At 42.9% G+C, this 144,179-nt stretch overlaps 1 pseudogene; it reads left to right on the top strand.

The window, feature by feature from the left end:
* The first annotated feature begins 24,647 nt into the window (after nt 1-24,647).
* LOC140736374 (uncharacterized) lies at nt 24,648-120,564 on the top strand (annotated as a pseudogene).
* The last annotated feature ends 23,615 nt before the right edge of the window (nt 120,565-144,179 follow it).

Below are 144,179 nucleotides of genomic sequence, written 5' to 3'. Positions count from 1 at the left end.
GAGTACCCCATGAGGGAAGGGGGGCTTGCACTTATCTCAGGAGGAACGAGATTGAAACAGAAGAACAGGATACCTCTGGGTATCATGTCTCAAGTGCCCAGTAAAAGAGGAGACTTGTTAGTAAGAAGGGGAATTCTAATGGGTTGATTCTTCCTGCATCTTCCCCTAATCGAGCTTCCCTGTCCCAGACCCATGAGTTTCTGGCACTTACTGAGTCTGGGGAAGCTCAAAGATGGGAATTCCCATTTGACAGTTGAGAGACAGTATTGGTATCAAGGCTTTGAGTGGTCAGCCCCTGGTCACTGGCTCTTTTTATCTTGTTGAGACAAGGTGGAATGAGACCTACCTTAACTGCCACTGGTGCTTGGCCTTTCCTGGATCTCATGTCACAATTTATTCCTAAAACTGCTCCAAGAGAGGACCAGCATGCTTGTCTACATTTCTGGGACTAGATCATTCCCCTGTCAGTGTATCACCTCCTGAACCAACTGAGAGTATAGGCCTGACTGGTGTTCCAGTTGAATATGCTCATCTTCTTGAGATCTTCAATAAGAAAATATCCACCTCTCTGCCTCAAAACTGGCCATTGCCCTCTTACCTGGTTCTCGTCCTCCTCGGGGCCAGCTCTTTACCCTCTCACCCTGAAACGTGATCATGGAAATACATCAAAAAGCTATTGGTCTTAAGATTTATCCATCTTCAGCATGGATGGACTTTTCTTTTGTGAGCAAGGAAGGTGGCAATCATTGATTTATCAGATTTATCAGTATTTATCAGTCCCTCAACAACATCATGGTGAAGAGCCACCATCCTCTAACCTGCTTTCTTCTGCATTTGAACATCTCCAGGGAGCAACCATATTCTCTGAGATAGATATTGATGACTCTTACAATCTGGTTAACATCAGAGAAAGGAAAGAGTAGAAGGCAGCATTCAACACCCCCACAGACCACCATGAGTATCTTGTGATGCCATTTGGACTGGCCAACACCCTTTCTGTTTTTCAGGCCCTGGTCAGCGATATTCTTTGGAACATGTTGAATTGGTTTGTTTTTGTGTATCTTTGATGACATTATTATCTATTCCTGCTCTCGCCAGGAATATGTCCAGCATATCTGGAAGGTTCTCATATGGTTTCTTGAGAACGACCATTATGTCAAGCCAGAGAAGTGTAAGTTCCACAATGTACAGGTGTCATTCTTGGGCGACATTCTTACCCCTTCCATTGTTCAAATAGACCCATGTAATGCTCAGGCAGTCACAGAGTGGACAAAACCATCTAAGGTCAAATAGGTGAGAGGGTGAGTACTTCCTGGAATTTGCAAACTTTAAATGATGCTTCATCAAAAACTTCTGACCCATCACAGGTCCCATAAATGCACTCACTCAGAAGACCTTTGCAGGAGTCCAGTGGACAAGTGAAGTAGATCAAGTATTCTCAGAGCTAAAGCACTTCACCACTGTCCCAGTGCTGCAACATCCAAACCCATCCCATCCGATGACCATGAAGCATTCGTCAGCAGATAACTGTCTGCACCCCTGTGCTTTCTTTCCTGTTGCTTCATTTCTGTACAGTGTAACTATGATGTCAGGAACTGCGAACTTCTGGCTGTCAAGGAGGTCCTGGAAACATGGAGTCACTACCTGGAGGGAGAAAAGTACCCCTTTCTGGTATGGATATACAAAAACCACTCCTATATCCATGACAGCAAGAGACAAGGCCCAGGTGGGGTAACTCCCAACCAGCAGTTTGTCCCTGCCGCTGTGTGCCCCAAAGTGTAGGAGTTGGGTCACTCTCAGCCTGTACCTCACTGTCCCTGGTCCCTCCTCTTCGAGGATTTCATTACTGGTCGAACTAAATCGGATGAGAACACTACCATTCTGGCAGTTGTGGACAAGTTCTCTGAAGCAGCCCACTTCATTGCTCTCCCCAAGCTTCCATCAGTTCGTGAGACTGCCACCCTGATGGTTCAGCATGTGTTCAGGCAACAGGGCTACACTCAGGGCAGTATGTCTGATCGAGGATCGCAGTTCACATCCCATTTTTTTTAGGCTCTTTGTTCTCTTTTGGGAGTCAGCCAGGCTCTCGTCATGTTTCCACCCCCAAGCTAATGGTCAGACTGAGAGAGCAAATCAGGAGCTGGAGACAACCCTGCGCTGCCTTGACTCTTTCAACCCAACAATCTGGGGTGCCCAACTAGTTTAGGCAGAGCTTGCCCACAATAATTCCCCCCACCCAGTCATCCAAAAGAATTCCAGCCACCACGCTTCCCTAATTGAGTGATTGACTTGGGAGTCTCTGCTACTGAACAGTTGGTCCAGTTTTACAAGACCACATGGAAACAGGCAAGGAATTTTCTGCTGTGTGTCGGGGATCTCAGCCCGCAAGTGCTGTGTAGGCCATCTGTGTAAATTACTTTGTCCCAGCAAAAGTATTTGAAAACATCACATGCAGAAAATGTCAACTAGTAGCAAAACAGTATAAATGTTTGGAAGCGTTGGAGATTGTTAACAGTGAGAAGGAGAATGGCAGGAAGATAGGACTACAGAAAGAAGAAGTCATTCCTCAACCTTCACTTTCTGTAATGAACAACTTGTATGTCTGGAACTCATTATTGTGATCTTTTAGTATGTAAGAATTCTACCTGTTTGGAAATCCTTTGTAGTTCATAAATCGTTTATAAATCAGAAATCCTATGTGAGTTTTAAATGTGTGTTAAGAACTATTTGTCTACCTACATGTGAACATGTATCATTAAAAAAATAATTTGTGTTTAAACTATTTCATTAGCTACAAGTATCTATTCCTTGGTGGGGGCGTGGAACTGACAGGGAAGGAAACTAGACCTTAAAGAGTCAGTTAATACAGTATAACCTCCCTATAGTGAGCGTATCCAGAGATACCTATAAAAGCTCTTTTTGACTTTAGGGTTTTGTGGACAGTGAAATCAATACCATCACAGGATTGGCAAGCTTATGGATGACACCAAGAATGGTAGAGTTTCAGAGAGTATAAAACACTATGAAGAATAGAGCAGGATATGCTGTAGATCAGGTACATTTCAGGGCTGATTAGTGGCATATGGGGTTTAATCTGGGCAAGTGTGAGATGATGCATTTTGGGAGGTCAAATGAAAGGAGGAAGTATACAGTTAAGGGTAACCCCTTAATAATATAGAGTTTCAGATGGATCTTCGGGTACACACCCATTATTCTCTGAAAGTGGCTACGCAAGTGCATATTGGTAGGGTTGTGATTGTAAGAAAATCATGCTGCAGCTACATTCAGCACTGTGGAAAGGGTGCAAAAGAAGTTTACAAAGATACTGCCTAGATTAGAAGGTATGAGCTACAGTTTTTAAAAAATGCAACAAAATTTGGTTTTCTCCCTGGGGTAACAGAGTCTAAGGGAAGCCCTGACAGAGGTTCTTAAAATTATGAGCGACATATGTCGTGTAAACAAACAAAATATATTCCCCAGGTTAGAAATGTTAACCACCAGAAAACACGCTTTTAATGTGAGAGAGGGAAAACTTAAAAGTGGCATGAGGGGCAAAGTTGTTTTGTGTAGGGCATGGTAGTTGCCTGAAATGAGATACAAGTGTTAGTTGTGGAATCAGGCAATTTGGTGAAGTTTGAGATGTTTAGTTAAACACGTGAGTATGAAGGGAATGGAGGGTTATGGATAATACACATGCAATGCTCTGGATAATATTTCTACTGCTATGCTGTGAACTGTTTTTATTTTAGCATTTTTCTGTAAAAGCAGTGTGTCACATTAGCAAGAGTGTTTTGGCTTCAGCTAAAGACAAGGAGCCACGTTGTCCAGCTTAAGAATGTGGGGTCAGACAACTGGGGTTGTTATGGTACATGTCGGAACTTTCTTCCCAGTAGAATATCAGAGAATGCTGGGTGGGAACAATTTTCCAAAGGACAGTAGTCTGGTTTGGGGTCTTTTTTCATGGGAGCTGCAGCGCGAGGCACAAGAGAAGATGCCACAGAATACCATTTGAAGGAGAGTCCTCGTTGTAAGAAATGTTTTGTGAAGATGAATGGCTCCAAGGAGGAAGAACCAAAACTCCTGAGAGAGCCAGTTCATAAGAGATGGTTTTCAAGGGAGGTTCAGGCTGTGGTGGGTTCTTTCACACAGACCGTGGGTTCTGCACATGAGTAAAGCAATAGACCCCTGGCTACTCCAATGTTTATATGCACATTGGACTGGTTTAACTGTATTGGGCCCTTTTCTGTTCTTTTTTCTGTATCTATAAATTTGATAAATATATGTCTTTATAATTTTATGCCGCTATACAATCTGGTAATTTTCTGGTGAATGATAACTTTGCATGGGGCAGTATTTACAGAGTATTCACTACAATCAATGTTCCTTAATTGGAACATCCCAACTTTGCTGTTTGGTGGAACCCCAAATCATACCATACATTGTTTATGAAAGGTGGCCTTCTCATCACTAATAAGCCAAGTTTGTGTATGAGCACCCGTGAGAGGGTTACACACGGGGGAACATATTAACATATTTAATATAAATTGATATTAACTGGCACATCATTGTAGGCAGAATGGCCTGTCCAGTGCTGTGCAGTACTGTGTTCTAGGTACATGGAGAGAATAAGTTTAGAGAGACATGGGCCAAATGTAAAATAGGACTATTTAGACTATTTTTATAGTCCTATTAATAGGACTAGCTTGGTTGGCTGGACCAGCTGGACTTGTTTTCCTGCTATGTCTCTGACTCTAAAATCCACTTACTCCATCCATTCAGTGTGACCATGCTTTCCTGAAGCTTCTATTTATTAAATTTTCTTTCCTTGTGACAGAACGGTTATTTAAGCAAGTGAACCCATTCTAGCTGTGAGAGTATTCCCATTAATCCTGTTTACTTCCCTCTAACATACTGTTTTGCCATCAACAGATAAAAACATAAAATGAAGAGAATAGAAGCAGGAGTGCCCCCCCCCCACGTGGCCCCCCCTTAAGTCTGTACGGCATGTAATATAATAATGGCGGATCTGCCCCACGCCTCACCTATTGTGCTTGCTCCCTAAGCATAGATGACAATTAACTGATCTTTCAGAAGTGTATGACTTACATTCAACTTTAATGATCAGTGAAGTAGGAAGTATGAAGAGCTATTTGCCACACATTGATCCCTGCAGTGCCCAACCTGGCATTGCCTGAAACTTCAGATCAATCTGATTATTGTCACTCTGATTTCTCAGTCCATGCCATAATTCCATGAGCTTTAATGTTGGTGATCAAACTTCTGTACGGGACCTCATCAAACACCTTCTGGAAATCTTTCGTCACCACATCCACTGGACTCCTCCTATCGAAACTACCACTCACAGATGCAAAGAACTCCTGCAAGATTTTATAAACATTACACGAGGAAATCTGCAGATGCTGGAAATTCAAACAACACACGCAAAATGCTGGTGGAACACAGCAGGCCAGGCAGCATCTATAGGGAGAACACTGTCGACGTTTCGGGCCGAGACCCTTCATCAGGAAGGTCGACAGTGCTTCTCCTTATAGATGCTGCCTGGCCTGCTGTGTTCCACCAGCATTTTGTGTGTGTTGTATTTACAAACATTATTTTGCTTTCATAAATACTTGTTGACTCTGCTCAATTCCATTATCTTTTTCAAACTCTTCTGTAATCCCTCATGCTGAATTCCAGCAATTTCCTGCTACTAATGTTGATTAATATGTTAGCAGTTTCCTGTGTTCTACCTTCCTAATGGCTGCATCACTTTTACTATCCTCTAATCTTCTGAAATAAACCATTTAAAATAAATGGTACCAAGTCACCCATTATCTCTATCATTGCTCTTTCAAAGCTCAGACACAAAAACCATTGGGTTCTATGATTTACAGTATTTGTTACAGAATCACTAATCTTGCTCATACAGTAAATTTACTAATACATGTTTCCTTCATTTCCTCAAAGTAGGACCCATGGTTCTCAAATATTTCTGGCAGATAATGTAAGTGTTCCATCAACTGGTCTAGTTTTGCTGTTGTTTTCTTGTTTGTTGTGTTCTGTGTTCTGCCAAGCATTGTGGGTATATTATGTTGGCACCTGAACGTACTGTGAGCAAACACTTGTGGTCTGCCCACAGTGTATCCATGGATTATTTTGGTTGCTAACCTAAATGATGCACTTCACTGTATGTTTCGATGTACATGTCATGAATAAATGAACCTGATTCTTTACCAGAATCTGAATCGCTTGTACAGGAGGGAATGGGTTGCACCTGAACTTCCAATATTCTTGAAAAAGCATTTGCTCATGCCACTAGGGAGATTGGCAGGGGGAGTGAGTCACAATGCGATAGTTGAGAAGCTGAGAGCTAATGCAAGTTAATGACAGCAAGTTTAGTAGCTAACAGTCAAGAACATGATAAAGCATGAGGAAAGACTATTCTGCGTTTTCTTTATTGCAGGACATTTAATAGGAAAGGTGGATAAACTTGATAACATGGATCATCTCAGATGACTTGGACATTACAGTGATGATAGAAACAAGGCTGAGGGAAGGGCAAACTGGCAGGTCAATGTTCCGAGGTACTGATGGTACAGCCATAATGAAGGTACGCATAAGCAGAGTGGGTGTTGCCTTTGCCTTTTCGATGACAGAAGGCATAACTGCAACTCTTAGCAAGGATATACTAAGGATATATTCATTGAGGTACTTAATGAATACTTTGCTTCAGTATTCACTATGGAAAAGGATCTTGGCGATTGTAGGGATGACTTGCAGCGGACTGAAAAGCTTGAGCATGTAGATGTTAAGGAAGAGAATGCGCTGGAGCTTTTGGAAAGCATCAAGTTGGATGTCACCAGGACCAGACGGGATGTACCCCAGGCTACTTTGGGAAGCGAGGGAGGAGATTGCTGAGCCTCTAGCAATGATCTTTGCATCATCAATGAGGACGGGAGAGGTTCCGGAGGATTGGAGGGTTGCGGATTTTGTTCCCTTATTCAAGAAAGGGAGTAGGGATAGCCCAGGAAATTATAGACCAGTGAGTCTTACTTCAGTGGTTAGTAAGATGATGGAGAAGATCCTGAGAGGCAGGATTTATGAACATTTGGAGAGGCATAATATGATTAGGAATAGTCAGCATGGTTTTGTCAAAGGCAAGTCATGACTTAAAAGCCTGATTGAATTTTCTGAGAATGTTACTAAACACATTGATGAAGGTAGAGCCGTAGATGTAATATATATGGATTAGAGCAAGGCATTTGATAAGGTACCCCATGCAAGGTTTATTGAGAAAGTAAGGAGGCATGGGATCCAAGGGGACATTGCTTTGTGGATCCAGAACTGGCTTACCCACAGAAGGCATAGAGTGGTTGTAGATAGATCATATTCTGCATGGAGGCCGGTGACCAGTGTTGTGCCTCAGGGATCTGTTCTGGGACCCTACTCTTTGTTATTTTTATAAATGACTTGTATGAGGAAGTGGATGGATGGGTTAGTAAATTTGCTGATGACACAAAGGTTGGGAGTGTTGTGGGTGGTGTGGAAGGCTGTCAGAAGTTAGAGTGAGACATTGCTAGGATGCAATACTGGGCTGAGTAGTGGCAGATGGAGTTCAAGACAGATAAGTGTGAGGTGGTTCATTTTGGTAGGTCAAATATGATGGCAGAATATAGCAATAATGGCAAGACTCTTGGCAGTGTGGAGGATCAGAGGGACCCTGGGATCTGAGTCCATAGGACACTCAAAACTACTACGCAGGTTGACTCTGTGGTTAATAAGGCATACGATGCATTGGCCTTCATCAATCGTGGGATTGAGTTTAAGAGCTGAGAGGTAACGTTGCAGCTATGTAGGAACCTGGTCAGACCCCACAGAGTACTGTGCTCAATTCTGGTCACCTCACTACAGGAAGGATGTGGAAGCCATAGAAAGGGTGCAGAGGAGATTTACAAGGATGTTGCCTGGATTGGGGAGCATGCCTAATGAGAATAGGTTGAGTGAACTTGGCCTTTTCTCCTTGGAGCGATGGAGGATGAGAGGTGACCTGATAGAGGTGTACAAGTTAATAAAAGGCATTGATCATGTGGATAGTCAGAGGCTTTTTCTCAGGGCTGAAATGGTTAGCATGAGGGGGCATAGTTTTAAGGTGCTTGGAAGTAGGTACACAGGAGATGTCAGGGGTAAGTTTTTTACGCAGAGAGTGGTGAGTGCATGGAATGGGCTGCCAGCAGCGGTGGTGGAGGTGGAAACAATAGGGTCTTTTAAGAGACTTTTGGATGGATACATGAAGCTTAGAAAAATAGAGAGCTTTGTGGGCCAAAGGGCCTGTATTGTGCTGTAGGTTTTCTATGTTTCTATGTTTCTATGTTCTGTATATTTGGGGAGTTGTCCAATGACACCACATGGGAAGAACTTAGAAACAAGAAAGGGATGATCACTTAAATATGATAATATTATCAGTCCCTCATATCAGGAATTAGACAAGCTGATATGTAGAGAGTTTGCAGATTGTTCAATTTCAGTGTAGTATCAGTAAGACATTTTAATATTGACTTTAACCCTATGACTATAGGCCAAAGTGTGATGGTCAAGGGGTCCTCGTCAGTTGGGGACATTAGTGGAATATGTAAAGATTGTCCAAGAAGGTGTCCTTAATCAATATATAGTAGGCTCTAAGTAAAGAGCTGGCAATACAAACCTTCCTCCTAAGAAATGAAGTAGTGCAAGTGATTCAGGTGTAAGTGAGGGAGCACTTTACGACCAGCATCCAAATATATTGTTAGCTTTTAAATAGTTATGGGAAAAGATAGGATAGGTCTACAGGTTAGTTTCTTAAATTGGGAAGGGCCAGTTTTGGAGGTATTCAGCAGAAACTTGCAGAGGTTGATTGGGGGAGATTCTTTGCTGGTAAAGAGACAACTGTCAAGTGAGAGTCTTTCAAGAATGTGACGTCAAGGGTTTCAGGGTGAACATGTTCCTAAAGGGTGAAGAGCAAAGCTGAGAAGTTTAGGGAATCTTTTTTGACAAGAGATAATACAACTCTGATTAGGCAACTGAAGGCAAACATCAGATCTAGACATTCAGCATCAAGCAAATACCATTTCAAGAATAACGAGATAGTTCCCTGAAAGTGGCTGCACAGATTGATAGGGAGGTAAATGAGGCATTTGGTATGAGGCATTTTCCTTTTTTTAGTGGAGGCATGGATTTCAAAGTTCAAAGTAAATTTATTCTCAGAGTATATATATTTGATTTATGAAGGCCAATATACAACATTTGTTTTCTTGCGGACATACTCAATAAATCTAATAACCATAATACAATCAGTGAAAGTCTGCAGCTAACAGGGTGGACAACCAGTGTGCAAAAGACAACAAGCTGTGCAAAAACAAAAAAAAAATAATTAATAAATAGATAGATAGATAGATAAGCAATCAATATCAAGAACATGAGATAAAAAGCCCATGAAAGTGAGTCCATAGGTTGTGGGAACAGTTCAGTGATAGGGCAAGTGAAGTTGAGTGAAGTTATCTCTCTGTTTCAAGAGCCTGTTTGAAGGGGTAATAACTCTTCCTGGAACTGGTGGTGTGAGTCCTGAGCATTTTGTACCTACTTCCTGATGACAGCAGTGATAAGAGTGCATGAACTGGGTGGTGAGGGTCCCTGATAATGGATGCTGCTTTCCAACGATAACACACCATGTAGATGTGCTCAATGGTGGGGAGGGTTTTACCCATGATGGACTGGGCTATATCCACTACTGTTTTGGAAATTTTTCCATTTGATAGTATTGGTGTTTTTATACCAAGCTGAGATGCAGCCAGTCAATATACACTCCACCATACATTTATTGAAGTTCGTCTAAGTTTTAGATGGCATGCTGAATCTTTGCAAACTTCTAAGGAAGAAGAGGCACTGCATATAATTTTGTTAACCTCTATCAAATCTCCTCTCAATCTTATACATTCCAAGGAATAAAGCCCTAACCTACTTAATCTTTCCTTAAAACTTACGTCCTCCAGACCCAGCAACACCTTTGTAAATTTTCTCTGTACTCTTTCAACCTTATTTACTTCTTTCCTCCAGGCAGGTGACCAAAACTGGACACAATACTTCAAATTAGTCCTCACCAATGTCTTATACAACTTCAATATAACATCCCATAACATCTCCTGTACACAAAACTTTGATTTATGAAGGCCAATGTACCAAAAGCTTTCTGTATGACCCTATCTACTTGTAATGCCACTTCTAATGAATTATGGACCTGTATTCCTAGATTCCTTTGTTCTACTACACTCCTCAGTGCCCTACCTTTCACTGTGTAAGATCTACCCTGGTTGGCCCTACTGAAGTACAACACCTCATACTTGTCTGCATTAAATACATCTGCCATTTTTCAGTCCATTTTTCCAGCTGGTGCAGATCCCACTGCAAGCCATGATAGTCTTCCTCACTGTCCACTACACGCCTAATCATGCTGTCAGCCAAATATTTTCTGGTCTTGTCAACCACATTATCATCCAGATTGGTGATATAGATGACAAACAATGGACAAACCACTGACCCCTGCAGCATCCATTAGTTACTGACCTATAGTCAGAGAAGCAACCATCCACTACCACTCTCTGGCTTCTCCCACAAAGCCAATGTCTAATCCAGCTTACTACCTTATCTTGAACACCAAGCAACTGAACCTTCTTAACCAAATTCCCATGTGGGAATTTGTCAAATGCTTTGCTAAAGTTGATGTAGACAACATCCATTGCCTTTCCTTCATCAAGTTTCCTGGTGACTTACTTGAAAAACTCTAAGGTGTTGGTTAGATATGAAATACTCCACACAAAGCCATGCTGACTGTCCCTCATCAGACCATGTCTATCCAAATACATATATATCTGGTCCCTCAGAATATCTTCCAATAACATTCCCACAACTGATGTCAGACTCACCGGCCTATAATTTCCTGGTTTTTTTTAGAGCTTTTCTTAAGCAGAAGAACAACACTGCCTATCCTCCAATCCCCTAGTACCTCACCTATCACTAAGGATAATTTAAGCTTCTTTGCTAGTGCCCTGGCACTTGCCTCCAGAAGGGTCCAAGGGAACACCTTGTCAGGCCCTGTGGATTATCCACCCTAATTTGCCTGTGGACAGCAAACACCTCCTCCTCTGTAATCTGTATAGGTTCCATGAAGTTGCTGCAGCTTTGTCCATCTCCTGAGTAAATTCAGATGGAAAAAATTCATTTAAGATATCCCCCATCTCTTTTGGCTCCACACATGGATTCCCATTCTGACCTTTCAGAGGACTAATTTTGTCCCTTGCAATCCTTTTACATTTAACATATCTGCAGAATTCCTTAAGATTCTCCCTCACCTTGTCTGCTGGGGCAAACTAATACCCTCCTGATGACCTCCATAAAGTCTTTACTTGCATTTCTTGTGTAAACTAAGCACCCCATTTGTTCCTTCCTGCCATGCACCTCCTTTTATTTCTTAACCAGGGCCTGAATATCTCTTGAAAACCAAGGTTTCTACACCATTATCTTTACCTTTTATTTTAACAAGCGTATACAAGCTTTATACTCTAGAAATTCCACTTTTGAAGGCCTTCCAATTACCTAGTACTCTTTAGACACAAAATCGCCCACCCCAATCCACACTTATTATAAGACCAGAAGATATATGAGCTGAATTAGATCATTTGGCCCATCAAGTCTACTCAGCCATTTAATCATGGCTGATCCAATTTTCCTCAGAGCCCCAATCTCCTGCCTTCTCCCTGTATACTTTCATGGCCTGACAAATCAAGAATCTATTAAACTCTGCCTTAAATATACATAAAAACTTGGCCTTCACAACAACCTGTGGCAAACAATCCCACAGATTCACCACTCTCTTGCTAAAGAAACTCCTCCTAATCTCCATTCCAAAAGGATGACCCCCTATTCTGAGGTTGTGTTCTCTAGTCTTAGACTCTCCCACCATAGGAAACATCCTCTCGAGATCCACTGCATTATGATCTTTCACCATTTGATAGATTTCAATGAGGTCACCCCTCATTTTTCTGAATTCTAATGAATATAGGCCCAGAGCATTTATACGCTCTTCATATGACATTCGAACCTGGAATGATTTTCAAGAACCTCCTTTGAACTCTCTCCAGTTTCAGCACATCCTTTCCAAGATAAGGGCCCAAATGCACTCACAATACTCCAAATGAGGCCTCTCCAATACTTCATAAGGTTTTAGCATTGCATCCTTGTTTTTATATTCTAGTCCTCTTGAACTGAATGTTAACATTGTATTTGCCTTCCTCACCACAGACTCAGCTTGCAAAATAACCTTTAGAGAATCTTGCATAAGGACTCCCAAGTCCAAATGCACCTCAGTTTATGGTGTTTTTTTCTCCAATGAGAAAATAGACAGCCCTTTTATTTCTTCTACCAAAGTGCATGACCATACACTTCCTTCTGTATTCCAACTTCCATTTCTTTGCCTATTTTCCTTATCTGTCTAAGTTCTTCTGTAGCTTTTCTACTCCTCAAAACCACATGATTCTTCACCTATCTTCATATTGTCTGCCAACTTTGCAACAAAGCCATCAATTCCTTTATCCAGTTCAATGACTTATAACGTAAACCGATCAGTCCCAACACAGACCCCTGTGCAACACCACTAGTCTCCGGCAGCCAGACAGAAAAGCCTCCTTTATTCCCAGTCTTTTCCTCCTGCCAATCCATGCCTTATCCATGCCAGAATCGTTCCTGTAAAACCATGAGCTCATAGCTTGTTAAGCAGCCTCATGTATGGCACCACATCAAAGGCCTTTTGAAAATCCAAGTACACAACATCAACCAATACTCCTTTGTCTATCCTACTTGTTATTTCTTCAATGAATTCCAACAGGCAATATTTTCCCTTATGGAAACCATGCTGACCAGCCTATTTTATTATGTGCCTCCGAGTACCCTGAGGCCTCATCCTTAATAATCAACTCCAACATCCTCCCAACCATTTAGGTCAGACTAACATGCTTATATTTCCTTTTGACTGCCTCTCCCTTCTTGAGTGGTGGAGAGATATTTGCAATTTTGCACCCGAGGGGCAAAATAACACCTTGTTCTTGTTCTTGTCCACAGAAACTCCTTTCCTTTCTACTAAATAACAAATCCCCTATCACCACAGCTTGCCTCTTCTCCCCACTTCCCTTCTCAGTTGCAGAGTCAGACTCAGTTCCTGAGACTTGATCACTGTGACTTTCCTCTGCTAGGTCATCCCTTCCAACAGTATCCAATGTTGTATACCTGCTGTTGAGGGAGGATGGCAACAGAGGTACTCTGCCCTGGCTGTTTAAACCCTTTCCCTTTCCTAACCATGACATAGCTTCCTGTGTCTTGCACCTTGGGTGTTACTACCTCTCTATATGTCCTATCTATCATCCCTCCAGTCTCCCAAATGATCTGGAATTCATCCAGTTCCAGCTCCAGGACCTTAAGTGCAATGTTAGAAGCTGCATCTGGATGCACTTCTGACAGGTGTAGTCTCCACTCTGCCTCTGACAACTCCAACTATGGCTGCTCCACTTGCCCCTGCCTTACTTTAATATTCTTTTGCCAATCAATCCTGAATGTGGATTGGCTGCTGCTCTAGGCTCTGATATGTCACAAGTAACTTCCTTTCCTACTCAGTCGGTGAACCTGACTAAACTAATTTCTTCTCAAGCTTCCAATCTCTGATTGGGCTCTGCTCAAAGCTCCAAAGCAGTAGTTCATGAAGATCATCCTGATATATACATCTTTGCTGTTCAGATCTTCGAGGGTTGAGTGAAGAGCCAATGAAGTGTCATCTGTTGTGCTGGTAGACAATTTGGAGCAGATCTAAGCTGTTTCTCAGGCAGGAGTTGATAGGCTTCATCACCAACCTCTCAAAACTCTTCATCACTGTGGATACTGCACGATAGTCATTGAGGCAGGTTACCACATTTTTCTTAAGCACCTGTATCATTGAAGCCTTCTTTCAAGCAGATGGGTACCTCAGACTGCAAAAGTGAGAGGTTAAAGATCTCAGTGAACACTCCAGCAAGTTGATCAGTACGTAGTGTTTGACCAGGTACCCAATTTGGACTGAATGCTTTCCATAGGTTCAAGAGTTAGGAAGTTACGTTGCAGCTTCGTAAAACTCTGACTAAGCTGTATCTGGAGTATTGCATTTGTTACGAATGTGCCACAACTCTGAGGGGCCGAAGGGTACAAAGTAGCCCCCTCCTTTTCGAGAATCGCAAGATCACTATTAATTCGGGTCTGGGACCCAGGAAATGAGAGTGAGACGTCCAGAATACACAGGGTTTGGAATGTGTCCTGGCCTCCGCAAGGCGGAACCATTGATAACGACTATTGTCTCTTGGAGACAGAATTGTGTATTGAGTACTGTACTATTCATTGAAGCCCTCAGGGGGTGACCAGAGTGGGCTGGTTGAGGGATTGCATCATCCCAACCTGATTGACATCTGAGACCCCGTGAGTAAGGATAAAAGAGGGTCTGGGGAACAACCTCTTTAGACGCACCAGGAGAAACGTATGAGACCGGTGGGGGCTTGTGTGTGTCCATCCTTGCCCGGATGACAAGTCTTCCATGGAATGGCCTCGCTAAAGGACGAATACGGATCAAGATCGGATGAAAGGAAAAGCCGGCAAGTTTCAAAAATCTGTCTCTCTCCAACCAAAAAGCTGCAGCCTGAATGAACTGAGTGACTTTTATATTTCCATCGGACAATACATTATCCCCTAGACAACGATAGAGCTATTTCTTATTGATTATTATTATACCCGCACTTTTAGATCTAGTATTGACAACGTATAATATCTGTATGTTTGCATTGATATTATTTTTGTGTATTTTTACCAATAAATACTGTTAAAAATAGTACCATCAGACTTCAATGGACCTCTCTATCTTTGCTGGTAAGTGACCCAGTTACGGGGTTCGTAACAACTTGGGGTTCTCGTCTCGAGATTTGATACCAAGTTGGAGGGCCAGTGAATCAGGCTTGTAAGTCCAAACTTGGATCTGGTTACGCGGGTAGCCAGACGGGAAACCAGCAAAGATGGACGTGGATGAATTTATAGAAAACCCGACTCTGGAGGCGCTAGAGGCGGCCACAAAGTCGGACTTGATAAATATTGTGAAAGGACTAAACCTCGCAGAGGTGATGTTGTCAATGAAAAAGCGGGAGGTGCTGAGGGCCATAACTCAGTATTATATTGTGAAGAATGTGTTTTCAGCTGAGGTATTGGAAAATACCCCTGAAAAGGTACCAGCTAGTGGGATGGCTCAGTTAGAGTTGGAGAAGTTAAGGCAAGAGCGAAGAGTTCAAGGGTCAGACAGAGAGGAGCGGTTTAATGTTAGTCGGGAGTTTAGGTTAGTACCTCCGTTCGAGGAAACGGATGTTGATAGTTATTTCTTGCATTTTGAAAAGGTGGCAGTGAATCAGAAGTGGCCCAAAGAGCAGTGGGTGGCGTTGTTACAAAGTGTGTTAAAAGGGAAGGCACAACGGGCATATGCGGCGTTGTCCATGGAGGAGGATGAGTCGGAGAATTATGAGAAAGTAAAGGAGGCCGTTCTTCGGACCTACGAATTGATACCTGAAGCCTATAGACAAAAGTTCAGAAATCTAAAGAAAGGGTGGAATCAGACGTATACCGAGTTTGCCTATGAGAAGGGTGTGCTCTTGGATCGTTGGTGTGCAGCAGAAATAGTGGAAGAAGATTTTTGGTGTCTCAGGGAGTTAATTCTGATTGAGGAATTTAAAGGTTGTGTTTCGGAGGATATCCGGATGTATTTGAATGAGAAGCCGAATAAGTCCATCTCCGAATTTGCTAGGTTCGCAGATGGATATGCCCTAACCCACAAGACAAAGTTTTCCTCTAATAAAAGTTACCAGAGAGACCGTGGGAACGGTAGAGAAAGCCCGTCGGCTGAGGCAGAGGTCCCGCCGGGAGCTAGTGGTAAGATTGAGGAGGAGAGGCAAGACGGCAGGAGAGGTTCTGGCTTGACCTGTTTTAATTGCGGAAAGGGGGGACATATTGCATCTAGGTGCCTTGCTCCGAGGAAGGAGACAGGAAAATGGAAAGCAGCAGTCCCTATAGGATGTGCCGTGGTGATCAGTAAATCGACAAGAGAGCCCCAGGTAGACAGAGTACGAGAAGGGTCTGAGACATGTATGTCAAACGGAACCGTGTCTGTGAGAGAGGGAGACACACCAGTTCCAGTGCGGATCTGGAGAGACATGGGAGCTGAACTGTCATTGATTAGCAGTAAGGTACTGGATTTTGGTCGCAAGACGGGAATTGTAGCTTTCAGAGGAATAGGAAAAGGGACAGATGCGGTGCCCTTGCATAGGATCATTATAAATTGTGATCTGGTATCTGGACCAGTTGAAATAGTGGTGCGATCAGAATTCCCGAGAACTGACATGAACGTCCTTCTTGGTAACGATTTAGCCGGTGGTAAGGCTTGGTCAGCAATGAAGCTGACGAGCAAGCCTGTGAGTGTTGAGGTCCCGCCCCTAGATTCCAAGATCTATCCCGCATGCGCGATCACTCACAGCATGTCGAGAAAGGCAGCTGAGAACGAGACCAGTTTAAATCAGGCCAGTATCGATTTGACTGAGACGTTTTTACCGACCCTGTACCACGAGGGTTTAGAGGGTGGAAAAACGGAGAGTAGTAAAGTGAAAGAGAGTAAGGGGGAGGAGGTAGACCTACCCTTAGCGAGGAGAAAATTTATAGAGGCACGAAGTAAAGATGAGAAACAGATAAGGCTGTTAAAAGGTCCAGGGTTGGACATGGATGATCTGTCTGGTTTGGCAGAACTGTTTGAAGAAGTTGAAAATTCTAAAGGTGTTCCCGATAATGAAATGAGGGCAGTCCTAGATGAAAAGGGTGCCCTTACCTTGAAGAAGTCTGCTGGGTTGGCAGATGTTGTTTCAGCCCGCGGGGTTGAGTTTACTCCGGAAGGGAGTTGCCCAGAGAGTAGTTGGGAGGATCAGGGGAATTTAGAATTTGAAAAGGGTACGGGTACTGAAAGCCTGGAAGAGGCAAATGACCCGTTTGAGTGTGTTCAAGATGTGGATGCACGTGGTACTGAACCTAGTAATGGAGCTCAGAAAAAGTCTGAGGTATTTGATTCAGTTGAAAAGGAATGCAGTCCTTGTGGGTCAGATGAACTTGGTCCAGTGAAGAAAGGGTTAACCTTGATAATAGTGGGAAGTGAGAATTCCCAGTTGTTTGTGCTCGAAGGTATGTTAAAAGTTAGTGAGGAGATAAAAGGTGGTGAGGTGACTATTATTATTGAAGGAAAAGGGAAAAGTGTAGTTCCTAAGTTGAATGAAGAAATTTTAAAGTCTGGATTGATGTCAGAAGCAGCAACCAGGCTGCAGAGACAATGGCTTGGTAACGTGGTGCCTGTGAATCAATTACAGGTTGAGTTGGAATCTAAAGGTGCCCCACACGCTATTGTTATTCAAGAGTGTGGTGTGAAAAAGCAGAATTCGAAATGCTGTTTGAACAAAGAGAGATCGCTTGCATTGAGAACTAATAGCCTGAAGGATCCTGAAGAGAAAACTAGCAACTTGCTTAAACTTAAAGAATTGTGTGGAAATTTGGAAAATGGTCTAAGTTTGGAACACATTGTTGATAAAATAACTCCTATGAAAGGAGCGGGCAAAAGCCTATTTCACCATGGTGCACAAGCTCACCACGTGGGAGTTAACTGGAAAAGGGGCGAGGGTTGACGGGCTGCCATTTTAAATAGCAGGATCCGGTTTTAAGGGATTTTGACAAAGCATGTGAATAATAAAGACAACCCCCATGGAAGACTGACTGCTAAGTTTGAAAGTAACAATAAAGATTAGTATTTGCATGAACTTTTGTAGTATACACGTAAGCTAAGATCACAACTCTTTAGTTTTTGTTTGCTGAAGGAAAGAAATAAAAATAGGTGGTTATTAAATTGAAGTCTGATGCTACAAGACTTTAGTAAGGTACAAGATGTTAAGATATTAAAGGAAGTGACCATGTAATCGTTAACTGTTTAGATGCTGAATTGAATGTATAACTGTATTACTCTGTAGTGAAAAAACAACTTTGTATTGTGTTAGATTCTAAAATCCTGTAAGACTCTGTATTACTTCATTTTTACCAATGGTAAAAACGCGTTGAAGGAAGGGGGTGTTACGAATGTGCCACAACTCTGAGGGGCCGAAAGGTACAAAGTAGCCCCCTCCTTTTCGAGAATCGCAAGATCGCTATTAATTCGAGTCTGGGACCCAGGAAATGAGAGCGAGACGTCCAGAATACACAGGGTTTGGAATGTGTCCTGGCCTCCGCAAGGCGGAACCATTGATAACGACTATTGTCTCTTGGAGACAGAATTGTGTATTGAGTACTGTACTATTCATTGAAGCCCTCAGGGGGTGACCAGAGTGGGCTGGTTGAGGGATTGCATCATCCCAATCTGATTGACATCTGAGACCCCGTGAGTAAGGCTAAAAAAGGGTCTGGGGAACAACCCCTTTAGACGCACCAGGAGAAACGTATGAGACCGGTGGGAGCTTGTGTGTGTCCATCCTTGCCCGGATGACAAGTCTTCCACGGAACGGCCTCGCTAAAGGATGAATACGGATCAAGATCGGATGAAGGGAAAAGCCGGCAAGTTTCAAAAATCTGTCTCTCTCCAACCAAAAAGCTGCAGCCTGAATGAACTGAGTGACTTTTATATTTCCATCGGACAATACATTATCCCCTAGACAACGATAGAGCTATTTCTTATTGATTATTATTATACCCGCACTTTTAGATCTAGTATTGATGACGTATAGTATCTGTATATTTGCATTGATATTATTTTTGTGTATTTTTACCAATAAATACTGTTAAAAATAGTACCATCAGACTTCAACGGACCTCTCTATCTTTGCTGGTAAGTGACCCAGTTATGGGGTTCGTAACACATTCAATTCTGGTCATCCCATTATAGGAAGCATGGCGTGGCTTTTGAGCAGGTGCAGAAGTGTTCCTGGATGCTGCTTCGATTAGAGGCCTTGGGCTAAAAGGAGAATTTTGACAAACTTGGGATGTTTTCTCTGGTGCAGCAGAGACTCCAGAAATTCAGAATCTGAATCAATCAGGTTTATTATCATTGGCTTATATGACGTGAAATCTATTGTTCTGCAGCAGCAGTACAGTGAAAAGGAATAAAATTACTATAAAAGTTTCTAAGATTATGAGTGACATACATAGACAAATTAGACACCCAATATCTTTTTCCCTTTATTGTAATGCTAGAGAGCATGCATTTAAGGTGAGACAGGGTAAGTTCAAAGGAGTTGAGTGGGGCATTTGTTTACACAGATTGGCAGGTGCCTGGAATGCACTGGCAGGGGTGGTAATGGAGATGAGTACTTTAGGGATTTTTATAAACTGTTTGATAGGTAGACAAATGTGTGGAGAATGCAAGGATATAGACATTGAGTAGGCAGAAGCTTAGTTAAGTGTTTAATTACTAGTTTAACTAGTTCAGCACAAAATCATGGGCTGAAGGACCTCTTCCTGTGCTGTACTATTCTATGCTCTAAGTGTGGAAATAACCTTAAGGAGAAATTGGGAGAGCAAAATGCAAACATTAGATGCATCTGGCAGGCAAGGTTAAAGAAAATCACAAAACATAACTCATGTATGTTAGAGTAAAAAGATGGCTAGGGAGAAGAGTAGTATAAATGAAAGATCAGTTTTTATGACTATCTGTGGAGCCACAGGAAACAAATGATATTTGTCATGAATTGAGGCAAATGAGTTGTGATATCTTAAACCATATTCAGAGTTACAAGTTAAGGTGTTGGCAGCCCTGAAGCATACTATAACATAGATAAAACCTTGGGACCTGATCAACTGCATCTTTGTACCTAATGGAAAGTTACGGAAGAATTGTGCAGAGCCTTTCACGTTTAGCCACAGTGAAGTTCCAAATGGATAATGGTAGGCTTCTTATTTAAGGAGAGCAAGGGCAAGCCAGGGAACTGCAGTCCAGTGAAACTGTAATCAATAGTGATTTAGTTACTGGAGGGAATTCTGTTGGGGAGGATCTACCAGCATTTGGATAAGCAATGCTTAATTAGTGATATCCAACATGGCTTTATGCCTAGGAAACCATGTCTCACATCTGTTAGTTGTTTAAAGAGGTAACCAAGAGGAGTGTAGATGTTGTCTATATGGATTTTAGAAAGGCCTTTGGCAAGGTCCCATGTGCAAGGCTAATCTGGAAGGTTTGGTTGCACGGTATCCGGGGAGAGCTAACAAAGTGCAAATATGATTGTAGTGATAGCAGGATAACAGTGGAAGCCTGATTATTGAACTGGAGGCCTGTGACTAATGGTGTGCCACAGAGACAGGTGCTGGGAACTTTGTTGTTCATCATCTATATAAATGTTGAATGAGGATGCACAAGGCATAGTTATTAATTTTGCAGTTGATATTAAAATTGATTGCATTGTAGACAGTGATAAAAGTCATCAAGTATTAGACTAGCAGGGTAAGTAAGCCAAAGATTGTCAACTGGGTTTCAATCCAGGTAAGTGTGGAGGTTTGCATTTTGGGAAGTGAAACCAGGGTAGGACCTGTACTGTGAGTGGTAGAGACCTGAGAAGTAATGTGTAACAGGGCAACCTGGAAGTACAAGTACATAGTTTGCTGAATGGTAGACAGGATGGTGAATATTTAACACACCAGCCTTCACCAGTCAGGACAATGAGTATTAAAGCTGGAATATTATATTGCTGTTGTAGAAGTCACGGGTGAGCCCACACTTGCAGAATTGTTTACAGTTTTGGTCATCTGGTTATAGGAAGGACACCATAAAGAGGTGCTCCTTAGTGCTGCTCTACATCCTGTCTATATTCCATTGTAACCTACGATAACTTTCTACACTATCCATTCCTCCAGACTTAGTCATCGGCAGACCTAGCATCTCATCCTTTCACTTCCTCATCTGAGTAATTTATAAAAATAAGAAAGAACAGTTCACTGCAGAACACCACTGGTCACCAACCTCCAGGCAGAAGATGTTTCATCTCCTGTCAGATGTGGGAATTCACGATACCTGACGGTGTGCCTGATGACTACTCTTGTGGGACGTTCACCCAATTTCAGTGCTTGACTGATCGGGTCAAGGAGTTGCAGCTGGAGTTGGGTGTACTCAGGATTATTATGGAGGCTGCGGATATTATAGACAAAACTTTTGAGGAGGTAGTCACACAGAATTCAGACAGTAGATGGGTAACCATCAGGAGATGTAAGGGGATTAAGAAGTCGGTGCAGGATCCCTCTGTGGCCATTCATCTCAGCAACAAGTACACCACTTTGGATACTGTTGGGGGGAAATCACACATCAGATCATGGCAACAACAACAAAGTTGGTGGCATTGTAGCCAGCTGAGGATCAACAGGAAAGCGAAAGTGTCGGGGTCCGGTCCGGTCTGGAGACCACATTCCAGATCTTGATCCGGTCCGCAGACTCCAGACTCCAGGTCTTGCAGCTGTCCCTCCTGTCACCCTTGAGCCAGTTAGGATCCTCCTGGCTTAAGGAGGCACACATGTGGCCAATTGAGCTGCAGGTGTTTATAAGGGGCCTTGGGACTAAGACCAGGTGGGTGGTCGTTTGTTCTGTATCCTGCTCTCTGCCGGCTCCGCACTCTGCTCTGCATCCTGTTTACCCTGCCCGGGTTCTGACCTGCTCTGCATCCTGTTTACCCTGCCTGGGTTCTGACCTGCTCTGCATCCTGTTTACCCTACCCGGGTTCTGACCTGCTCCGCATCCTGTTTACCCTGCCCGGGTTCCGACCTGCTCTGTATTTGTTCTGTCCAGGTTGGTCTTGTTCCCCTGCTTTTTCTCACATGCGCTGGTCCCATTGCTCCGCCCATTTTGCCCTGCTCGTGCTGTCTGCTTGCCTCTCCCGAGTTACCTGGGGATCATGGCTGTCGTGCTGGTCACCCTGGACCTAGTCCCCGTTCTACCCCTTTGCCTCCGTCGGGCAGGTCTGGTCGGACTGCCACTGCCCGGCAGGGTGTTCTGCCTTTCCTATCCGTTGCCTCCGTCGGGCAGGTCTGGCTGGCCTGCCGCTGTCCGGCGGGGTGTTCTGCTCCTTCCCCCCGCTTCAGATGGGTTGTGCCCCACACCTGCCTAGGAGTCCGCGTCTTTCCCAGGCCTCTGTGTTTCCACCTGGGAGGTGGCCCTACCTGGGATATATGCAGCCCACCCGGGGGGACTCTCCTCCAGCCAAGCCATGTACCTCAAGATGCCGCCTTCTGCCTGACCTCTGGGACCCTCCTGCCTCACCTGACTCTGGAATCCTGCTCTGCCTGCCTGCTCCACCTGCCTTGCCGGAACTCCGGGATCCTGCTCTGCCTCGCCAGAACTCCGGGATCCTGCTCTGCCTGCCTGAACCCCAGCATTACCCCTTGCATGCCATGGTGTCCTCCTCCTGTCCTACCCCTAGTACTTCAGTGCCTGCATCCTACACTTGGGTCCATTCCTGTCCCCGCTCCTGACAGAAAGGTAGTCAGGCAGTGAAGTAGTTATAGCGGACTCCATAGTTAGGGGACAGAAAGGAGATACTATGGCCACAAAGAGACACCAGGATTGTGTGTGCATCCCAGGTGCTAAGGTCCATGAGGTATCAAAGCAGCTGTAGAAAATTCTCAGGTGGGGGGGCAGGAGGACAGCCTGAGGTCGTGGTGCATAGTGGCACCAACAACATAGGCAGAAAAGGGGAAGAGAACCTACATAGTTAGTATATAGAGTTAGGAAAGAGGCTGAAGAGGACCTCCAAGGTGGTAATCTCCGGATTACTCCCTGTGCCATGGGCTATGGCAGGTAGGAACGGAGTGATAGCATGGATGAATAAGTGGCTGAGGATATGGTGCAAGGGACAGCGTTTCAAGTTTATAATCATTGGAACCTTTTCTAGCCAAGGATGACCTGTACAAGAGGGATGGATTTCACCTGAACTGGGGAGGAGGGGGAACCAATATCTTGGCTGGGAAGTTTGCTGAAGCTACTCAGGAGAATTTAAAGTAGTTATTCTTGGAGCTAGGAACCAGAGCCCCAGGTCAGTAAGGGGACTGTTGGATCAGAAGGTAGATGTCAGGGAAGGTATTGAAAGGCAAAATTGAAATAACAGGTATGATAACTCAGATAGTTTAAAGTGTTTATATTTTAATGCTAGGAGTACTATGGAAAAGGAATTGATGTTAGAGCATGGATCAGTACATGGAACTACAATGGTTTGCCATTACGGAAACTTGATTGACATAGGGGTAGGAATGGGTGTTTAGTGTACAAGGTTGTTGAAGTTCTAGAAAAGAGAGAGGAGGAGGAAATATCAGGGACAATATCACAGCTGCACACAGGGCAGACATAATGGAGGGTTAAGTATGGAGTCCATCTGGATGGAACTTGGGTATAGGAATGGTGCCAACACGTTGATGGGAGTGTATTATAGACCCTCGAATAGCCACCAGGACATTGGGGAGCATATATGTAATCAGATGAATGAAATGCGTAAAAATAATAGGGCTGTTGTCATGGGGGATTTCATCTTCCCTAATATAAACTGGGAACTTCTTAGTGTAAGGGATTTAGATAGGACAAAATTTGTTAAGAGAAGGCTTCTTAAATCAGTATGTGATGGTCCAAAGAGAGGAGGGGCATTACTGGACCTGGTGTTGGGCAATGAGGCTGGCCAGGTGACTGACCTTTAAGTGGGTGAACTGTTAGAGAACAGTGACCACAAGCCCTTAACTTTCAGGATAGCTATACTTCAAAATAGGCATGGCCCCTTTGGGAGAGTTTTACATAGGAGTAGAGCAAATTATGAGGGCATTAGGCAGGAACCAAGAAGTATTCATTGGGAACACTTTTTCTCTGGAAAGTGGGTTTAAAGGTCAATTGCACAGAATACAGAAAAGGTATGTTCCTGTTAGAATGAAGGACCGAGATGGGTGGATAAGAAAACCTTGGATGACCAGAGAGGTGATGAATTTATTCAAGAAGTAAAAGGAAAAGTATGTAAAGCTTCAGAAGTTAGAATCAAATAAAACATATGAAGAGTAAAAAGAAGCCAGAAAAGAACGAAAGAAGGGAACTAAGAAAGCCAGGAGGGGCAATGAATCCTTGTCAAGTAGGATTAAGGTGAAGCCCAAGGTGCTCTATACATACATCAAGATTAAGAGCATAACTAGGGAGAGGGTAGGACCACTGAAGGATAAAGGGGGGAACATTTACTTGGATGCAGAGAAGATGGGTGAGGTACTTAAGGATCTGAAGGACCAAGAGATCAGTATTGAATGTATAAATATGTTAGGGCATTTAGTTGTCAAGGAAGAGAAAGTGTTGAGCTTCCTACAGTTTCTGGGTCCTTCAAAAGTATAGAACCGCTGCCCCTGCCATGCAAAAGGCGACTAAGGAGGGTTGGGCATAGGGTTAGCAATCCTATCCTGTAAAAATAATTATTGCTACAGAAACATCAGTAGCATCAAAACCAAGCCAGCCAGTCTTGGGAGAGGTAGGGCCTCTTTTGGAGAGCCGTATGACGTGGAGAAGTGAAAGCCAAAAGGCTCCTTCACCAAAATACCTACTGTCAACCAAGAAGATCTCCAGAAATGGCATCTGGAAAGTGAGGACCATGTATGAAGCTGGGAAAACCCTACAAGTTGCAAAAGAATTTCAGAACAATAAATTAGATATTTTGGGACTCTGTGAAACTAGATGGACAAATTCAGGGCAAGTACAACTCACTTCAGGGGAAACTATCATCTATACAGGACACATGGAAGAGAAGGCACCACACACTGAGGGAGTAGGATTAATGTTATCAAAACAAGCAAAGGGATCACTTTTGGCTTGGGAAACATCAGGATCCAGGATCATGTCTGCATCCTTCCGCATCAGTAATAGGAGAATAAATCAAAACATTGTGTTAGCCTATGCCCCTACAAATGACAAGGACACCATTGACAAGGAAGATTTCTACAATAGTCTGCAAGTAGTCCTGGAGAAGCTGAAAAGAAGAGACATCACCATCTTCATGGGAGATTTCAAAGCTAGAATTGGAAATGACAACACAAGATTTGAAGAAATAATGGGGCAGCATGAACTTGGAAGCAAAGATGAAAATGGAGAGCTATTTGTAGACTTTTGTGCATTCAACAAAATGGTAATTGGTGGCAGCATATTACTTCACAAGCGGATCCACAAGGCAACATGGATTTCACCAGATCATCGAGCAGAAAACCAGATTGACCGTATCTGTATCAGTAAGAAGTTCAGAAGATCCATGCAGGATGTCAGAGTCCTTAGAGGTGCAGACGTGGCATCAGATAATCATCTTAATATTGGTAAGCTTCAGCTCAAACCTAAAAGGAATTATGCTGCAAAAAGCAAAACAAAAAGCTATGCAACACAATTTCTGAAGGACCAGGGGAAAAGACAATTCAACTTAGTATTGCAGAACAGATCTCAAGCCTTGGAGAACTTAAATGAAGAATCAAGTGTGGAGGGGATATGGGAACAAACCAAAGATGTCTGGACCACCACATGTGAAGAAGTTCTAGGTAAGAAAGACCACCATCACAAACCATGGATTTCTGCTGAAACATTCAGAAAAATAAAGCTAAGAAAAGCAAAAAACGGATGCACTTAACAAAAGGAAAACAAGAGTATCAAAGACTGTTGCACAGATAAACTATACAGAAGCAAATAGGAAAGTGAAAGCAAGCATCAGAATGGACAAAAGAAACTAGACTGAAGACCAAGAAAAAGAAGCAGAGCAGGAAGCATCAAAAGGGAACATGAAAGGACTGTTCAACACAACCAAGAAACTCTCTGGCAAATTTCAACCAAAGATGGGCTGAACACTTTGAACAGCTTCTAAACAGACCATCACCACCAGAACCACCTGTCATCCCACAAGCAGAGAACGACCTAGAGATAGACTGTGGCACTCCTACCAAAGAGGGATCAGAATGGCAATCAAGCTCCTAAAGGACGGTAAAGCTGAAGGACTTGATGGTGTACCTCCAGACGCACTCAAGAGCGGTATAGATATATCTATTGAAATGATGCACAACATCATATAAAAGGTCTGGGAAGCAGAAGAAGTACCCAAGAACTGGAGAATAGGACATCGAGTTAAAATCCCTAAGAAAGGAGATCTCCAGGAATGCAAAAACTACAGAAGGATAATGTTGCTTTCAGTGCCAGGAAAAGTTCTGAGTAGAATCATTTTAGAGAGATTGAAAAATGCAATGGACGAGAAGCTTAGAGATAAACGAGCAGAATTTTGACAAAACAGGTCTTGCACTGATCAGATTGCAACTCTTAGGATCATCACTGAACAGCTGCTGGAATGGAACACATCACTGTACATTAATTTTGTAGATTATGAAAAAGCATTTGACAGCCTGGACAGAGAGACTTTGTGGAAACTAATGAGGCACTTTGGGATTCCAGAGAAGTTAACTAACTTGATAAAGAAGATGTATGAAGATATGGAGTGCAGAGTAATCCATGTAGGTCAGTTGTCAGATACTTTCAAGGTGAACACTGGAGTACGACAGGGATGCTTACTGTCCCCTTTTCTCTTCCTGCTAGCGGTGGACTGGATTATGAAGCAAACAACAAGTGCTCCTGTCACGTTTTGTCACCCTGTAACCTTATCTATCAATCTTTCTGAGTTATGGAGGACAGCATGTGTATAAATGTCTCTCTCCGGCAGACTTCATCATGATCATCATGACTCCAGTATTTCTACTATTTTTTAATGTTTCTTAACTGTACATGTGATTTTTTTGTGTTCTATCGCTGAGCAGTAGTGAGCCATCTGTTTGGCCTATCAGAGTTCTCTTTGGGAACTAGTTGACTTGATCAGCATTTCTGGTCTGGCTATTGTTCACAATTGCACTTAATAAAAAATAACATTGTTCAGACAGCTGGATAATCTTGACTTTGCTGATGATTTAGCACTACTGTCACACAGCCATGCTCAGATGCAAGAGAAAACAGATCTTCTAGACTCCACATCGCAGAAAATAGGGCTACACATCCATATAGGGAAAACAAAATTAGTAAAAGTAAATGGAGGAAACAACACAGTTAGCCTAAGAAATGCTCCTCTGGAAGAAATTGAGTCATTTGTCTATCTGGGAAGCATTGTCAACAAGAAAGGAAGTACTGATGAGGAAGTAAAGACCAGGATCCAGAAAAGCCAGAGGAGCCTTTATTATACTACTCCCAGTTTGGACGGCAAAAGAACTAAGGTTAAGCACCGAAATGAGAATCTTTAACTCAAATGCCAAATCTGTCCACCTATATTGCTTTGAAACTTGGAGACTGACATCAGAAGTAATCAGAAAAATCCAGACCTTCATCAACAAATGCCTACATCAGATTTTGGGGCTAACGTGGACTGACTACATCAACAATACAGAATTATGGCAAAGGACCAACCAGACACCAGTTGAGGCAGAGATCAAGAGAAGGAAGTGTTGCTGGATAGGACACACATCGAGGAAGCTCCCAAACTGTGTCACCAGACAAGTTCTCACTTGGAATCCTCAGGGCAAGCGAAATCGAGGTAGGTCCAAGTCCACATGGAGGAGGGAAGTGTTCAGCGATGCCAGGAGAGTGAGAATGACATGGTCACAGCTGGAGAGACATGCACAAAACAGGTCGATCTGGAAAGATGTTGTTGATGGCCTATGCTCACTTGTGAGTTGAAAGGCAGAAGAAGAGAAGGTGAGTAAGGTACTTAACGATCTGAATGACCAAGAGATCAGTATTGAATGTATAAATATGTTAGGGCATTTAGTTGTCAAGCAAGAGAAAGTGTTGAGCTTCCTAATGAGTATTAAGGTGGATAAGTCACCAGGACCTAATAGGATTTACCCCATGTTATTGAAGTTGACAAGAGATGAGATAGTTTAACCCTTGACCATTACCTTTGTGTCCTCTCTAACCACAGGCAACATTCTGGAGGATTGGCGAGTGGCTGACATTGCACTTCTGTTTAACAAGGGAAGAGTCCTGGGAACTAATTGCTGGAGAAAATACTTAGTGATAGGATATATGAGCATTTGGAAAACTATGGCTTAATTAGGGAGAGCCAGTATGGCTTACCAACTTGATTAAGTATTTTAACAAGGTGACGAGAGAGAGTGATGAGGGCAGGGCAGTGGATGTTGTCTACATGGATTTAAGTAAGGAGTTTGACAAAGTCCCCCATGGAAGGTTAATCCAGAAGATTAAGATGCATTGGGTCCAGAGTGAATTGACTGTTTGCATTTAGAACTGGCTTGCACATAGAAGAGGGTAGTGGAAGAAGGGACTTATTTGAGCTTGAGGACTGTAATTAGTGGAGTTCCACAGGGATCTGTGTTGGGACCTCTGCTGTTTGTGATGTATATAAATGAGCTGTATGAAAATATGGATGGGGGGGTTTGTAAATTTGTAAATGATACTAAGATATGTGGCTACTGTAGAAGACTGGCAAAGAATACAGAACAATATCGATTTGCTGCAGGTATGGGCTGAGAAATGGCAGCTGGAATTTAACCTAGACAAAATGTGTGGAGTATTATACCTCAGTAGGGAAACTGCAAGGAAACAGTGCACTGTTAAGGGCCACATGCTTAACACTGTTGCTGAGCGGAGAGATCTTAGGATCGAAGTTCATAGTCCCTTGAAAGTGGCTACACATGTCAATAAGATGGTTAAGAAGGCTTGTGGAATGCTTACTTTGATGAATTGAGGCATTGAGTTCACAAGTCAAGAGGTTATGTTGCAACTTTATAAAACTTTGGTTAAGCCGCATCTGGAGTATTGCATACAGTTCTGGTCACCCCAATATAGGAAGGATTTTGAGGCTCTAGAGAGGGTGCAGAAGAGGTTTACCAGGATGCTGTCTGGTTTAGAGGGCATGTGCTATCATGAGAGGCCTGATAAATTTAGGTTTTTTTCTCTGGAGCACCGAAGGTGAGGGGAGATCTAATAGAGATTTACAAGATTATTGGAGGAACATGGAATGACTAGGGAGAAGGTGTGTGGGAAACTGAAAGGTTTGAAGGTAGATAAGTCACCTGGACCAGGTGGCCTACATCACAGGGTTCTGAAAGAGATAGCTGAATAGATTGTGGAGACATTAGTAATGATCATTTTTGAATCAATTGATTCTGGCATGGTTCCAGCGACCAATCAGCGCTCAGGACTGATTAGCAAGAGCAAATTAAAGTAAGACAGGGACAAGGGGAGTGGCCATCATTGGAGTGGTCAGAGTTAAAGTGGAGATTTAGAGGCTTTAGCTCTTCGAGAATTCAACTAAGAGAGACTTTAGTCAGAGAAGGCAAAAAGTAGCTGTAAAGGAGTTTCTTTCCACTTCTTTACACCTGCTCAATGAAAACAGCAGAAATGCCAGGCAGGTTAGTGGAATTCTCCTCTTGTGGGATGTGAGAAGGCAGGGAGACCTCTGGTATCCCTGACAACTACAACTGCGAGAAATGCATCCAGCTGCAGCATCTAACAGTCCGTGTTAAGGAGTTGGAACTGGAACTGGATAAACTATGGATTATTCAGGAGGATTAGGATGTGATAGATAGGACATATAGAGAAGCAGTTACACCCAGGGAGCATGACACAGAAAACTAGTTGACAGTCAGGAAGGGGAAAGGAGTTAAAGAGCCAGTACAGAGTGCCCCTGTGGCCATCTCCCTCGACAACAGGTAGATCACTCTAGGTACTGTTGGGGGAGGAATGACCTAGCAGAGGAAAGTCACAGCACTCAGGTCTCTGGCACTGAGTCTGGCTCTGGGATTCAGAAGGGAAGAGAAGAGAAAAGATAAGTGGTGGTTATAGGGGATTCTTTAGGTTGGAGGACAGAAAGGAGGTTCAATGGGTGAGATCGAGGTTCCAGGATGGTATGCTGCCTCCTGGGAATCAAGTCCTCAGCATTCTTAAGTAGGAAGGTAAACAGCAAGAGGTTGTGGTCCATGTAGGTACCAAAGACATGGGTAGGAAGGGTGACAAGGTTCTGCCAAGGGTTTGCCAGGAGTTAGCTACTAAGTTAAAGGGCAGGACCTCCAGGATTATGATCTCAGGAATGCTACTTATGTCGCATGATAATGGAGCCAGAAATAGGATGATTATACAGGTTAACACATAGCTAAGGAGTTTGTGTAGGAGTGAGGGCTTCAGATTTTTGGATCATTGTGGTCTCTCCAGGGAATATGGGACCTGTATGGAAGAGATGGTTTGCACCTGAAAGGGGACTAATATCCTACTGAGAAGGTTTGTTAATGCTACATGGTGGGGTTTAAAATGGGGTTGCAGGGGGATGGGAACCAAAGTGCCAGAACAAATAGCGGAGAGTTTGTGGAGACAGATGTTGTGAGACATTGTGACTAGTGTCCAGAGCTATGTGCATTTCAATGCAAGAAGTATCATATAAAAGGCAGATGAGCTCAGGGCATGGATCAACACCTGGAATTATGATGTTGTAACCATTAGTTAGGAGTGGTGGGATTGGTAGCTCAATATTCTGGGGTTCCTTTGTTTTAGACATGACAGAGGTGGTGGTGGATTAAAGGAGAAGGTGTGGCATTACTATTCAGGAAATGTCACAGCAGTGTTCAGTCAGGACAGAGTGGTGAACTTGTCTAGTGAGGTATTATGGGTGGAACTAACAAATAAGAAGGTATGACCACACTAATGGGGCTAGAGTACAGACCACCTAACAGTCCGAGTGATTTCGAGGAACAAATTTGAAGAGACATCGCAGAGTGTTGCAAGAAACATCAGATTGTTATAGTAGGTAATTTTAATTTTCCACATATTGACAGGGACTCCCATGCTGTAAAAGGATGAGATGGGATAGAGTTAGGAAAGTTTCCTTCATCAGTATCTGAAAGTCCCAATGAGAGTGTGTGATACTTGATCTGCTATTGGGGAATGAAACACGGCAGGTGACAGAAGTTTGTGAAGGGTAACACTTTGCATCCAGTGACCACAATACCATTAGTTTCAAAGTAAATATACAAAAGGATGGGTATGGTCTGTGGGTTGGGATTCTAAACCAGAAAAAGGCCAATTTTGATGCTATCAGAAATGATCTGTCAAGAGTGTATTGGGACAGGATGTTTCTGACAGGTGTACTTGGTAAGTAGGTGACCTTCAAAAGTGAAATTTTGAATGTACAAGCTTTTATGTGCCTGTCAGAATAAAGAGTAAAGATAACAAGTAGAAAGAACTTTGGTTTTCAAGAGCTATTGAGGCCCTGGTTAAGAGAAAAAAAAAGAAGTGCATAGCAGGGTATTTGATATGGGGTACTTATTGTGTATATGAAATGCAAGATCTTTACTTTCCTTGATCGATAAGCAAGTTCAGAATGTCTCCGAACACTGTAGCCATCTGGGCCATGCCATCTTCTCATGGCTACCACTGGGCAGGAGAATAACAGCTTGAAGTCCCACACCATCAGATTACAAACAGCTACAGGTTGACCTTCACTAATCTGGCACCATTGGGACCTGATCAGTGCCAGATTCGTGAAAATGCCAAATTACTGAAGGATCACATTAAGCAATAGCTAACCGCCTCATAGTACCTTTAAAATATCATGTAAATCAGTACAAGTTAAATAATAATGAAACAGAAATATTAAATGAGTAGCAAGTGAAATTTTAATTAAGTAATATACTGTACAGGCACAGATAAAATAAAGGGGTACAGGTAAATGTACAGGAATATATATACAGAAAAGTTGAGCACTTCCGCTTCTAAAGTGAAACATTTAATATACCTTCAGGCAAAGTTACATGTTTGCAAGTGTGGGGTTGTCAGAATCATCAACATGTTCATCTTGAAGAATGAGTGAAGCATCAGGAACAGGTGCTGAAACTGACAACAGTTTCTTCAAAAACTCTTGATGTTGGTGGAAGCACATTTGGGTGAGCAGAAGTTGATGGCACTGGATTTTGAAGTGTTAGCTCCCCGGTTGCACTTTTTCTAGCAATTTCTTTGAACATATCTTCCAAGGTAAGCTGTTTCATATATTTTGGTTTCTCTCCGATTCTGCATCTGCTGTTGTTAGTGTTCTTCTCGGTGTACGTTTCCAATACAAAGTAGTCTTATCAGCATTGTACACCTGTACGGGGCTTAATTTTTCATCAGAGTCTAACTCAGCGAACTCGTCAACAAACTCTGCTGCTGTTTCCTTGTCTGCTGAATGTTTTTCACCACACACTGCACGAAACTGTAAGCCATGACGCTGCTTGAACCGATTAAGCCAGCCTTCACTATAGTCACACTCATAATCTATCCTAGTTCTTCATGAAACACTTTTGCTTGTTCCTTCACCATATGTCCAGATAGTTCAACACCTTCACTTACACGAAGATTAAACCACATTATCAGCACTTTATCTAGTTCTGAACTTCTTCCGTCTTTCATCGTTTTTCTTACGCACATCTGTTTCTTTGAGCCACTATCAGCAAGCAACTGTAGCAGTTTTTCTTTCTGTTTCTTTATATCATACACTGTGGAAGAGCCAATGTTGTAACACTCGCACAGGCTTTTCACTGATACACCTCTGTCCAGTTTTTCCAAGAGTTCAACCTTATCTTTAATGGATAATGCATGGTATTTTTGCTTCATAGCACGAGGTGCATTTCCTTTACTCACTGGGCCCATAATTAGGGCTAAAAAAAGAGCCCATGATATTAATAAATGCAGGAAAACAAGCAGGAACCGCCTGTCTGTGCTTACAAGAGCACACTGGCATGTGAACAAATCTAGCGCAACCAAAACAATGCGCAGCAGATTGGTATGGTGGCCTGGGAAATCTGAAGTTACAGTTGCACGGAAAATTTCAAATCAGTGCCAGATTATCGAAGGAACCAGATTACAGGTAGTTGGATTAGTGAAGGTCGACTGTACTTTCCTTCAACCATTCGGTTCTGAAACAAACCTGCACAACCCTAATCACTACAGTAGAATGGCAACACTTCAACCACCTTGTACTGCAATAGACTTTGTTCTGTTCTAATTATGTTCTTCATTGGATAATTGAGTATAATTTATGTATGTTTAATTTATGCAGTTCTTGTGAATGCTGCATGTCTGATGCTATGTGCCTCTGATGCTGCTGCAAGTAAGTTTTTCTTTGGATGTCTGCATACGTGCACTTTCACATGTGGCAATGAACTTGATTTTTATTGAACAGGCAAAAAAAGGACAATAAAAGTTAGTTTCAAGAGTCCCAGCACAGGTGTGACAAACAACTAGGTAATTATTCAAAGATGAACCAACAGCATAATATAGAGTCCTTCCCATTGGACCAGCAATGAGAAAGTGACACAGCTGGTTAAATCCCGACGGCCAGACTCTGCCAAAGTGTGTTTGAGTGCCCTGGAACTAGCTACATAGTGTGCATACTTGTTGAGAGAGCATGTGTAAATTCTCTCCTCATGGGGAAATAGATTTCTTACTCAGCTTGGGTATAGTTCTGCAGGCTTCTGCCTGAGTGGCTGACCCTCACAAGCTCTCAGATCATTGGGGGAACGTTCATTCCATTCCTCAGCTAATGCATGAACAATTACCGGGGGAGTATGGCACTTCCAACTGAATGTAACCTTCCAAGGCAATGAGGAGGCCAATGAGGCAAAACTTCAATACACAGTGATGTTAGGTCACCCCTCAGTCTCTTTCAGTAGAGATGTACAGGATAAAGGCTAAACACAAGCAAATTGGACTGCCATGCTGGGGGGTGGGGGTTGGTCGAAACCGACATGACAGAGAAGGCTTGTCAATTGGCCTGTTTGAAGGATGCCTCAGCTCTTTCACATTGGTTGCCATGTGTGCCACAGCACTTGTGTCCACTTTCAGGTGCCTCAGGCTTCCCTTTGTCTCCAGGCACTCACACTTACACTGAGGTCACAGCCAGTGCTGAAGAACCATTGGGAAAGTATCCTGCAGATGTGAGGGCCCACACTATCTGTTTGTTGCATTTTAGTTTTGTAATAGTGTATCTTTGATGTAAATAAATAAATTCATAATCAGTGTCTTCTGCTTCACTTACCAAACACATGCACCTGCTTCCTCATAACACCATCCCCCTGCAACTCCATTTAAAACCACACCAGCCAACCCCCTCCCACCCAATCCCACCATGCAGCATTAGCAAACCTTCCCTCAAGGATATTAGTCCCCCTTCAGTTTAGGTGCAAACCATCCTTTCTATTCAGGTCCCACCATCCCCAGAAGAGAGCCCAATGATCCACACATCTGAAGCCCTCCCTCTTGCACCCTCTCCTTAGCCATGTGTTAAACTGTATTATCTTCTTATTTCTGGCCTCACTAGCATTTGGCACAGGTAAAAATCCAGAGATCCCAAACCTGGAGGTGCTGTCTTATAACTTAGCACCTAACTCCATGAATTCACTTTGCAGGACACCATCACCCTTCGGGCCCATGTAATTGGTACCAATGTAGACTATCCTCTGACTAAAGAATAGAATTAACTAGATTCTAATCAGTGGGAGATGTATCAGGGGACCTGCTCCAAAGGATAGCAGTGGAAGATTTAGACCAATATTATACTCATATCCCTGCTCAAATGTTGTGCATTTCTTCTACAAATTTTGACCTATATGATACTGAACAATGTAATCTCATTTGAAAATATAGAAATTTAAACAGTTCAAGGCAACAGCTTTTTCCTGTCACAACCACTATTAGACCATATTGAGAGTAACATCTAGAAGAAGTAGAATGTTGAAGAGCTCTGAAGACTTAAGACACTGACATTCTAGAAACCCCTCCTGCGTGTAAGTGCCATTCAGACGGCAATGGACAAGGGCAGACTTTCCACTCTGGAGGCTGCCAACTAATCCCTGCAAAGAAACTAAGACATTAGAGAACTTCTAGTTGGAAGCAGTTCCATTCATAAGTATTATCCCAGGGCCAAGGGGTTATACCTATCAGGGATGCAAGTGCAGATTGTGTTTCTCCTTCTCTTGGAAAGAAGGCTATGGGGTACTCTACTAGAAGGTTGGGCACATAAACGTTTCTGTCTGTGGAAAAGACCAAAAATGAAAGCCATAAATATTGGGCAATCAACAATAAATCCAATAAAGAATTGAGCACAAACATTGACATGATGTTAAGCAGACCTATATAAACCTACTCCATGATCAATCTAACCTTTTCCTCCAACACAGCCCATAACCTCCATTTTTCTTATATCCATGTCCCGATCTTAAGAGTTAAATGTCATTGTATCAGCTCCATTTTCCTCACTCAGCTCTTCCTCAAAGCTCTGCTGTTTGCCAGGAAAATACTCAGAATTTGGGTGAAGTTTCTCCTCAACTAAAATTATAGACCAGTGAGTCTTATGTTCATTGGTGGCAATCTAATGGAGAGGATTCAAAGGGGCAAGATTTACAAGCATTTGGAGAAGATTCATCTGATAAGTGAGTCAGAACGGCTTTGTGAATCTGAATGCTTACAGCAATAAATAACTAAGTTCTGTGGGATCTGATCTCTTTTACAATCCTGATGAAGGGTCTCAACCTGAAACATTGACTGTTTTCTCTTTTCCATGGATGCTGCCTGGCCTACTGAGTTCCTCCAGCATTTTGTGCTTTGATTTCCAGCATTTGCAGATTTTCTCTTGTTTGCAATGTTACGCCTGTGCCCAACTCTGAGGGGTCGAAGGGTCCCAAAGCAGCCCCCTCCTTTTTGAGAATCACAAAATCACTATTAATTCAGGTCAGGAGACCCAGGAAATGAGAGAGAGACATTTGGAATGTCTTGGCCCCTCGACGATACAAAGCTACGGGAAACGGCCATTGTCTCCTGGAGACTGAATTGTGTATTGAGTACTGTGCTTCGTGGAAGCCCTCAGGCAACGTGGGCTGGTTGGGGGATGGCATCATTCCACCCTGATTGACATATGAGACCCCGTGAGTGGGGATAAAAGAGGGTCTGTGGGAACAGCCCCTCAGACGCACCAGAAGAAATGCTAGAAATCTTGTAACAGCGTAATAGCGAAAGTCGGTGGAAAGCCACGTGCGTCCTTTTCCATTTGCCTCAGAATTGGTGGGCCTTGCCACAGAAGAACGGTTTTAGCTAACAACAAAGGAGAAATCAGCCCCAACGACTCTCGAAGGATTGACATCATAAAAGGAATGGGCAAGTTTTAATCCGTCTCTCTCTCCAACCAAAAGCTGCAGCTTGAATGAACTTGAGTGACTTTTATATTTCCATCGGACAATACATTATCCCCTAGACAACGATAGAGTTATTTCTTATTGATTATTATTATACCCACACTTTTAGATTTAGTATTGACAACGTATATTATCTCTATGTTTGCATCGATGTTATTTTTGTGTATTTTTATCAATACTGTTAAAAATAGTACCATCAGACTTCAACGGACCTCTCCATCTTTGCTGGTAAGTGACCCAGTTATGGGGTACGTAACAGCAATAACATTACTTTCCATTTATCCTTACTGCTTACCCCACCACACTCAAGACTGCTTTTTCCACCTTCTTTCCCCACTGCAAACCTTCAGAGTGATTTCCATCACCTGGTAGGTTATGACTGGCATTGTTAGTGTGGACCAGACACATGGCTTCAAACCATCAGAAGGTTTATAGCTGAGGCAGCCACACTTTGGAAAATAAGGCTGGCTCAGGCTGGCTTTCTATGTTGCACTAAGAATCAGGTTTAATATCCTCAGCAAATGTGAATTTGGTTGACTCTGCAGCAGCAGTACAGTGTAATACATAGTTGTAGAGAAAAACCTACAAGTTACAGTAAGTAACAGAAAACCTACAGCACAATACAGGCCTTTCGACTCACAAAGCTGTGCCAAACATGTCCTTACCTTAGAAATTACCTAATGTTGCCCATAGCCTATATTTTTCTGAACTCCATGTACCTGTCCAGGAGTCTCTTAAAAGACCTTATCGTATCCACCTCCAAAACTGGCACTGGCAGACCATTTCACACACTCAGCACCTTCTGCATTAAAAACTTACCCGATATCTACTCTGTACCTATTTCCAGGCACCTTAGAATTGTGACCTTTTCAGCCCTGGGAAAAAGCCTCTGACTATCCACATGATCAATGCCTATCATCATCCTATATCCCTCTATCAGGTCACCTCTCATCCTCCATCACTCCAAGGAGAAAAAATCAAGTTCACTCAACCTACTGTCAGGGCACTACAGCAGGGATCCAATCACAGACCCAGTACTGTGCCCACAGTGATATTATATTGATTAACAAATCCCAAGGTGCAAACAAAGCCAGCATCAAAGCTCAGGCAGAGATCAAAACATCCAGAGAAATCCAAAAACCAAAATCAGGAGACAGGCAGAGCACAGGTATGAATGCTGGAAAGGCTCAGGAAAATTCACTAGCATAATCTAGCAGCAAACAGGTGAAAACACAGGACTGAAATACACTGAGCAATAAAGAGAGAGGCAGATGATAGGTGAAGAACAATGAGATACAGGTGGCAGCAATACAGGTAATAATGAGAAGCAGATGAGAGATGAAGTACTCAGTAATACAGGGGCTGGAGTAGAGCAGGAGCGGGGACAGGAGCACTTGGCAATACAAAACCACAGACTGACAACTAGATAGAAAAACACAAAAAGATAGATTTCAACTGGAGGTACTGACACCAATTCTCATAAAGCATGCTCCTCAATCCAGGCAACATCCTTGTAAATCTCCTCTACAACCTTTCTATAGCTTCCACATCCTTCCTGTAATGAGGCAACCAGAACTGAGCACGGTACTCCAAGTGGGGTCTGACCAGGGTCCTATATAGCTGCAACATTACCTCTCAGCTCTTAAACTCAATCCCATGATTGATGAAGGCCAATGCACCCACTTCTCAGCCCGGTTTTGCATCCTATCAATGGCCTGCTGTAACCTCTGACAGCCCTCCACACTATCCACAACACCTCTAACCTTTGTGTCATCAGCAAATTTACTAACCCATCCTTCCACTTTCTCACCCAGGTCATTTATAAAAATCACAAAGAGTAGGGGTCCCAGAACAGATCCCTGAGGCACAACACTGCTCACCCACTTCCAGGCAGAATATGACCTATCTACAACCACTCTTTGCCTTCTGTGGGCAAGCCAGTTTTGGATCCACAAAGCAATGTCCCCTTGGATCCCATGCCTCCTTACTTTTTTAATAAACACGTACAAAAGCTGGATGAACTCAGCAGGTTGGGCAGCATCCGTTGAAATGAGCAGTCAACGTTTCGGGCCGAGACCCTTCGTCAGGACTGAAGAAGGAGGGGCCAGGGGCCCCATAAAGAAGGTGGAGGGAGGGTGGAAAACCAATCAGAGGAAAGATCAAAGGGTGGGGGAGTGCATAGGCAGGAGAGGTGAAGAAGGAATGTAAAGGGAAAGCACTATGGGTAGTAGAAGAAGGCAGAATCATGAGAGAAGTGATAGGCAGCTAGAAGAAGAGGCAGAGTGAAAGTGGAATGGTGGAAGAGAGAGGAAGGGAATTACCGGAAGTTGGAGAATTCAATGTTCATGCCAGGGGGCTGCAAACTACCCAGATGGTATATGAGGTGTTGCTCCTCCAACCCGAGTTTGGCCTCATCATGGCAGTAGAGGAGGCCATGTATGAACATATCAGAATGGGAATGTGAAACAGAGTTGAAGTGGGTGGCAACTGGGAGATCCTGTCTGTTGTGGCGGACGGAGCAGAGGTGCTCGACGAAGCAGTCCCCCAATCTGCGTCGGGTCTCGCAGATGTAGAGGAGGCCACACAGGGAGCACCGGATGCAATAGATTACCCCAACAGACTCACAAGTGAAGTGTTGCCTCACCTGGAAGGACTGTAAAGAATGTTTGACCACAGCATCTGCAGCGTACTTTGTGTTTACTTTTTTAATAAGCCTTGCATAGGGTACCTTGTCAAATGCCTTGTTGAAATCCATTTACACTACATCTACTGCTCTTCCTTCATCAATGTGTTTAATCACATCCTTAAAAAATTCAGTCAGGTTCGTAAGGCACGACTTGCCTTTCACAAAGCCATGCTGACTATTCCTAATCATATTATGCCTCTCCAAATGTTCATAAATCCTGCCTCTCAGGATCTTCTCCATTAACTTACCAACTACTGAAATAAGACTCACTGATCTATAATTTCCTGGGCTATCCCTCTGGAACCTCTCCTGTCCCCATTGATGATGCAAAGATCATCACTTGAGGCTCAGCAATCTCCTCCCTTGCCTCCCGCAGTAGCCTTGGTTACATTTTGTCCAGTCCCTATGATTTATCCAACTTGAAAAGCTCCAGTACATCCTCCTTCTTAATATCTACATGCTCAAGCTTTTCAGTCCACTGTAAGTCATCCCTACAATTGCCAAGATCCTTAGTGAATACTGAAGCAAGGTAAAAAACACAAAGTGCTGGCAGAACACAGCAGGCCAGACAGCATCTATGGGAGGAGGTAATAATGACGTTTCGGGCCGAAACCCTTCATCAGGAGTCAAGGTACTCATTAAGTACCTCTGCCATCTCCTCCGGATCCATACACACTTTTCCACTGTCACACTTGATTGGTCCTGTTCTCTCACGTCTGATCCTCTTGCTCCTCACATACTTGTAGAATGCCTTGGGGTTTTCCTTAATCCTCTCCGCCAAGGCCTTCTCATGGCCCCTTCTGGCTCTCCTAATTTCTTTCTTAAGCTCCTTCCTGCTAGCATTATAAGCTTCAAGATCTCTATCATTACCTAGTTGTTTGAAACTTTTGTAAGCTCTTCTTTTCTTCTTGACTAGATTTATAACAGCCTTTGGACACCATAGTTCCTGTACCCCACCATCATTTCCCTGTCTTATTGCAATATACCTATACAGAATTCCACACAAATATCCCCTGAACATTTGCCACATTTCTTCCATACATTTCCCTGAGAACATTTGTTCCCAATTTGTGCTTCCAAGTTCCCGCCTGTAGCTTCATATTTCCCCTTACTCCAATTAAACGCTTTCCTAACTTGTTTGTTCCTATCCCTCTCCAATCCCATGGTAAAGGAGATGGAATTGTGATCATTATCTCCAAAATGCTCTCCCACTGAGAGATCTGACACCTGACCAGATGCATTTCCCAATACCAGATCAAGTACAGCCTCTGCTCTTGTAGGCTTATCTACATATTGTGTCAAGAAAACTTCTTGAACACACCTAATATCTCCACCCCTTCTAAACCTCTTGGTCTAGGGACATGCCAATTGATATTTGGGAAATTAAAATCTCCCACCACAACAACCCTGTTATTATTACACCTTTCCAGAATCTGCCTCCCTATCTGCTCCTTGATGAACCTGTTACTATTGGGAGGTCTATAAAAAATACCCAGTAGTGTTATTGACCCCTTTCTGTTCCTAACTTCCACCCACAGAGACTCCGTAGACAATCCCTCCATGACTTCCTCCTTTTCTGCAGCCAGGACACTATCTCTGATCAATAGTGCCACTTTGTTCATAATACTCCTTGCATTAAAGTAGACACATCTCAAATCATCGGTCTGAGCGTATCCCTTCTCTACCACCTGCCTATCCTCCCTCTCCCACTGTCTTCAATCTTTCTCTATTTGTGAGCCAATCACCTCTTCCTCGATATCCTCAGTTGTGCAAAGTACATTAATAAATAATTAAATTGAATAAGTTGTGCAAAAATAGAAATAAAAAGTAGTGAGGGAGTGTTCATGGATTCAATGTCCATTCAGAAATTGGATAGCAGAGGGGAAGAAGCTGTTCCTGAATCACAGAGTGGATGTCTTCCGTCTTCTGTATCTCTTTCCTGATGGTATCAATGAGAACAGGGCATGACCTCGGTGATAAGGGTCCTTAAGAGTGGACACTGTTTTTTTTGAGCCATCGCTCCTTGAAGATGTCCTGGATACTACAGAGACTGGTGCTCATGATGGAGTTGACTAACTTTACAACTTTCTGCAGCTTACTTTGATCCTGTGCAGTTGCCCACCTCCCCCCATCTCCCATACCAGATAGCGATACACCCAGTTAGCATACTCTCCACAGTACATCTGTAGAAACTTCTCAGTTTGTTTGGAGATATACCAAATCTTCTCAAACAAATAAAATATAGCCATTGTCATGCCTGCCTTGTAGCTGTATCAATATGTTGGGTCCAGGTCAGATCCTCAGATATATTGACACCCAGGAATTTGAAATTGCTCACACTTTCCACTTCTGATCCTCTATGAGGACTAGTGTGTGTTCACTCATCTTACCCTTTCTGAAGCCCACAGTCAGCTCTTTGGTCTTTCTGAATGCAAGCTTGTTGCCACAACACCACTCATCACTGCTGTGCACCAAACAGTGGCCTGATTGTCAATGAGACAAAATTCACATCAGGGGGTATGTGACATGATCTCCTCAAAACAGGGAGGATACATTTTTCACACAGCAGTAATGTTGTAACTGTTAATACTACCTAACCTCTTTTCTGTGCACAGATGCCAGTTCAGGACTGGCTGGGTCAGATTCCTGAGGGCTGGGTTCAGAGTCAGAAGCTGAAATCATTGCAGGGTTGACTCTGCTTGCCTAGCACCTTGAGGTGGATACTATGCTTTAAGAAAGTGTAAATAGGAGTGTGCAGCATCTTCCAGCTTGCTGGCACATTACAGGGATCAAAGCCCAAGGAATAGAAGGATATGCTCCTAATATGGGCATGTGGGATTGGTGTAGATGGGCAAGAAAGGTCAGTATAGACAGAGTTGGTCAAAAGGCCCATTTCTATGCTGTGCAACTTATTGACTCTGTGATAGCAATAATTTCTCAGATCTGAGTGCATCTGGTGCAGAAAGACAAACAGAACATGGGCAAGTGATAGTGCTCCCGCACTCTCTTCTTGTAACACTTGTTGGTAGTGCATTCCCTTTATCCACAGTTGAGAGAGATGTGGTAATATTGGCTATAGTAACTAAACCAGACAGTGCAGAGAAGATGAGTCAAACAAAGATACTGCTCATGGCAAGACAATAAAATACAAATCAATGTTGAAGGCAAGAGTTTCCGATGCTTGCAAGATTGTGTAAACTGGCTGAGGTTCACTCTCCTATTTGATAAATGACACACAAACTCTGGCAATCATGAGGAAGACACTACAGCGGCTATAATCCTTTAGGAGTTTAAGGAGATCTGGTCTGTCATCAAGGACTCTAGAAAATTTCTACAGATATGCCATGGAGAGCATTCTAACTGGTTACATCACCATCTGGTATGGTGAGGCCACTGTACGGGATCAGAATAAGCTGCAGGAAGTTCTAGATTCAGCAAGGACCATCTTGGACACTTGCCTCCCCATCATTCAGGAAGTCTTCAAAAGGTGATACATCAAGCTGACAACATCCATCTTGAAGGGCTTTCACCACCCAGGACTTGCCTCTTCTCATTTGTACCAACATGGAGAAGGTACAGGAGCCTGAAGATGCACACTTAACATTTTAGAAACAGTTTCTTACCCTCTGCCATCAGATTTCTGAACAGTCCAGAAACCCATGAACATTCCCTCACTATTCTGCACCATGTGTTTGTTTATGCCAAATGGTCCATTTCTTATCATGTTTACAACATATTTCACAGCATCTATATTGCAGAAACAGACACAAATCAGTTGTCACCATGACAGCCAAAATGGTAACTGCAGGTCCTGTGACTGAAGAACAAGAAAACGGGACAAACTTACCAACTGGAGCTCTGGAACTGAGTGGCTTAATGTCCATTCCTGACTGTCCACAAAGGCCTCTGAGGAGAACAGAATGGCCAGGTTTTGACTGACAGAATCAGGAAAAACCTCATGCAGATCACAACCTGAAGATTGCACTTTCAAAGTGCTCACATTACCTACTTCCACATTACAGGTCAGAGAGTAAATATAGTTCAAAAATCTTTCGAAGTTTTTTAATATGTATAAACTTTAAATGAAGAGCAGTCATCAGGTAGGCAATCAGGCTACCATCACAGTGGGAACACATGGGACATAGGAGTACAATTATTCTATTCAGCCCATCGAGTCTGCTCCACCATTTCATCATGGCTGATTTACTGACCCTCTTAAATCCATTCTCTTGCCTTCTCCCTGTAACCTTTGATGCCCTGAATAATCAAGAACTTATCAACCTTTGCTTTAAATATACCCAATATACTTGACTTCCGCGGCCATTTGTTACAACAAATTCCATAGATTCACCACCATGGATGTCGCTCTATTCTAAGGCTATGCCCTCTGGTCCTAGAGTCCCCCAGTCTCCCCCACTTTGGGAGACATCCAGCCTTTCTAGGCCTCTCAATATTCAGTAGGTTTCAATGAGATACCTCCCCACCCCCCACTCAGTCTTCTAAATCCAGTGAGTACAAAGTACAGAGTAAATTTATTATCAAAGTACATATATGTCACCATATACAACTCTGAGATTTGTTTTCAGCCCCAGAGCCATCAAACGCTCCTGATATGTTAACCCTTTCATTCTCAGAATCATTCTCATGGACCTCCTCTGGACTCTCTCCAAACACAAACATCTTTTCTAAGATAAAGGGCCAAGAACAGCTTGCAGTCAAAGTGCAGTTTGACAAATCAAAATGAATGCTAACATTGCATTTCCCTTCCTTACCACCAACTCAACCTGCAAGGCAACCTTTAGGGAATCCTGCAGGAGGACTTCCAAGTCCCTTTGAATTTACGCCTTAATTCCTTCTACAAAAGTGCATGACTGTATATTTCCTTACTCTATATTCCATCTGCCACTTCTATGCCTAATCAGTCTATGTCTGAAGGACATTCTGCTTCCTCAACACCACCTGCCCCTCCAACTATCTTCGTATTGTACTCAAATTTGACCACAAAGCCTCCAATTCCCTAATCCATATCATTGACATTGAACGTGAAAAGAAGTGGTCCCAACACTGACCCCCTCTGGAACATTTCAACCAGTGTTAGAAGTGTAAAAAAAGCTTTTATTTTTAGTTTGCTGACAACCCAAGCAACAGACAACTGTTGAACTGACATTACTAGTTTGGTCAAGAGATTAATACTGGCTGCAGGACTCTGTGGAGAATTCTATTGTTCCTCTTGAGGTAGAGCCCCAGATCTTTTAAGTCCATATAAAGGAACTGACAGAGCCTTTCCTCAATGCCATCTATCTGCCAGTGCAGTGCTCCCTCAGTAACGCCCTTCCCATAGTGTGAAGCTTCCTCAGCACTGTACTGGAGCATTATCCTTAATGTTCCTCTTAAATCTATGGAGTGCAGCACAAAGTCAAAGATCATTAACTCATAAGCAAGAGAGTGCCACAGCTGAACCTTTCAGAGGAGTGATGAGCTTGTCAAGTCAAGGGCTCATTTAGCAACTTGTGTCCCTGGCCATTGGATTTCTGTTGCAGTGTCTCAGCAGTGGGTTTAGACGTAGCATCCAGTGTGAGCATGCCATGCTTACAGAAAATGTGAAACAGTCATGAGAAAATATAATTGCAATCTCTTTGTCTTGAGCATGTTTAACAGCTCCATCCCATTGCCAGGTGGTCGATACAAGAAAGAAAGAAATGTCAATGGTCAGAACCACTTGCTGCTGATTGGGGATAGAGGTCATCCAGATGCACAGGTGAGTGTTTAACAAAACTTGGCCTGAAGCAGAGGTGCATTGATCCAGAGGCACGCCAGATACCGAGGCCAGACTCACGAACGCCAATACCAAACTTTCAAAATCCAACACCCTTTACCTTGCTGGGAACTGGAGTGGATGAAGAGATCCAAGAATAACTGAGCTCTGGTGATGACTACATGGTGCTGCAGTTTTGGGTGTGTTAGTGACTAGTTACTTTAGCAGCCTCCTTCAATTTATTTGGCATTTCCTGGAAATATAACACAAGTGGGAAGGAGGTAGTGCTGTCCAGACTCATTGTATGCACAGTATGGATAAAGAGAGTCTTCAAGTTTGATTCATGAATTCTGTAACAGAAAGGCAAGTCTCCATTCAATTATATTCCCATTCAGACTGGAAGAACTTTATGGATTGGGCAGCATCTATGGAGGAAAACAGATAGTGCTTAACGGTTGCTCCAGATGCTAGCACCTGCAATCTCATCTCAAGCTCTGATCCTGGAATGGGGAGGTGCTGAGTTGATAAAGGTCTGCTGTGCTATGCTGGGGTTGGGAAGAGCTCTGCAATGTTTCCAACTGATGCACCAAGCTCAATCATACACAGCAGGAACTATAAAATGCATTTGAAATTTTGTCAGAGGGAAAACACGTTGAAATTTTTAATTCATCCAGTATTTTGAATAGAGGAAGTATTAAAATTTTAAGTGCTGTTGAATATTTGAACTATCTGCTTCTAACTGCCCATAGGCACAATAAAAGATTCCACTAATATGCTGATTGATGAGCTCTGCCCTAATCATTTATGTTAACCCTTTCATTCCTGGAATCATTCTGAAGCTCCTCTGGACACTCGCCAATTCCAGCACATCCTTTCTTAGATAAGGAGCCCAAAGCTGCTTAAAGTACACCAAATGCAGTCTGACCAAAGCTTTATAAAGGTTCAGCATTACATCCTTTTATTGCAAGCTCTCAGCATGAAGTGTTGTTTGTACCCATAGGCGCCACAAGACTCGCAGTTGAGTTCTTCCGATGTTTTTTTTCCTCTTTGTTACAAATCAGCAACAATGAATATATAATTGAGACAGGTTTTTTTATAGCAAATAAAACATTTATTAAACACTGCTAAAAAAAACCCAAAAGTAAACAAACGACAAACTTAACCGGAAGTCGGCTGCTGTGTGGCAGCTTGAACAGTTCTTAAAGCGAGAATGCGAAAACAGTTCTTAGAAGTAGTAATGCAAAAATCCAAAGTTTTACCCAGTCGCTTGGAAGAGGTTTTCTTTCCCGTACTTAAATCCTTTCCACGTTGTTACTGCTGATCCCAGCTGGAGTATGTTATTTCCCGGAGGATTTACGGCTGAAGGAAATAAAACGGCTTAACAGCACTGACCTTTCCTTGGTGAAACTCTGCATCCAACTCTTTCTGCTCTGTTTTGGAAAAGCAGGAGCTAACATGGACACAGGTTACTAATCCCTCGTGCGAAGATTAAACAAAGGTCGAATTTGTTTCACCGTCGACATTAACTTTCCCAATCCTTCGGGATTTCCGAACTCCTTTAAAATCTTCACTCTCCACTGACCAAACTGGCAGTATTATAGCAAAACTGCTGGCAATAACCTTTGAGACTTAAACAGAAAGTAAAACTCCACTTTTAAACGAAACCGCGTCATAATATCCGAATACGCAGCAACATGGAATCAGTGGCGAATTCAGCCACGAACTGCCCACGTCACAGGGTGGGGTTCTCCTTTTGTACCCTGTTGAAAAAAAACTATCACATGACCTCTCACTGGCAGGAAAATGATGTCACTCCCCCATCACAAGACCATTACCTCATGTCCAGCATAGCCTCAATTACATCACGGTCACGTGACAGGTACAAGATACCCACAGGTACATAACAATCTTTCAGTGGTGATTGCCTTGTGCTTAGGAGCCAGGAACCTGTCTCCTGACAGGAAGTGGCACACATCACAGGAATTACTGCATAACAAAGGCATCAACCCACTATATTTGTGCGGGTTCTGGTTAAACAACTCTGAGCTTGCTTGTTCTCCTTTTCTGTAGATATATTTTGTGTTTAGAAAGTTATAAGCCAAATGCTGTCAAATGGAACTAGTTTAAATGGACACCATGGTTGACAAGGACCAGCTGGGCCGAAGGGCCTATCTCTGCGCTGTGCAACTCGATTTTCTTTAATTTCAAACACCTTTCAGGCTGTATAGTACATACACTGATCCGGGAATGAGCCTGTGTATTTACATTGTTCCACAGTTTTCCACATGGGTTCAGACCATTATATGTCTTCAGCCTGGAAAATGAGAATACTTTCCAAACAGTCTATAATTACAACACCTAGCTGGTGAACTATAGGAATGCAGCTGAGATTCCCCTGATATTGGTGGGATTACAGAGCAGGAACAGCAGAGAGCACTGGATGCTCCATTTCCGACCACTGTACCCAGCTGCGACCATCTCTGTTTCAAACGTTAGGATGGTCAGGAGCTCCCCGGATTTGATCAGAGTTTCTAGTTATTTATGGAAACTATTGAGCTTCCTGGGAGTTTGGACCAAACGTTCAAGATCCAGTTCCAGAATCAGAATCAGGTTCGTTTCCAGTGACCTGTTTTGTGGCAGCACTGTAGTGCAATTCCTTACTAAAAGTGTCACGGTCCGGTCCGTGGATTCCTCATTCCAGTTATTTCCTTTTCCCCGTGTTCCATTGGGTGCTTGATTAAGGCACCTGATCTTCACTTCGTACCAGCAACATAAAAAGGCTCCGGGTTACAGAGGTTATGGCTGGACCATCATCAGAAGCATGTCACCGGAAGCCAGTCATCTCACTGTAGCCACTGCGGCTATGCTCATCCCGGGACCGCAGTGAATCGTGGACCCTAGGTACTTCACTGTCTGTGGCTGCTTAGCAAATTCAGTCATTTTCATGTTCAGCTGAGTTGCTGGCCGTTTTTGCCACTGCTCCGAGTAAGATATGAATTCTGTCATTTTCGTGGCCGGCTGAGTCTTGCTGGCCATTTGCTGCCACTCCGAGCAAAGATACGAATGGACTGTCATTGTGTGGTTTTGTCTCCTCGTTGTCCAAGTTCTTTCAAGCCGAATAGGCCTGGCTGTTTGCCACTACTCTGAGTTGGGTTTTCTGTCTCCTTGTTGTCTAAGTCATTCCAGCTGAGTAGGTCCGGCCATTTGCCGCTACTCCAAGTTGGGTATTCTGTCTTTTCATGGTCCAAGTCCAGTCCAAGTCCAAGCTTGTGGTCTGAGTTCCGAGTCCAAGTCAAGATCCGAGTTCTGAGACCAAATCAAGATCTGAGTTCCGAGTCCAAGTCGAGTCCCGAGTTCCGAGTCCCAGGTCAAGTCCGAGACCCAGGTCAAGTCCGAGTCCCAAGTCAAGTCCAAGTCCCAAGTCGTGTTCTTAGTCCGAGTCGAGGTCCAATTTCCAAGTCCGAGTAGAGTCCGAGTCCAGGTTCATACTCCAAGGCAACTCCGAGTCCAGGTTCCCAGTCCAAGTCCTAGTCCAGGTTTTATTGATTTGTTATCCAATGTTTACGTCCATGTTGACATTTAGTCCTCACTTCCAGGCCTTCCTAGTAACTATCAATAAACACTGTTCTGTTTGTACTACCTCTATGTCTGTGTCCTGCACTTGGGTCTGCTCCCAATGCTCCCTTGTAACAGAACGGACCAGCCAAACATGGACCCAGCGACACACACACTGACTTCAGACTTTCGCTAACCAGAGTCCCTTCCTGTCAAACAGCCCCCTCCCACCCGGGTTGTTGATAATCCGGGCAAGCTTGTTATGTTGCCTGGAGGGTCCCATGGTGGGGGAGGGTGGTATTGTCACGGTCCGGTCCGTGGATTCCTCATTCCAGTGATTTCATTTTCCCCATGTTCTGTTGGGGGCCTTGATTAAGGCACCTGATCTTCATTTTGTACCGGCAACATAAAAGGCTCCAGGTGACAGCGGTTATTGCTGGACTGTCATCAGACGTTTGTCACCGGAAACCAGTCGCTGGAAGCCAGTCATCTCACCATAGCCACTACGGCTATGCTCATCCTGGAACTGCCATGAATTGTGGACTCTAGTCACCTTGGTGTCTGTGGCTGCTTAGCAAATTCAGTTTTTTTGTGTCCAGCTGAGTTGCCGGCCATCTTTGCTGCTGCTGCTCCGAGTAAGGTACGAATCCTGCCGTTTTCATGGCTGGCTGAGACTGCTGGCCGTTAGCTGCCACTCTGAGCAAAGATACGTATGGACTGTCGTTGTGTGGTTTTCTCTCTTCATTGTCCAAGTCCTTTCCAGCCGAGTAGGTCTGGCTGTTTACCACTACTCCGAGTTAGGTATTCTGTCTTTTTGTGGTCCAAGTCCAAGCTCTTGGTCCAAATTCCGAGTCCAAGTCAAGGTCCAAGTTCCAAGTCCAATTCAAGATCAGAGTTCTGAGTCCAAGTTGAGTCCTAAGTTCCAAGTCCAATTCAAGGTCCAAGTTCCATGTCCAAGTCAGAATCCAAGTTCCGAGTCCAAGTCAAGATCCGAGTTCCAAGTCCAAGTCGAGTCCCAAGTTCCGAGCTCCAAGTCCCAAGTCAAGTCCGAGTCCAAATCGAGTCTGAGTCCAGGTTCCTAGTCCAAGTCGAATCCAAGGCAAGTTCAAGTCCAGGTTCCAAGTCCAAGTCCTAGTCCAGGTTTTACCAGTTAGTTATACAATGTTTACATCCATGTTGACATTAATCCTCACTCCCTGGCCTTCCTAGTAACTATCAATAAACACTTCTGTTTATTCTATCTTTGTGTCTGTGTCCTGCACTTGGGTCCATTCCCAATGCCCCCTTGTAACAAAAAGTTACTGTAGGTTACAATAAAAATAAATAAGTAATGCAAAAGAGGAATAGTGAGACAGTATTCATGGACCAGTCAAATATCTGAATGTGGAGGGGAAAAGCCACTCCAACACCAGCACTGCATGTGGGCTCAGTGAGAGACAGTGGATTGTGAAGCCTTGGGCTCAGCTAATCACCCCAGGCATGGTTGGAATTGGGAGAGGAATTGCAAAAGAAGAGAATATCTTTCCCTCTGGCTCTCAGAATCAAACACATTAATGCCCCAACTTTCTAAAACCAGGCAGTGTTCACACTGACAAATGCAAGTCGTGGACCAGTGACATAGGTCAAAATCAGAATCAAAATTAAATTTTTATCACTGAAATACATGAAATTTTTTGCTTTGTAGTACATAAAAATTACTTATAAATTACAGTAAATTTATATAAAATAAATAATTAGTGCAAAAAGAGAGCACAATAGTGAGGTAGTTAAAATGTTGCATATGGGTCTTCAGGCTCCTATACCTCCACACTGATTGTAATAATGAGAAAAGGGCTGAGACTCCTCAGTGACAGATTCCACCTTCTTGAGCCATTGCCTTTTGAAGATGTTCTCAGTGGTGGAGAGACTAGTGCCCGTGATGGACCTGGCTGAGTCTTCAATCTTCTGCACCTTTTTAAAAACTTTTTATTTTATTTTATTGAGATACAGTGCAGAACAGGTCTTTCTGGTTCCCCTCCCTCCAGCCAAGCCACACAGCCCAGCAAACTCCTGATTCAATCCCAGCCCAACCACTGGACTATTCACAATGGCCAATGGACCTAGCAACCAGTATGCTTTTGAAGTGTGTGAGGAAACCAGAGCACCCAGAGAAAGCGCACATGGTCATGGAGAGAACACACAAACTCCTTACAGGCAGCAGTGGGAACTATTCAATGGTAGCAATGAGAAAAAGGCATGTCCCTGATGGTGAAGATCCCAACTATGGATGCTGCTGCCTTGAGGCACTGCCTTTCAAAGATGTCCTTGACATTGGGGAAGTTTCTGTATGACATGACTTTCTCACTGTCATGCAGATGCAGTCATTCCATTGAGGCAAAGCTGAGAAGATGGGGCCAGCTCTGGTGGGCACACTTGGAACTGAAGACTCAAAGGTCTACTGATGCTAGAATATAGAGCAACACTCAAAAAGGTAGAAGAACTCAGTAGCTCAGGCAACACCAGTGGAGGGAAGTGGATTGTCAACATTTTCATTCAAGATACTTCTTCATCTGGGCTCATGCAAGGTCTCAGCCCAAAACATCAATTGTCCATTTCCCTCCATAAATGCTGCCAGATCTGCTGAATTCATCCAGGATGGGAAGAGTTTTAGAGAGCTTGGTAAAATCTGATTGAGTGTTTGGCCATGGTCACCTGATCTGAAGTCTCCTCCTGTGGCAGGGTGGCAATGCCTCAGGATATTTTCCTTCATGTAAGATGGTTGATAAATGGAAATTATCATAGAATCATCACTCACCAGATAGTGCTGGTAAGCCAGATCTAGTTGGCAGTTCATAGGCAGGGAGAGCCTCATTCAGGTTCCAGAATAAAACTGATATATTGCTTGACACTGCTAAGAAAAAGATGTGCATTTTGTGTGTATCTCACATAATACCCACTTCCACCCCATCAGACACCTCCTGGTCTTTGTTATCATTAGTTTTATCCATCACCCCAAAACTCACAGAACACAGTGGAAGCAGATGACTCTTGATCCGAAGGGTTTGCCTAAGCTGAGTGCCTCATTCACTCAGCTCATAGCACTAGGACTGAAGACATTCCTCGTCTCAGCATGAAATGGCCGATCCCTTAATTCTGAGGTGGACATTTGAGACAGGCAAAACAACCTATCACTACCCATGCTGAGAGGCCCATTCAGTATTTATTTGTGACGAGAGTCCTTGACAAGGATGGCTTGGACCCAAATGCTGGAGTCTCTGAGGCTGGGATCAAGAAACTGAGCATGAAACAAACCCTAGACAAAATCACTGGTAACTTAAAATTGTGCACTGACCCAATGTTCAGGTGTTCCTTAAATACTCAAACCTTGGTTCCCAAAACATGATTATCAATTAACAGGAACATCCTAAGCCCTTAAAGAGCTCTCGCCAGCTATCCGTACTCCAGAGAGATGGAACGTTTAAATCTCTGAAGCTGGTGTGGTTGAGAGCGTCTCGTAACACAATTAGATCATCTTGCATTCTGCTACAGAGATTACCAACACATTCTAATCAATAACATCTTAATCTCAAATCTCCAGGCAGAGGTTAAAGGGATAAGAAGGCACATTTATCCAGGGCCTTTGCCTATATTCATTTCAATACTGTGCAAGATTCAGAAACACAAGGTCACTCTGAGACAGACACATCACCCCTTTGTGCTATCTATATTGCAGTGTTTACAGCTATAAAGAGGCCAACTACCTACAATTTTAATGTTCCAATTATCTCTGGAAATAATGAAATTTTAATTGTTCTTGGGTGCATATTAATTTAAAATACTGTGTCATCAAAATTAACATCCACGAAATTAGTCATGAAGCAGGAATTAGTCATGAAGCAGGAATTAGACATGTTTGTCACTTGACATCTAAAAGCTTTTCCTCGCTCACCTGCAGGTGCAATCAGTGCCACCAATCCACGAGTCACTGGTGATGCCCGGGCACGTCAACTGTGCTGACTTGAAATGCTGCATGTATTATGAGACCCACGTGATGACTGGATTCAATGTCAATCAAGTGTTTAATAAAAAGAATAGCTTTGTGTCTGACGCCAGTACTGACTCAGTGTTGGCCCTTTGTAGCTTGACCAAGTGGTAGGGGAAAGGATAAAAGTAAAACCAACCCTTTCATATCCCTTCCAGTTGCATTCCCTTGGTACTTCACCAACGAGGAAATACACTGGAATTCAGAATCTTTGTAATGTGGAAATACAGTCACCAGTTTGCACACAGCAGGATCCCACAAACAACAGTGTGATGCAGACTGGATAGTATATTTTAATGTTAAACATTGGTCTCAGGACACTGTGGAGAACTCCCCTGCTTCTTTATTTGTGAAGTAATGCTCATGGGATCTGAGTGTGCAGACAGAGTCTGGTGTAATCTCTCATTGGATCTCCACCCTCAATGGAGCATTGGCCTTGATTCCACAATCTTCAATGGGATCCTGCCTCCAAACACATCTTTAACGTGCCCCCACTTCACCCAGCTCACCACTTTCCACAGGGATCGCTCCCTCTATGATTACCTGGTCCATTCATTCCTACACAATATTCCAGTTCTTGGCATGTATGCTTGCAAGTGACAGAAATGCTACACCTTCCCATTAAAGTTTCACTGCTAATGTAATGGTTTCTCTGTAGCAGCAATGTTTGGGTTAAGACTAGAGATAACGGGGTGTGTTAGCCAATGAGCAGGATGTTGTTCTTTCTTGTGTGTCTGGGAGAGGGATTTTCGCGGTCTTTTGTCAGGGAGAGATAAAGAGAGAAGACACGAATGGAGAGAGTTGGTAGACTGCTGGACAGAGTGGACTGAGGAGCAAGGGTCCAAGGGTCGGCTACACTCAGAGAAGGACAATGGGAACAAATGGAGAAACCATGAGCTCCAATATTTGCGCAATAGACCGTTTCATGAGAATGGGCCCTTTTCCTATTTTTGTTTCTTTACTAACCATATAGTCAAATTAAGAATTAAAAAGCTCAATTATTTCACTGCATATTATGTACTGTTTGGTATTCTGTGGTACTGATTTGTACCAGGAGACACATCACGTAGCATCCACCCAAACAAGATTTCTTAAGTATGGCCGGGCCAGGGGCTATCATCCCCTGGATTAATCCGCTAGCCAAACTGGGGGTTACACCATTCACCTCCCCTCACCTTCACTCCAGGCAACAAACAATCCTTCCAGCAGAGGCAACACTTCAATCACAAGTCTGTCACCTACAGTTTCCGATACTCCTGATGCAGCCTCCTCTATATCGGTGAGACCCAATGTAGATTGGGGTCCACTTTTGCAAGCACCTTTACTCCATTTGCAACAAGCAGGATTTCTCAGTGGCCAACCACTTTAATTGTTACAAGAATCACCCCCTTGTAATAATGATCAGTGAGGCACCGCGAATCTGTATTTACCGACAAGCAACTTTTATTTTCTCAAATAAAAAGTACATGCGTTCACAAACTAACTACCTGTGTGCACCCCACTAAAATTCCTTGACCCTCCATGAACAGTCAAAGAAATAAGGTACTACCCAGGAAAGTAGTCTACGCTGGCCAGGAGTTCCTTATGGTCCCGATCTCCATGTGTCCATGGGGTCCTCCTTATCCATGATGGTTGATCTCCGATTACTGGAGGGTTATCACCCCTATGTGTTTGGAGCTCCTAACTCTTATAGTGTACCTTAGCAGTTGAACTGTTGGATCTCCATCTCATTGGTTCAAGGTTACCTGACCTACCTGGGTCACCTTCTGACTCGTTCTAGTTCAGTGTTACAACCAACATTGTTTCATGGTTCTGCCCACCCCCACCCCCCCCCCCCACCCCACAACCACCAGCATTGAGTATTTGTATCTTTCAGCTCTGACAGGTCCAAACCAGTTAAATGACCAGACTAACGAGATTACAGATTGGTATGGCTGGCATTTTACATAATAAGTAGCTACACGTCTGCGAGTGGTCTCAGGTTTATCAGGTCATTATCTGAAACTCCCTGTGTCCACATTCCATTGCTCTAATTCAATGATCCCAGAGCAAGAATCAGTTCAGAGTCCACAAAATGGGGGGGGAACAAAGACAACTGGCTTGGCTACTCTTTTTATCCTTGATTCATCAATTCCACTAATTGTAGACTGTAGTTTCTTCTGGCCAACAATCTTCATTCCCTTTCCGACATGTTGGTCCATGGCCTCCTCTACTACAAAGATGATGCTCCTTTCAGGTTGGAGGAGCAACACCTTATCTTCAACTTGATGGCATGAACATTGATATCTCTAACTTGAGATAACTTTTCCCCCTTCCCTTCCCTCTTCTTCTATTGCCCACTATAGTTCCCCTCTTAACTCTTCTCTTCTCACCTAACTATCATCTCCCCTTGATACTGCCCCTCCTTCCCTTTCTCCAATGTTTCACTCTCCTCACCTATAAAATTCCTTCTTCTTCAGACCTTTTTTTTTCACTTACCACCCTCTAACTTCTCACTTCATCCTCCCTCCCCCACCCACCTACCTTCCCCCTCATCTGGCTTCATCTTATCCTCCTTCCCCTTCCCCCGCAACATTTTTATTCTGACTTCTCTCTTCCTTTCCAGTCCTGATGAAGTGTCTCAGCCCAAAACATCAACTGTTTATTCCTTTCCATTCATGCTGCTTGATCTGCTGAGTTCCTCCAGCCCTTTTTATGTGTTATTCTAGATTTCCAGCATCTCCACAATCTCTTGTGTTTTTGGCAGAGTCAAAACTCCGGAGGGGGCCCTGAACTTAACGAAAGGAATGCTTTCTACTCTGCCAGGATTCAAATGGAGGGGCCTCAGCCCACTGCAGGCTCAGTGAACTAAACAATTTCTATTCATGTCGCCAACATGCTCTCTAACCTTCAATGGGAACTACTTGAAAACCGACGTACTAAACTATGGTTAATCTCCATTTTCAAAGAAGTTCACAGCATCACTCCATCAAACATCCAAATCTGTCACAGGGTCAGTTCAACTCGACAGCAAACTGGACCTTACACACTGGAAAACCCGTCATTCAACAAGATTTGCTACCAGGACTCCCCCTACCCAAGATCAACAAGAAAGTGGAATCTTCTGCCGCCAGACCTGCGCAGTATTTCTGACATAAATATTTTTAAATGTAGACTCGATCAAATCAATTTAGGGGATCTAGTCAAAAAAGCTCACTGTACAATTTAACTCTCATGCCGTTCACACCGACTGTGCATTATAACAGCCATCCGACAGTGTTTGAGCAGTACCAAGCAGAAGCAGAAGCAACGTGCCTGAAATCTATTTTGGGAGAAATATATTGATGCAATTACAATGAAAGCATGACCGCAACTATATTCATGAGGACTTTGAGGAGACATGGTAAGTCACCAAAGATACTCGCAATTTTCTATAGATGCACCATGGAGTGAACTCTAACTGGTTGGATCTCTGTCCAGTATGGAGAAGCCGATGCAGAGGATCAGAAAAGCTGCAGAAGGCTGAAAACTCAGCCAGTTCCATCAGGAGCACGAGCCTCCCTAGTATTGAGGACATCTTAAAAAGCAATGTCTCAAACAGGCAGCCTCCATCATTAAGGCCCTGTATCATCCAGGACGTGCCCTCTTGTCATCGAGGAGGTAAAGAGGCCTGAAGATACACACTCAACACTTTAGCCAAATTTTTTTCTCTCTGCCATCAGATTTCTGAATGGCCAATGAACCCACGAACACTACCTCCCTATAAATGTTTTTCTTTTAACACTAAATTTATTTTTTGAATACATTTCTTATTATGATGTATAAACTTTTAAATTATGTATTGCAATATACTGCTGCTTGAAGAACAACACATTTCACAGCATATTCCAGTGATGTTGAACCTGATTCTGGGCATGTCTGCCCAGTAAACTTTAACTGTCTGACAGTAAACTTGAAATTGAACTTGTTGCTGTTGAGATCGTGAGGGATTACAAACAATTTTCCATGGTTCCTGTTTGGATGTTATTGTAATCATGTAACAGAGTGACCTGCTGAGACATTTCACAGGTTGTCCAAGAATTGTTGGGTCTTGGGCCACATATTGGCCAGACTGGGTGGAGACTGGAGATCCCCTCCACCGATAGACTTGACTGAACCCAGCGGTATTTACCCACTTGGTTCCTGCTCACTGTTACCATGGTGATCGGTGATTGTTTCCTAAATTCTGGAACTAGAACTGAACTTAAATTTCAATGGCAGTGATGTCACATGACATCAGAATAGAAACCATGACAACAGTCAAATGAGTGGCAGGTGTGAGCTGGTGAGAACCAACCGACGGGGAAGGAGCAAACTTGGTTCAAGCTCAGCAAAGAACTGTGAAGCAGGGAAGTCCACTGTGAGTGAGCCAGAGGTGATGGCGGTCAGGAACTGGGGTTCACCCGCTGTCTGCAGAATTCAGTCGGGAGACTGAGCAGTCATTTGGTTTGCACAATTCACTTCTTCTTCAGCACATGGCAAAAAGCGAAGCAGCGAGCGGTTGTGTGAATGTCCTGGGATAGTGAAGCATTGAGAGATGACATGAGCATATGAAGGGAAAGCAGTAAGGAAAAGACAGATTGAGAGCAGAAAGCAATGAGGGTACAAGAGAGAGAGGAGGAATGCAGTTAAAACAGAGGAGGGATGAGAATGAGTGGAGAGAAAGGACCAAGGAAATGAGAGGGTGAATGGAGACAAAGGGGAGAGGTGATGAGGGTAGACAGAGGCAAACAATAGAGAAGCAACCCAGAAAAAGAAAGAAATGACACCCAAGCCCAAACCAGGAAAGGCAGTGAAGAAATCGGCCTAGCATGTGCTTGAAAGATAACATGGATGTTGAGATTTAACAGGAAAGAACAAGGTCTGACCACAAGGCAGCTGTAGGAGTCATGTGAAGCTGAGTGCGACTGGATGAGCTAAAGTCTCTGATGTCAATGGTGTGGCAGTAAATAGTGACAATAGAGGGAAAACTGTAAGGTTACAGTAACAGCCCTTTACCTGAATGTACATACTACAGGTGAATTACCTGCACATAGTTGGAGTAAAGGGGCTCATGTACATAACAGGGGGTGCAGGTATAAGGAAGGCAAATCCCAGAGTGAAAAAGTCAGGTGGCAGCAGTGGAGAGGAGAGCTGATATTACAGGGGTGTTATTGAGGCAGAAGTATAAGGGGACTGGGGCCCAGGAACTCAGTAAATAGAATCAGTTAGTAAATGGCTCTCTGGACTGTCCCATCACACACTCCAGGGTCAGACACCGAGTGAATTCTCTGTATTCTTGCCCCGCTGCAGAAAGCATCAGGAGAACCAGCAACGTCAGTTCAAGGACCCATAACCCAATGTTCCAGCTCATCTCTTGGCCCTGGTCTGAGCAGCCTGGAATCTGGCTGCACCCTAGTGATAAATGAGATCTGCATCCAAACTTGCCGCAGGATTCCCCCGGTACAGAGCCTGGCTGGTGGTAACTCCGAGTTGCTGGGTGGATTTCTGGAAGATAGAGGGTAAGGGGTGAGTGGTTAGGTACAGATAATCAGTGTCCCAGTATTTCTCCACACACGCAGTCATCTTCTCCCACTGTGTCTGCATGCCGCTACCTGTGTGGTTGTGACACATGGATACAGATATGGGAACACTGCCTGGTGCTACTGGTGTGGATCTGACTCAGGAATACAGAGATGGGAACTGTGAACTCTGTCCCCAATATAAGTTTGACCCAAGGATGCAGAGATGGGAACTGTGCACTGTGTTCCAGGGGTGGAGTGAGAATGGGAAGCAGGCAGGGAGAGGGGAATCTGGGATTTGAAAGTGGGAGAGTGGCAGTCTGAGATTTTTACACACCGCTATCATTGGTCAGTGCCTAAAAAGTTTTGGGAAGAAGGCAGGAGTTTGGTGCTGAGAAGGAAAACTGATCAGCTATAATGAAGTGGCAGAGCAGACTCGATGGGCCAAATGGCCTAATTCTGCTCCTATTTCTTATAGTATTATGGATGTACCTGCTGAGTTTGAAGTGTTGCTGAATAGTTTTTGTAACTGAGGGTCACTAAAATGTTTTACTGTTCGTCTGTAAATAAGTGATTAATGTGTTTATTTGAAATCAGTGTTTTCTGTCTCACTTACCAAACCCGTGAACCTGCTATACACAAAATCATACATGGGCATTTACAGGGAATACACTTGTCAGGAAAAGGTGCAGCATATATTGCTTAGGTGCAGATCCTATAATGTGCAAGACCCATCTAAATGCTAAAATGAGATATTTGGGACAGACAGTTTTATATGTAAAGTTTGTTCGGATATTACTGTTATCGTATTGTATACAACTGCACATTTGATTTTCTGAAAAGCATTAACCATTTTGATATCAATTGTGTCTCTTGATGGCGTGGAGGGAGGGGTCTTTTAAAGTAGCTGCACCTCCTGAGGCTTTGCTCCACACTCCAGCTCAGTAGGTGGCGGTAATGCAACTTACATGGTGCCTGACAGCCGCCATTGAACATTACTGAAACAGGAAGAATAACGACAGATTCGGTTGTTTAGGTGATAACATCAGAGTGAGCAAGAAATGTGAGCCAACAAATCGCTTGGTTCGAAGAGCTATTCGAGCAGTTTTATTCGGCGAATTGAATCCAATAATATCTGTCCCGGCAAAGAGAATTTCACAGAACTTCAGTCCCAATTTTTATAATAAGTATGTTACGTATTTCCGGTATATAAGTATGAGTCAGACAACAAAGATATGTATGTGTATGTGTCGGAGTAATGCAAACACCGCGTCTCTTGGGAGGACCGGTCCTGCAATGGAGTAACCTTGTTAACTGCATAGAGGTGCCGGTCTTGCCGCTATTTAGATTACTCTAATCCTCACTTATCACTTCCATCTAAGAGATAGGTAACTGGAATTGGAGGCCTAACTGTCTAGGTTTGAACGCAGCAGGCAGCTTTGTCAATGAATCTAAGCAACGGGGTGGTCAGATGCTTCGCCGCGCTTTTCACTTGCTCCCTGAACTTGGACTGCGTTGCGGCATAAATGAATGTGTTCGTGCAGCAACTGACATTACTCAACCATCGCCCGACTTGTGCAAATGTGTATTCGGCCTCATTTGGCTGAGTTATTGTTCCTGTGATCTGATAATAGATAAAATTGATAACATACGTCATCCACAGAAGGATAAAGCTGCCGGAGAGGGTGAAGAGCAACACCACCGACCTCCTCCTGTTCTCCATCTCCGGATCATTGCCTCTGCCAGCATTGCTTTGGCCACGCAGCCCCTTGCGGACTAGACTGGCCACTAAAATATGTCTGACTGTTAGGGCATTTAGCAGTAGAATTATAGCAAAAGGCAGAAAGGGAGTTAAAATCGTATCGATCCAATCATACGCCACCCAGCCAGTTTCACTGAAATAACTTGGCTTCGGACCACAGAACCACGGAGCATTGTCGACAATCTTCTTCGGTCCATATGTAAAATAGATTGGAATGTTTTTCAGGCAGAGCAGTGAGCCAGTTGTTGCTAGAACCGCAGCCGCGGTTTTCCCGGTGCAATATTTCAATTTGATTTTCTGGCAACAAATGGCGACAAAGCGATCAAAGGTGAAAGTGACGGTAAACCAGACGGAATAGTCTATAGATACATAAGTTAGTACACGGCTGATGCTGCACACGGGAGTCGTGTGCAGGAAACCCATGGGAATATAATGATACTTGATCTGGTAGAAAATCACCTCAAAGACAATGACCATTAAGTCTGCCACTGCCATTGCCACCAAGTAGCGAGTGGTGCACGTGGAGAGACCGCACTTTCCCCGGGACAGTACCACAATCGCCACTATATTTACTGGAGAAATAGAAACAAATGAACAACCGGTTCAATTACTGAGTATACACTGTATTTTAAAATATTAAAATGGTCAGGATTCTATCTGTCGATGTTGTGAAATATTACACTCAAGTGAGTGGTTTCAGGTTCATAACTACAAATGGAGCTCCATGTATCCCAATCTGCTTGGGCCATGGCGAAATCTTGAGCTTAATGTGCGGTGCTTGCTTCCTTGCCTAACAATGTAACTGTAACTGGTGCATTTAGCGAAAATTCGCTGGTCCATTTCAAGTTATGACGTGTTTACCGAGTGAGAAAAGATTGTGTCGGCTCCATCTGTGTATAAACAGTGTGAGGATATGTCTGTTTTAATTTACAAAGATCTTAATGCCTTGGCAGATCAGATAACACCCATGCCCGATGATTCTAGGATCAGAATCAATCTATATGGAATTAAGGTGAAGCAACATATGCCAAGTGGGAATTCTCCAGCGTTTTTTCTTGACGTTATAACCAGAGATCCGTCAATTTCAGTACACTTAAGGATACTGGGAATGGGCTGGAAAATGGAGCTGACTTACACGACTGACCGCGATCTTAACTAAAGCCGGAATAAGTTCGCAGAAGGTGGTCTCCGCTCCTAGAATATAGGGCAGAACGGCATACGAGCAGGTCATTCGTACCATGGTGTCTATTGCACCCATGCAAATTTCAATCATTTCTATCTGCATTCACGTGGTCTATATCCATCTATTTGCTGCCTTCACGTTCCTGTCTAATTGCCTCTTAAAAGTTATAACCATACCTTTTCCCGTCACTTCTCCGGCGTATGATAGTGAGTACCTACCACACTCCGTATACATACAAAACGTCTCTTATATCCTTTTAAGATCTACTCCTGTTACCTTACACTCTTGCCCTCTGGTATTTGATATTACCGTCCTGGAGGAAAAAAGACTCCGACTTTCTACTACATTTATGCCACTGGCGATTTGAAATATTTCTTTCATATCTCCTCTTATCTTTCCAAGCTACTAAAAATTATCCAAGTTGCTCATCCTCTCTTAGACAATAATCAGTCAACAAGCTGGAGAACACCGTTTGCTCTCTGCAAAGCCTTCACATCCCCTCTGTCATGCGCCGACCAGAAGTGCAGACGATACTTCAAATCTGTTTTAAACAAAACTTAATACATCTGCAATATTAACATTTACCGCTATCTTCTCAGCAAACCCTAAATAAGTTTCTACATAATTTTAGTAAGACGTTCTTTCTCCGCTTTCCACGAAAGTTACTGTGCCTCCTTAAATACTTGCTATACCTATTGTTTGTTATTTTCTGAAATAATCTTAATCTATCGTATTGATGGTTTCATTTGTTAGTATGCTGGGTGCAATTTTTGAAACATGAAAGATTTATTAGCCTTTAGTCCGATTAATTTATCCAGCAATATTTTTAGCTACTGGCACTTGCCTTTAATTCTACATCTTTGTTTGAAACCTTTTCCAGATTAGTTCTGCGAAGTTATCGATGTCTATTCCTGCAAATTTGACCCGAAGATTTAATAGATTATTCACAAAGGTCTTTGCTTTCCATCCAAGATTCATCCAGTGAGTGACACAACATCAAGTTTGCGTTTACATACCAGTAACTCCAATGACAGCAACGATCATGTACAATATTTTCTCCACACGGAAATATATATGCACCATGTTTTCGTGAAACAATGCGCTCCTTTAATTACGAGATTGCACCCTGAGCAGAAACATGACAAACGTTTTATACCTTTCTATATTTCCAAGGGGGGGGGGGTGTGGTTGAGGTTTCAACATAGTTAAATAGATTTGCAAATAATATTAGACAAGTTACGACATCTGCGTGCAATTCCTATTGGGATAACTTATGTTTAGACGAGACAAATCAATTGAGAAACCCGAAATATTGGGAAATCTAATCAGATAAATGTCTGAAAATTGAAAAAGCTATTCTTCACAATGAGGATATTGTTGCAAACACATATTTGCATCCCATGTTCTTTGGTTGATTTTCCTATTTCTGCTTCAGTGAACAATGCAATTCCAGATACCAGGGACACCTTTACTTCAGGTGGCAGAGAACATCATGGCTCTCGTATTCAAGACAGACAGACATACTTTATTGATCCCGAAGGAAATTGGGTTTCGTTACAGCCGCACCAACCAAGAATAGTGTAGTAATATAGCAATATAAAACCATAAATAATTAAATAATAAATAATAATAATCAAGGATAGCAGAATGAAATCAATACATCTACTGCATAAATTAATCAAGCTTATATAGTGCTTATAATTTAGAAGGCCTGTAAACAAGCTGATAATTATAACATTTTTAAATTGTCAGTGCGTTGTACTGACATAACCAATCATACGTTTTCAATTGATCAAATCCAAAATTCCTATCTGTTCACATTCCTCACTAAGGGATTGAATCGTTTTTATTGTTACAGGCGCTCCTGAGTTGCCAAATTTATCACTGCTTTGGAACCTAATCAGTCTCTCCTCCTATAATTTCAGAGTAAGCAGATGACCAGGTGACCAACATACTGGTAAGAGTCAACTGTATCCTGCAGTCAACAGATCTCAGGTCTGGTCTGCAGAACTACAAACTGAATACCAGGATTAGAGACTTTTCTGAATGCTAATAGTGGTGCAGTGCAAGGGCTGGGCTTCCTTAATTCTATATGTCATATGCTTGGGAACTGATCTGGCTAGGTCTGAATACGTAAAGTAATATTCACATTTTGAGTATCGCCTGTGGTGTTCATTTTGGCAGGTGCTTGAAAATGCAAAGATTAAGAGAATATGCAAAAATATGGCAGATAGATTACATAGTAGGGAAGAGCATAGTCATTATTTTATATATTGAGTTACAGCACGGAATAGGCTCTTCTGGCCCTTCATGTCGCACCTCCCAGCAACCCCTGAATTAGCCCAAGTCTAATCAGGAAACAATTTACAAATGAATTAACCTATCAACTGGTATGCCTTTGGACTGTGGGTGGAAAACAGAACACAGGAGGAACGTACAAACAAACGTTGGAAGGAATAAAGACTCAGACTATTTTCTAAACGGGGAACAAATTCAGAAAACAGAGTTGCAAAGGCTCTTGATAGTCCTCGAGCATGATCCACTGCACAGTGACTTGCAGGCTGAGCCTGTGGTAAGGAAGGCAAATGCAATGTTAGCATTCATTTCTAGGACTGGGACATTAAAAAACAAAGATTCAGGCTTTCTAAGGCATTGATCAGACCGCAGTCAGATTACTGTGAGCAGGTTTGTGCCACTTACCTGAGGATCCAGAGGTAGTTTACAAGAATGATCCCAGAAATGAAAGGGGACAGTGTGATGCCTCTGGTCTGTACTCAGTGGAATGTAGAAGGGATCCCATTGAAACCTATCAAATACTGAAAGAACTAGACAGAGCGGACATGACCAGCATGTTCCCCATATGGAGGAATCTAGGGCTGAGAGCACAGCCTCAGAATAGAATGGCATCCCTTTAGAACAGAAATGAGATGCGATTTCTTTCAACGGGAGTGTTGAATCTGTGGAATTCATTGCCGCCAATGGCTCTGAAGCCAAGTCATTTGGGTATTTTCAAATAGGAAATTTATGGTTTCTTGACTAGTAAGGCTGTCAACTGCTAAGGGGGAAGGCAGGAGAATGGGCTGGACAGCGATAATAAATTAGCCATGATGGAATGGCAGAGGAGACTTGATTGGCTGTGTGGCCATATTAATCTGCTATATCATATGTCCTTATGGTATAAATCTGTTTCAATCTGCGAAGCTTGCATGGTGTGAATGAATTAACCAAAAAATGAGCAGGAGTACGCATTCAATTTGGGATTTCAGGATGATGATGGCTGATATGCTGCATGCCTATATCTGTGTCATAAACAAGCTCTTCTTTACCTGATTCAGCAAAAATATAACATGTTCAACAAGTGTGCCTAATGGTTTGGCCTACTGCACTCGTTTCGTTAGAGGATTCCAGAATATTCCAGCCGCTGCAAGGAGAATTTTCTTGGAATCTCCGTTCAAATATCCATCCCTACACGATCTCCGTGACTCATTGATCATGATTCACACTCTACTGGAAACTTTCCCTCATCTCCCCCGCATTCACCCTGCGAATTTAAATGCTTCAACAAGAGCAGCCTATCTATCCTGAACAATCAGGTATCTCGAAATCATTTCATATGCTGCTTGTGAGAGGTCAGCAATTAGACCGCACATTCTCCTTTGTATTACCTCCAAAGTCAGTGTATATTCTACCAACTAAGAGGAACACAATTTGCACTGAGTACAACAAAGTGGTTTCAGTTGTACACAATGCATTCCAGCAATGGTCGTCTTTTTGTTCCTGTTATTCATAGTCTCCATTGTCTGCAACTGTACAGTTGAATAAATCAGACCCAACACCAAACCTGATTCTATCTGTCTTTTTTTGTTTGACTTGGCCTGCCATCCAACATCATCTGCCTCTGAGTTCCATCCATTGCATTCCTGGCTCGATCTGCCCATCATCCCTAACCATACAGGGATCAATCAGTTACCAAATGATGCCCGTTTCACTACTCTTCCTCATCTTTAGCCTGTATATTTGCTCTCTCCACACTTAATCCTGATGCAAGGTTTCGACTGGAAATGTCAACAATCTCGCCCCCCCCCCAATTATTCTATTCTACCCCTGAGTTCCTCCAACAGAGTGTTCAACACACACGCAATTGCACTGTCTTGTGACCGCCTGTCTTGTAACACTATTTTTCTATTTCTAAACAAGCGCCTTGCAATAAAGAGTAACTTGTCAGTCATGTTCATCAATATTTACTGCAGAAGGCAGCATGATTGTGAATCGTGCACATCTACACCCAATTTCCCAGATCCCTGTGAAGTATAGCATGTATGTTTATTGTTCAGAAGTCCATAACTTCATACGTACTAAGCAAATTTTATTGGCTATAATTGGACCCACTGTCTTACCTATCTAAATTCCATTATAGAATCCAATATATGCATAGCAATGTGCCACCCCACACACTTCCATATTACATATTCTGTACTCTGCCGGGTTATTATGTAAATCATAAAAGTGGGGCGATTCCACTCAGCCATTCATTCAGTCCCTCCATTATTTTTGCAGTAGGGCGAACTCTAACCACATTGCAATCTGTGCTAACAAGCTTCCGGTCTAACTAGAACAGATCTTAAATGTGGCAGTTGAGAAATAAAGTTTTCAATATCCAAATACTGTACTTCTGATGTCCCCTTTTGCTGCTCTGAAATCTATATGCTACTTCCTCGAGCAGCTCTAATGTCTCTTGAAAGTATAATTTATCCCTTAGAAAATAATGTTCACTATGTTTGTTTGCATATGCTTATCTGCACAAAATTTAATGGAGTGGATTCAAAATCAAAGATAAAAATGGGTCAGTCGGCATTGCTTTGTATGTTGCCAATCATGTCTGCCGAATTTAAATGACTTTTCTGTAGGGGTAGCCCAGGGGATGGTCGGGGGTAGGGATGTGAGCAAGCGGGATGATCATCCAAAAGGTTTAAGGATTGGATAGAGAGTGAGCTCGATAAATGAATACCAAATTGGATTGTTGGTAATAATGCAAGGATGGTTCTAGATGGCTTTTTTTTAATGGAGCTCTGTGATCAAAGGTGTGCAGTGGGAATCAGTTCTGGATCCATTGTACCTTGTCACCAATATTTCGTCGAGAATGTAGATGGCATGGTGAATAACACTGTGAATTATACCAAATTGATGTTGTGGTGGATAATGAAGAAACCTAAATGAGATTAGAGAAGGACACGAGGACACAAGTAACTGAAGGATATGGCAAAGCAATGGCATATGGGATTTAAATTGGTCGAGTGTGATTTGTTGTACTTTGGTCAATGGATCACAGGCAGGACTTACAAAGTAAAAGGCAGGGCTGTGTTCTGGCCCAGAAGTACAGGTGAATTGGTCACTGAATTTGGTAACACGGGTAAATAGGTTGGTGAAGAGGGCATGTTGAATGCTTGCTGTCGTCATTAGTGTCATTTAGTTGAGAGTCTTCTCACGCCATTTTACAACTGTCCGAGATGTTGGCAAAACTTCACGTGGGGCAGTTGCAGTCGTCGGAATAAGGATGTGATTAATCTGGAAATGCTGTAGGTAAGATTTACAAAGATGTTACCGGTCTCAAAGGCGTGAGCTATCAGGAGAGAAAGAATTATCTGAGGCTCCTTTCCCTGGAGCGTACAAGACTAGGAATGACCCTTATAAAATCATGAGTTCACAGCCTTTATCGCAGGTTTGTGGAATCTAAAATGAAAGGGCAGAAGATCAAAGTTCACCTGAGTGAGAAACTTACCCAAAGATAGTGGCGATTCTACGGAACGAGTTGCCAGGAGACATGCCTGAGACAGGATAAGAAGAGTTTAGAGGGAATTGGACAAAAGCGGAAAATGGGACCAACACAGCTAGACAACTGGTTCGGCTTGCACAACTTTGGATGGAGGGTCTGTTCGAGTGCCATATAACTTTGTGAATCTAAGCCACTGAACATGTAAATGCCGACTGTAATACAATAGCACAGATCCTGGCTGAAGTGGACTTGGAGGAGTTAATGGCAGGCCAGTCGACACAGGGGAAACAACAGTCATTGAAGAGATTCAAAGTAAATCAGAGGTTCATAGCTGAAAGTAAATTTGTTACCAAGGCTGTATATCGTAACAAAAATCTAACTATGTACTAACTCGAGATTTACTTCCTTGCAGGCATTTACAAGAAAGTAAAGAAATGCAATAGAGTTAATGAAGGAACTATAGATAGGTAAAGACTGACAACCAATGAACAAAAGAAGAAAAATGTCCAAATAAAAAATAGAATAAAGGAATAACTAAATAGGCAGACAGACAAATGCAGGGATCATCAATCTATAAATATATAAATAAACAGATAAATAGATAATAAAATAATAAATGAAGCATAAATGACATATAAGCAAATAAATAAAAATTGGTAAGTAAATACATACATGAGCAGATGAATAAATAAAGACCCAGATAAGTAAATAATTAGTCAACTCGATAAATGAATGAATTAATAACTTTTGAAATAAATACATAAAAATGTTAACTAGGTGAATAAGTAGATCAATAAAAAAGTATTTTTTAAAAAATGAGATGGACAGGTAAACAACTAGGTAAATAAATGAACAAATAATACTGACTGTACAAGCTGTAGGGTCCTTGAAAGTAAATCTATACGTTGTGAAATAAAATCGGAGTTGAGGTGAGTGAAATTACCCACACTGGAGCATGATAGTTGTTGGGTAATAACTGTTAGTGGACCTTGTGGCACAGGACCTGGAAACTCCTGAACTTCCTGCCAACGTTTTCCGATAGGAGTGAAGGATGAAGTCAAGTATAAAGGACCCTGGATGACAGAAGATGGCAAAGGTCAGATAACGACAAGAAACGAAGCCTTTGCGATGTATAGAGAACTGTACACAAAGAACACCGATATTGCAGGTAGGTGGATTAAGAAAAAAAACATAAGAGGGAATGGAGGTTCATGAAAAGCGATTAGTGTGCAAGAACCAGCGTAATACTGGAGCAATTTATCACCATATGAATGGGAAATAAAGCTACACAGAGGATGACCGTGATCCATTCTGCATGAATATGGGTGTCTGATGGCAAATGTACTGGACATAGTAAAGGTCCAACGTGAATTCTTTCTATTGCGGTAGCAATGATTCTCCAGCGTGGGCTATTGTGATTTCAAGTTGCATGAAATGTGGATGATTATTGCAACCTAACTTCTATTTCGTGATTTTAACACCTGAACAATATTAAACGTTTATTTTACAGTATTGCAAATTGTGAATTGAGGACGTGTAGCTGTGTGTATTTGGTATCGGTAGCTCAAGTAATCGATAATACAGTATATAGATCTGAAAAAACACAGCAAATGTATGCATGATTCTTGTAACAATTGTAAAAGACTTGTAAAAATGTATAGTTGAAATAATATACAGTACTGTATTTAATCTGTAACTAATGTCGCTAGAAGGAATTGGGATCGAAGTAACTAGAAGATCATAACACACAGGATCTGAATTAGGTCATTCGGCCCATCGTGTCTGCTCCATCATTTCATCCATTTCCCTCTCAACCCCGTTTTCTTGCCTTCTCCCCATAAACTTTTACGCACTGTCTAATCAAGAAAATATCAACCTCCGCTTTAAATACACCTAATGAGCTGACCTGAACGAACGCCTGTGACAATGAATTCCACAGATCTGTAACCTGGCTACTGAAATTCCTCTCAATCTCTAAATGGACGTCTCTATGTCCTGACGTGGTGCCCTCTAGTCTTAGGCTCCCCCACAATAAGAAACATCATCACCACATCCAATCTAACCAGACCTATTAACATTTGATAGGTTTCAATGAGATCCCCCACTATTCACTTAAATTCCACTGAATATAGCCCAAGAGCGATCAATTGTTCCTCAAGCGTTAAGTTTTTCACTCCCGGAATAATTTTCGTGAAGCTCGTTTTAACTCTCTTCAATGTCAGCACATCATTTCTCAGATAAGGGGTCCAAACTACTCACAATACCCCAAGGGAGGCCTCATCAGTGCTTTATAAAGTCTCAACACTACATTTTTTATATATTCTATCCTCTCAAAAATATAGCTTACATTGCATTTGCCTTCATTATACTGACTGAAATTGCAAACCTGCACGAGGGCACCCAAGCCGCCTTCGCACCTCGAATTGTTGAATTTTCTTCCCGTTTGGAAAATACTCCATGCTTTTATTTCTTCGACCACAGAACATGATCATACACTTCTTGACAATGTATTCCATCTGTCCATTTTCCTAACTGGGAAATGATGCCAGGATTGAATAGTTTGTCATATGAAAAGCATTTGATGGTTCTAGACCTGTATTCACTGGAATTCGGAAGAATCCTCAATGTTACATCTTTGCTTTTATATTCTGTTCCTCTCAAAATGAATGCTAACATCGCATTTGCCGTTGTTGTCACTAATTCAACCTGCAAATTAATCTTTTGGGAATTCTAACCAAGAGAAAATCTGCAGATGCTGGAAATCCAAGCAACACACACAAAATGCTGGAAGAACTCAGCAGGCCCAGCAGCATCTATGGAAAAAAAAGTACAGTCAACATTCCGGGCTGAAACTCTTGGGCAGGATTGGAGGGGGAAAATACTCAGGAGTGGATTTAAAAAGTGGGGTGGAGGGGAGAGAGAAACATCAGATAATGGGTGAAACCTGGAGGGGGAAGGATGAAATAAAGAGCTTAAAAGTTGATAGATGAAAGAGTCAGAGAGCCATGGAAGAAAGAAAAAGGGGGAGGAGCACCAAAGGGAGGCAATGGGTGGGAAAGAAGATAAGGTGAGGGGGTGAAAAGGGGGTGGAAAATGATGAAGGGGTTGGTGTCATTACCAGAAGTTTGAGACATCATTGTTCATACCATCACGTTGGAGTCTACCCAAACAGAATATAAGGTGTTGTTCCTCCAAATTAAGTGTGGCCTCATCAGGACAGTGGCGGTTGCCATGGGTTGACATATGGGAATGGGAAGTGAGATACAGGTATATGGGAATGGGAAGTGGCCACTGCGAGACCCTGCTTGTTCTGGCTGATGGAACGTAGCTGCTCGGCGAAGTGGTATTCCAATCTACGTCAGGTCTCACCAATATACAAGAGGCCACACCTGGAACATTAAACACAGTAAGTGGCACCAACAGACTCATAGGTGAAGTGTCACCTCACCAGGAAGAATCATTCAGGGTGATCAGTGGGGAGGAGGGATGAATGGATAAGAGAGTCAAGTAGGGAGCGATCCCTGCAGAAAGCGGAAAGTGAGTGTCAGGGGGGAAAGTGCTTGGTGGTGGGATCCCATTGGAAATGGTGGAAGTTTCAGAAAATTGTGTACTGGATGTGGAGGCTGGTGGGATGGTACGTGAGGGCAAGTGGAATCCTATCCTTGTTAGGGTGGCGTGAGGATGAGGCAAGAGCAGATGTGCATAAAGTGGGAAAGATGAGGTTGAGGGCAGTGTTGATAGTAGAGGAAAGAAAGCCCCTTTCTTTGAAAAAGGAAGACATTTCCTTCAGTCTAGAATGAAAAGTCTTATCCTGAGAGCTGATGTGGTGGAGACGGAGGAATTGAGAGAAGGGGGAAGTGCTCTTGCAAATAACAGGGTGGGACGAGATATAGTCCAAGTAACTGGGAGTGTCAATGAGCTTGTAACAGACATTGGTGAATAAGCTGACTCCAGAGATAGAGACAGTGAGATCGAGAAAGGGAAGGCAGGATTTAGGGATTCCTGCATCAAAGACTTCTAAGTCCCTTTGCACACCAGATTTTTGTTTTTTCCCATTTAGAAAATAGTCTACACTTTTATTTCTTCTACCTTAGTGCATGGCCATACATCTCATGTCACTGTATTCCAAATGTCACTTCTTTGCTCATTCTCCCAACCCGTCTGTCCTCCTGTAGCCTCTCTGCTTAATCAACAGTACCTACTTCTCCACCTATCTATATATTGTCTGTAAACACAAAGCCACCAATTCCGTCATCCAAGTCATTGATATATAACATAAATAGAAGTGGTCCCAGCATAGACCCTTGCAGAACACGACTCGTCACCAACAGCCAACCAGAAGAGATTCTCTTTGTTCCCACTCTTTGCCTCCTGCCAAGCAGCCAATGATCTATCTCTGCTACTATCATTCCTGTACTACCATGGCTCTTAACTTGTTAAGCAGCCTCATGTGTGGCACGTTGTCAAAGGCCTTATGAAATTCCAAGTACACAACATCAATAGCTTCTCCTTTGATTCCCTTGTTTGTTATTTCTTCAAAGAATTCCAACAGATTTGACAGGAAAGAATTTCCCTTAATGAAACTATGCTGACTTCGGTCTATATCATTATTTCTCTACACTTATGCTGGAAACCACATTCTTGATTGGTCAGGGTATGCAGGGATACGGGAAGAAGGCAGGAGATTAGGGCTGAGAGTAAAATGGAACAGCCATGATGAAATGGCGGAGCAGACTCAATGGTCAAATAGCCTAATTCGGCTCCTATATCGTATGGTCATATGGTCTACAACCAGCCAATGTCTCAAAATCATTAGGTTACATAATGAACCATCAGCAAAAAGAATCAGATCTGGTTTATCAAAAAGGGGTAGAACTCAAATCAGGATGAGGATAGGATGTGGCTCCACAGCTAATACACAGTCATTTCGTTCGGTGTCACCGTGAATGGGGACAAGGTTGGCCGGATTAAGGGTGGGTGCTATTTTAAAAATAAGATTTAGCTTTGATAATGGCATGAACTCATATTTTGTTCAGTTTGCTGCTTGAAAGTGCTATGTACCTGCTGACTTGCAGAGTAGCATTACTGCATGAGGAGTCAATACTATGCAGGGATGGTCCAATATTATAGGCATTGCTTTTTCTACCATCTTTGCTGTTGCCACCACAGCTCATAGGTAGCCAGGCAAATCCCACACTACAGGTGGCAACTGAGTGGATTAATATTGCCACCGGACTCTTCGGACCACCAAGTTCCTGAGTGAGCATGGTGCTCACAAATTCCTCCTTTTCGTTAGCATATAATTGGAAGGATTTGTGGTAGTCAGGATTGCCTGGGGCTGGTGAGTGGCACAGTGCATTCTTCAGAGCGCCATATGCCTATACCATTTCCAGGCTCCATTGGTTTTGAGATGGAGCATCCTGTAGTATAGCTGTCCATAGCACAGCATCATAGGTTCTGTGTTCAGGAACGCAGTGTCGACAGTAATTTGTTATTCGGAGGAATACTAGAACACTAGAATACTACAGCACAGTACAGGCCCTTCAGCCCTTGATGTTGTGCTGACCCATATATTCCTTTAAAATATACTAAACCCACACTACCCCATAACCCTCTGTTTTTCTTTCATCCATGTGCCTGTCCAAGAGGCTCTTAAATACCCCTAATGTTTTAGACTCCACCACCATCCCTGGCAAGTCATTCCAGGCACCCACAACCCTCCGTGTAAAAAACTTACCCCTGATGTCTCCCCTAACTTCCCTGCCTTAACTTTGTACATATGCCCTCTGGTGTTTGCTATTCATGCCCTGGGAAACAGGTACTGGCTATCCACCCTATCTATGCCTCTCATAATCTTGTAGACCTCTTTCAAGTCCCCTCTCATCCTTCTACGCTCCAAAGAGAAAAGTCCCAGCTCTGCTAACCTTACCTCATAAGACTTGTTTTCTAATCCAGGCAACATCCTGGTAAATGTCCTCTGCACTCTCTCCATAGTGTCCACATCCCTTCCTATAATGACATGACCAGAACTGAACACAATACTCTAAGTGTGGTCTCACCAGAGATTTGTAGAGTTGCAACATGACCTCGCTACTCTTGAACTCAATCTCCTTATTAATGAAGCCAAGCATCCCATAGGCCGCAACCTTGAGGGACTTGAACCCCAAGGTCCCTCTGTTCATCCACACTCTTAACTGACCATGAACCCTGTACTCAGCCTTCTGGTTTGTCCTTCCAAAATGCATCACCTCACACTTATCTGGATTGAACTCTATCTGCCACTTTTCTGCCCGAGTCTGCATCCTGTTTATATCCTCTTGTAACCTTCGACAACCTACAGCTCCATCCACAACTCCTCCAATCTTCATGTCATCCACAAACTTACTCACCCATCCTTCCGCCTCTTCATCCAGGTCATTTATAAGATTCACAAAGAGCAGGGGTCCCAGGACAGATCCTTGCAGCACTCCACTAGACACCGACCACCAGGCAGAAGACTTTCCTTCCATTACTACAGCTTTCTTCCTGTAAGCCAATTTTTTATCCAAACAGCCAAGGTCTGGTAAACTCCACTGTCAAAGCCTCTTTGATGTAATCATCCATAGCCTGTTCCTCAGGACCAGATAGGGAGAACAGCCTCCCTCAGGAAGACCAGAAACAAGGTAATAACTCTATGGTCAATCATAATTACCATAGGGCAGCAGTGGGGTAGCATCTTTCTTGATAAACATTGCTAGCAAATCTGAGTATTCAGGAGTGACTCCCCTAATCTCAGTAATAACTTCTAACTCATGAAGATCGAACACAGGTCCCGGGATCTTCGTTTTGACCTCGGACGCTCGGGACACGTGATTCTACGAATATTTTGGCAGAGAGGGCACCAGCCAGTAATGACTTCCCCAGACCAGCCAATCACAGGGACGTGCTGAGGCAAACATGGATACCCAAGAATAAGAAGCATATCTGCAGAATAAAGCATGGAACCCTATTGTTTCATAGTGACTCCCAATCTGAAAGCCTAATGGCCCGGAACTGTAACAAACCCTACCCAGCACAAGAGGCCTAACATCCAGGGTAGTGGCAATAACAGGATGACCAAGCTTAGAGATAGAGACCTCCACTTGTTGTGCCACTCCTAAATCTAAAAAGTTATCCGCTGAACTGGAGTCAATATATGTCCGAATTTGAAACTCCTTTTGATTCCATATCAAACAAGAGAGTATATGCAACCCTGGGAGAAGCCCCAGGAATCATCATTGAAGTGTCCCGACCTCTTGGGGTGCATGGCAATATATTGCCCCAAATCACCATGGTACAAACAATGTCTTTCTTTAAATCTTCTTGTCGTGTTCAGGAACGGAAAGGTGTGATCTGCCCAGCTACACGGGTTCCAGGACATCCAGCGAGTAGGAGGGAATGGCAGAATTGGTGGAGGGCGAGGGTACGTAGGATAGAATCTGGGGAACAGCTGACGCCGTTCTGACAGTCCGATGTCCAGACGAATGGCTAAATTGATTAGCCCATTAAGGTCTGGTACAGGATCACCAACTGCCAGTTCATCTTCAAGATTTTTGTTTTGCCCCCGTAGAACATGACCACTAACTAGAGCTTCGCCGTTCCATCCACTCTCTAGAGCCAAAATTCTGAACTTGATTAAATAGTCAGCCATGCTCCTCGACCACTGTCTTACATCAGGAAGTCTCGCAGCCACCTGCTGACCACCTAAAACCCTCTTTAGGGCGACGCCAAATTATAGGGTTCAGAGATTATAGGGTTCAACAATAGATTATAGTTGGGAGCTGAACATCCAAGGATACATATTGTACTGAAACAACAGGCAGGTTGGCAGATGGGATGGTGTGGCCCTATTGGTAAAAAGTGAAATCAGAATCTTAGAAGGAAGTGGGATAAGATCAGAAGACATAGAATCGTTGTGGGTAGATTTCAGGAACACCAAGTATAAAAAGCCCGATGAGAATTATATACAGGCCTCCGAACATAGCCAGAATGTGGACTACAAATGACAACGGGAGATAGAAAATGCATGGCAAAAGGGCAATGCTACTAGAGATGCGGGGGATATATAAGTAGATTGGGAAAATCAGGTTGGTGCCGATTTTCCAAAGAGAATGAATTTGTAAGATGTCTACGAGATGGTTTTTTAGAGCAGATTGTGTCTAAACCCACTAGGGGATCCGCTATTCCGGATTGGGTGTTTTGTCATAAACTGGATTTGATTAGAGAGCTTGGTGTAAAGGAAACTTGAGGAGGCAGTGATCATAGTATGATAGAATTTGCCTGGCAGTTTGAGAGGGAGAAGCCAAAGTCAGATGTACGAGACTTACAGTAGGATAAATTGGGCTACGGAGACAAGACAGAGGAGCTGGAAGGGAACACTAGCAGGGATGACGGCAGTGCAGCAATTGCTGGTGTTTCTGTGAGAAATTTGGAAAGTGCAGGATAGATGAGTCGCAAAAGAGAAGTATTCTAAAGTCAAGATGACACAACTGTGACTGACAAGGGAAGCCAAAAACAACATAAAAATGAAAGGGAGAGCATATAATTGAGCAAAAATTAGTGGGAAGTTCGAGGATTGGGAAGCTTTTACAAGCCCACTGAAAACAATTAAAAAACCATAAGGAGCCAAAAGATACCCACTAATATCAAATATTTAAACATATATAAAGAATAAAAGAGAGCCGAGAGTAGCTATCATACCACTGGAAAATGGCGCAGTAGTAATAGGGAACAAGGAAATGGTGGACAAACTAAATAAGTATTTTGCATCAGTCTTCACTGCTGAAGACACTAGAAGTATACCAAATGTTCAAAACTGTCAGGGGCAAAAGCGGGTGTGGTTGCTATTAATGGTGTGAAGGTACTTGTGAAGCTAAAAAGTCTAAAGAGGTAGGTTACCTGGACCAGATCGACTATACACGAGGGTTTCAAAAGAGGTAGCTGAAGAGACTGTGCAGGCAATTGTAATGATATTTCAAGAATCACTTAATTCTGACATGGTTCTGGAGGACTGGAAAATTGCAATTGTCACTCCACTCTTCAGGAATGGAGGGATGCAGAAGAAAAGAAATTATAAGCCAGTTAACCTGACCTCAGTGGTTAGAAGCTGTTGGAGTCGAGTGTTATGGATGAGGTTTCGGGTACTTAGAGACGCAGAATAAGCATTGTGTCCTTAAGGCAAAATCTTGCCTAAGAAGTCTTAGAACTCTTTGAGGAAATAACAAGCAGGATAGATAAAGGAGAATTGGTGGATGTTGTGTACTTGGATTTTCAAAAGACATTTGCCAAAGTGCCACACATAAGGTTGCTAGGTAAGGTTAGAGTCCATGGTGTTTTAGGAAAGATATTCTGATAGACCATTGACTGATTGGCAGGAGTCAAAGAGTGGGAATATGGGAGCCTTATCTGATTGGCTGCCGGTGTCTAGAGGTGTTCCACACAGGTCAGTATCGGGACTACTTATTTTTATGTTGTATGTCAATGGTTTGACTGACAGAATTGAGGCTTTGTGGACGATATGAAGATAGTTGATTGGGCAGATAGTTTTGAGGAAGTATGGAGCCTGCAGAAAGACATAGAGAGGATAGAAGAATGGGCAAAGTGGAATACAGTGTTGGGAAGTGTATAGTCATGTACTTTGGTAGAAGGAATAAAAGTGTAGACTATTTTCTAATGGGAAAAAAATTCAAAACTCTGAAGGGCAAAGGGACATAGGAGTCCTCGTACAGGATTCTTTAAAGGTTAATTTGCAGGTTGAGTCGGTGGTGAAGAAGGCAAATGAGATGTTAGCATTCATTTTGAGAGGATTGGAAATTACAAACAAGGATGTAATGCTGAGGATTTGTAAGGCACTGGTGAGGCATCTCTTGGGATATTGTGAGCACCTGATCTAAGACAGAATGTGCTAACATTGAAGAGGGTTCAAACGATGTTCATGAAAATGATTCAAGGATTGAAAGGCTTATTGTATGAGGGCCCTCTGATGGCCTTGAGCCTGTGCTTGCTGGAATTTAGAAGGATGAGGGAGACCTCATTGAAACCTATCGAGTTTTGATAGGCCTAGATAGAATGAATGGGGACAGAATATTTCTTATTGTGGGGGATACTAGGACCAGAGGGCACAATGCCACAATAAATAGATATCCATTTACAATGGAGTTGAGGTGGAATTTCTTCGGGCAATGATTGTTGAATCTGTGGATTTCATTGCCACTGTCTGGGGTGAAGGTCAGGTCATTAAGTGTATTGAAGGCGGAGTTTGATAGATTATTGATAGGTTAGGGCCTGAAATGTTACGGGAAGGAGACAGGAGAATGGGTTTGAGAGGAAAATGGATCAACCATGATCAAATGGCGGAGCAGACTCGACAGGGTATTCTTTTCCGATGTCTTAAGGTCATGAAGGATCTGTTCTTTAATCTGATAGTCATAAAAGTGAATGATAATAGAGCGAGGTTTGGCAGGATCCCAATTAGGTGGGGTAACTCGGTGAATGCGCTCAAGTTTTGGTAGTTCTGATAATATATCAGGGAATAAATCTTTCAGCATTTGAGCACAAAAAGTCGATAGGTTGATTACCCTCCAATTTTTCAGGAAGTCCAAGAATTCTAATATTGCACCTTCGGTTCTGGTCTCCAAATCTGTCAGTTTCTTCAGTAACGCGTCGTATTTTTTAAGTTGTTCCTTAGAAATTTTCTTGAAACCTTCGATATCCTTCTGCAACACCGGCAGAGATTCTTCGTGTAGCTTAATACGAATTTCGTGGTCATTCACAGTCTGCTGTATACTTCCAAGTTTCCGATTAAGCGTTTTCAGTTCAGATTTAACCAGGTCGAAGGAATTCTGTAACAAATCAAACTTGGATTCCAAGTCATCCAGTTTATCCAATTTTTCGAGTTTCTCTGACATTTGTTGAATCATTTCAGTCAAAGTCTCTAAAGTAGTCTCTTTTTTTGACAGCTTTCTACTCATGGTGCTCTCACCGAGATAGGTTTAAACAGCAAAGTAAGCAAATAATTTCAGAGCACGTAGCTAGTGCAACCTACTCCATTACAGCCACCTGAAGATCCTTCGTGAATCAAGGAAGAAACGTATATTACAATTTTGTGATCAACAGTTTCGGATTGGTCAAGATTATCCACCGGAAGTTCTAAGAGCTAGACAGGCTTTTAAAGAGGTCATGTCTGATCTTTTTAAGCTTGGCTGTCACCTTTCTCTCAGAGATCCATGTAAACTCAAGGTTACTACTTCTGATAATAAGGTTTCTTGGTTTACGAAGCCTGAAGAAGCTAAGAAACTTTTACAAAGTCTCCATCCTTAAATTTGACTTTGAGTTGTTTTATGTTAAATGTTTTAATTTTAGGTGTTCAATCAAGTAATTGGCGTTTTGTTGATAACAAGGTTTCTTGGTTTTATGAAGTCTTAATCATTTGTTTGACTAAGTAACTGGCGCCTTGTTATCTTTAAAACTATGCAAAACATGCAGGCAGATGCATCCATTTTCTCTTTTGCTGTTTTTCGCAGCTCTTTTTAAACAATACGTTATATTCTCTCAGTGTTATGTAGAAAGCTATCTAAACCGCTTCCCTTTTTAATTATCTTCTATTTGTTTCTTTACTCTTTTTTTGCACCCGCGAGTATATGTTGTTTTAGTTATTGATTTTCCTTATCTGTCTTTCCTTTTTTACCGAGACTAATACTTATATTTTCCCATGGTTTTTTTTATCGTAATTAGCAAACTTATTTACTTTGATTTTTTGTTGTATATATATATATATTTACAATTGTTTATTCAGCACAGCTATACATATATATTTTCTGGAGCCACCGGAGTTTTGGGTTGGGAATGTTAGAATTAGTCTTCAGCCTCCCTTGGCTGATTTCTCTCTTTGGGGGGAGGGAGGGGGGAAATGGGTTCTTCTATAAAGCTGATTGGATGTTTTTACTGTTTTACTTATTCACTATCTACATGTCTGTGATTACCTTTTATACATTACGAAAGGATACTTGATGGAGTCTTTTATTAATATACTCCGTTTTAATGTGAAAGGTCTAAATAACCCTGTTAAACGAAATAAGATTTTCTCTTATATCCAGAAACTTAAAACTCATATAATCTTTCTCCAAGAAACCTATATTCGTAAAGACGATATTTCACATTTTTTCAAAGGATGGAAGGGTATACATTTTCACTCACCCTCTCAATCGAGATCGAGAGGCGTCTCTATCCTGTTTGATCAGAATTTATCCTTTATTCAACATAATGTAATTTCTGATACAAATGGGCGCTTTGTTATTGTTTCAGGTAGTCTTGGGAATAAACTAATCATATTTGCGAATGTATACGCTCCAAATACAGATGACTCCTTGTTCTTTGAATGTCTTTTCTTTTTTCTGCCTGATTTGAATCGGTATTCCTTAGTGATGGGTGGAGATTTTAATTTTTGGCTTGACCCTATATTAGACCTGTTACATTCCCAGTAACCGGGTGACTTACCAGCAAAGATAGAGAGGTCCGCTGAAGCCTGATGATACTATTTTCAAACATTTTTATTTATAAAGGGGCACAATCGTATGGTTAATACAAAACATTCAGATCATATACATCGTCAAAACTCATTCTAAAGCACAGGTATAGTAATAATCAATCAAAAATAAGCTCTATCATTGTCTAGGGGATACTGAGTCCAATGGAATATAAGAGTCACTCAAAGTCTGCAGGCTTCCCCGTTTCGGGAACCGCTGGCATTTCACGTGTTGGAGAGAGAGAGAAGGAACACTTGCCCGTCGTCTTTGCGAAGCAAATCCCTGTTGTTAGTTAAAACGGTTTTTCCTTTGGTTACAGCCACAGACTCCCGATCCGGAATCTAACGCAAGTGGCTTCCTTCAGAATGGCTTCCTGCTCCGACGGGAAGTGCTATCGTATCTTCTTCGTGTGTCTCCTTGGTGCGTCTGAGGCCCCGCCTCGGCAGCCCACCTTTTATCTGGACTGGCAGGGTTGTAGATGTCAATCAGGGTGGGGGTGAGGCAATCTTTCCCCCATCACCCAGCCCACGTTGCCCTGAGGGTTTGCACGTAGTCCAGTCCCTTATTCCACAAAGGTGTCTCCCAAGACAATGGCTATGTCCATGGCTTTTGTCTGGCTGAGAGGCCAGCCCACATTCCAAACTGTAAGGCTGCTCTCTCTCTCTTGCGATTCTCACAAAGGAGGGGGCTGGGGTCATAACAGACCGCTCTTCAAGTAAAACCCCTGTCACTAATAAATCAGTCTTACTTTTTAAATCTTTTTTATCTCAATGTGGTATTCTTGACATGTGGCATTTTTTACACCCCCAAGAAAAGGAATATTCATATTTCTCTCAGGTTCATCATATGTACTCTTGGATTGATTATTTTTTTATAGATAGAAACTTGCTTCCACTGGTACGATCCTGTGATTATAAGGAGATTACTTTGTCTGATCATGCACCTGTACTTCTGGCTTTAAGATTACCTGTTTACTCTGTACCAAATAGAAGTTTGCGTTTTAACTTATCATTGTTATCTGATAAAAATTTTCTAAAGTTTTTGGAAAACCATATTACTTTTTTCTTTAAAGAAAATTTTAAAGGTGACAGTCAAGAGAGGCAGGAGGAACAGACAGAGAGAGAAGAGCACCCCTGTGGCCGTTCCCATCAAAAATAAGTATACCGTTTTGGATATTGTTGGTGGGGATGACCTACCAGGAACAAGCTGCAGTGGTCCTGTCTCTGGCACTGAGGTTGGACCCTCGACTAGGAAGGGGAGGAGGGAAGAGAAGAGAGCGGTATTGATAGGGGATTCTATAGTCAGGGGGGCGGATAGGAGATTTTGTGGGGAAGATCGGGAGTCTCGGATGGTATGTTGCTTCCCTGGTGTCAGGGTCCGAGACATCTCAGTTCGGGTGCAGGTTATTCTCGAGAGGGAGGGCAAGAATCCAGATGTTGTGGTCCATGTAGGGACCAATGACGTGGGTAGGATGAGTGAGGTGGTCCTGCGTAGGGAGTTCAGGGAGTTAGGTGCGAAGCTGAAGAGCAGGACCTCCAGGGTAACAATCTCAGGATTGCTACCTGTGCCACGTGCGAGTGAGGCAAGGAACAGAAAGATTATAAAGATTAATACATGGCTGAGAGGATGGTGCAGGAGGGAGGGCTTCAGGTTCATAGATAATTGGGCTTTGTTCCAGGGAAGGTGGGATCTGTTCCGAAGGGACGGTTTACACCTGAACTGGAGCGGTACTAACATTCTTGCAGGGAAGTTTGCTAGAGCTTCTTGGGGGGGTTTAAACTAAATTTGCAGGGGGCAGGGATCCAGAATATGAGAGAGGATAGCGAGAGGAAGAATAAAGGATAGGTGGGGACGACACGGTTCCGGAATATTAAGTGTGTAGTACAGAAAGGTGAGGCGGAACAAGTGATAAGGAGGACACATGTACAGAGGGATGGTCTGATGGAACATGGAGTTAAATGTGTTGAAAGAATAAGTAAATTTAGGAAGGACAACAAACTTCTAGGGGTGTATAGCCTGATGGGAGTTCGGGGAGCTGGGTTAAGCACAATAGGCAGAGATTCAAACAGAGAGAGGGGAAATGGGCTAAAAATTCTATATCTGAATGCACGAAGTGTCAGAAATAAGGTGGATGAGCTTGAAGCCCAGGTGCGAATGGGTAACTATGATGTTGTTGGGATAACAGAGACATGGCTGCAGGGAGATCAGACCTGGGAAATGAATGTACAAGGGTATAAGTGCTATCGTAGGGACAGAAATGTGGGCAGAGGGGGTGGGGTGGCCCTGTTGGTGAGGAATGAGATTCAGTCCTTTGCAAGGGGGGACATAGGGTCAGGAGAAGTAGAATCTCTGTGGATAGAACTGAGGAACAGTAAGGGCAAAAGGACCCAAATGGGTGTTGTCTACAGGCCACCAAACAGTAGCATGGATATTGGGTGCAAGTTGAATAGAGAGTTAACATTGGCATGTGGCAAAGGTAATGTCGCAGTAGTTATGGGAGATTTCAACATGCAGGTGAACTGGGAGAATCAGGTTAGTGCTGGACCACAGGATAGGGAGTTTGTAGAGTGCCTACGGGATGCATTCTTGGAACAGCTTGTACGAGAGCCGACCAGGGACAAGACTATTCTGGATTTAGTGTTATGAAATGAACAGGATTTGATAAGCGATCTTGCAGTAAAGGAACCATTAGGAGGTAGTGATCATAATATGGTAAGTTTTCATCTGCAATTTGAGAAGGATAAGGGCAGCTCGGAGGTGGCAGTGTTGCAGTTGAACAGGGGAAACTATGGAGCCATGAGGGAGGAGCTGGCCAAAGTTGACTGGACTGATAGCCTAGCAGAAAAGACAGTGGAACAGCAATGGCAGGTATTCTTGGGAATAATGCACAAGGTGCAAAATCAGTTCATCCCCCAGAGAAGGAAGGATTCAAAGGGGGGAAAGGGGCCACAGTGGTTGACAAAGGAAGTCAGAGATTGCATAGCATTAAAGAAAAGGAAGTAAGACAGAGCTAAGGTGAGTGGGAGGACAGATGATTGGGAAGTTTTTAAGAAACAACAGAACTTAACTAAAAAGACAATACAGGGAGAAAAAATGAGGTACGAACTCAAGCTAGCCAGGAATATAAAGGAAGATAGCAAAAGCTTTTTTAGGTATGTGAAGAGAAAGAAGATAGTTAAGTACAATGTTGGGCCCTTGAAGAATGAATTGGGTGAAATTGTTATGGGAAACAGAGAAATGGCAGAAGAATTTAATGAGTACTTTAGATCTGTCTTCACTAAGGAAGACACAAGCAATCTCCCAGATGTATGGATGGGCCAAGGACATAGGGTAACAGAGGAAATGAAACAGATTGACATTAGGAAGGAAACGGTGATGAGAAGACTGATGGGACTGAAGGCTGACAAATCCCCAGGTCCAGATGGTCTGCACCCTAGGGTACTAAAGGAGGTGGCCCTGGAAATTGCAGATGCATTGGTAATCATTTTCCAATGTTCCTTAGATTTAGGATCAGTTCCTGAGGATTGGAGAATGGCTAATGTTATCCCACTTTTTAAGAAAGGAGGGAGGGAGAAAACAGAGAACTATCGACCTGTCAGCCTGACATCGGTGGTGGGGAAGATGCTAGAGTCCATTATTAAGGATGAAATAGTGGCATATCTAGATAGCAGTGATAGGACTGGGCCGAGCCAGCATGGATTTATCAAGGGTAAATCATGCTTGACTAATCTGTTGGAGTTTTTCGAGGATGTAACCAGGAAGTTAGATGGGGGAGATCCAGTGGATGTAGTGTACCTCGATTTTCAGAAGGCATTTGATAAGGTCCCACATAGAAGATTGGTGGGTAAAATCCAAGCTCAGGGCATCGGGGGGAAGGCATTGACATGGATAGAAAACTGGTTGGCAGATAGAAAGCAAAGGGTAGCGGTGAATGGGTGTTTCTAGGAATGGCAGGTGGTGACTAGTGGGGTGCCACAGGGCTCGGTATTGGGACCACAGCTGTTTACAATTTACGTCAATGATTTGGATGAAGGCATTGAAAGTAACATCAGCAAATTTGCTGATGATACTAAGCTGGGTGGCAGTGTGACATGTGATGAGGATGTTAGGAGAATTCAGGGTGACTTGGATAGGCTGGGTGAGTGGGCAGATACCTGGCAGATGACGTTTAATGTGAATAAGTGTGAGGTTATCCACTTTGGGAGTAAGAACAGGAAGGCAGATTATTATCTGAACGGTGTAGAGTTAGGTAAGGGAGAAATACAAAGAGATCTAGGAGTCCTTGTTCATCAGTCACTGAAGGTGAATGAGCAAGTGCAGCAGGCAGTGAAGAAGGCTAATGGAATGTTGGCCTTTATTACAAAGGGAATTGAGTACAAGAGCAAGGAAATCCTCTTGCATTTGTACAGAGCCCTGGTGAGACCACACCTGGAGTATTGTGTACAGTTTTGGTCTCCGGGGTTAAGGAAGGACATCCTGGCTGTAGAGGAAGTGCAGCATAGATTCATGAGGTTAATTCCTGGGATGTCTGGACTGTCTTACGCAGAGAGGTTAGAGAGACTGGGCTTGTACACGCTGGAATTAAGGAGATTGAGAGGGGACTTGATTGAAACATATAAGATTATTAAGGGATTGGACAAGATAGAGGCAGGAAATATGTTCCAGATGCTGGGAGAGTCCAGTACCAGATGGCATGGTTTGAGAATAAGGGGTAGGTCATTTAGGACAGAGTTAAGGAAAAACTTCTTCTCCCAGAGAGTTGTGGGGGTCTGGAATGCACTGCCTCGGAAGGTAGTGGAGGCCAATTCTCTGGATGCTTTCAAGAAGGAGCTAGATAGGTATCTTATGGATAGGGGAATCAAGGGATATGGGGACAAGGCAGGAACCGGGTATTGATAGTAGTTGATCAGCCATGATCTCAAAATGGCGGTGCAGGCTTGAGGGGCCGAATGGTCTACTTCTGCACCTATTGTCTATTGTCTATACTGCTGGTAATATAGTCTGGGATACTTTTAAAGCATATATTCGTGGAAAAATTATCTCTTACTCTACCTATATAAAGAAAAAAGCTGACAAAGAAAGGTCTGACCTAACAGCGATATTAAAAGATCTTGATCGAAAGTATGCCCTATCTCTAGATACAAGTATATATAATAAGCGTATTGAAATCCAATCCAAGTATAATCTTCTGCTGACTTACCCAATGGAATGACAGCTGTTGAGAGATAAAACTCAATTTTACATTTACGGGGATAGAACTGGTAGTTTATTAGCCAATCGCTTAAAATCTTTTACAGTTAATCGTCAAATCACAGAAATTTTTAAAGGTAATGGAACTAAGACATCCGACCATTCTGAAATTAACAACGTATTTAAAGACTTTTACCTTAAGTTGTATCAGTCTGACTCTTCTTCAGATGATACCTATATGAATGCTTTTTTCAGTAATATCAACATTCCTACATTGTCTGCTGATAGTCTAACACAGCTAGATCAGCCTATTTCCAATGAAGAAGTGGCTGAGGCTATACGTGCTTTACATTCTGGTAAGACCCCAGGACCTGATGGCTTTCCTGGGGAGTTTTATAAAACTTTCACTACGTTACTTACACCTTATTTATCCTCTGTTTTATCAGAATCCTTTAAATCAGGTAAACTCCCTCAATCTTTTTATGAAGCTTTTATTTCTCTTATCCTTAAAAAAAATAAAAATCCAGCTGAATGTTCTTCATACAGACCGATTTCTTTATTAAATGTTCATGCAAACATTTTAGCCAAAATGTTAGCTCGAAGACTTGAAAATATTCTACCATCTATTATATCACATGGCCAGACAGGATTTATTAAAAATCGTTACTCATATTTTAATATACGTCGGTTATTGAATGTGATATATTCACCATCCAAAAAAAATCAGAGTATATATTATCCTTAGATGCAGAAAAAGCCTTTGATAGGATTGAGTGGAATTATCTTTCTAAGACCCTAGAAAAGTTTAATTTTGGGCCTAATTTTATTCGTTGGGTTAAATTAATCTACTTGTCTCCTACCGCTCAGGTTATTACTAACTCCCAAATTTCTAAGCCCTTTAAATTACAGCGAGGAACTGGACAAGGATGTCCTCTTAGTCCTTTACTTTTTTTGCTTTAGCTATTGAACCCTTAGCAATAGCACTTCAAGAGGCTAAGGACATTTCTGGTATACTAAGGGAAGGTATGTCTCATAAAATTTCATTATACGCAGATGATATTTTACTTTTTATCTCTAACACTGAACCTTCTTTACCTTTGGTTCTTTCTTTAATCTCCAGTTTAGTTCTTTTTCAGGATATAAGCTGAACCTACATAAAAGTGAGCTATTTCCTTTAAATGACCTAATGTCATCAAATGCCAAATTTCCATTCAAAGTTGTTACAAGTCAATTTGCACATATAGGTGTAACAATTACTAAAAACTTCAAGAATTTATTCAAAGAAAACTTAAACCCCTTATTGAACTATGTGAAAAAGACGCTTTCTAAATGGTCCCCTCTTTCTTTATCCCTAATTGGCTGAATTAATTCGATTAAAATGAAGATTCTTCCTAAATTTTTATATTTTTTCAGGCCTTACATATTTTTATTCCTAAGACGTACTTTGATCCTTTAGATTCAATTTTAACCTCTTATATTTGGAATGATAAACAAACTCATTTAAGTAAAGTTTACTTACAAAGAAATAAAGAGATGGGTGGACTAGCCCTACCCAATTTTAGATTTTACTATTGGGCTGCCAATATAAAGAATATTACTTTCTGGTCCTATTATATTTATCCTAAAGATTGCCCATCATGGGTCTCCTTAGAAGTTAATTCTGTAAAAAATTCCTCTATTGTCTTTCTTCTTGGATCATACTCTTCTTTTTCAGCAAATAAAACAACAGATACCATAATTGTTAAGCAAACTTTAAGGATCTGGTCTCAATTTAGAAAATGTTTTGGTTTAGCGAATTTTTCATTATCATCTCCCATTCTACTTAATTTTTTTTATCCCTTCCATGACTGATAAAGTCTTTAAAGATTGGGATGAATTAGGTATTAAGTGTTTCTGGGACCTGTTTATCTCAGGACCTCTTGCTTCATTTGACCAATTGTCAAATAAATTTGCACTCCCAAAATCACATTTTTACAGATACCTTCAAATTAGAGATTTTCTATGTTTCCAATTAGCTACTTTTCCTATAGGTCCTGATAAAAATTTACTGGACGATCTTTTAAATTTAAAACCTTTTGTTAATGGTTCTATTACCGGTATCTATAACTTGTTGATTGATTCTAGACAAGACTTTTTAGATAAAATAAAAAAAGCTTGGGAGGATGACCTAAATTGTCAGATTTCTGATGATGGGTGGAATAAAACTCTTAAACGGGTTAATAAATCATCTTTCTGTGCTCGTCATTCTCTTCTACAATTTAAAGTGGTTCATAGAGCTTACATTTCTAAACAGAAGCTCTCCAGTTTTTACCCAAATGTTTCTCCACTTTGTAATAAATGCAACTCTGCTGATGCCTTTTTAATTCATATGTTTTGGTTTTGCCCTACAATTGAAAAGTTTTGGCGGGAAGTATTTCATACCTTCTCTCAACTTTTTAGGGTCCAATTTGACCCAAATCCCCTTACTGCTTTGTTTGGTATTATTGCAAATGAAGATATAACTTTAAATACTCCTAACCTACAGGTTTTAGTTTTTGCCTCTCTTTTAGCAAGAAGAGCAATCTTGCTTAAATGGAAGGAGTCTACCCCTCCTACACATCTTCAGTGGCTACGTGATATTATGTCTTATTTAAATTTAGAAAAGATCCGCTGCTCAGTCTTAAATTTGAAACAATCTTTTTATGATATTTGGGGACCTTTCCCAAATTACTTTTCTAATTTATAAAGTTTAACAGTGCACAGACTTTTATGTATATTTTTATCTTCTCTTCTTAAGTGAATATGTTTTTTTTCTAATTATCCATTGTCATCCATCAGCTTTTTGCTTTGGTAGTTGGTAGGGGGTTGATTTATATATATATATATAAAATTTCTTTTATGATGTATGACCTATCTTTAAATTTTTAATTACAGAGTGGTATACCTTTATGTGTTATGCTATAACATTTTGATCAATTTTATTACAATATATGAATGTACACAAGTTATGTTGAGATGTATCTATGTGTTGCACACTGTAAATCTTTTTTTTTCTTCTGAATAAAAATATTGTAAAAAGAAAGAAAGGTCATGGTCTTATATTTCGTAAATTTGCATTCAGAGCTGGAAGTGAGCCACCGTCTATTACCGTCCTTCTCAGGGGTAGAGGGAGTTAGATGATGTAAAATTAGCGGCTTTGAATAATCAACAACGTATTTCAGTCAGGTTAATGTACTGCTTGAAATGTTGTTTGGTGTTTCCAAATGCATGTTGCCCTTGCCATTAAATTGCTAGCAACACAATGCTGGAGAAACTCAGCAGGCAAGACTGCATCGAAGGAAAAGAGTGAACAGTCGACCTTTCGTGGAGAGAAATTACAGAATCGTAGCAGTGACCTTGCCAATCATCATGTCTATCCACATTGATCCCTCCAGCCTGCAGTAATTCTACATTCCTTAGCACTTTTCACAATAAAGCGGGTTTTTTTTGCCACGTAGATACTATTTCTGCTTCAAACAGTTCATTCCCGATCCCTCCTATTCATTGTCTGAAAAGAAACAAAAGTACGCAGATACTATAAAATCTTCTTTCCTTTCACCATAAAAGTAAACCTTTTTGTTTTAGTCTACACTGGGAAACAGAGAATAACGCGCTACACTGTCTCTGCATCATATAATTTCACATACTGCCATCGGACAATCTCCGCTAATGTTTTAATAGCACATTTCTATTCGTTTCTATGTTTTAACAGTTCAATAAATACAAGATCAGTATCATTGAATTCTGAATGTAAGTTAGCTCATGATTGTGTTCACCTTCCACAAACCTGATATTAAGGGCAAAGAGTCATATTGACGCTGGATTGTGGATACAAAGTTCATGTACCGGGCATTCATAACCCACCTTTATATTGTGGATACCTGGTAAATTGTCGAGAATACCGTCTATAGTATGAATGGACCGAAGAATTATGGTGCAGTGCCATCGACCATTGCCTGTGTGTAGTGTATTGCCTATTCCGAGAATTGCGGGAGATGGTCAGCACACATAGCGATTAGATTAAACTGTGTGGGGCGGGTGCATTCCGTTGTGATAAATCGGAGGTCCTAGAGTTAATGTATAATGGGATCTGCAGCCCAACTGGAAATCACGAGCGTTTCGTAATGATATCAGGGCACAGATTTATTAAATAAATGAAGTAGTACAGTAGTCGGATGCTTAACCGCGCTCTTCAGCTGGTCCCTGAACTTCGACTGTGTCGCCGCGTAAATAAATGTGTTCGTGCAACAGCTGAAGTTACGAAGCAGAAATGCGACACGATTGAGGATAAGCTCAGGTGTATCCCAGTCAGTTCCAGTGATGATATAATAGAAGAAAAATATAACGAACGTCAACCACAGAAGTATAAAGTTGCTGGAGAGGGTGAAAAGTAATACCACGGACCTCCTTCGACTCTGCATCTCCGGGTCACTGTGGTTCTCCCCCTTCTTCTGACCCCTCAGCCCCTTACGAACCCGACTGGCCACTAAAATGTGCCTGACCGTCAGAACATTGAGCAGCAGAATTACAGCGAATGGGAGCATTGGTGTTAAGACTGTATCTAGCCAATCAAATCCTACCCACCCGGGTTCGGTGAAGTAACTTGGTTTCGGATAACAGATCCAAGGCACATCGTCTCCGATCTCACCAGGCTCATATGCGAAATAGAAAGGAATGTTTTTCAGGAAGAGCACACCGCTCGTTGTTGCTAGAACGACAGCTGCTGTCTGCCCCGTGCAATAACTGGTTTTCAGTGTCTGGCAGCAAATGGCAACAAAACGATCGAAGGTGAAAGTGACGGTGAACCAGACAGAACAATCTGTAGCTACACGAGTCAGTACAGTGATAAGGCTGCAGAGAATCGCGATGGACAGGAAATTCCCTGGGAAATAATGATAATTGATCTGAACCAAGATAACTTCGGTGATGATGAGCAGTAGATCCGCTATTGCCATGGCGACCAAGTAGCGAGTGGTGCAGGTGGAGAGGCCACACTTACCCCGGGACAAGATCGAAATTGCCACGATATTCACTGGATGAAAAGGAAAGAACCATCAGGGAGGATTATTTAACATACACTCTACAGTTCTGCACAGCGGTGCAATATCGGCAACTATCAAAGTGACTATTGAGGGTAGGAGTCAATAGGTCGTATTCTACCTGAAGTTCTGTGACAAGTGGTGTTCTGCTGCGATCCATATTGGGACCTCTGTTGATGGGACATATATATAAATAACATGGCTGAAAGCATTAATGGTTGCCTTTGTAAGTTTGCAGACAATACCAAGATTGCTGATTCTGTGAATACCACAACACTGGCTAAGGATACATTGGGATATAGATCACTTCCAGAAGTGGGTCGAAAAATAGCAAATGGTATTTCACCAAACAAAATATGGACTTACGCTTTTGGAGATCAAATGTAAAAGGGCAGTACACTGTCAGTGGCAAGACCCATATCAGTCGTGATATACAGAGGGAAATAGATCCGTGAAAATGACTCGGTTGGAAGGGCGGAAAAGAAAGTGTACGGGAAGATTGCTTTTATTTGTTGAGGAACTGAGTTCCAGAATTGGGCAATTATTTTGCACACTTATAAATTCGGGTTACACAGATTTGAAGTATTGTTTTGATTTTTGAATGCACGTTACAGGAAGGATGTCAAGGCTCAAGAGAGACTACAGAAGAGGCTTGCATTTGTCATAGAGTCTCGATAAACTCGTGTGTTTTCTTTTTTCTGGAGCGGCGGGAGCTGAGTGGAAATCTGGTTGAAGATAGTGAAATTACAAAAGGCATAGATAGAGAAGACAACCAGGTTTTCCCTCATGGCTGAGAAGTATCATGGCCGAGGATATGAATTTAAAGTGAGAGGTGTGAAATTCCGGGATTGAAAGACTTGTCATATGAGGAGTGTTTGATGGCTCTGGGCCTCTGCTCACTGGAATTCAGCAGAATGATGGGTGACCTAATTGAAATCTATCCAATGTTGAAAGGCCTCGATAGAGTGGATGTGGAGATGATGTTTTCTATGGTGGGGGAGTCTGAGTCTAAGACCAGAGGACACAGCTGCAAAATAGAGGGGTAGCCTTTTAAAACAGAGATGAGGAGGAATTTCTTCAGCCAGAGAGCAGTGAATCAGTGGAATTCGTTGCCATGGGTGGCTGCGGAGGCCAAGTTATTGGATAGACTTAAGGCAGAGGTCGATAGATTCTTGTTTAATCAGGGCATGAAAGGATATGGAGTGAAGGCAGGATATTGGGGCTGAGAAGGCAAATGGATCAGCCATGATGAAAAGGCAGAACAGACTTGAAGGGCCAAATGGCCTAATTCTACTCCCGTATCTTATGCCCTTATGGTCTTAATGGTCTTACGTTCAATGAGATGTTTGCAGCATGTTCTTAACACCCATATCTGGGTGCCTGGAATGCGCGGCCTTGCAGTGGCAGGGACATACAGAACAGAGGCATTCAACTGGCTCTCAGAAAGGTATATGAATGTGCAGAAAATGGAAGAATTGTGTAAGCAGAAGGAATAGTTCAGATGACTGTTTGATTATTAATGTAATTAGTTCAGCACAAATTTCTGAGCTGAAGGTCCTGCGCCTGTGCTATGCTGTTATATGTAGAAAAAGTCGAGGATCAGAGTACAGCTATCATAAACAAAATATCTCGGATAGGTGACCTGCTCTCAACCCGCTGCACTCGGGATAAAACTGAGGAGGGAAAGCTCTGTGGCTAATCGGGGAGGGAACGAGCGACTTGGAGAAGAGTTAGCCCTTTCATAGTTGCAAGTTTATTATTGGTAATATTGGGTGGAACTGGACTCATGTACTTAACAAGAAATTGAACTACATCGTTCAGCTCAGTGTGTGATAGAAGGCCAGGACAATATCAGAAGAAAGACAGGGTGCGTTAGGGAGACGGGGATGCTGATGGCGATAACAAAGATCGCTTGTTGATCGTAAATGCACTTTGATTACTATTCGTTGGTTACAGGAACTCCCACATCAAGTACAATTTTATTATGACTGACACTGAGCAGGAATACACCTGATTAATTTCAGTCAGTAGCTGACACTAAGAAAACATTAGCAATGATGGTCCCGATTAGTAATACTCAGCAAACTGATGAGACGCAGAACAGTTAGCAACCATTAAGCAATGTAAAGCGAGTGTGGCAGGTTCACACGTAAAAACTGTTACTCTCTCACGTACTCCAGTCTGGTCGATTCGCATCCAACATCCAACCTCTATAGTAGAAAGTTTCCAATATTACGTTCCCAAATAGACGACTGCAATAATTTGTGGTACAAAGAAACATCAAAGGAAAGAGTGGCGTTACGGTTGCTTGTGGATGACAATTTCCGGTTAACAGCATTAAAAACAGATGGAAATGGTTCGAATACGCAAGACTTAAAAATACCGATCAATGACTATTTCGTAATATCATCAGAAGGAAAACAGACAAGTCATCCCATCAACAATCGCTAATCCAGCGTCATTTAAATTATATTCATCATTTCCAGGTTTCATAATGAATTGAATGATTTCAGAGAGTCACGTTACATTGTAGGTGCCAAGTTTCACCCGTTTAAATCACTTGTTTAAATCGTCTTGGCCTGGTTTTGAACCCTTCGTGTTAGTCTCAATCCTACCTGTGTTGTTGCAGTCGCATTTGGTTCCCTCATCCATAGATACAACCTGAATAGTACACACCAAATTACTGTTCTGTTAATGCTAACCCTGCGCCATCCCATAAGACAGTACGATCACAGACATAGGAGCAGAATTAGGCCACTCGGCCCATCGAGTGTACTCCATCATTCCACTGTGGTGGTTATACTATTCCTCTCAACCTTATTCTCTTCATAACCTTTGACGCCCCAATTAACCACAAACTTTGCCACAAAGACATCAATTCCGTCATCTGAATCCTTGATATATAACGTGAAAAGAAGCAGTCTAAATACCGACCCACGTGGAAAACCACTTGCCACTGGCAACAAACCAGAATAAGCCTTCATTATTCCGACACTTTTCCAATTTTCTGTCCATGCCAGTATCTTTCCTTTAATACCATGGTCTCTTCTTTTGTTAAGCAGCCTCATGTGCGGAACCTTGTCAAAGGCCATGTAAAAATACAAGTACACAACATCCACTTGCTCCCCTTTGTCTATCCTGCCTGTTATTTCCTCAAGGAATTCCAGCAGATATGTCAGGCAAGGTTTCACCTGAAGGTAGCCATGCTGAGTTTGATCTACCTTATCGTGCGCCTGGAAGTACACCAAACCCTTATCCTTAATAACAGGCTCCAACAGCTAACCCAGCCACTGAGGTCAGACTGACTGGCCTCTGATTTCCTTTCTTCTGTCTCTCTCCCTTCTTAGAGAGTCGAGTGACATTTACCCTTTTTCAGTTGACTGTAACAATACCAGAATCTAGTGATTCTTGAAAGATCAGTAATTGTTCCTCCATAGTCTGGCATACTGCTCATGTCTTCTACCCCAAGGACCGACGCAAAATACCTATTAAGTTCGACCGCCATATTTTTCTTCCCCATTACTACCCGCCCAATGTCGTTTTTCAGCAGTCCAATATCCATTCCTGACTCTGTATTACTCTTTATATATCTGAAAAAAACATTTGATATCATTTTCGATAATTTTGCCAGCTTAATTTCATACTTCATTTTCACTCTGCTTGTGGTATTTTTGTTGCCTCCTGTCGGATTTTAAAAGATTCCCAATCCTCTGACTACCGACTATCCATTTGTTATATTATATGCCCTTTTCTTTGCGTTTATGCTGCCTTTGACTTCCTTTATCAACCACGGTAACCTCACACCCCCCCCCCCTTAGAATCCTTATTCACCATTGGGATTCGTCTGTCCTGCACCCTACGGGTTGCCCCCAAAACTCCAGCCAATTCTTTTTCTGCCGTAATCCCTGCTAATGTCCTCTTCCAATCAAAGTTGTCCAGCTCACTACACACTATCTGTATACCAACTACCCCATCCTCAGCCCTATCACTCCGGTTCTCATCCCTCTGCCAACATAGTTGAAATCCTTCCTAGCAGCAGTAGCAAACTGCCAACAAAGATATTGCCCCTCCCCACCCTCGGGTTCAGGTGTCACCTGCCCTTTTGTCATACCTTCCTCAGAGGGGATTCCAATGATCCAGAAATCCGGAACCCTGGCCTTTGCACAACTTCCTCAACCACTCATTCATCTGCAACATCATCCTCTTCCTGCCTTCCCATTCCTAAAAGTTCTTCCTCTGTTTTCTTTACTGACCCAGAAAAAGACCTGAGCTTTATTTTGCATGCTTTCCTCTTACCTATTTGTGTTGGTCTTCATTAAACATTTTGAACACTCAAAAGCATCAGTTTCCGCATTTTCTTTCTTAATAAATTTAAGTGGTTACATAATTAAAACACTCTGCTGGATTGGTTATGTGCGTGTTCCATTTTATGTATGCACTTTGAGTATGCTCATTATTTCCAAAGTGTTGTTTTATTCACAGATTTTAAAATGCTACCATTTTCTTCACTGCTTGTTAACTCTTCGATTGTCACCTGGTAACTCTCTCATAGTTGTGTAACATGTCTCACCAGCGAGCTTGCAGAGCTTTCCATAACCTACGTTCTTCCTGATGATGTCAACCAATGTCTTCGCAATTTCCATTGTTCTCTTGTGACAATCAAGTACTAGATATCCGTTGTCTTTGAATCCAATGCACTTATCCCTTATTGTTAATTGATATAATGTACTAAGCTCTTTCAGCAATGTTTTTCCTGAGACTCTTGGTGCATTAACATTTAGGACATGGCTTTCCCGTATTGCAGACTGAGTTAAATTATTTGTTTAATAGCACTGAAGTTGTTTGGTTCACATGAGGAATGCATGCATCCTTTCACACAATTAAAACAGTTGCAACACTCACCAGGAACTCCAATAGTGGCAATGATTACGTACAATATTTTCTCCACACTCAGGTACTTCTCCAGCATTTTCCCCATTACGCTTTGTGGCTTGAAACGCTACAGCCAATTGCTACGAGTGAATTTTTGTGTCTATAGAATCCGGGGGAATTCATACAGTTTTATATGATGATCCAGAGGGGAATTGGTGTTTCGCCACAGATAAAAATAGATACTTGATTTTTAAAAAGTGAACCAACAAATAATTGCACGAGTGAAATCCTTGATGTGGCAACACTTGCTTTGATGAGAGGCTTAATTGAACAATACCAAACATTGAAAATCCGTTGCCATGCACTTCCCGACAGTATATTCCATCTGCTGCCCCCTTTGTCCATTCTCCTAATCTGTGGGAGCCACATTCTTTCAGGCACATCAGGTGAAACGTCAATACACTCACCGTCATTAATACTGAAATCCAGTCGCTGCGGGTTCCCCGGCTGGTCGACCCCTCAACAGTATCCAAAATGGTATACCTAATATTGAGTGGAATGGCCACAAGGGTTTTCTTCACTGGCTGCCCATTTCCTTTCCCTCTCCTGACAGCCACCGAGGTACCTGCTTGCTGTACTTTAACAGTGATTAACTCCTTGTAGCTTATATCTATTACCTCCTTGGTTTCCCATATGAGCCAAAGATCACTGAGCTGTAGTTTCAGTTCCTTAACACATCCTCTGACGAGCTGCAGCTCGGTACACCTGGTGTGGATGTGGTTATCTGAGAGGCTGGAGATTTCCCAGAATTCCCACAACTCCAGAAAGTGCACAACACAGCCCCCGAAGCCTTTTGCACTGCACTGATGAAAAAGGCAGGGGAAACTTACCGGAAACTTACCTCACTCAAACCTGTTGAGCCAAAGGCTCTCCACTCTAACACAGGTCCACTCAGTCAATGGCTGCTCCTCTCGTCCCTGCCGTATTTTTACTTGCCCTTGCTAATGAATCGTGATTTGATTGGGCCACCAGAAAAAAAGTCCGAAAATGCTCCGTTTTAAATCTCTCACCCTGAGCTGTGTGTTGTTTCCTCTGTCAATTAGATTGGTACACCAGAAAAAAAGCTGAAAGCCCGCTAACGCTAGATGTGGATATTGTGAAGATTATAGATATTGTAAAATAATCACCAGATCATCCTAATGCACGGTACTACACCGGAAAAGCAAACAAATACACAGTGGTAAAGCACCTTGGACCCTCAAACCAATGCGGCTCAACAGAACATTCCACAATTTAAAGTAACAGAGATCAGGGTGTAGATCAGGGGTTCCCAACCTGGAGGTCATGGACCGCTCTGTTAATGGTAGGGCCCATATCATTTAAAAAAATGTTTGGGAAATTTTGATGTAGTCCTCCAACAGATGCAGGTGCTCAAAACAATGCTTGCATCCTCCAGTCCTGCTCACCTTTATAATTTGATTCGACACTCCACTTGGTAAGTTTGTCCTACTCTTGTCCTGGTCTGATTGCACTCCTCTGAGTTCTTAGATCCATCTCCCCAATTTAGCATAATCCGACTCTATTTAGTACAATGCACCTTGCTGCATGGCTTTATCCTACTGCACTGTTCCATCTGATCCCACTCGGTGACATTTGACCCCACTCACATGTCACTTCTCATCCCTCTCTCCTATGTTGTTCAATCGTATCCTCCTGATGGTTTAAGATGCTTCACCTCATAGGTGACTCCATGGTCATAATCTCAGTCCTGGTCTGATAACATCTCATGCTAATATGTTGGGGTTCGCAGATTCTGTCATCAGTAATTAGGTATCATGAGATATATGCTCGTAATATGTGTGGACACATTGATGTTTTGTCAGGTGTGCTGAGGAAACTTTATAAGGATGTAATGTGAGAATGTATTCCAACAATGTGAACCAGTTTTCGAGATAGTCTGGAGATAAACAGAAGCTAGTATTCTGTATTGAAGAAAGTGTATGAAGCCTAATCGGTTTGGAGGAGAGATGTCATGCTTTGTATGATAGTTAACCTTTTCTGATATGTATATTTAATGTTATAGAGAGGAAAACTGGCATTTTCTCAGAAAGATCAATAAAAGCTTGCGTGACTTAACAGTTTGTCTGTTACAGAGGGATTTATCACTTGGCAGGACTTGCTGGACTATTTCCGACTTCAGGTCTGCACTGGGATTGTAAGCGGTGCTATGTGCATTACACTGGATGAAATATATGTATATTAGTTATTGCCTGGAGTCCTGGAATGAAAAGGGATTAAAGAGCAGTGTTTTGCTTGTGAACCATTTAATGGCTCAATTGGGCAGACGTCATTTTGGATTGGACTGCATTTACAACGGGTCTGAAGGGTGATATAAAACTCCTACACTGTCACCAGGGGTCCCCACTGGCAGTAGAGCTAGGAGAGTTGAGTTTCCTTTAATACGAGAAAAACACGATGTTCTCAAGCACAATCTTGAATAAGAATCATACTGCAGTGTCCTTGCATTTTGAGGCAATTGACGGAGCTGTTAGGATGGAATAAATATATGGCAGAAACAGGAAAAAGATTTCAAAAGAACACTTTTGAAAAGAGAGAGCTAGAGAGAGAGGGAGAAAGAGAGAGATGTCACCCAGTCAAAACAACAGGCAGACACAATAGCAAAAAGTAAAATGTTTTGACAAGACTACGTTGGTGTTCAATGGGTGGGCATTTTATTAATGATAAGCTACCGTATTAAATCTTCTCGGGCTTCCAGCCAGGTAAGGGTGTTGATTACAACCGACATTTCAATGACAAAATCTGCCATCTTCATCAGGGATGTGACCACGGACCTGCACAACTTAGGGGAAGCAGTGAACTACAGTACAGTATGAAACATCGTGATGGGCTTCAAAGTGGAATGTAAGTTGAGTCATTTTTACTGGCAGAAGTATGTGCCAATTTGTGGTAGATATGTGGCCCACCCCAAAGAGAACCGAAATAAGCAACTACGATAGCAAATCGGAAAGCCTGATTGACGGGACCATGGGATAAAGGATCTGATGCTATCTTACCTACACACAGTCCCTATTCAATTTGATAGCAGTCGCTTTTATGGATAGATATCCGCATCTTATGGATCGGAAGATGAAATGAACCTCTTGCAGCTACACAAGTGGAGCAGATATTTTGCATCTCAGGTAACACAATGGTCTATGCAGCATTTCCAGTGTGTAGGTAGAGCAGTCTTTTGTGATGGAACATGAAGCTGTCTAATGAATGTGGACTCGCTACATGTAATACATGCCTAACAGCATGGGTAGTGACTGCACAATGTCCTGTGGTTGGGGACTGCACAATGATGTTCTGTGGACGATGTGTGTTGCTTCTAGGACAACTGGATGATGTTGAAGAACGTGGCACGAAGGTGCGATTGGAACAAGTGATAGGAGAACAACATAATAACTTGGCAAAAGTTGAGGCAAATGAATATGTTCTATGGATATGTGATATTTATTACTTTGGAGAAAGGAGAAATAGCTAAAGAAGAAGATTTCATTCCCACCAGAACAATGTATGATACATCTCGATGGAAATATATTGTGAATAAAATCCTACGCCGTTCATTGCCCTGTTGAGTATGACAGTGAGGAGATGACATCGGGCAGAGATATGTGCCTGTAGGTCTGTGCACAAGTACTTTTTTTAAATGATTGTATTATCCAGAGCCATTAAACCCTTGTGCTTAGTAACCTTGTCAAGTTTATTTTTACTGACACGTTTTCAGCATACTGCGGGTTTTTTTGAAGCAGAATCCCAATTAGAGCAGATCGTGGGGTCCTTGTATGTTTCCAGAATGATTCGTATCACGGTGTTGATCAGTCAAGCCACTAAAATTCAGTTGGAATTCCTATGAATAGACTCTTGTTTCTGTCTTAGTATTGGAGTCTGTCATTCCTCCACACCTGGGTTTATTTGTCTGTCAGCACACTCCGTGACAGAAGGACCACTCACCGTAAATGGATCTAGCAGAGGTTCAACAGCAGCTTGGACATTGGTCAGTTGGAAGAGAGTGTGCCTCTATTCTCACGGCTTGTCCTGAGGCTACCTTATGAGTTTCTCGAGTCCATTCTCCATGTCCATCTTCCAAGCTTTTCTAGGCTACAGTCAAGGTCATCAAGTTTCCTGAGTTTCCCATGGTCCTCCAGGTTTTTGGGGACTATTCAGGCTTCAGGTGACTATTCCATGTTTCTCAGGTTGGAGAAACATCCTAAGGATGGAGCCAATGGGTTTTGCAGACCCAAGTGACTTCAACCAGTACGTCCATGAAACACCTATTCTAGTGCTTCTGACTTTCTTTTCAGTGTGGTTAGGATTCTATCAGAGTCCGTGATCAACAGTTCAATCTATGGTTCTCTGCAATTTGCGGCCTGGCACTTCACTATCTCCAGGAGTGGCCCAGAAGACGTGTGCCTTCGAGGAGTGGCTCTGCAGATGGCCTGATTTCGCCGTATGTAACATCCTTGGAGACTGAACCATCGAAACAGCGGGCAGTGTGTGGCGTTGTTGCCAGATTCTGCAGGCTATTCCTTGTTCCCACGTTTGATGTTACGTTCCCAAGTTTGACGTTATTTTCCCGAATTTGATTCTATATTCCACAATTTCATTGCATGTTCTCGAGTTAAATGCAATGTTCTTGAGTTATCAAGTTATATGCTATGTTTCCAAAGTTATGTACACTGGCTTTATAGAGCAGCTTGTGTTTCAGACCATTAGGGCATCAGTTATTCAGATTGGGTGCTGTGCAATGAACAGAATTGATTAAAGGGCTTAAGGTAAAAAAAAACCCTGAAATTTGAGAGGGAGAAGCTAAAGTCAGTTATATCAGTATTGCAGTAGGGTAAAGGGAATTCAAGAGACAGAAGAGAGGAGTTGGCAAGAATTGTTGGAAAAAGAACAGTGGCAGGGATGACGGCAGAACAGCAAAGGCAGGAAGTTCCGAAAGCAATGGGATAGGCACAGGATACAAACATCACAAAGGGGAAGAAGTATTTCTTTCTGTGCATAACAAGAGAAGTCAGAGCCAACATGAAAGCCAAAGAGCGCGCACATAATAGAGGGAAAATATATTGGAAAATTAGAGGATTGGGAAGACTTTAAATACCAACAGGTCAAATAAAAAGTCATTCAGAAGGTAAAGATTGAATATGAAATTATGCTAGCCAATAATATTAAAGATGATATACCAAGAGTTTCTTCAGATACATAAAGTGTAAAAGAGGGGCCAGTGAAAGTTTGACTACTGGAAAATTATGCTGGAAAGGTAGTAATGGGGGTCGAGGAAATGGCAGATGCACTGAATAAGTATTTTTGCATCAGTCTTTACTGTGGAAGACACAGGCAGTATGTTGGAAGTTCAAGGTGTCAGGGGTCATGACATGTGTGAAGTTACCATTACTAGTGAGAAGATTCTTGGAAGACTGAAAGGTCTGAAGGTGGTTAAGTCACTTAGACCAGATGGTGTATACCACAGGGTTCTGAAAGAGGTGACTGGAGAGATTGTGCAGTCATTAGTCACGATCTTTCAAGAATCACTAGATTCTGGAATGGTTCCAGAAGACTGGAAAATTGCAAATGTCACTCCACGCTTCAAGAAGGGAGAGCAGCAGAAGGAAGGAAATTATAACCCAGTAGTCTGTCCTCAGTATTTGGGAAGATGTTGGAGTCGATTGTTAAGGGTGTGGTTTCGGGGGTACTTAAAGACACATGATAAAACAGGCCATAATCCACATGGTTTCCTCGAGGGAACATCTTGCCTAACAAATATGTTGGAATTCTTTGAAGAAATAACAAGCAGGATAGACAAAAGAGAGTGATTTTTCAAAAGACCTTTGATAAACTGCCACACGTGAGACTGCTTAACAAGTTAAGACCTCACCATATTACATGCCTGAATAAAGAAGTGGTTGATTGGCTGGAGACATAGAGTGGGAATAACGGGAGCCTGTTCTGGTTGGCTGCTGGTGACTAGTGGTGTTCATCAGGGGTCGCTGTTGTGAACAATTCTATTTATGGTATATGTGAATGATTTGGATGATAGAATTGATGGTGTTGTTATAGTATTTGCAGGTGAGACAAAGATAGGTGGAGGGGCAGGTAGTTTTGAGGAAGTAGAAAGGCTACAGAAGGACTTAGAAAATGGGTAAAGAAGTGGCAAATGGAAAACAGGATCGAGAAACATATGGTCATGCACTTTAGTAGAAGAAATTAAAGGGTTGAACATTTTCTAAATGGAGGAAAATACAAAAAATCTGAAGGAAAAAGAATTTGGGCATCCTTGTGCAGGATTCCGTAAAGGTTACTTTGCAGGTTGAATCTATTGTCAGGGAAGCAAATACGATGCTTTCATTCATTTCAAGAGGACTGGAATATAAAAGCAAGAATGTAATGTTGGGACTTCATACAGCACTGGTGAGACCTCACTTGGAGTATTGTGAGCAGCTTTTGGCCCCTTAGAATAGATTTGCTGAAACTGGGGAGGGGTCACAGGAAGCTCACAAAAATGATTGTGGGATTAACGGGCTTGTTCTATGACGCATGTTTGATGGTTCTGAGCCTGAATTCACTGGAATTCAGAAGAATAAGGGGTGACTTCACTGAAACATATCGAAAGGTGAAAAGCTTTGATAGAGTGGATGTTTCCTGAGGTGGGATGGTCAAATACCAAAGGACTGAGTCTCAGAATAGAGGGACATCCTTTAAGAATGAAAATGAAGAGAAATTTCTTTAACCAGAGAGTGGTGAATCTGCAGAATTCTTTGTGGAGGACAAATCTTTATTTATGTTTCAGGCAGAAGTTGATAGATTCTTGATCGGTCAGGGCCTTACAGAGGGAAGGCAGGAGATTTGGGCTGAGAGGAAAAATGGATCAGCAAGGATGAAATGGCGGAACACACTCGACAGGCCAAATGGTCTAATTCTGCCCCTGTATCTTATGGTCTTAACATCATTGTAACCCAGCCAAAGACCAAGGCGTTTTCTAAATATGGAAATGTTGAGTTGTGACCACCCAGGGAGAGGTTAAACACTGACATCACAAAGCCACTGTGATACCAGTAAGACACATCACAATCAGGTGCATCTTTAAATTCTGCTTACCTGGAGACCAGCAGCAGAACAACCGCCCTCAGTGCAACAGGAGGATGGCTTTGCTGATCTGGGGGCTGGTATAGACATGATGGTTTAACATGCCTCATACGTTTCCAGATTTGCATCTTCTGTATCAGAGGGCTAACAGAGAAATGGATTCACCCAGCAAGTTCTGGAACAGAACAGAATTCTGTCCAGGTGGTGAGGCCACTGAGGGAGGAGGAGCCAGAGTTATGGAGAAAGAGGCCCGAAGAAAACATGGAGGATCTGTGGGGCATTCCAAAGTAGGATGAAAAGCCTCTTCCTGACATTCAGGATCCTAGTCATTGATGGGACTGATTTTCCTGAACTAAATCTTCCAAATCTAAACTCTGTAGAGAAGAGAGACAAACATGAATAGGTGATTTCTGAAGTAGAAGGAAGAAAACTGCACAAGAGAGGCACTTACACAGAGAGAAGAATCCAGTGTTGCAATTCCTTCCATTTGGGAGGGAGGCCATGTTTAGAATGATTGTATTTAGGAAAGATAATAGATAAGTTGTTAGGGTTTGGGGGTCAGCTCTGGGTAAATACTGCTTGGGGCCTACCGTCTTTGCTAATCGAGGGCCGCTGCTATGGGGCTGCTCCCGTGGTGATGACAACAAAGGCCCTTCAGTGATCGGAGACACACCCCTCGGCTTATGATGTGATAGATTTTGGGAAGCCAGAGCAGACCATACAATGTGAATGACAGGTGTTACGTACCCTGTAACTGGGTGTCAGACCAGCAAAGACAGAAGTATCCATTGGAGTCTGGTGGTACCAAAACTAAAGGTGTTTATTAGTAAACAACACAATACAATATCAAAAATGCAAATATACATATACAACAAGTTAGCAATAACAAACCTAAAAGTGTAGGAATAATAATAATCAATAATAAACAAGCTCTATCAATGTCTAGGGGTAAATGAATTGTCATAGGAAAGTATAAAGTTCAGTGCAGTTCATACATGCTGAGGTAGTTATGGTTGGTGCATTGTAATTGTTGGAGAGAGAGAGAGAGAGCAAGCGAGATGTAACAGCTGCAGCAGGCAAACCTATTGCTTTCTGATTCCGTTGTGTCGTTGTCATTCAGTTATGACCCCTCTGGTCTATTCTGCTTGTAAATGATGAATGTTTTTTAGCAATATGCATTGATGGGACAGACATATTATGTGGCGGCGGCAACCGAGGGATGGATTCAGTGTCCTTTGGAAAGTCAATGTCGCAGCTGGTGAAACTTTAGATTTGACTGTTGAAGGACGAACTTTCCCCTCGGCCATCAATAAATGCAGAAATGAAAGAGAACCTCACAACCTTACGAAATGATACAAATCGATATTTGTGGGACTGTGTTGTTGCCAGATTGCCAGCGATTCCTCTCTGGAACTGGAGATCAAAAGTTCAAATACATCCATGGCTGAGGATAGTATCACATATTGCAGTAATATCAAGGTTATGTACACTGATAGTGGTATTGTTTAATGTCTGTCACCTTAGAAGATGGAAGACTGAAGTCGTGCAAAAGGAAGAGGATGATGTTTTTGTAATGCAGAGAAGGCGATTGTATAGCGAGTGTATGAATAAAATGATACCGTTATCATTGTGTAAGTGTCGCACACCTGCTGGCGGTCCTATGAGTAGTCAACAAATAGAGGAGAATAGTGATGCTAAGATAAATATCTTCGGATCAAGTGGAGTGAGCTGTTGTGCACTCAGGTGTTTGGTTGTACAGGTTTACGTATCATTACAATAAAGCTACCTGTCGATACTTGAAGATTCTCTCTGACTCTCCCACCGTCATTACAAGGGGTGATTCTTGTAACACTACCCTTTGGCTAAAGAAACCCTTCCTCATCTGTTTGTTCAAAACGTGGTCCAGACGTTGGCATAGTCCTGTCTGATCTGTGTCTATCACAATGATGTCGAGATAAGAGGTAACACCGTTAATACCGCACAGCATGGTGTCCATAAGCAGCTGGAGCCGACTTTATCCCGAAAGACAGACGGAGAAAGGAAAACATCACCTTGTGTCCTAATGGTAAGACGACTCTATGAAATTTCTGTCACTTCTACCTAGAGGTAGGCTTCAGCCAAGTCCAACGTCGCAAAGTAGTTCAATTTTGTGAAAAAATCTGCATGTACCGGCAATGGGTAATGATGAGTGCCCACAGTCACATTCAGACCGGTTGCGACCTCACTGTACCGTTTGCTTTCTTGATAATGTCTACTGAAACTGCCCAAACTGAGTAGCTGATAGTTTTGATCACATCAGCTAGTTCTTCTTCCCTTATTGGTAAGGCTGCGTATCGTTCTGGTCTTGGCGTCTGCTCGAAGGTTGAGTTCTGCTTGCAGTTTTGTGCAGTAACCTAAACCTTCTTGAAACACGGTGTTGCAGTTCATGTATGGTCTCACACACTGATAGTAGTAGTGCCGACTTACATGAGTTGAATGGCCAATGTCTTCGTACAGATCTCATCCAGAGGAATGCTCCAGAGATTAAGCTCGTCCATCCGCTCACTACCAGGGACATTCAGATTTGGCTGGTCCGTTAGGGAACACGCACCGTTGTTGTCTACTGTTTAGCTTTGTACAGTGCAGTTCGGCAGCAGCTGGAGTGTACCAGCCGATGCACTGCAGACCAAGTGATGAGTTGATCTGACTGGCGCCGCCCCATGTTCCCACCACTTATGTTTGGAGATAATGGTGACGCCATATCGAGCCATAGCTCGACCAACAGATTGTTGATAAATACGCTGACGTACCGTCCCCCTGCGGGCAAAGTCAACTTCTAGCCTGGCCCCTAAGCTCGTTGTAGAGTTTGATAGCTTATGGAACTTCTTGTCCTTGTGTTTCACTGGCGCAGAAGAGAGTGAAGGACGGCAAAAGCCTTCTTTGTGCTGCAAATGGCTTTCTTGAATTGGAAGTTTCTTGCATAATGTCACGCACCACAGTTCCGACAATCTGTATTTGGCCGCTTGGAGATCGGCTGACCAAATGTCTGGGCCATCTGAAGCTGCAGTGACATGGCGCTGTTCGACCAGGCTGGAATCCTGTGTCAGCGTAGTAAAACGATGACGTTCTTGAGTGACGGTTTGTAGAGACAGATCTGGGTCTTGCTCCAGTCTGGTCAGGAGCCGTCTGCGAACTCTCCATCACCAGGTGCCTGAAGTCCGCAAATAAGTTAGACATCATGTTAACCAGATTGAACTTCTCACATTCGTGATTGGCGACACCGACAAATGTGATTCAGTCCTCTGCGTCGCATTGGTAGCGAACATTGAAGAGAGGTCCTGAAGAAGGGTCTCGGCCCGAAACGTCGAGAGCTTACTCTTGTCCATAGAGGCTGCCTGACTTACTGAATTCCTGCAGCATTTTGTATGTGTTGCTTGGATTTCCAGCATCTGCAGATTTTCTCTTGTCTGTGACGGAAGAGAGTTGACTGCTTGCCAAATAAAGAAAATGCTTTTTAGCTGTCGGACAGTTTCGTCAAACAATAGGTCGCGCGGGTTCTTTGGCAGAATGAATTTGAGATAACACTCATGTTCAGCAGCACCCAATTCGCGTGTCTTTCACGAGTCGTCTTTGCTGGCGATCTCGACAGGGAATATACATGCGTAGCGTTTAAGTCATGATTGGAACGTCATACCGGATGTGCCGTGGAACTGGAAGTTGGTAATGTCTATGTAGTACAGCACCCAGTCGCCAATTTGTTATGTTTGCTCACCTGGAGCTTGTGGTCAGACCCGAAGCCAGGAGACATAATAAAGCCAGAACAGGAAATAAACCTTTACCCAATAAAGCCACACAACAACAAAAAATCTCAAAACTGAACAGTACATCGCAAAGCATGACAATTTATATAGTTTACCAAAGAGCATTCGAGACGTTAATAGGAACAAAACCAATCAGTGAACGTCAGCCTGGGATTGGTTATTTCGCTCGCCGTAACATCTTCATTTCAATTGCATGTTGTACAATGAATACAGCAGTGGTTCATCAACAATTAAGTGGGCAACAATTAGAAGTAATCTCATAAAATTTCCAAACTCAATGATTACAGCCTTTTTCTGACTTGCATTAAACGGGATTTCCCCAGATATACATTTCCCTCATTCCCTGTGTACTAATTAGCAACATAATCTGCACGTTTACACTTGCTTGTTAATGAGGTTTATAAGATGAGAAGCAGAATGTCATGGGATTGAAAACGGACAATTTATGCCCCTTTTCAGCCAGTCATTTGATTAAAAAAAACAGCTGAGGCAGCCTTTATGAATATTTTAGAGGAGCACCAACATGAAAGACATGCTAAACAAAAGAGATTCTGCAAATGTTGGAAATCCAGAGCAACACAAACAAAATGATGGAGGAACTTGGCAGGTCAGGCAGCAGCTGTGGAAATGATGTTTCGGACCGAGACCCTTCTTCGGGACTGGAAAGAGTGGGGGGGGGGAGATGCCAGAATATAATGGTAGGGGGAGAAGAAGGAGTACAAGCTGGCAGATGATAGGCGAAGCCAGGTGGGTGGGAAAGATAAAGGTTTGAAGATGAAGGAATCTGATAGGGGAGGAGAGTGGATCGGGGGAGATGAACAGCGGGTGAGGATAAGAAGTAAGATGCCAGAGTGGTAAATAGAAGAAAATGGGAGAGGGAGTGAAAAAATACCGCAAGGAGAAATTGATAATCATGACATCAGGTTGGAGGCTACATGGACGGAATATGAGAACGGCCTCATCGCAGCAAAAGAGGAGGAGATGCACTGACTTGTCGGAATCGGAATGAGGAGCGGAATTAAAGTGGGTGACCATCGGAAAATTACACTTTCGACAGATGGAGCAGAGCTGCTCTACAACGTGGTCCTCCAATTTATGTTGGAGTTTCACGAGAGGAGGCCACATCGGGAGCACCAGATGCAATAGACAACCCCAACAGATTCGCAGTTGAAGAGTTGTCTCACTTGGACGGACTGTTTGGGGCCATAAGTGCAGGTAGGAGAGGCGGTGAATGGACAGATGTAGCACTTCGGCGCTTGCAGGGATAAGTGACAGGAGGGAGATTACTAGGAAGGGGAAAAAATGAAATAAGTGTTTTAACGCTACTGCTATTGGCATGGAAAATCTTTGTGGACATTATCTCTGTATTTTGTTTTGTCATAGAATCAAGGGTAGGTGGAGACTCAGAATCAGAATCAGGTTTATTATCACTGACTGAAAGGACGTGAAATTTGTGACTTGTGGCAACAGTTCAGTGAAAAGATATGAAATTACTTGTTGTAAGATTTACCCCTTATATTAATGAGCAGTGAGACACAGAGAGATCTGTATTTGCCGACAAGTACCTTTTTTATTTAAACTAACAAATACGTGAATTCATCATCTAACTTCCTTGTTTGCACACTCGCTAAGTATCCCTGACTCTCCTGAACAGTCAAAGAATAGCAAAAGAGTCCACGTTGGTCAGGCGTTCCTCGTAGGCCCAATTCACTCGGCACGTTCTTCACGCAGGGTTGCTCACGCTTGTATCCACGATGGTTATTCTGCTAAGTTACCTCTGCCAGCACTCACAAAGCATCTACTTTTAAATCCATCCCTTATCAATTCATATATTGCATTCCAGTGCCATTGGCCATAGGCCATTGACCTTTAACACCTTGTTATTGGCTGTGCTCCAAGACAGCATCCATTTTTTGCCCTCTTCCCATCAAGTGACAGTCGATAATTTATGGTTCTTTGTTCTCTATCAACGAGTTCGAATCACTCCAGGCAAGCACCAACTCCAACATTCACTAACCTGCTTATTTGGAAATGATCTCCAGTCCAGCAGATTACCTGAAGTATCATTGTGTCTTCTTTAAAACATTGATCAAGCCAAGCATGTCAAGCTCACAAAATGGAGAATAAAGTGTCTTCACAAAATAGCAGCCTTCATCCCCAAGAACGAGGCAAGAACAAAAACAACTAGTCTACCTGTTTCAACTGTCTTTGATTCATTTTAATTCACTGATTTATAGAATGTAGTTCTTACTGGCCAACATACTATAAATGGACCAGTCAGAAATCTGATGGAGGAGCGTAAGAAGCTGTCTCTAAATCATAATGTGGTTCGTCGGGCTCCTTTACCTCCTTCCTGATGGTAGCAAGAAGAAGGCACGTTCCAAATGGTGAGGTTCTATATTGATGGATGTTGTCTCTGGAGGCACTGCCTTTTGAAAATGTCTTTGATAGTGAGGAAGGTTGTGCCCGTGAGGAGCAGGTTCAATCTACACCCTCTGCAGCCTCTTGTAATCTTCTGCATTGAAACCTCCATGCAGTCAGAAAGATCTCCACATACAGCTATGGAGATTTGTAGGATAGTTTGATGACATACCAAATCTACTAAAACTTTAAACTTGTTTTTCTTTAAACTAGTTCCGTAAAGTAGATGCTACAGCAAGTATGCATATCATCACATCTATTTCGGCAGAAAGCAAAGGAAATTCTGCATGTCCCCCATGAGCCTCGTCGACTTTTACAGATACGCCAAAGGAAGCATTATTTCCGGATACAGCACAGCTTGATGTAGCAATTTATCTCCCCAAAGCAACAAGAAATTGCAGAGTTCTGAACATAACCTGCTTCCCTTCCATTGATTTTGACCACACTTCCTACTGCCTGAAATACTCCAGCCCAGTTATATTCTCTTCTCCCACTTCCCATCGGGCAGAAGGTACAAACGCTCGACAACATGTACCAGGTTTAAGGCCAGCTTCTAGCCTGCTGTTATAACTCTTAAGTGCACATCATATATGAAAAAGATGAACTTTTAATCTCTCAATCCAGTTCATCATTATCCTTGCATTTTATTTGTCTACATGCACTGCATTTTCTCTGTAACTGTAACACTTTAATCTGCATTCTGTTTCTGTTTTGCTTTTAAGCTACTATCTCGATATACTTATGTTTGCTAAGGTCTGTTTGAATGGCATGTAAACAAAATATTTTCACTGTATATGTTCATTTTGGTACCTGGGATGATAATAACCCTATTTCAGAACAGTGTAATCACTTTTCTGGGATTATAATGTAGGTCTCCCAACAGCCAGCGAGATATAGAGCAACAGATATGTAGGCTGTTTAGCGTCCTACTATTGATTGGGTACCTGCCCCTTACATTTGACCTCGGAAACTTATAAAATGCCTTCAGATTTAACCCTTCTGCCAGTGATGTTCTTTGATATCCTTTTGTCTTCCTAATTTCGATTTTAAGCAGCTCACTGTATTTGTTGTCATCTTGGTACGCCTCTCGATCTTTCGTTCCCTATTCCTGCTTTTGCTTCCTTTTTTTTCTCTTTATCCAACCCTCAATGTTCCTTCACAGCCAGGGTTCTCTACATTTGTTACCGTTACCGTTTGTTTTTGTTACCGTTGCAGGAACATGATGACACTAAACTTTTGTTATTTCTCCTTTGTATACTTCTCACTATGATGGTGTAGTCTTACCTACAAGTAGATCCTCACAATCTATTTTTGCCAAATTCGGCCTTATTTTAATGATATCGGATTTCCTCCAGTTCAGAGATATAGTGTCTTTGAGACAGACAGCTTGCAGCAGATGCGAAGGGCCAAATGGCTATTTTATGTTCATAGCATGGAAACCGCTTCTTCAGCCCAACTTGTGCTGACAGACTCATCTATCTACAGTAATCCTATTTTCCTACATACGCCCTCATCTCCTATTCCTTACTATTCACGTATCTATCAAGATGTTTTATAAAGGCAGTGATTGTACCTGACTATATCGCCTCCTCTGGAAGCTTGTTTCATATATCCACTGCCTTATTGGTGGAAAACTTATGAATTTCCTTTGGTCCTCGATTTTGTGCCGAACTATTACCCTTCTCCAAGAGAAGAAACGAGAAGGGGGTCAGAAGCCACAGATCTCCCTGTTTCCATCTCGGACCTACCTGGAGAATACCTGAGGAGGAAGGTTAAGCTGCGCAAGCGCGGGTGACGTCAGCGGCGAGCGCGAGCTTTAAAAAGCGACCCACTTTCAGGAGCGGGCAGCGGAGTGCGCAGGAGCAGAGTGCTGGGCTTTGGCGCAAGAGGACTTCGACAAGAAGCCTGTTTTTCATTTATTCTGACTAATCTGGGATCAGGTAATGGGGGAGACGGTTAGAGCAGTGGTGTGCTCCGTATGCAGTATGTGGGAGGTCAGGGTCAACACAGTTGTCCCTGATGACTACACCTGCAATAGGTGCATCCAGCTGCAGCTCCTATCAGACCGAGTTAAGGAATTGGAGCAGGAGCTGGATGAACTACGGATCATTCGGGAGGCAGAGGCAGAGATAGATAAGAGTTATCGGGAGGCAGTCACACCGAAAAGACAGGAGGTAGGCAAATGGGTGACAGGCAAGAGAGGCAGGGGGAGCAGACAGAGAGAGAAGAGCACCCCTGTGGCCGTTCCCATCAAAAATAAGTATACCGTTTTGGATACTGTTGGTGGGGATGACCTACCAGGAACAAGCTGCAGTGGTCCTGTCTCTGGCACTGAGGTTGGACCCTTGACTAGGAAGGGGAGGAGGGAAGAGAAGAGAGCGGTAGTGATAGGGGATTCTATAGTCGGGGGGCGGATAGGAGATTTGGTGGGGAAGATCGGGAGTCTCGGATGGTATGTTGCTTCCCTGGTGTCGGGGTCCGAGACATCTCAGATCGGGTGCAGGTTATTCTCGAGAGGGAGGGCAAGAATCCAGATGTTGTGGTCCATGTAGGGACCAATGACGTGGGTAGGATGAGTGAGGGGGTCCTGCGTAGGGAGTTCAGGGAGTTAGGTGCGAAGCTGAAGAGCAGGACCTCCAGGGTAACAATCTCAGGATTGCTACCTGTGCCACGTGCGAGTGAGGCAAGGAACAGAAGGATTATAAAGATTAATACGTGGCTGAGAGGATGGTGCAGGAGGGAGGGCTTCAGGTTTGTAGATAATTGGGCTTTGTTCCAGGGAAGGTGGGATCTGTTCCGAAGGGACGGTTTACACCTGAACTGGAGCGGTACTAACATTCTTGCAGGGAAGTTTGCTAGTGCTTCTTGGGGGGGGGGGGGGGGGTTGAACTAAATTTGCAGGGGGCGGGGATCCAGAATGTGAGAGAGGATAGCGAGAGGAAGAATAAAGGACAGGTGGGGACTACACGGTTCCGGAATATTAAGTGTGTAGTAGAGGAAGGTGGGGCGGAACAAGTGATAAGGAGGACTCATGTACAGAGGGATGGTCTGACGGAACATGGAGTTAAATGTGTTGAAAGAATAAGTAAATTTAGGAAGGACAACAAAATTCTAGGGGCGTATAGCCCGATGGGAGTTCGGGGAGCTGGGTTAAGCACAATAGGCAGAGATTCAAACAGAGAGAGGGGAAATGGGCTAAAAATTCTATATCTGAATGCACGAAGTGTCAGAAATAAGGCGGATGAGCTTGAAGCCCAGGTGCGAATGGGTAACTATGATGTTGTTGGGATAACAGAGACATGGCTGCAGGGAGATCAGACCTGGGAAATGAATGTACAAGGGTATACATGCTATCGTAGGGACAGAAATGTGGGCAGAGGGGGTGGGGTGGCCCTGTTGGTGAGGAATGAGATTCAGTCCTTTGCAAGGGGGGACATAGGGTCAGGACAAGTAGAGTCTGTGTGGATAGAACTGAGGAACAGTAAGGGCAAAAGGACCCAAATGGGTGTTGTCTACAGGCCACCAAACAGTAGCATGGATATTGTGTGCAAGTTGAATAGGGAGTTAACATTGGCATGTGGCAAAGGTAATGTCGCAGTAGTTATGGGGGATTTTAACATGCAGGTGAACTGGGAGAATCAGGTTGGTGCTGGACCACAGAACAGGGAGTTTGTAGAGTGCCTACGGGATGCATTCTTGGAACAGCTTGTATGAGAGCCGACCAGGGACAAGACTATTCTGGATTTAGTGTTATGTAATGAACAGGATTTGATAAGTGATCTCGCAGTAAAGGAGCCATTAGGAGGTAGTGATCACAATATGATAAGCTTTTATCTGCAATTTGAGAAGGATAAGGGCAGCTCGGAGGTATCAGTGTTGCAGATGAACAGGGGAAACTATGGAGCCATGAGAGAGGAGCTGGCCAAAGTTGATTGGACGGATAGCCTAGCAGAAAAGACAGTGGAACAGCAATGGCAGGTATTCTTGGGAATAATGCACAAGGTGCAAAATCAGTTCATCCCCCAGAGAAGGAAGGATTCAAAGGGGGGAAAGGGGCCACAGTGGTTGACAAAGGAAGTCAGAGATTGCATAGCATTAAAAAAAAGGAAGTATGACAGAGCTAAGGTGAGTGGGAGAACAGATGATTGGGAAGTTTTTAAGAAACAACAGAACTTAACTAAAAAGACAATACGGGGAGAAAAAATGAGGTACGAACGCAAGCTAGCCAGGAATATAAAGGAAGATAGCAAAAGCTTTTTTAGGTATGTGAAGAGAAAGAAAATAGTTAAGAACAATGTTGGGCCCTTGAAGAATGAATTGGGTGAAATTGTTATGAGAAACAGAGAAATGGCAGAAGAATTTAATGAGTACTTTAGATCTGTTTTCACTATGGAAGACACAAGCAATCTCCCAGATGTATGGATGGGCCAAGGACATAGGTAACAGAGGAAATGAAACAGATTGACATTCGGAAGGAAACGGTGATGAGAAGACTGATGGGACTGAAGGCTAACAAATCCCCAGGTCCAGTTGGTCTGCACCCTAGGGTACTAAAGGAGGTGGCCCTGGAAATTGCAGATGCATTGGTCATCATTTTCCAATGTTCCTTAGATTCAGGATCAGTTCCTGAGGATTGGAGAATGGCTAATGTCATCCCACTTTTTAAGAAAGGAGGGAGGGAGAAAACAGAGAACTATCGACCTGTCAGCCTGACATCGGTGGTGGGAAAGATGCTAGAGTCCATTATTAAGGATGAAATAGTGGCATATCTAGATAGCAGTGATAGGATTGGGCCGAGCCAGCATGGATTTACCAAGGGTAAGTCATGCTTGACTAATCTGTTGGAGTTTTTCGAGGATGTAACCAAGAAGTTAGACGGGGGAGATCCAGTGGATGTAGTGTACCTCGATTTCCAGAAGGCATTTGATAAGGTCCCACATAGAAGATTGGTGGGTAAAATCAAAGCTCAGGGCATCGGGGGGAAGGCATTGACATGGATAGAAAACTGGTTGGCAGATAGAAAGCAAAGGGTAGCGGTGAATGGGTGTTTCTCGGAATGGCAGGTGGTGACTGGTGGGGTACCACAGGGCTCGGTATTGGGACCACAGCTGTTTACCATTTACGTTAACGATTTGGATGAAGGCATAGAAAATAACATCAGCAAATTTGCTGATGATACTAAGCTGGGTGGCAGTGTGACATGTGATGAGGATGTTAGGAGAATTCAGGGTGACTTGGATAGGCTGGGTGAGTGGGCAGATACTTGGCAGATGGTATTTAATGTGAATAAGTGTGAGGTTATCCACTTTGGGAGTAAGAACAGGAAGGCAGATAATTATCTGAACGGTGTAGAGTTGGGTAAGGGAGAAATACAAAGAGATCTCGGAATCCTTGTTCATCAGTCACTGAAGGTGAATGAGCAAGTGCAGCAGGCAGTGAAGAAGGCTAATGGAATGTTGTCCTTTATTACAAAGGGAATTGAGTACAAGAGCAAGGAAATCCTCTTGCATTTGTACAGAGCCCTGGTGAGACCACACCTGGAGTATTGTGTACAGTTTTGGTCTCCAGGGTTAAGGAAGGACACCCTGGCTGTAGAGGAAGTGCAGCGTAGATTCACGAGGTTAATTCCTGGGATGTCTGGACTGTCTTACGCAGAGAGGTTAGAGAGACTGGGCTTGTACACGCTGGAATTAAGAAGATTGAGAGGGGATCTGATTGAAACATATAAGATTATTAAGGGATTGGACAAGATAGAGGCAGGAAATATGTTCCAGATGCTGGGAGAGTCCAGTACCAGAGGGCATGGTTTGAGAATAAGGGGTAGGTCATTTAGGACAGAGTTAAGGAAAAACTTCTTCTCCCAGAGAGTTGTGGGGGTCTGGAATGCACTGCCTCGGAAGGTAGTGGAGGCCAATTCTCTGGATGCTTTCAAGAAGGAGCTAAATAGGTATCTTATGGACAGGGGAATCAAGTGATATGGGGACAAGGCAGGAACCAGGTATTGATAGTAATTGATCAGCCATGATCTCAAAATGGCGGTGCAGGCTCGAAGGGCCGAATGGTCTACTTCTGCACCTATTGTCTATAACATGGGGGTGTCAACCTGAGAATTTAACCTATGAACATATTTGACATATTTCACTGGTAAAATTCATATATATAGTATAATAGGATCCTTCAAACTATCTTGGTGTAGTTTTACCGGTGCCGTTTATTAGGTTTTTTCCCTGAAGAAAACGGACTGTATTGTATTTTCAACTTCAAATATCAGATATATTTCAGAAACCTATTTATTCACACAATTGCATAATCATTTGGGTAATGTGTTTGTTCAGATAACTGTAACTAATGTTACCGCTGAGCCAGCTTAATGGCCCCTCTGGGAGAAACTTCTGTATATAAGTGCAGGTATCATTGAACATCGTATCTCAATGCACTGGTGTGATTCAGTCATTGTTACTGCTCACTCGAAATGCACCGACAAGAACTGATCCATCCACTTGATTTTGTTTACTACCCGATGCTTGCAGTTTTTGGTATTCCCGGTAAGTTACTGTTAGTTATGTAAACTTGTTTTTCACTGGACCATACTGTCGTATAGGTACTCTGTTGAAGTGATGGATTTCTTTAATATGTACGAATGGTTGTTATTCAGATATTAGAATTCGATAACAGATGCAAAATTCAGACTGTATGTACAAAGAGAGAAACAAAATAATTGAATCATGCGAGGAAGCCTTCGCCGTCTGTCAAATCTCCGGACCTCGGGCGCGTTGCGGATGAAAATCTTCCTTGATTTCGAGAATTACCGAGTTTTCTGTTGTAGAGCACTGTGTTGTCCATTGTGTTGTACATACCTCAACGTGGAGCAATTCAGTTTTCCTCCACTTGTGGCTGAAAACCCCAAAACAGCGGCACTTTGTTGGAACTTAAAATATAGACCAAAGATGCTGAAAATGCTCATCGGCAATTAATGCTTCAGGTTGAAACTCCCTCAGCTCTGTGTTCTAATCATTCACCATTTTCTCATCTTTTATAATCTTTCCTTTCCTATTTTCCCATCAATCTTTTTCCTTCCTTCTGCAAGGCTAAATATATGTAATTTACCAGCCTATTTATTTCACGCTAACTTGCATTTCGCTCTTTGAGTAGCTACACAAAACACATACTTGGCAGAATTTTTTTCCATTCATTTGAAAAATGTAACCTACTTTTGCAAACTAGTCTGGGTAATCCTTATCTGTCCCATCGATTTCTAAACCTTACTCATTCCACAGTTGAGAAACAATTGAAATTTAGCCAAGCTAAAAGAAGGAAACGTTCAAAATGTCATCAAGGTAAGGCTGGATTGTCTGGAGGAAGAGCACATGGCTGTGATTCTAAATGAATACGTTGTCCTCACTAAGGGTGAAGATAATTTTTCCATGATAAAGGGATAGAGACATTGGACATCAAAATCATGCAGTTATATGATATGTTGTTCCAACTGGACAGCACAATTTACCAGATTATAACCAGATGATAATGATGGGTAACCAATAGGCTGAATAGTTCCAGTTGTCAGTAATTTCTGTTGTGATCTTTGATCTTTGATGTTCAAAGAGCGTGTGTTGGAATCTGTGGATCTCATTAAATGAAATATACAACAATTTATTCACTGCTAAATGCTGTTTTAAAAATTACAGTAGTCGGTTTGCTCGGGCCTTTTCAGCGTCTCTTCTCAGTGTAAAGTGCTCTTCCATTCTCACCTCCATTTCTAATTCAGATCAGTTGATTTGAGTCCCCCATCCACTCCTCCCCATCCTCACCTCCAGTTTTGTTGGCCAAATCATTGTAAATGTGTTTAGACTGTTCTTTTTGTCACAACCTGCTCAGTAAGCATGTTTTATTCTCAATTTACAGTGAATTTACTGGCAATCGTGATCCTGTCCCGTGGGAAATGCGGACTCACCAAATGCATCACTTACTATCTGGTGTCGATGGCAGTTGGAGATTTGTTGGTCATTATCTCCGACGTAATATTGTATAAGATTGTTTATTACTTTTTTCGAGGGTCTTTCCTGGACACTACAATAATTTGTCGCTTCATTGTTCTTTTCTACACCTCAAGCCAGGATTGCGCTGTTTGGCTAACAGTGGCTTTCACTTTTGATCGTTTTGTTGCCATTTGTTGCCAACAGCTGAAAACAAAATATTGCACCCAGACAACGGCACTGATAGTGATTGTAGTCGTGTGCTCTATCTTCTTTTTAAAATGCATTCCCTGGTTCTTTGCATTTGGACCTCGATACGTTACCAACAATGTCCAGTGGGACTGTATCCTAACAACAAACTTCCATGCATCCAACGCATGGGCTGCTTTTGCATGGCAACATCGCATTGTCACCCCTTTGGTCCCGTTTGGTTTAATCCTGTTCTTCAATGTTCTGACTGTCAGGAATATTTTAATAGCAAGTAAGGCTCGCAAAGGGCTCAAAGGTTCCAGCAGCGGTGACAATCACCATGATCCTGAGATAGCCAACCGCAACAAATCTATCATTTTACTCTTCACTATATCTGGCAGTTTTATACTGCTGTGGACAACATACGTTGTGTACTTTCTGTATGTACGGATTACAAAGATCTTTTATCATGATAGTTTTCAAGATCCTTTATTTCAGGTTCAACAAGCCGGATCTATGCTCCAAGTTTTGAGTTCTTGTACAAACACCAGCATTTATGCAGTGACCCAGGCTAAATTCAGAAATGAAATTAAGAATGCAGTGAAATATTTGTTTACTTTTTGGTTCAAGTTATTAAACTGTAAAAGCAATTGAACATAGCGCTGGAATGCCAGATTAATGGCGGTATCTGTTCCACACTCAATCTGCAGTCTGTCTGAGGATGATTCATACTTTCTATATGAAAGTGAAACAAAATTAAAATTAGAGGGAGTAAAATTGCCCCCAGCTGAGAGCTAAAATATTCAATAACTCTAGGCTTATCTTCACCGCTATCCATGATCACTATTTCAATTCCTCATTTGCTTCTAAAGCTAATCCGCTCCTCTTGCAAACTCCTCCATTGACTTTCCCGTATCCTTCATTCTTTGATCCTGGGATTCACTAGTGTGAGCTTATAACACTGGTGTTGAGATATCTTCCCAGGTTCAATGGGATACACTGCACTGGCAACGCCAGCCTGTAGGCTGAGATTCCAGAGCGCTGATGGATGTGGCCGTTGTAATGCACCGAGCTCCCAGAGGGCGACATTGGTGAGACCTCGGCAGGGGTACTGTGTTTGCTCATTCACTCTCTTGTTTTCACTTTATCACCATATGCGCTGGCAATACCGGCACACAGGTACGGATTAAAGGCAGACTCCTTTGTAGAGAAAGCAACCAAAGGTTATTCATACTAATTCCAAAAGAACATCGATAGTTCAGCCCAGCAACACTGTGAGACTTAACATTCTCAAAAGTAGAACCCTGCCATTAGCGCTAATTGGGCATCCATTTAAATAATACAAATACCAAGGAATCCCCAAGCCTGTCAAAATAAACTTAACAAGTTTATACAGAAAGCACCAGGAGAACGGATTACGAAGAGCGAATCGCTCGTAAAATAAAACACAGGGAACTCTAAACGATTAACAATTCTCATTAAACAACGATTAAACTAGTCAGGTGATTTAAAAACCTCAGAGTCCAACGCTCTTCAAATCCCGGGACACCCCGAAGATCTCATTATACTCTCACTCACCCGAAATAGGAGGATAACAGATATCAAACTATTTGGTGGATTAGGCTTGTTTGAGTTCACGAATAAGATTAGGAATGAGAGGGAGAGGGAGAGAGAGAGAGGATCTGATTGAAACATGGGAATTACTGAGGAGCTAAACAGAGTGAATATGCGGAGGGTGAAGGAGTATCTGGAAATAAGGATCACTGCTTGAAAATAAGGCACAGATGAAGCAAAACATTTTCTCTCTAAGGGTATGAGCGTTTGGAACTTCAGTGCAGACAAACTCCACACCTCTACCTCCATCAGTCATCTTCGTCACCTCCACAAAACACTGAAACAAGTAAACCAGTAATACATGACCAGCCCTCACAATCCACGTTGGCTGTCTCTAATTAGGCCATGTACATCGGATCCCTACAAGTCCTCTCCAGTAGTTCTTCGCCACTGACAGGATAATCATGTCTAGAGCTTCCAGGATTATTCATGTTTCCTTCTTGAATAATAGAACAACATTAGCTACTCACCAGTTCTCGAGGACCTTGTCTGTAGCTGCAGATGACACGAATATCTTAGTCAAGGGCTAGCAGAATGATAATACACATCAGGAACAATTTAAAATAGGGTTGAAACATTTTACTTCCACTTTAATTTTAACTATTTTAAATCCAATCGCAATTCCTATCTGTCTTATCAGTCCATTGCCTATGCCTCGATGAGCCCACTCTCAGGTTGGAGAAGCGGCACCTCATATTCACTCTGGGTAGCCTCCAAACTGACGGCATGACAATCAATTTCTCTAAGTTCTGGTAATTTCTCCCCTTCCCTGTTTCTCTCTTTTTCCATTCCCCATTCAGGCTCCCCCTCACCCCTTCTCTTCTTTTCACCCTCCTATCACCTCCTCTTTCCCTTTCTCTCTTCTCCCATCAGATCCTTTCTTCTTCAGCCCTATACCTCTTTCACTTATCACCTTCCAGCTTCGCATTTCATCCCCTCCTTCCCTGAACCACCTATCTTCCCCCTCACCTGGATTCACCTATCACCTGCCAGCGCGTCCTCTTTCCCCTCTCCACCTTCGCGTTCAGGCTTCTTCCCTCTTTCTTTCCAATCCTGATGAAGGGTAGCAACCAAAAAAGTCGACCGTGTATTCCTCTCCATCAATCCTGTCTGACCTGATGAGTTCCTCCAGCATTTTGTGTGTGTTACTCTGAATTTCCAGCATCTGCAGAATCTCTTATGTTTAAACTGCCATTGTTTTACCCTCTATGAATATCGTGGGATATTCCATCCCCTCCCTCCGCCTCACTGCACTCTCTCCCTTCCTCGGTGTCCATCCTCACACATTTTCTCTCCTCCAATTACCAACTGACAAATTCTCTCCTCCCAGGACTGGTCTCACACATTCTCCCATCCCTGGGCATTGACAGGCTCACCCGCTCCTCCAGAGCAGCACCGTGATGGTCCTACACACCCCTCCAGCTCCTCCTTGGGCATCAACAAACTCCCCGTCATAATGGCACCAAATCAAAGATAATCAACACGGTCCATTCAGCAGATTTGCCAAATCTTTCTCAACGTGCCAAGCCATTTAATTTCCCTGAAGGCTCTTAATTACAATATAGTTACAACTTTGCTCAAAGAAATCTCTCCCACGAAGGTTTGTACACTTATACAACATAGAACAATACAGGTCCTTTGACCCGTATTCTACCGACAATTTAACCTACTCCACGATCAATTTAACCCTCCCCTCTAACACAGCCCATAATCACCATTTTAGTTGCATTCATGTGCTTAAGAATCGTATAAATGTATCTTGCATCAGCCTCTACATCAGTCCAGGCAGTGCGTTCCAGGCACAAATTACAGGCACGCTCCTCACTACCTGAGTAAAGCAGCCAACAAAATCAAAGACCCCAGGCACTCCACACACTTTGTTCTCCAGCCCCACCCACCCATCAGCCAGAAGCTACAAAACCCTGAAAGCTCATACCAACAGACTCAAGTACAGCTTCTGTACTGCTGTAATAAGCCTATTGAACAGTTCCCTGGTATTATAAGGTGGACTTCTGATCTCACAATCTACGTCGTAAGGACCTGCCACCTTACTGTCTACCTACGCTGCACTTCCTGCAACGCTTCATTTCTGTTATTCCTCCTCCCTTTGTACTGCCTCAATACGCTGTTGTAATGAAATAATCTGGATGGCACACAAAACAAAAGATTGTTTTATTGTATTTCAGTACATGTGAAAATAATAAATCAGTTTTATCCTTGACATTCTTCTCCCAATAAAAGTGAGACTAGCATGGTTCTGTTGAGCTATAGGGTTTTTTTCCCCTTGGTGAATGCTGCTTATAATTAGCGAATTAAAAGAACTGACAGGATCGCTCTATCAGCAGTTGACATGGAATTGATGGGCCAAATAGCCTTCCTCTTTATCATCACAGTTCCATGATTTATGTCCGTTCATTCATTCATCCATCCATCGTGCAACGATGAACACCACTCTAGTCATCTGGGGTGTGTAGGGGTTACGTGGCTGCGAAGATGGCTGAGACGACAATCGACGCTTGAAAGGTTCTCTGCCAGAGTGGACACAATATGGCAGCCATGTTGGTTTGGAGGTCACTGGCATGGGGTTGCCTGGCTAGCCCTAAGCCTCTCTGCACTTGTCCTTTCTGCTTCATGTGTCACTGCACCCTTATGAAGGGAGCGACTCCAGGTCTTTGGATGTATGTTCCCAGGTGAATATATTGATGCAAACAGCTTTTAGTGAAGATTTCAGGATGTCTTTATGGCCTCCAAGGGACGCTTTCCTTTCTGTAGTTTGCAGTACAGCAGTCTCTTAGGCAGCCAATGATATGACAAAGGGTCTGCGTGGCCTGCCAATGTAACTGGGACTACATCAGGATGATGTAGATACTGGGCAGGTCCACCTTGGTAAGCAGCTCAGTGTCAGGGATTCTGCCTTGCCACTACATGTTGAGAAGCTCTTCGAGGCTGACTGTGTGGAAATGGTTCAGTTTCTTGACATGCTGTCTGTACAATGTCCATGTTCTGCAGGTGTAACATAGAATGGGAAGTACTATAGCCCTATACCCATTCAGCTTTGGCTGTAGACTTGTGCCTCTTCTGTTCCAGGCGTTGCTGTAAAGTCTTTGCTGATCCTGGCGTTTACTTCATCATCACTGACAATATTCTGGGACAGTGTCCTGCCAAAGTAGGTGATTTTGTTCACTGGGTTGAGTGTTTATTGTGATGTTTAGCTCGAAGTATGATTTCCCTGCAAATGGCTGATGCATTACTTCAATTTTTTTGGTGTTGATGGTAACCCCAAAGTTGGGGGGCACAGTCATCAGCAAAAATAAAATCTCTGATGTTTGTCATAACCTTAGTTTTTGTTTGGAGTGATCAGAGGTTGGACAGTTTCCCATCACTGCTGATGGAATTTGATGCTGGTGCCGACATTGCTGACTCTCAAGACATCCGTGAGCATGGCGAGAAACACCAAACTGTATAGCGTTGGCGCCAAGACGGAGCCCTCCTTAACCCCATTTGAGACAGGTAAGGACTCAGATGTCTCATCATTCTTCTGAACTCGTGCCATCCTGGAATTGCTGCACAATGTTATGAATTTCCTTGGACATCTGTACTTTGCCAAAATCTGTTAACAGCATGGAAGACCTTAGTCGGATCGACATAGCAGGATAATAGAACATAGAACAATACAGCACAGTACAAGCCCTTCGGCCCACAATATTGTGCTGATCCTTAAACCCTGCCTCCCATATAACCCTCCACCTTAAATTCCTCCATATACCTGTCTAGTAGTCTCTTAAACTTCACTGGTGTACCTGCCTCCACCACTGACTCAGGCAGTGCATTCCACGCACCAACCACTCTGAGTAAAAGAACCTTCCTCTAATATCCCCCTTGAACTTCCCACCCCTTACCTTAAAGCCATGTCCTCTTGTATTCAGCAGTGGTGCCCTGGGGAAGTGGCGCTGGCTGTCCACTCTAACTATTCTGCTTAATATCTCGTACACCTCTATCATGTTTCCTCTCATCCTCCTTCTCTCCAGAGAGTAAAGTCTTAGCTCCCTTAATCTCTGATCATAACGCACACTCTCTAAACCGGGCAGCATCCTGGTAAATCTCCTCTGTACCCTTCCAATGTTTCCACATCCTTCCTATAGTGAGGTGATGAAAACTGGACACAGTACTCCAAGTGCGGCCTAACCAAAGTTTTATAGAGCTGCATCATTACATCACAACTCTTAAACTCTATCCCTTGACTTATGAAAGCTAACACTCCATAAGCTTTCTTAACTACCCTATCTACCTGTGAGGCAACTTTCAGGGATCTGTGGACATGAATGCCCAGATCCTTCTGCTCCTCCACACTTCCAAATATCCTGCCATTTACTTTGTACTCTACATTGGAGTTTGTCCTTTCAAAGTGTACCACATCACACTTCTCTGGGTTGAATTTCATCTGCCACTTCTCAGCCCACTTCTGCATCCTATCAATGTCTCTGTCATAAGGTGGGGGCAAGGGTGCTGGGAGAGGACCCACAAGCAGGACACAAATATGTCTTTCTTAGGTTCAGTAAAACAGCGTTTATTACTCGCTACACAGAGAACCGGGAAGTCAAAGAGGACAAAGAGGAACACGAACCTCGGACTAGGAGATCAGGGACTTGGATCGCCGTGGACCTTGGACTTGGAAACTGGGAACATGGATCACCGCGGCCATGACTGGGACCCTGGGAACTGGGACCGCCGCAGACCTTGGGCCTGGAGACAGGGAACTCGGACCGCCGCGGACCTTGGGCCTGGAGACAGGGAACTCGGACAGCCGCGGACCTCGGGCCTGGAGACAGGGAACTGGGACCGCTGCGGACCTTGGGCCTGGAGACAGGGAACTGGGACCGCCGCGGACCTTGGGCCTGGAGACAGGGAACTGGGACCGCCGCGGACCTTGGGCCTGGAGACAGGGAACTGGGACCGCCGCGGACCTTGGGCCTGGAGACAGGGAACTCGGACCGCCGCGGACCTTGGGCCTGGAGACAGGGAACTCGGACCACCACGGACCTTGGGCTTGGAGACTAGGACCTTGATTTGCTGCAGCCAGGAATGTGGACACCATGGATCGCCGCAGCCAGGAACGTGGACACCAAACACAGGACAGGAACGTTGAGCCAGGACTCCAACTCAGGCACCGAGCCTGGACTCTTCTTCCAGGGATAGACACGGACACTGGGCATGAACATCGAGCCAGGACTCCGCCCTCAATTCAGGCACCGAGCCGGGACTCTTCTTCAAGGGACAGACACGGACACTGGGCATGAACATCGAGTCAGGACTCCGCCTTCAACTCACCCCTAGCAGTTTGACCTTGCCCTGTGGCGAAGGAAGGTGAATTGCCAGCACTCCGATGTGGGCTGGATAACTCTGGTTTGTGGTAGCGACGGCGACTTGCTAATGCTTCTTAACACTCTTGCCCTGAACGGCTAAAGCCAGGGGCTTATAAGCTGCCAGTTCGGGTCGAGAGTAGATTACCTTAGTGGCCAAGCTCAAGGGACACGTGAAAGGGAATTAGAAGGGAACAAGGAGTCAATGGTCCGGATCATAACGCCATCTAACTAAATTTAAAGGGGAACTGATCCGGACCATGACAGTCTCTCTGCAATTTTAGACAATCCTCTATACTATCCACAACACCACCAACCTTTGCGTCGTCTGCAAACTTGCCAACCCACCCTTCCACCCCCACATCCAGTCGTTAATAAAAATCACGAAAAGTAGAGGTCCCAGAACCGATCCTTGAGGGACACCACTAGTCACAACCCTTCAATCCGAATGTACTCCCTCAACCATGACCCTGTGCTTTCTGCAGGCAAGCCAATTCTGAATCCACCTGGCCAAACTTCCCTGGATCCCATGCCTTCTGACTTTCTGAATAATCCTACTGTGTGGAACCTTGTCAAATGTCTTACTAAAATCCATGTAGATCACATCCACTGCACTACCCTTATCTATATGCTGGTCACCTCCTCAAAGAACTCTATCAGGCTTGTTAGGCACAATCTGCCCTTCACAAAGCCATGCTGACTGTCCCTGATCAGACCATGATTCTCTAAATGCCCACAGATTCTATCTCTAAGAATCTTTTCCAACAGCTTTCCCACCACAGACATAAGGCTCACTGGTCTATAATTACCCAGACTATCCCTACTACCATTTTTGTACAAGGGGACAACATTTGCCTCCCTCCAATCCTCCGGCACCATTCCTGTGGACAACGAGGACATAAAGATCCTAGCCAGAGGCTCAGCAATCTCTTCCTTTGCCTCGTGGAGCAGCCTGGGGAATATTCCGTCAGGCCCTAGGACTTAACCATCCTAATGTATTTTAACAATCCAACACCTCTTCTCCCTTAATATCAACATGCTCCAGAACATCAACCTCATTCATATTGTCCTCACCGTCATCAAGTTCCCTCTCATTGATGAATACCAAAGAGAAGTATTCATTGAGGACCTTGCTCACTTCCACAGCCTCCAGGCACATCGTCCCACCTTTATCTCTAATCGGTCCTAGCTTCACTCTTGTCAGCCTTTTGTTCTTCACATAATTGAAGAATGCCTTGGGGTTTTCCTTTATCCTACTCGCCAAGGCCTTCTCATGCCCCCTTCTTGCTCTCCTCAGCCCCTTCTTAAGCTCCTTTCTTGCTATCCTATGTTCCTCAATAGACCCATCTGATCCTTGCTTCACATATGCTGCCTTCTTCCATCTGACTAGATTCTCCACCTCACTTGTCACCCATGGTTCCTTCACCCTACCATTCTTTATCTTCCTCACCGGGACAAATTTATCCCTAATATCCTGCAAGAAATCCCTAAACATTGACCACATGTCCATAGTACATTTCCCTGCAAAAACATCATCCCAATTCACACTCACAAGTTCTAGCCTTATAGACTCAATTTGCCCTTCCCCAATTAAAAATTTTTCTGTCCTCTCTGATTCTATCCTTTTCCATGATAATATTAAAGGCCAGGGAGTGGTGGTCACTGTCCCCCAGATGCTGACCCACTGAGAGATCTGTGACCTGATCCGGTTCGTTACCTAATACTAGATCTAGTATGGCATTCCACCTAGTCGGCCTGTCAATGTACTGTGACAGGAATCTATCCTGGATGCACTTAACAAACTCTGCCCCGTCTAAACCATTGGAACTAATCAGGTGCCAAGCAATATTAGGGAAGTTAAAGTCACCCATGATAACAACCCTGTTATTTATGCACCTTTGCAAAATCTGCCTCCCAATCTGCTCCTTGGTATCTCTGCTGCTACCAGGGGCCTATAGAATACTCCCAATAGAGTAACTACTCCCTTTCTGTTCCTGACTTTTACCCATACTGACTCAAAAGACGATCCTGCTACATTATCCACCCTTTCTGTACTGTAATAGTATCCCTGATCAGTAATGCCATCCCCCCTCTCTATCCCTTTTAAAGCACTGAAATCCAGGAATATTGAGAACCCATTCCTGCCCTAGTGACAGCTAAGTCTCTGTAATGGCCATTACATCATAATTCCATGTATGTATCCAAGCTCTCAGTTCATCACCTTTGTTCCTGATGCTTCTTGCATTGAAGTACATACACTTTAGCCCTTCTACCTTATTACCCTTACGCCCTTTATTCTGTTTCTCATTCCTTAAAGCCTCCTTATATGTTAGGGCTGGCTTTACTCCATGCACTATACTTGCAGCTCTCGCATGAACTTTATCCTCCTCCGCCTCACCATCTGCTCTAACACTCTGGTTCCCCTCCCCCTGCAAATCTAGTTGAACTCCCCCACCCCACCGGAGCAGCACTAGCAAACCTTCTGCAAGGATGTTAGTCCCCCTCCAGTTCAGGTGCAAACCGTCCCGTTGGAACAGGTCCCACCTCCCCTGGAACAAAGCTCAATTGTCCAGAAACATGAAGCCCTCTCTCCTGCACCATCTCCTTAGCCACATATTTAGCTGCATTATCTTCCTACTTCTAGCCTCACTAGCTCGTGGCACGGGTAGCAATCCTGAGATTGCAACCCTAGAGGTCCTGTCCTTCAACTTTGCACCTAACTCCCTAAATTCTCTTCGCAGGACCTCCTTCTTCTTCCTATCCACATCATTGGTCCCTACATAGACCACGACATCTGGCTGCTCACCCTCCCTCTTGAGAATATGGAGAACTCAATCCAAGATATCGCCGACCCTGGCACCATGGAGGCAACAGACCATCCAGGATTCTCGATCTCTTCCACAGAACCTCTTATTTGTCCCCCTATCAAATCCCCTATCACTACTGCTCTCCTCTTTTCCCTCCTTCCCTTCTGAGCTGAGGGTCCAGTCTCGGTGCCAGAGATGCAACCACTACAACTTGTCCCTGGTAGGTCGTCCCCACTAACAGTATCCAAAACAGTAAACTTATTGTTGATGGGAATGGCCACAGAAGTGTTCTGCTCATTCTATCTATTCCCCTTCCCTCTCCTGACAGTCACCCAGCTACCTGCCTCCTGACTTTTAGGGGTGACTATCTCCCTGTAACTCCTATTTATTTCTGCCTCGCCTCACAAATGATCTGAAGTTCATCCAACTTCAGCTCCAGTTCCCTAACTCGGTTTGACAGGAGCTGCAGCTGGATGCACCTTTTGCAGGTGTAGTCATCAGGGACAATTGTGTTCACCCTGACTTCTCACATACTGCAAACGGAGAACTCGACTGCCCTAACTGCTGCCTCCATTACCTACTTCTAAGTTAACTAGATTAATTAAAGGAGCTATACCCGGCCTTACCTCACTTGGAGCAAGCTTGTCCTCAGCCTTTGCTCGCCAAAGCCTTTCTATTCCGTCGCCCACTCCATTAATCTGCTCACTTTTCAAACTCTCTTGCTGTCTCACGGGCCGACTTTCATGCACTTGTGCAGTCATGCCCCATTCAAACTGCCGAAGAAATGATCACCTCTTCTCATTCTGCTCGCTTTTTAAACTCTCTAGGTCAGCAATTTGCTCCTGTAATCTCACTTGCAGCTGTCTTGCAGCAAAAACATGTCGATAGTCTCATGCTATTTCTGGTATCCACACCAACTCTCCGGTAGGAGTCCCCAGTCAAGGTGTGATGTGAGATGGTTGAGAAGAAGCCCGGCGAAGATCTTGCCTGCGATAGACAGCAGGATATTCACTGATAGTTGTCACAGGACTGTCAGTTTCCCTTTGGTTTATACAAGTTGATGATGGATTGTTCTTTAAATTCCTGTGGAATCGTCTCTTTCTGTCACTTAAGTTGGAAGAACTGATGGAGCTTTACTGTTAGCACTGCGCCACATTTCTTATGGACATCAGATGGCATTGCGTCTGACCCAGGTGCTTTTCCACTAGGGAGCCGATGTATCGCTTTCTGAATTTCTGCTAAGGCTGGTGGGACATCCATTGTTTCATGAACAGGTACCTGGGGAAGGCAATCGATGGCTTCGTAATTTATAGTTGATGGATGATCTACAACCCTGTTCAATGCTCAGCCCATCAATGAAGAATTTTCACTTTGTCCATGATTAGCGTGTTCCCATCAGCACTGAGACAGGATGATCCTGATGACGAATTATTTTAATTCAAAGTAGAAGTTCTTTAAAGCATTCCATTAGCATTCGCCTGGATCTCAACAGCTTTATCGCTCAGCCAGGAATCCGGTTTGTGTTGTACAGTCCTTCGTATATTATTGAAGGCATCCTTTTTTGAGATGGTCGTAGGTAGCAGACCCCAGATTCTCTGTACCAGTGAAGTAGATCACCTCTCGAAAGTTTGACCATGCATCTTCCACATTCGGATTGTCCAGAGCTGTGGAGTTTAGGTGGTCTTCTAGAGTGTCAACAAAAGATCTCCTTACTGTTTTTCAGTTTGGAGACGTTCAGCCATGTTGGAACTTTCTTTCGTTGTGGATGTCTCTTGGGCTGGATATGGGTGTTCAGTTTAGAAACGATGAGATGGTGGTCTTCCCAGCACTCAGCAACACACACAAATTTTGTCACCCTTGCATCCTGCCTGTCTCTCATCCTGACAATGACACAATGAATTAGATGTCAGTGCTTAGAGCTGGGATCCATCCACGAAGTTCTGTTTCGGGTGGGAAGGCTGAGGGCAGTGTTGATGATCAACAACTCATGTTCAGCACATGTCTGGAGTAGTGGAAGATCGTTACTTTTGCAGCTGTCAACGCCAAAGACCCCATCCTAGGTGTGTTGTCGGAACCTACTTTAGCATTGATGTCACCAAGGATGATAAGCCTGTTCACTTTGAGAATAGTGACAATAATTGAGTGCAGTTCTTCGTAGTACTTGTCCTTGATATCATATGTGTTTGTTATGGTTGGGGCGTAAGCGCTGACCATAGTGACATGCTTCCTACCGAGTGGGGTGGGGGGGGGGAGTTTCATGCTCATGAGCCGGTCATTCACACCCAGCGAGATTGCCAGCAATCTCTGTCTTCACTGAAAAATCCAACCTCAGCTTTCCACATCAAAAGAATGTGTATCTTGCGCGCCTTTGACAAAGAACCCCCTCTCCTGCAAGCTGAGCATCACTCAGCGCTGCGTTATCAATGTTATATCGGGCTAACTCTCTCCCTATTAGAGTTCTCCTCTAAGGTCTGTCTCCACCGACACTCTCTGTTCTAGTCTGTGCGAACTCCGTGCACTGAGGGTGAAAGGAATAGTCCTTAATTTTCTCTTTGACGTATTTTGACGGCTGTGATACTATCCCCACCAGCTGCGATAAGCTGGCCAGGGAGAGAATGGAGCAGGCAACTTTTTTGCTCCTTCCTCACACCATGGAGGTGAGTAGTGCATTCCTGAACAGGGTTTCTCAGTTGCTCAGGTGGCTGCTTCATGTCAGCGGATAACGACCCTGTGGCCTGAACCGCCAGTGTCCAGGTTTGTGGTTACGGCTGGCAGGGTACCCACACCTGACGCTTCATCTCTAGCGCGTCGCCGCGGGACTTGGGTTACTTAGGGATGGGAAGGACGGATTACAAAAATCAAATTCAAAGATTCAAAATGCACTTATTATCAATGAATGTTTAAATTATATAGTCTTGAGATTTGTTTGCTTACAGGCAGTCGCAAAGCAAGGAGCCTGAAAGAACCCAATTTTAAAAAAAATAAGATCAACCGACAGTGCCCCCGGAAAAAAAAAAGAAAAAAAACCAAATCAAATTATGCAAAGAATAGAAGCGAGCAACAACGACAGCATTCCAAACCAAATTGTGTCCTTAGCTCCCCAGAGCAGCCCAGAATAAGCCCAAAGACTCCGTATTCAGTTCATCATATTAGCGGGGAAAGTCACTCATGAGGGGTTTGTGTAAATACTTAGTATAAAGTTAGGAAGTGTTGCGCAGCGTCGACTTCGTTCACTTGTCTGAGACCATCTGTATCCAGTGGCAAGATAGAGTCAAGACGGCAGGAGATGGAGTCAGGTACAGTGGATGACCATGACGGCCTTAGTGTCCAGTCACGCTCACAGTGCCTTGCTGGGTCCGCCTTCCTGCCCGTTCAACCAAACTAGTGGATTCCTCCGCGCAGTCTGCAGGGTCCAGTCTTCGGTAGCTTGGGTAGGTAAGCCCAAACTCACCGATGGTTTTAGACTCATACGTTACTCTCACATGGTTTAGCCGGCTCGTAGAAACGGTTACTAGGGTGTGACCATTCTCGATAGCAAGCAGCTGCTTGGAGCCAAGTGGGGACCAATGGTGAATGAGCTACGCCCAAGGGAGCACATCGTTCGCGGTCTATCAGAGGTGTGCGACCCTTCCCTGACAATCCTTATATGATTTACATAAAGAACGGGTTAATGAGACCGTGATTGATTTCACTTTATATTTTTGTTTAATAGTTAAACATCCCCCCCCCCCATGCCCACCATCCATGCCATGCACTTTTCTTGTTATTATCATTGAGCTGGGGGTACAGAAGCCTTAAGTCCTAGACCACCAGGTTCAGGACCAGTTATTATCCGACAAACATCAGGCTCCTGCTGCGGCATAGATAATTTTACTCGCATCAATTGCAAACCGGTTCTATGATTTACAGATTCATTTTTAAGGACTTCACAATTCATGTTGTCCGTATTATATTTTGCTTATTTGGACAGACTGTCTGTTTGTTTGTTGACATACTGGAGTATCCGAGGCTTGGGTCGAGCCATGGTTTCAAACTGCATCGAGAATCTGAGCACAAGACAAACACTGGAGGAAATCATGAGTTGACTTATGATTGAACACCAAACCTCAGTTCGGGTGCTCCTTAAATGGTCATCCTTGGCGCTCAGAACATGATCGTTATGTTGGCGGGACTGTCCTGAATATTAAAAGATTCACGCCAAGCTTATCGCGGCTTTCAGACTTGGACACCCTCCATCCAGACTGGGAGATACAAATGCTGTACCGTTAACGGAGCACACTCTGCTCACTCTCGGCAACAGCGAGGATGAATCTGAGATAAACACGTCCAGCTGACAACACTGAGTCACCACTGTGAATTCTTGCTCAATTGGCCGCAGTTCAACTTGACTTCATAGGTTCGAGATCCCAGATGTAAACGGTCAAGTAAGAACACCAACAAAGGAAAACAAAGCAGCAATCCATGGTTACGAATACATTGAGAAACATAAATAGGATACATAGTACATAGTCTTATGCACATATATATAGCTAGGGTGCCTGATTTTGGCACAGTACTATAGTAATTTTGTATTGCACTGTACTGCTGCCGCAACAAAAAAAATCATGACAGTGAATTCTGATATTAGTCTCTATTGTGGACTGAAAATGAAAAGGGGGCAGGGAGAGAGGGGAACCATGGTTATGAAAAGGGGCAGGGAGAGGACAGGAAGCGGGAAGCACCAGAGAGACATTCTGTAATGATCAATAAGCCAATTGTTTGGAATCAAATGACCTGGCGTGGTGTCTCAGGGCTGGGTATGTCTGCACTGGCACCACACCCGCCCCCCACCTCCGCCTCTGGTACTCCTTCTGTCCCGCATCCGCGGTGCTCCACTTTTGCTATTCCCAGCATCTGTTCCACTGCCAAACTGATTATTGTAATAGTTCTATACCCTACTAAACTAATCACTTTTACCTATACAGTGTGCACATATAGTACTTCTATTCGCTGGGCATCCAAGTGCCTATATGAGGATGCTCTCTACGGGAAGCTGAAGATATCATAGATGAGACTTTTGAAGGGATGGTCTCGGCCAGATTGCTTCAGAAAGTAGGTGGGTAACTACCAGGAAAGATAAGGAGATTAGGACGTCAGTGTGAAGATTACCTATGGTCCCCTCTTTGGATATGCTGGGGGAAGGGGTGGTCAGGCAGTGCGGAGGTTAGAGGGGACTCGACAGGGGGACAGAAAGGAGATTCTGTGGTTGCAAAAGAGGCACCAGAATGGTGTGCTAGGGTCCAGGATGTATTGGAGCAGCTGCTGGATATTCTCAACGGAGAAGGTGAACAGCCAGAGGCTGTGGTGCATATTGGCTCCAATGACATCGGCTGAAAAGGGGGAGAGGTCCTACGCAGTGAGTATATAGAGTTAGAAAAAAGCGTCCAAGGTAGTAATCTCTGGATTACTCCCAGTATCACAGGCTAGTGCATATAGGAATAGGGTGATATCAAGGAAAAGAATGAATGGCTGAGTGAATGGTGAGGTGACAGGGTTTCAAGTTCTTGGATCATTGGAACCTTTTCTAGGGAAGTGGGTACGTGTACAAGAGTGCGCGTTGCACCTGAACAAGACGGAAACCAATATCCTGGCCGGGAGGTTTGCTGATGCTACTCTGGAGAGTTTAAACTAGTTTTGCAGGGGCATGGCAACCGAAGCAGCAGTTCAGTAAGGGAAGGATCAGGTCAGCAGGTAGATGTCAGGCAAAATAATCAAAGGCAAAATCGAAGTAACAGGTATGATGGCCGGATAGTTTGAAGTGTGTATATTTTAATGCTAGGAGTATTATGGGTAAATGTGATGAACTTGAGCATGTATCAGTACATGGAACAACGACGCTGTAGCCACTGCTGAAAATTAGTTGAGAGAGGGACAGGAATGGGTGTTTAATGTACCAGATTTTCATGTTTTAGAAAAGATAGAGAAGGAGCTAAAGGGGGAGTGGTTGCACAACTAATCAGTGATAATATCACATCTGCACTCCGGGGAGACATAGTGGAGGTTTCAGACACTGAATCCATTTCGATCTAACTCAGGGATAGAAAAAGTGCAATCACACTGATCAGATTGAACTACAGAGCTCCCCAATAGCCACCAAGACATTGCGAAACAGACCTGTAATCAGATTAAGGAAATAAACCGGGAACTTCTTAGTGCAAGGAGTTTAGATAGGGCAGAATTTGGTAACTGCACCCAGGAGGGTTTCTTAAATCAGTATGTGGACGGTCCAATAAGAGGAGGGGCCGTACTGGATCTGGCGTTGGATAGTGAGCCTGGCCAGGTGACTGACCTTTCAGTGGGCGAGAATTATGAAACATTGACCACAACTCCTTAACTTTCAGGATAGCTACAGGTAAGCGTAAGTGTGGTCCTTGCAGGGGTGTTTTAAATTGGAGCAGGTAAAATTACTAGGGCATTAGGCAAGAACTAAGGAGAGTTAATTGGGAACACGTTTTTTCTGGCAGGCCCACATCAGACATGTGAAGGCTGTTTAAAAATCAATTGCACAGAATACAGATATGGTCTGTTTCTGTTATAAGGTAGGACATAGATGGAGAGATATGATGTCCAGAGAGGTGACGAATTTGGTCAAGGAAATAAAGTATGTAAAGCTTCAGAAGGTAGGATCAAACAAAGCATGAAGAGTATAAAGAAGGCTGAAAAAAACTAATAAAGAGAATTCTGGAAAGCCAGGAGGGCTCCTAATTCCCTTAGACCTAAGTCCTTAGTCCTTAGCAAGTATGATTAAGGTAAATCCCAAGGCATTCTATACATACCTTAAGAGCAAAAGGATAACTGGGAAAATGGTAGGACCACTCAAGGATCAAGGGGGAGGGGTGGAGGAACATTTGCTTGAATGTAGAGAACTGAGTGAGGAACTTAATGAGTACTATGCAGCAGTATTTCCCAAGGAAAATGATATGGAGAACAAGGAGATTGGTGCCGAGTATATAATGGCGTTTAGTGGTTAAGGAAGAGGCAGTGTTGGGCATCCTAATGAGTATTAAGGTGGATAAGTCTCTGGGGCCCAATGGGATTTATCCCAAGTTTTTGAAGGAGGCCACAGATGAGATTGCTGGGACCTTGATCAGAATCTTCATGCCCTCACTAGGCAGAGGTAAGGTCACAGTGGGTTGATGAGTGGCTAATGTTGTACTTTAATTTAAGAAAGAAAGAAGGGAATGTCCTGAGAACTAGAGACTGGGTGAGTCTCACATCAGTTATAGGGAAATTGCTAGAGAATATTTTTGTAATAGGATATTTGTGCATTTGGAAACCCATGGCCTAATTAAGGAGAGCCAGCATGGTTTTGTTCGGGGCAGGTCTTGTCTTACCAACTTGATTAAGTTTTTTTGATACAGTGACAACAGATTGATGGTGATAGGACGGTGGATGTTATCTACATGGATTTTAGTGAGGTGTTTGACATATTCCCTCATGGGAGGCTAACCCAGAAGGTAAAGATGCATGGGGTCCGCGGCAAATGGGTATTTGTCTTCAGAACTGGCTTGCAAATATAAGACAGGATAGTCGTTAAAGGGACTTATTCAAGCTGGAGGCCTGTAATTAGTGGTTCTCCACAGGGGTCTGTGCTGGGACCTCTGCAGTTTGTGAAGTGCCTAAATAACCTGGATGAAAATGTAGATCGGCAGGTTAGTAATTTTGAGGATGTTTGGTAGAATTGTCGATCGTGTAGAAGACTGGCAAATAATACAATGTGTTATAGATTGGTTGCAGATATTGGCAGAGAAATGACAGATGGGGTTTAACCCAAATAAAAGTGAGGTGTTGCACCTTGGTAGGGCAAATACAAGGGTAAAGTACACTGTTCGGGGCAAGATCCTTCACAGTGTTTCTGAACAAAATGATCCTGGGATCCAACTTCATAGCTCCTTGAAAGTGGCTACACAAGTAGATATGGTCGTTAAGACTTATGGAGGTTTCCAGTGATGTCATCGTCGAGAATGGCAGCTTAAGTCACTAACTCCTCCGGAAAAAAAACGCGTATTAAGCCCCGTTAACCCGTCAAATATAATATTTTTCGAAAAATATTTGAACTGAAAAGAGGGGCAAGAATGGGGAGACGAAATGGAAATTAAAAAAGCGACACTGCGGAGCCTGCGTCCGAGAGGAGTGCAGCAAGTAGCTCTCCGACCCGACCATGGGCGAGCGAGGCGGCTGCCGAGCCTCGTTCAGTCGAAGCAGCGAATGTCTTCGAAATCCTGAAAGAAATAATGGAGGTCCAGAAAGATATAAAGCAGCAGCTCCGTGATATTAAGGCAGAGCTCGCCAGCGTTAATCAAAAAATAGCGGTGGCAGAGACTCGCATTGAGAAGGTGGAAGATCGCGTTCAAAACGTGGAACGGATACTGAGTAAGACAATAAAAATAATACATCACCAAGAAAATAAACTGCTTGACCTGGAGGGAAGATCACGGCGGAAAAATATCAGAATCTACAACGTTCCCGAAGGAGCGGAGGGCCCGTCTATGACAGAGTTTGTCGGAAAGTTACTGCGGAACGCGCTGGATCTTCCCCCGGCTAAGGAGCTGGAAGTCGAGAGAGCCCATCGCGCGTTAGTCCCAAAACCTACCCGGGATAGAAAGCCACGCTCAATTATAATTAAATTCCTTCGGTACAGCACCAAGGCGGAGATTCTACGAAGGGCCTGGGGTAAGAAGAGAGTGTTTTACGACGATAGATTAATATATTTCGACCAAGATTACCCCCCCCCAACCCCGCGGTTCTCCAGAAACGCAAAAAATACTCTGAAGTAAAGCGAGTATTAAAGCAAAATAAGATTAGATTTCAAACTCCGTACCCTGCTAAACTTCGAGTGTTTTATGACAACGGGACGCAGTTGTACCAGACAGTGGAAGAGGCGACTACAGACATGAAGGCCAGAGGGTTGCCCGTCAGCATGACCAAAACGAGGGAAAGCCTGGCTGAGGAATTGTCCCGCTCGGCTTGGGACAATTCCCAAGCAAGAAACGAGAAGGCAGGAGACGGGAGGAGGCCAAGAGAAATATATCAGGAAGAGACCAGGAGATTCCCAAAGACAGTCCTCAGCCCCCTTCAGAAGAGCCATAAGGTTTGGCTAACTTTAAAAATGTTGAGAAGTTAAACAGAAGCAAAAGTACACGATGATATAACTATCTCGAGAAATACTTATTATAATGTGGATTTTATATTACTTAGTTGTTATTCTTTATTTACTCACTTACTCCTTTTTCCCCACCAAAATGAGAAAATATATATGTGTGTGTGTGTGTGTGTGTGTGTGTGTGTCCATATATATATATATATATATATATATATATATATATATATATATGTGTGTGTGTGTGTATGTGTATGTACATATATATATATATATATATATATGAGGAGTACACAAGGAAATCTTTTCTGTGTAATGGATTTGTTCAATGACTTTTATGAATACTGCAATGGGGGCCCTCAACTCACAAGTAGGAGGGGTTATCCCCCACAGCTAAACATTTCCTCTAGCTCAACGCAGGGTCATTTACTAGAGACCTCAGCCTTGGATTCATACGTTCATTGCCATTTTTGTTATTATTCGAGTTTCTTGGTTCTTATTTGTTCAGGGAGTAGATCGATTAAGTTTTATTCTAATTTCAATGATACATTGACAGATAAATACAGATGGCTAAGGACAAGATAAAATTCATTTCTTTTAATGTAAATGGGCTATTAAATCCAATCAAACGTAAGAAAATTTTATCCAAAATGAAAAAAGAAAAAGCCCATGTAGTATATTTACAGGAAACTCATTTGTGATCATGAGCATAAAAAACTAAAGAGAATGGGCTTCACTAATCTGTTTTTCTCATATAAATCAGGACATTGGAGAGGAGTTGCTATTCTTACCTCAAGTAAGCTAAATTTTGAAAAAGTATTTGAAATGGGAGATAAAGAGGGCAGATATATTCTGGTAAGGGGGAATATAGACGGCAATTCAGTTACTCTATTGAATATATACGCAACCCCGGGAAGTGATATTGGTTTCTTTCAGAAAATTACTGATATTATGGTAACGGAAACAGAAGGTCTCCTAATATGTGGGGGAGACTTAAATTTACAATTACAACCAAACTTAGACACTTCCAATCGAAAAACCAATGAAACAAAATCTTTACATAAGAAAGTTAATACACTTTTTGAGGATGTTAGTTTAATTGATATATGGAGGGACCTTTTCCCTGACAGAAGGGATTACACTCATTATTCTGCTCCACATTCTGTATATACAAGAATAGACTATTTCATAACATTTGGAAAAGACAAAGACAAAATAAACACTTGTAGAATTGGGACAATAGATGTAAGTGACCATGCACCTATATATTTATCTGTTGATTTTGACCTACAACCAAAGAATACTATTTGGAAACTAAATTCAAGTCTACTCAATGATCCATACTTTAAGGAACAAATTAAAAAAGAAATTGGTCTCTACTTAGAATTTAATGATAATGGAGAGGTTTCACCTCCCATTTTATGGGATACTCTGAAGGCGGTCTTAAGAGGGTAATCTTCATATAAGAAAAAATAAGGAATAAAACATTAGAGGAATTACAAAATAGGCTGAAGGAACTAGAGAAAAAACACAAATTGAATTTAGCACAGGATACATTAGGGGAAATTAAAAGAATTAGGAATGAAATAATTAATTTGGTGACGCAAGAAATCAGGAAAAACTTAATGTTTCTGAAACAGAGATAATATGAAAGTGGATCAAAATCTATGAAAATACAGGCGTGGAAACTGAAAAAAAAAAGCAGAAAATACAATTCATAGAATTAGGGACCCAAGAACGAAAATGATAAAAAAAAAAATAAGCTAAGTGAAGTTCAAGAAGCTTTTGAAGTGTTTTACAAAACGCTATATTCCAAAGTTCCAGGGGGAAGCATAACCCAAATTGACACCTTCTTGCATTTTCTAGAGTTACCCACTTTAAGCAAAGAACAAAATAGAAGGATGACTGCTGACATAACTGAAGTTGAATTAAAAGCAGCAGTTAGTAGGCTTAAATTAAGCAAGTCACCAGGATCAGATGGGTATACGGCAGAGTGGTACAAAGAATTTAAAAATGAGTTAATTCCTGTTTTACTCCCCACACTGAACTGGGCTCTAAAAAAGGCACAAATGCCACCCAGTTGGAAGGAAGCAATAATCTCAGCTATACCGAAAGAAGGCAAGGATAAAATGGAATGCAGGTCATTTAGACCAATATCCATTCTTAATGTAGATGATAGATTATTTACCTCCATCATGGCCAAACGATTAGAAGAGTTTCTACCCATACTGATACGTAATGATCAGACAGGTTTTATACGACAACGCCAGACTCAAGACAATATACGAAGGACACTTCACATTATGGATCATATACAAAAAAATAAAATTGAAGCAATAGTGATAAGCGTGGATGCTGAAAAAGCATTTGATTCGGTTAATTGGAATTTTCTTTACAGAGTTTTACATAGATTTGGTTTCCAAGACTCAATTATTAAAACTTTACAGACACTGTATGACAATCCTACTGCTAGGATTAAAATCAATGGATATTTATCAAATAGTCTTACCCTAGAAAGGGGCACGAGACAGGGTTGTGCATGGTCACCACTACTCTTCGCGTTATATCTGGAACCATTAGCTCAATACATCAGACAAAATGAAGATATCAGGGGAATTACTATTAAAGGGACAGAGCATACATTGGCTTGTTATGCAGATGACATTTTGATCTATCTAGGGCAACCAACATACTCTTTACCTAAATCGATGCAATCCTTTCAACAATATGGTCAATTATCAGGATACAAGATCAACATAGATAAAACCCAATTACTTTCATATTACTATAGCCCACCAAGAGAAATTGAAAGTCGATACCCCTGGGCATGGCACACAGAGTCTTTCAAATATTTGGGCATCATTATGCCAAAAGATTTGGCCAAATTATCAGAATGTAATTATCAGCCTTTATATAAAAAAATTAATGAAGATGTGGCAAAATGGAGCCTGATTCCTTTTTTCAGTCTCAGTTCAAGGATTGAGTCTATTAAAATGAATATACTGTCCAGACTGTTATATCTCTTTCAGACCCTACCAATAAAGATTAATCAAAATCAATTCAATGAATGGAACAAGATGCTATCAAGGTATATTTGGCAGGATAAAAGGCCTAGAGTTCATCTCAAAACATTGCAATTAGCAAAGGAAAAGGGGGGATGGGGCTTGTCTTCTCTTAGAGATTATTATTCTGCAGCACAGTTGAGAGCTGTGATATGTTGGTGCAACCCATCATATGATGCTCAATGGAAAAACATTGAGGAGCGGGTACTTCCCATCCCCATATAAGCAATTTTGGCTGATAACAACCTGCAAAGGTACATAAATACTATTGATAACCCATGGGTGAAATTGACTCTTAAAATATGGAAAACTACTATAAAAGAATATAATCTAGAGGGAGATATTGCAATTCTTAAATGGTGTGCATATGACTCTGATTTTACACCAAATAAATTGGATGCTAGATTTAAGGACTGGACAGCTAAAGGAATAACAGTTCCTTTCAACATAATGAAAGAAGGAACACTGTTCAGTTTTGAAATGCTTAAAGAGAAACACTTATTAGAAAAACAAGATTTTTATCGGTATTTACAGATGCGACAATATGTTAATAAGATGCTTAAAAATGTAACCAAGCAATACATGCTTGATAGAGCTCTTTAGAAAAGTATATAATTCAGATAATGGTAGTAGAATCATTTCAAGCATGTATAAGGGGTTGTCAAATCTTAAAACACATTAGACTTCATACATTAAAACAAAATGGGAGTAGGAAGGAGGGATAATTATATCTGAGGATTAATGGACAACAATTTGGAGATATCAATGGAAGTGTACCAATTCACAGAAATGGAGGGAGTTTGGATGGAAAAACTTGATAAGATATTTTATTACACCCTCTCAGAAATCCCATTATGATGGTAACCTCCCTGTTTGCTGGAGAAATTGTGGAAATCAAAATGCAAACCATTATCATTTTTTTGGGACTGCCCTGTTATCAAAAACTATTGGAGGGGGATACACAATGCCCTACAAGACATCTTTAAATGTGAAATACCCTTGGAGAGTAAGACCATAAATTTTGGATATATACCTCAAGAATGGTTGAAAAGAGATAAATATTTAATGAACATACTGTTGGTGGCTGGTAAAAAGACTCTTACTAGGAAATGGTTATCACAGGAGAGCCCAACTTTAAATACATGGATGGAAATTACAATGGACATTTACAAAATGGAGAAGATAACAGCAGCTGTTAATCATAAGCTGGAACAATTTGATTCATACTGGGAAAAATGGTTTAACTACATAATGCCTCATAGGCCTGATTTTATTCTCACAAATCAATGAATCTATTGTAAAAAAAAAAATCACTACCTACTTGTACTTAGTTCTTTCCTTTTGCTTGTTTTTTCTTTCCACTCTTTTCTATAAGTGTATACCTCAGATAAATACTTTGTGGAGATTTGTGATATATATGATTATATGATATATATGTACAATGTCTGAAATACATCTTATGGAAATGTTTGTTTGATGAACTTTAATAAAAAAAATAAATTACAAAAAAAAGACTTATGGAATGCTTGCTTTTATTAGTCAAGGCATTAAGTTCAAAAGTCAAGAGGTTATGTTGCAATTTTATGAAACTCTGCTTAGGCCACATCTGGAGTATTGCATACAGCTTTTGTTGTCCCATTATAGGAAGAACATTCAGGCTTTTGAGAGGGTGCAGAAGAGGTTTATCAGGGTGTTGCCTACTTTAGAGGGCATACAGGGCAGAAACCCTGGATAAACTTGGGCAGTTTTTTTCCTCAGCAGCAGTGGAAGCTGGGAGAGATCTGATAGAGGTTTATAAAATTATGAGAGGCATAGATAGAGTAGAAAATGAGTTTTTGTTTCCCAGGTTTGAAATATCTAATAACGGAGGGCATGCATTGAAGGTGAGGGGGGTAAGTACAGAGAGCTGTGAGGGATAAGTTTTTTACTCAGAGAATGGTGAATGCCTAGAATGCACTACCTGGTATGGTGCTAGAGCCAGATACATTAGAGGCTTTGAAGACAAGAATGACAGACATGAATCTGAGGAAGATAGAGGGATATGGACATTGTATAGGTAGGAGGGATTAGGGCCTGTTCCTGTTCTGTACTGTTCTATGTCCTCTGTTCTATGTTCTCTGTTCTTTGAGAGACTATACTGTATATCATATACAACTATCTATTTACCTATATCTAGATAGTTTGATATGAATCAACTTTATTCGCCATAATATTTCTGGGCGTGAAAAAAGATTTGCTGCACGCATCTCAGATTCGGATTCATTTATTCAGCGCATGTGCTTTCAAAGACGCTGTGAAATGAATCGTCTGTATTGTGAAGAACACAGGATGTACCGTGGGCAGCGCGGAAGTATCGCCACACATTCTGGCCAACATAACATGTCCACCATGCTCGGCAGAATAACAGCAACTCGAGCCCCTTGCCTCCCTCCCACCCACTCACGCATACACAGACAGCGCTCCGCAAAAAAAAATCTCCTTTGAACTTATCCACCACCCCCAGCTGCAAAGCATTTTTTTTTTCATTTTCCGATTATACGGTACGAAACAGGGAATAATATAATGGCTGTCTATAAACACAAGAGATTCTGCACATTTTGGAGATCCAGAACAGCACACACGAAATGCTGGAGTAACTGAGCTGGTCAGGCAGCATTTGTGGAAATTTCGACATTTCGGGCCGCGACCCTTCGTCAGGACTGGAAAGGAAGGGGAGAGACACCGGAATAAAAACCCGGGAAGAGGGAAAGGAGAACAAGCTAGAAGGTGATAGGTGAAGCCAGGTGGATGGGAAACGTAAAGGGCTGGAGAAGAAAGAATCTGATATGAGAGGAAAGTGGACCGAAGGAGAAAGAGAGGAAAGAAGGACACCTGCGTGGGATGATCGACCGGTGAGGGGGAAGGGTAAGAAGACCAGATTGGGGAATCTGTAAATCCGATAGAGCAGCCCCTTTCACCGATGGTTCCGGACACGAATGTGCTATTGGCCTTTCCCTTCGGATTCCTGTTGGCATACGGTGGTTGATTTGTGCTCTGCCTTTGTCTCTATACCACTGCACGAGGACAGTCGGTATTTGTTTGCCTTCACATATCATGGACAGCAATATACGTGGACAAGATTACTGCAGGACTATACAGAAAGTCCGGCTGTCTACGAAGCCGCTATTGGGGATGATCCGACAAATTTACTACTGGCCCGGAGTCAGCATGACTTTACAATATGTAGACGATTTATTTTTGGCCTCACAGGCACTGACTGATTGAGAGAAGACTCTATGACGCTGTTGGGTCATTTGGCTGCCAAAGGACAAAATTACAAATAATTGGATACTGCACAAGGGAACCCAGAGACTGGGGCCGGACCGTGGGACTGCCATTGTGCAGGCTCCCAGACCTACTCCCAAGAAACAAATGATGGCTTTCCTGGGAATAACGAATTACTGCCGACATTTGGGGACCTGAATACCATATCTCTGACGCTGCCCTGTAACCCAGGCTGCAGCTGACACAATACAATGAACTGAGGTTATGGAGCTGGCTTATGAGGTTCTAAGAAAGTGCCCTAATACAGGCCCCGGCCTTGAGGTTGACCGATTACAGCAAGCCGTTCCAGCTGGTTTGAATGAAAAGGAGGATATCACAAGTGCGGTGTTAACCCAAGAACACGATGGCTTACGAAGACCAGTGGCGTATTATTCCAGCCTATTGCCTCATATGGTTAAGAGAATGCCAGCATGTTTCAGCGGTAATGGTCGAGAAGCCTGAACGGTTAATACCAGACCATGCCTGTACTGTACTGAAACCTCACGCTGTAATGTTGCTCCTCAACCCCGCTGCTACGCAAATTTCACCATCGCCCGCCGCACGGGGTACGAGGTCATGTTACTGAGCAAGCGGAATTTAACTTTCAAAAGAGCACCCGCACTTAACCCGGCTACGCTGGTCCCTACGACAGAGTCCTCAGAGCCCATGACGTAGTAGACACTGCTACGTCACCACGACATAACATATCCACTGTACTCCTTGACAAACCAGATTTTAATACTGACCAGCGACCACACCATACTGACAGACTATGCGATAGTGACTCCTTTTGACACTTCAGAGGTAGGAACCCTTCCCCAAGGGACGTCTGTTCAGGCGTCTGAGCTTCTTGCTCTAACACGAGTTTGCATTTTAGCCGAAGGATACACAGTAAACATCTGTACAGACTCTGGGCATGCCTTCGGGGTGGTACATGATTTCGGGTCACCTTGGCATCATCGGGGGTTCATTACGTCAGCGGGTAGACCCATTCTCATTAAAAATATCCTACAAGCAGTGCAGTTGCCCAGACAAATTGCTGTCATTAAGTGCGAACCTGTCACTAATGCCTCAGACCCTACAGCTAAAGAAAATTCTGCTGCTGACGAGGCCGCTAGCGCCGGAAAAGCTATACTAGTACGTATACATGTATAATTTACCCCTGTAACCCTTACGCCAAATCTGCAAGATTTAATTTCTGCACGAGACGGGACCCTGGAAAAGGAGAAGGGAGTATGGAAGAAATGGCCGTGTTTTAGGGACTCTGCAGGTGTGGAGACATCCAAATAATCGTTCTGTGTGTCCCAGGAATCTCCTACATGCCCTTGCTCGACTAATACGTGGGAAAGAACATATAGGAATGGGAAGGCGAATTATCCATACATCAAATACAACAATAACTTGAACCACAGTTAACAGTAATTACGGGACAGGTTGTGGGACGCTGTGAGATTTGCCAGAGAAACAATAGGGAGAAGTCACCTGCTAAATTTGATCATATGCCTCCCGCGGGGGCATCATTTGCCAATTTGCAGATAGAGTTTGTGTACATGCCTGCCAGTGGGATTTATAAATACCGATCAGTAATAGTGAATATATTCTCCAAATGAGTGGAGGAGTTTCCTACTGGAAAAGATGATACTGGAACCCGAATGGTTAAGACATTAATCAAGGAAATTATTCCCAGAATGGGGTTCCATACAAATTTAACAGTGATAGAGGGGCGCATTTTACAGATAAATCAATTAAGGAATTCGGTCAGGCGTTAGGATTTACTTGGGAATATCACATTCCGTGTCAGCCACGGTCCTCAGGGCTAATAGAAAGAATGAATGGAGTATTAAATGGTACATTGGCTGAGGTATGTCAGGTAACTGAATTGAAATGGCCAGAGGCTCTTCCGATAGCACTACGCACGCGAAGAAATCGGGTGAGCTGGTCAATTAAATTGACTCCCTTCGAGGATTTAATGGAAAGGCCGATGCTGGCGGGGTCTCGGCCTCCTTTGACTAGTGCACAACCGTCTTTGGTCTGGACCGATGAGAACACGGTAACAATTGTTAAACCTCTAGGCGAAAGAATAAGAGCAAACCAAGGACAGGTAGTTGCTGCCTTACTTTAGCAAGCGGAAGCAAACACTCATCCCTTTAAACTTGGAGACTATGTATATGTAATGATGCTTTAAGAAAGTCTCTCTTTCTCCGAGGTGGAAAGGGCCCTATCAGGTGATTCTGGTGACAAGGACTGCTGTGAAAGTCCAAGGTAAACCTGACTGGATACACGGAACTAAGTACAAGTTATCTTCTCCTGAAGAAGGGAAGACGGAAACTGGATTATGAAGAAATTACTTTTCTTGTGTGGACTATTGGATTTGATTTTGCTGGGGGGGGGGGGATCCAATAATACTTAGTTGAGCTTAGCTTATGAATAGGCTACTCGGACTAATGTTGGGCATGTATGGGGATTCCTACGCATGGAGCAGGGGCTGTGCCATTATGACCAATTCCCTTCAATGCGAAGGAGCTAGAATACCTATAAGCAGCAGTTTTAAAAACTATTACGGACCAGACAAAGGGAAGGAATGGACAGAGGAGGGAATAGAGAATCAACAGAAAAACAAGGCTACATGGATGTCAATCGGATCGGTATTCTTTAAGGGAATTTGCTTTGAGGAATGGTATATGCCTAACTATAATATAACAAATCATTATGTGCCAAGGTTGCATGTAGCTACTCAAACAGCTGCAAAATGCTGGTGCCGGGATAACAAGACAGGTCAGTTCGTGGGAAAGAGTTGGTGCAATGAGAAGACTGATTGATAGTGCGGTAAACCACAGCCCCTCTGAAAGGTCCCCGGATTATTAAATGGTATGTACTGGATATGTGGGTTTCAAGCTTACCCCTGGTTACCTCTTAACTGAACCGGATTTTGTTACGTTGGATTTGTAGAACAGTAATTGCGTCACTCTCATGATTCAACCCCGCCCTCCGCGAAGGAAGAGGGCGATTACCGGTACATAAAGGTTCTGTATGATTATGTTTCCCGTGTATCGGGCAGGCAGAGCAGTTCAAGGATTGACACGGATGGTTCAGCCCTCGAAAAGTTAACTAATA

This window comes from Hemitrygon akajei, chromosome 11, assembly GCF_048418815.1.
Source record: "Hemitrygon akajei chromosome 11, sHemAka1.3, whole genome shotgun sequence".
Lineage (NCBI taxonomy): Eukaryota > Metazoa > Chordata > Chondrichthyes > Myliobatiformes > Dasyatidae > Hemitrygon > Hemitrygon akajei.
This window is presented reverse-complemented; position numbering and strand designations above follow the sequence as displayed.